We start from the raw sequence: 144,179 nt of genomic DNA on the forward strand, positions 1-144,179 counted from the left end.
CATAGTAAAACAATGAGTTAAAAAGAAAAGAGTACGGTAGCTTAGTACACCACAGGTAATACACGTTTTGTGTAATATTATAAGCACTATGCACAGCCTTTCAGCGAGTAGCAGGGTGAAAATTATCATAATTAGCAACAACAGGTCTGTGGTAGAAATCCTAAGAGTAAATAAGGAATGAAAACCTGCAGCTTGTCTATAAGTGTAAGCTTCCAGGAGGCCCCCAATCAGGTATTATGTGAAACAAGTTTGTAGTTGTATAATGCTTCTAAAATAAATATTTTCTTATGATTTTGTTTTAAAGTTTGTAAAATAAGTTATGTCTTAATTCTTCAAAAAATGATCAACCATAGGAAAGCCTTGATGGGTAGCTTGGAAGTAGAGTTGTAAAAATTAAGAACTTTTTTCTAAAATGATATAACATATTTAATAGTAATTGTTTTTGATATCCAAAATGTATTCAAAAAGTTCACCTCTTTCAAATAAATCCAAGTGAAAACCAGTTTATAAACAAAGGAAAGTTATTTTTTTGTTTTGTTTGTTTATTTCTTTTTATCTTGGCTATTTTTCTACGCAGGTCAAATTCAAGGAGACTATTTGATTGATATATCTGGTGGCTGTAACATTCACCATCTATTGCCAATTTTTGAGTTTTTCAGAGACATCACTATTTTAGAATGTAGTGATCTCTGTGTAAAGGAACTAGTGAAATGGAAGCATAAGGAGTCTGAAAGTTATGACTGGACTCACGCCTTATCGATTATGGCAGAATTGCAAGGTACGAGGTAAGGATCTAGCTACCAGCCATGTTTTTGATGATTATTGAATAAAATATATGTGCATTAACGTTTCTGAAAGATATTTTAACCAGTTATTTAGAGAAGTAATAGAGAACTGGAAGGCAAATATATCCATGTAGTCGATCATGGACAGAATTCTACATGTCTCAAAAGAATGAATGAGTCTCTCTATACAGACATTGATTTTTAAAGACTAATTAGTGAAATGTACGACAGGAAGTCCTCACTTTGCTACTTACCTGCATAACAACGGCTCAGAGTTATGGCCAGTCCTGAAGCGCTGAGATCCGACATTAGGTTAGAGGAATTCCCTGCTCTGCTGAGCTGGTCTGTGTTTGGGGAATTTTCCTCGAACATAGATTTGAAGGATTTCCTGCGCTAGTGAGATAGTCTATGTTCAGGAAATTCCCCTCGACTTAGATATTCCCTCTAGCGCATGCTCTCTAGCGCATCCTCTCTTACTGACCAATTCATTTAACAACTGAGTCGTAAGAGAGGAACCTGATCGGTGAGTGAGGATCATCTGTAATACATAAAACAGTCCGCTACTTCCTCAATGTAGAGTGCTGTTATTTTGTTATGATAACATTTTATCAATGTACAAAAAGATTAATAAATAGATTATCTTTCGGATACAAAGCCCTACTTTAAATTATCAGTAAAATTGTTTCAGAACTTTGTGATCCTATTGAAGAAACAATTTGGGGAGATGCAAAATGTGTCTAGCTTTTTTTTTTATATACTATGTTCATTAACCCCTTAACGCCGTTACGGCGTTCTATGCCGTCCCGCTTTAAAGCCGTTGTGGCAGCATAGAACACCGTAACGGCTTTGAGCCCTGGCGCGCCTGGTATTCTCACCTTACCGGCGCCCTCCCCCGGCAAAAAAAGCCCCCGGGGGCCATGTGATCACTCTCAAAGAGCAATCACATGGCCCCCTATAGCTGGCTGTGGATCTGATGGCTGTGGATGTAAGACAGTCCCCCTGCTGGTGGGAAGGATGAAACAAAATATTAAACATGTTTAAAATTAAGATATATATATATATATATATATATATAGAGAGAGAGAGAGAGAGATATAGACATATATTTTATATATATATATATATATATATATATATATACATATATATATATATATATATATATACGTATAATTACAATAAATAAATAAAATATTGAAACAAAATGTATTATAAATTATATATTCATATGTAATTTCATTCTAACTGTATTTTGTTATTAATATATATATATATATATATATATATATATATATATATATATATAATGTCATTCTAAGTGTATTTTGTTACATATCTATATATATATATATATATATATATATATATATAAACCATCCAAATGAAATAGGCTGCTGTCCGGGCTTAAAAGTTCCAAGCCTAGGTCTGGCGCCTGGCATTGGCTTATGGTACACGTGAGTGCTGGGGATTTCAAGTATTTATATATATATATATATATATATATATATATATAAAATACAAATAACTGCAAATATATATATATATATATATATATATATATATATATATATAAATACATATATTTACACAAAAGATTACATAAGTATACACGTAGAATTTAAATACCTATAAATGCATATATATTAAAATTCTACATGTATATTTAAGTAATCTTTTAACATAATTATGTGATTTGATTAATTCAAATTTGATTGACATGCCTGACAACACAGGGAGAAAGTGCAGAGAATTTAATTTGCAAGCACTATATTTGACCCTGTAACTCTCCAAGACACTATAAAACCTGTACATAGAGGGTACTGTTTTACTCGGGAGACTTTGCTGAACTCAAATATTAGTGTTTCAAACTGGTAAATTGTATTACAATGATGATATTGTAAGTAAAAGTGACTTTTTTTGCATTTTTTTATACAAACGAACGGCACTTGTATGGACTATATTATTGTTGTAATATGTTTTACTGTTTTAAAACACTAATATTTGTGTTTAGTGAAATCTCTGGAGAATAACAGTACCCCCCATGTACAGGTTTTATGGTGTTCTGGAAAGTTAGAGAGTCACATATAAGGCTTGCATTTCGTTTTTTTGACATTGAAATTTGCCAGATTGGTTATGTTGCCCTTGAGAGCGTATGGTAGCCCAGGAATGAGAATTACCCCCATGATGGCATACCATTTGCAAAAGTAAACAACCCAAGGTATTGCAAGTGGGGTATGGCCAGTCTTTCTTAGTAGCCACTTAGTCACAAACACTGGACAAATATTAGTTTTTTGCTTTTTTACACACAAAAAAAATATAAACGCTAACTTTGGCCAGTGTTTGTGACTAAGTGGCTACTAAAAAAGGCTAAACATACCCCACTTTCAATACCTTGGGTTGTCTACTTTTTCAAATGGTATGCCATTATGGGGGTCATTCTCATTCTTGGGCTACCACACCGCCTCAAAGGTAACATTACTAATCTGGCAAATTTCAATTTGAAAATGGAACGTTCTATATTTGACCCTGTAACTTTCCAAAACACCATAAAACCTGTTAATGGGGGGTTCGGTTGTAGTCGTGAGACATTGCTAATTACAAATATGTGCATTTTCTTGCAGTAAAACCTAACAGTATTATGACATTCACAGCTAAAATGTCAGACGGAAATACAAATGTAAAAAAAAATCTTATTTTTTTACATTTTATTTATAATAAATTATGTTTCATATATGAATAGTTAATGATAAATTAAAGCCCTGTTTCTCCTGTACAAACTGATATATAATAAGTGTGGATGCACTTAATGTGACAGCGGTGAATTACGGTTGAACACACATATAGCGCAAATTCCAGTTTTTGTTTACGTTTTGTTTTGATCAGAACGTGCACTATTGACTCTGTCCTGAAGGGGTTAAGTATGCATATTTTTACATACTCATTTATGCCTAATTATTATGTTTAATTTTTGTAATATCAAATAAAGAAGTAGATGTTTGGGAAATCCTGCTGCCGGTCTCTTCAATAGCAGTGCAAAGCATAGACATGATTTTTTTTTTACGTGTATCATGTACCTCTTTCAGGTTAGGTGGCTTTGTTCTGCCCAACATCGACCAAACGTTTAGCTTGTTTAGGAAGTGTCTGCCACAGAGACATTTTTGGGTTTCTAGGTTTCAAAGACACCAGAAGCTTGAGCCCAAATTAAACCTTAATGACACCTCCCCACAATATGCAAGAATGTATCACAGAAATCCCAAGCAATACAACTCACTCTAAACTTAAATCATGGTGTGTATGAGTGTATCACAAAGCTCCACAGAAATAATGCTATGAGCAATGTGCAGTGTGTATGAGTGTACTACAGAGCTCCATAGCAATACATTTCACAACCTCACCAAAACAAAACTCTCAGGAATAGTTTATGAAAATAATGAAAGCGCACATGTTATGTGTGCAGAATAAGGATGTGAAGTGAAAAAAACAGCAAAATAAAAAGTAAAAAAATAAATAAAATAAAAATGAAAATAACATTTTTTCAGTGTTATAGGAATCTTTCACAGGTGGTATAAATTAGTCCCAAATTAATCAAGACACCACAAATCAAATTTCATATGTAGGCTGTTGGATTAGTCAGTTTTGAATGTATTCATCCAAAAAGCTTCTCTATAAGTCAGTTTTTTAGTCCTATTACTCTTTCTTCAGTCTATCTGTTATAAAAGAGTGACAAAAAAATAAAGCTTTCTAAACTAAAATGTGTAGAGAATGTTCATGATGCTCAATGTAATAACTAAAATTATTTAGAGATAATACACCCCTTTCCAAACCAATAGAATGTCATCTATATATCAACATAATAGTACCAAACTCTGCATTACCCAAGATATATTCAGATTCCCAGTCCCTCATGTAAATATTTGAATATTTGTGCATTTTACCCCTTATATACACACACACACACACACACGTATATGTACACACGTGTGTGTGTGTATATGTATGTATGTATGTATATATTATATATACCATAAATGCATTACTTGCACCCATGTGTTAATCCAGGTCATCAATATAGGCAGAAATATATTTACCTTAATATATACATACACATGTTTTGAATACTGTTTACATAAACTGTAGTGCTTGTGGTGCTTACACTGTTTTTTTTAATATTTTTTTTTAATATTCCCTTCTGAAAATAAACATTAGAAACTCTTACCCCTTGCAATAGAATTGTTTTATTTACTTATTAACTTTTTTTTCTTGAATGAAAAACTGATGGTTCTTCGGCCCACTTGCTCCTATGGACAAACCTTCCATGTCAATCACAGTGATGATTCATGTAATATTCTGTGAAGATACATTCTGATTTATTACAAAGACATGCCAAACAGAAAAAAGTGGGTGAAATTACCCAGACCTAGTAGTAGCTGATGTGAGTTTCAAACTTAACTTTTAATACTAATAGAATAAAAGAAAAAATGATCAACAAAATAAATACATACTCAATATTGCAAAATGCCAGAATAGAAGATGCACAAAATCATGAATAAATGAAGTATATACACAGGAACAATAACAAACAAAATAAGGTTAATTCTTGCTTACCTCTTGCCTAGAATGACAGACTATGATATCTGTTAGTAAGGATTGTTATTCTGTAGCAATATCAACAAACACACTGTTGCAATATCATCTAGCATCTAATGTTGCTTGATAGCACTTAAAAAGTTGGTTGCAGTCAAGACCCAGGGGTAATATTATGAGCTCCCGTTCAGAGCTGTAGGGCAGCACCACCTAAGCAGTGCTTTCAGGCTGCTGATTTTGAACAGAATTACAACATAAAAACTAGGAAATTCTAGAGACATGCGCTCCCATTTTGCGCCCATTTTAGTTACTTTTTTATGAAGATATGCTTTACCTGAAGAAAGACAGCATCATTTAGGTGTATCAATCATAAACATTAACAAGGCCACATGGCTATGTGGGTGGTAATGTGACCTCATATGATGTACCTTTTTATGACATAATATAGTGTAGCAACACAACTTCACAGCATGCATTGTTATAATCATTATATATTACATGGAATTTCCAGAAATCCATTTAACTATTGGCAAATAAATACTAGATTTGTGAAAAAAAATCAATAAATTGACTTGTCTGAAAAAAACAAAAAACATTTGATGCGTATTCAAACTAATCGATTTGTTCTTAAAATAAATGGAAATTCCAACTCTGAAATACAACACTAACGGAAACAGCTCATCTGCTTAAAACAAATTGAGGGGTTTTGATATAAACAAATCAGTTAATTCTCAGATTACTCTTAATGTTTATTGATAAACCGAACATTTGCACAAGTCTAATAGATATATTGAACAATTTGGCAATAAGTAAAAACGAAACACAGAAAATCAATGCTCCTTCTAAAGACACGCTACAGATCATGTGTTATATGTGTCTCCATTGTATATATGTATTAAACTTGTAGCCATCTTTTTATATGTGTCTCCATTGTATGTATGTATTAACGTTTTAGCTACCTGGTTATATTTTTCAGCTTCAAGGGCAATGGAATGGAAAATGCTTTAAGAAGAAATATCTCACACATTTTAAAATGTGATTTCACCAAGGAAAACATTACAGATCCAGTCGTTCTACCAAAAGCAGACTGTGTGCTCAGTGTGTACATTTTCCATGCGGTTTCTGAAGATCTAGACGAATATTGCAGGAACCTGAAAAAAGTGTCATGCTTGCTAAAACTGGGTGGGCATCTTCTGCTAATTGGATTATTCAATGCAAAATATTACACCGTAGGTGGGAGCAAATATCACATATTAACATCTGATAAAAAGTCCATTGAGGAGTCTCTGAGAAATGCAGGATTTGTTATCGAAGACATGGAAGTGATAGAAAGCAAAACGCAGAATGATACATCATATTGGGAACATTTGTTTTTTATTAAGGCCTTAAAAAAGAGCAATGTACTTGTTTAAAATGGGACTTCACCGAATATTCCATCTTAAAGGGAATGCATACTTAAAAATGGATTTCCTCTTTTCAAAATTAATTATTTAGATAATACACTAATGAAAATTATGTCAACAAAATAAATAAATAAATAAATTCATAAATAAATAAATCATCGCAGTTATAAGTCCCTTTCCGAGCTGAGGGTTGGTTCGGGGTAATTTCTGCATTCAAAAAGTTAGCAATTATGCAAAGTTGTTATGATGTTAAGACTGGTCCATGGAAACCAACCCTTAAAAATTCTGTCAAATTTTACCCAATTCAATTTTTTGTTGGGGCAGATTTTTTTCTAGTATGTAGTCATCTGACAGAAGGACCTACAGACAGTCAGAAAAGTGATAGATTCACTATGTAGTACATCAATATTTACATTGAAGTCCACACACGGTAGTAGCTCCAAAACAATGCCACTGGTAGGTAATAAAAAAGTGCACAATTTATTCAAAATAATTTAAATTAAAAAATGGCAGCAACTAGTCGCCCACCTAATAAGATGTTACCTCCAATATATAAACCAAAAACCAGTGTGCAACTGATATGCATATTCAAATAGGTGGAAATGAAACAGGGGGAAGCAGGGAGAGGGAAATGGCAGCTGGAGATAGCAAAATCTACTACGGGGGGGGGGGGGGGGGAAGAGACACTGGAGAGGGTCCCAGCAAACCTTCAAGGAAGTCCTGAACGTGTTTCATGCCCGTCTTGGCACTTACTCAGCATCCTTCATTCTCACAGTTGTAGATTTAAAAAAAAAATCTTTAACATTTATGTTCTTTGGAACATGTCTTTAGATTGTAAGCTCTTCGGCTGGACTGTCAAAATCTTAAAATCTTAAAATGTTAAAATAGTGTTGTATAAAGAAATGATTATATTACTACTAATAATTGTACTTTTTAAATGAGTTTAAATGATTTAAATTGCAGCATAAATAACCAACACAAATAAAAACTCTATACAAAAATGTCTATTGTTTCATTTTAAATTCATTGTTTTCTTAAATTGTCTAAACATTTCTTTAGATTGTAAGCTCTTCGGCAGGACTGTCACAATCTACCTTGTTGCTTGTAGAAAAATACTGTTATATAAAGAAATGATTATATAACTACTAATAATGATAATAATACTTTTTAAACCAGCACAAATAAAAACTCTATACAAAATGTCTATTGTTTCATTTTAAATTCATTGTTTTCTTAAATTGATTTTATTTTATTCTGTTTTGTTTTATGAGAAAAACAAGCCAAGGATATTGGAATATATGTTTATGAAATTTATGATGTTAGGAATAAAATAGTGAATAAACAAGCGAAAGAAAAATTGCTTATTTAATTCAGTATGTAGCTTATCAAAGACAAAGAATGTGAATTAGGTTATATTGCACCCGGGATGGAAATCTATTTTAGCACCGCTGCATATTAAAAAGAAGCAAAATCCCAATAAAGACAAAAATAATCATCTGGTAATGAATAATATGACACAGATTTGATAAATCAGTATTGCTTCACACGGTGGAGTCTATAAATATAGGAGAAATGGGCAGAATGTAGCACTAGCTAAACACATTATCACAAAGTATCCAGTGACTCTTAAGGCTTTATTTAACAGTGCAGATAAGGTCACTGGTAATTAGAATATGTAGCTACTGTTAACAGGAGGATATTAGAATTATTTTTTGTATCTCACAATGTTTCCCCAACACTATCTTGTTAGGACAATTACACACACATCCTCACAGTCATATTCACATAGACATTTATATACATAGACATTTGTATCAGCATATACAATCTTGTTGGGAAGGGCCATCACCAACCTATTCTTCTTGTAACATTTTGTATTTGTCTCACTTATTTTTTAATTACCCCCTTTTTTAATTTTGTAGAGCTCTGCGGAATAACTTGGTTATGTTAATGCCAACATAGACAGAAACACACATTGTACAGTAAAAAGAATGAAGGGCTTGTGTATTATGGAGATTACATACTTATTCACCTTTGGGAAATTGAGGGATTTTCCCTTGAATGCCAGAAAAAATGTGTTGATATCTATAAAAGATAATCAGACATAGTATAGACTGTATATAATTTTACAGAGATTAATATAATAATATTTAAACTCACAAACAGAGAGCTATAGACCCAGCTCTGGTGTGTATCACTTCTGGTTCCGTTTAGGCAACCCACCCCTATTATCAGAACGAAATTTCTTGTCCTGCAGGGGGGAGTGAAAGCACAAACGATTGCGCAGTATTGCTAATGCTGTTCTTAATATATAAAGCATATTCCCAAGTGAGTACTTACAATATCTGGAGTCAGTATTAATGACTCAATTCCACAGCGTTGTGCAGGTTTGGGACTGCACTCCCATCTGTTGAAATGAATTCTGGAACCAGGATAAATTGATTAAAATACAAGCTAGGTTTATTATAATAAAGTATAAAATAAAAAAGGCAACAATGTCCTCTAAAACCGGAACGCGTTTCACCACTTCACCGTGGCTTTTTCAACCGGAGAAAATGATTTCAAAGTCCCTTGGTTCCTTATCCTTCTTAAATACCGCTAAAAACAGTGGGTGAAGGGTCAAAGCAGGTGTACCGCACACGTTGTTACCACCCACATGTAGAACGTGTGCGGTCCATGACTCCCTCTCACCTCACTGTCAAAGACGGCCAGTACTTTTCCTCTCTGGAATTGTGTCAGCTGTATTTGTTTCGTGCTGTGTTCGGTTGTAAATATTCAAAGGTCTCTTGATTTCCCGAATCGAATATTGTATATTTCTGATGCTATGCCTATTAGAAAGTTCGTTCCCATATTTTCCATTAAGATAATTCCAGTCCATATTGGGTAATATTAATCCATTTATTGTCACAGTCCATGTTAGTTCATATATGCATAAATAGAAGAAAAAAACATAGAAAGGAAAGAAGGTGTTTAACATTTGTTCCTGTTCATTAAAAATCATGTATGCATATATTGTACTCTGCCTGTCATTACTTGCTTTGGTGTTTAATTCAGTAAAATGCCTTATAGTAATAAATTAGCAGGATTTTTTTGCAGTGTGTAGAAAAATGTAGCTATAAATGTAGCTATATATTTTTTAGGAATAATACACATTAAATTGCTTTTAGTTTCTATTTATTCCGTTTTTTTGTATTCCATACAGGCTGCATATCTAAAGGTAATTTTTCGATTTTTGTAAACTACAAGATTTATACTTTTTTTTATTTTTGCAGAATTTATACCTCTATTTGTTCATAGGGTTCCATCTTATGTTTTATCTTTTTCCTAATTTTGACCCTTATATTTTCATTTTGTTTTAGAAAAGGAACGGTTGGCTGATTTTTGTTCCATATCAATTCATACATATACAAATAAAAAAACGAACAGAAAAAGAAAAAAGACGTTTTAACATTTGTTCTTATTCCTTAAAATTAGTACATATATCACACTTTGCCTGTCGTTTTTTGTTTGGGTGATTAATTCCGTGAAGTACCTTATAATGACATATTAGCATAAGTTAGTTCATGTGAGTATAACGTAGAAGAAACAGATAGAAGGAGGGAAAGAGATGTTCAACATTTGTTCCTGTTCAAAAAATCATTTCTACATATATCGCACTCTGCCTGTCATGCTCTGATGATTAGTTCAGTGATAAGTTAGTAGGAGTTTTATGTAGTGTACAGGGAGAATGTAATTGTATCTTTTTAGGAATAACTCACAGTAAGCTACTTCTAGTTTCTGTTTATTCCGTTTTTGTATTCCATACAGGTTACATGTCTAAAGGCAATTTTCGATTTTTTTAAAAACTGCAGGATTTATATCTTTATTTGCATTTTTTGTAAATTGCAGAATTTATGTCTCTATATGGAGTAGTGACCTTTGGATTTAGCGGAGATTAGGTCATTAGTCACTTTCATCCATATACATCCCCAAATCCATCCACTCCCATCATCCATTTCATCCATCCACTCTCATCATCCAAATCCACCCCCAAATCTATCCACTCCCATCATCCATATCATCCATCCACTCCCATCATCCATATCATCCATCCACTCCCATCATCCAAATCCACCCCCAAATATATCCACTCCCATCATCCATATCATCCATTCACTCCTATCATCCACATCCATCCCAAAATCCATCCACTCCCATCATCCATATCATCCATCCACTCCCATCATCCATATCATCCATCCACTCCCATCATCCAAATCCACCCCCAAATATATCCACTCCCATCATCCATATCATCCATTCACTCCTATCATCCACATCCATCCCAAAATCCATCCACTCCCATCATCCATATCATCCATCCACTCCCATCATCCATATCATCCAATAAGGGGGGGACCTACTGTCCTCCCCCTCTCCGGCTCCCACCTCTGAGCGGTGGGTGGGGGCCCTAAAATTAACAATAAGGGGGGGACCTACTGTCCGCCCCGTCCCCCACCCCTGAGCGGTGGGTGGGGGCCCTAAAATTAACAATAAGGGGGGACCTACTGTCCCTTCCCGGCCCCCACCCCTGAGCGGTGGCTGGGGGCCCTAAAATTAACAATAAGGGGGGACCTACTGCCCCCCCTGGCCCCCACCCCTGAGTGGTGGGTGGGGGCCCTAAAAACAACAATAAGGGGGACCTACTGTCCCCCCGGCCCCCACCCCTGAGCGGTGGGTGGGGGCCCTAAAATTAACAATATGTGGGACCTACTGTCTCTCCCCAGCCCCCACCCCTGAGCGGTGGGTGGGGGCCCTAAAATTAACAATAAGGGGGACCTACTGTCCCCCCATCCCCCAACCCTGAGCGGTGGGTGGGGGCCCTAAAATTAACAATAAGGGGGGACACTCTGCCCCCCCCCAGCCCCCACCCCTGAGTGGTGGGTGGGGGCCCTAAAAATAACAATAAGGGGGGACTTACTGTCCCTTCCCGGCCCCCACCCCTGAGCGGTGGGTGGGGGCCCTTAAATTAACAATAAGGGTGGACCTACTGCCCCCCTGGCCCCCACCCCTGAGTGGTGAGTGGGGGCCCTAAAAATAACAATAAGGGCGGGACCTACTGTCCCCCCAGCCCCCACCCCTGAGCGGTGGGTGGGGGCAGTAAAATTAACAATATGGGGGACCTACTGTCCCCCCCCCCAGCCCCCACCCCTGAGCGGTGGGTGGGGGCCCTAAAATTAACAATAAGGGGGACCTACTGTCCCCCCCCGGGCCCCACCCCTGAGCGGTGGGTGGGGGCCCTAAATACAAAGGGGGGGGTCCCTAGTCACCCCTCTCCCCCCCAAAAAAAATTATCCCCCTACCTACCTCCCTCACCCTAAAAATAATGAGGGGGGACCTTTAACTAAGAACCTGTAAAAAAATGAGATAAAAACAACTTACCATTCTATGTTTTCTTTCTTCTAAAATCTTCTTTCTTCAGCTCCAAAAAGGCCAACTAAAAAGCCATAATAAACAACGCAATAAAAAAAAACAAAAAAGCGAGCGCAAAAAAAAAATCCATGTTCACCCATGGAGGGCTCCGCGCAGACTGAGCTCTGCAGGGCGGGGGAAGGCTTATAAAGCCTTGCCACGCCCTGCAATTTGGCTATGAACACTCTGATTGGCTGGTTTAAGCCAATCAGAGTGCTCTTTGTCATTTTACACAGCGTGGGAATATTCCAAAGAACTTTCCCACGCTGTGTAAAATGACACAGAGCACTGTGATTGGATGGCTTGAAATCCATCCAATCACAGTGCTCATTGTCATTTTACACAGCGTGGGAAAAATGAACTTTGCCACGCTGTGCAAAATGACACAGAGCCCTGTGATTGGATGGCTTGAAATCCATCCAATCACAGTGCTCTGTGCCATTTTACACAGCGTGGGAAAGTTCTTTGGAATATTCCCACGCTGTGTAAAATGACAAAGAGCACTCTGATTGGCTTAAACCAGCCAATCAGATTGTTCTTAGCCTAATTGCAGGGCGTGGCAAGGCTTTATAAGCCTTCCCCAGCCCTGCAGAGCTCAGTCTGCGCGGAGCCCTCCATGGGTGAACATGGATTTTTTTTTTTGCGCTCGTTTTTTTTTTTTTTTTTTAATTGCATCGGTTATTATGGTTTTTTATTTGGCCTTTTTGGGGGCTGAAGAAAGAAGATTTTAGAAGAAAGAAAACATCGAATGGTAAGTTGTTTTTATCTCTTTTTTTTTTTTTACAGGTTTTTAGTTAAAGGTCCCCCCTCATTATTTTTAAGGGTGAGGGGGGTAGGTAGGGAGATATATTTTTTTTGGGGGGGGGAGGGTTGACTAGGGTCCCCCCATTTGTATTTAGGGCCCCCACCCACCGCTCAGGGGTGGGGGCCGGGGGGGACAATAGGTCCCCCCTTATTATTTTTAGGGCCCCCACCCACCGCTCAGGGGTGTGGGCCGGGGGGTGACAGTAGGTCCCCACTTATTGTTAATTTTAGGGCCCCCACCCGCCGCTCAGGGGTGGGGGCCGGGGGGGACAGTAGGTCCCCCCTATTGTTAATATTAGGGCCCCCACCCGCCGCTCAGGGGTGGGGGCTGAGGGGGGACAGTAGGTCCCCCCTTATTGTTAATTTTAGGGCCCCCACCCGCCGCTCAGGGGTGGGGGCTGGGGGGGGACAGTAGGTCCCCCCTTATTGTTAATTTTAGGGCCCCCATCCACCGCTCAGAGGTGGGGGGCCAGGGAGGGACAGTAGGTCTCCCCCTTATTGTTATTTTTAGGGCCCCCACCCGCCGCACCGGGGTGGGGGCCGGGGGGACAGTAGGTCCCCACCTTATTTTTAATTTTATGGCCCCCACCCACCACTCAGGGGTGGGGGCCGGGGGGGGACAGTAGGTCCCCCCCTTATTTTTATTTTTAGGGACCCCACCCGCCGCACAGGGGTGGGGGCCGGAGAGGGGGAGGACAGTAGGTACCCCCCTCATTATCATCATGGCCACCACCCGCCGCCCAGGGGTGGGGGGCCAAGGGGGAAGGAGAGTAGGTCTCCCCCCCCCTTCAACCACTATTGTGGCCAGAAAGAGTCCCTGTGTGTCCTCCTCTTCGGTCTTCAGCTGTCAGCTCAATCCACTCCCACAGCAGTGCTGACAGCCTCAGCACACAAAGTGCGTTCACAGTGCTTTGTGTGCTGATAGCACGTCTGAAGTATTCAACCATGCATGAATACGTCAGACGTGAACGAGGCCTTTTTAGGACCTCTGAACTCGGAAGTCCCTCTTGTGGCCGTCTGATTGACTGCAACAAGAGGTGTTCCAAGCTTCCAATGTAAACACTGCATTTTCTCAGAAAATACAGTGCTTACAAGAAAAAGGCTTCAGGGAGCTGTAGCACTCACCTGAACAACCTCATTAAGCTGAAGTTGTTCAGGTGACTATAGTGTCCCTTTAAATGATATTGCACTTTCAAAAGTTATCACAGTGATACATCATTCTATTTTAGTGACACACCACACCTTTTTTTAATCTTTGTTCACTTTTATTGGGTGTTTGCTTTTTGGGTTTTGTCTCCTTAAATGTGCAGCTTTGTTAGTAATTTAAGTAAAGTGTGTGTGTGTACATGTGTATGCATGTGTGCAATGAATCGGAATCTATGTTTGGCAAGTCTGACTGTATATATGAATGTGGTTTTCTGTATATGAGTCTCTGTGTGTGCGTGTGTGTGTATGATTGTGTTTGTATAGTAGTCTCTGTGTGTGTGCATTGTTTGTGAGTTTGAGTCTGTGTATATGTACATCAATGTGTGTTTCTGTCTATGTTTGCATTTATATATCACCTACTTATTCTGCAGTGCTTTACAACATCATCAGAAGTGATGATCTCAGCCAATCACAATGCTTTTCCATAGTACAGCATTCAATTGGATGAGATCATCAATTCTGATAATCTCAGCCAAGAAGGCAGGAAAAGTAATGGTAATTGCTAATTCATACCAATTAAATGCACAAATTATTTACCCCATATAAATTGTACTGTTTCACTGTGATGTTAGCTTGAGAAAGATCCCTTGTGGGAACAAAACGTTACACTTTGCACCAATAAACATGCTGAATTGTTTACACTTTGTCTGATACCAGCAAAGTGTATTGTATGTATAGAAGCCCTATAAAGGGTTAAATGTGAAAGGGTTTATAAAATACCCCTTCCTGTCTTACTGGAGATTCTTGGCTAATATCAGCATATCTAATGGCTAGTGTAGGAACTCACCTATTGAGGCTTGCCTTGATGTGGCTGGTGAGCTTATTTATTCAAATGGCCATTGGAATAAAACTAAAGAGCCTCCATTTTGTTTAAATGTACATGGGGATTTAGGCCAGAGCGCAGGTAATGTTATCTTTGTTTTTAATAAGCTAACCATGCACTGTTAGGGAGAAGCATCTGGTGGTCACCATGGTTGGGGTAAAACCATTCTAAAGTGGGTTATGGTAATTGGATTTTCCTAAGATTTCAATTTTTAGAAGTTTTATTTTTTCACCAATTGGACGCAGCAGTGAATGGGTTAAAATATACTTGTACTTGTTGACCTTTGTGTGCACGCATACCTTTGAATTTCATGCTAAGTTATTGGATTCAAAATTTGATTAGATCGGCTTTAGATTTGTAATAAAATGGATTAAACAATAGGACAATAAGGCAATATGGAAATAAGTTGCATGTTTTACCAAAGGTTCCACAGTCTGTGCGAAAAGTAATTATTTCTCACATCTTATAAAGTCTGTTAGAATTTACATGACCACAGAGTTCTCTTGGTATCGCAGGTTTCAGCAAAATTTGCTTCCAACAAAATGAGCCCTCTAGTGCAGGGGCAGGCAACCCTGGATGCTGTAAACTACACTTACCATACTGCTCTTACAGGCATAATGCTGGCAAAGCATCAGGAGAGATGTAGTCCACAACATCTGGAGTGGCGAAGGTTGCCTACCCCCGCTAGGGTACACTTTTTTGACTTTGTTAATTGTTTTTTTCTTTATTTGCAGAGCTAGAGAGAGATACACTTATTGACTTTCTGCGGTGACTTGAAAATCAAGGGGCACACATATGACAGCTGGATATTTTGGTGGCACGGTAGAGTGTGCCTGAAAATTCTGTGCTGCATTCTGCAGGCCCCTGAAGGTTCGGTTGGATTTCAGACTTTCCCTAATGTTGTATTGATAAAGAAGGCCCCAAATGACTTACTTCCTGAAATCATCACGCATTGACAAGAGAATTACAAAATGTAGGGTATTTTGGATCAAATGTTGCGTTTCTATTGTAAGTTGGTCACATTTCACTCTTTAGTAAATAACCCTCTAAGATATCAGTGTAATATTTAAGAGCTTATCGGACCGATTACTTAAAACATTTATTATTTGATCAGCTGAAGTCATGAGCACATTGTAATATATCCGTGTTGATATTGACTTGCACTGGCTCATGATAAGTCGCATGTCAGTTAGTCAACAGGATCCACTAACTGATAATGTTAATTAACAAAGTATATAACAGCTTGCTGGAGACATTATCATTATAGATCACCACAGGAATTCAGAATGGATCCCAGCTCTCACAAACGCTATCATCTACATGAATGGGAACCAACAGACAAGTTTAATACATATTATTCTGGAACAAGTGAAAAATATATCACTGAAGAGACTGTGAGATTTCCAGTTGAACAGCTTTATAAAGTGGCAGGGCAAGGTATGCTATGTGTAATACATTAATACATTTAAAAAACACTACACATTCTCATTGGTATTATATATATTTTTTTAAATTCTTTATTTTTTGCAGTGCATAGACTAACATACAGGCATTTCAGGAAATCATAGTAAAACAATGAGTTAAAAATAAAAGTGTAACTTAGTACACCACAGGTAATTCACGTTTTGTGTAATGGTATAAGCACTATGCACAGCCTTTCAGCGAGTAGCAGGGTGAAAATTAACGTAATTAGCAACAACAGGTCTGTGGTAGAAATCCTAAGAGTAAATAAAGGATAAAAAACCTACAGCTTGTCTATAAGTGTAAGCTTCCAGGAGGCCCCCCAATCAGGTATTATGTGAAACAAGTTTGTAGTTGTATAATGCTTCTAAAATAAATATTTTCTTAGGATTTTGTTTTAAAGTTTGTGAAATTAGTTATGTCTTAATTCTTCAAAAAATGATCAACCATAGGAAAGCGTTGATGTGTAGCTTGGAAGTAGAGTTGTAAAAATGAAGAAAAGTTTTCGAAAATGATATAAAATATTTAATAGTAATCGTTTTTGATATCCAAAATGTATTCAAAAAGATCACCTCTTCCAATTAAATCCACGTGAAAACCAGATTATAAACAAAGGAAAGTTATTTTTTTGTTTTGTTTGTTTATTTTTTTTATCTTGGTTATTTTTCTACGCAGGTCAAATTCAAGGAGACTGTTTGATTGATATTTCTGCTGGCTGTAACATTCACCATCTATTGCCCATTTTTGAGTTTTTCAGAGACATCATTATTTTAGAATTTAGTGATCTCTGTGTAAAGGAACTAGTGAAATGGAAGCATAGGGAGTCAGAAAGCTATGACTGGACTCACGTCTTATCGATTATGGCAGAATTGCAAGGTACGAGGTAAGGATCTAGCTACCAGCCATGTTTTTGATGATTATTGAATTAAAATAATTCTCCATAAACTTTTCCGAAACATATTTTAACAAGTTATTTAAAGAAGTAATATATAACTGAAAGGCAAATATATCTATGTAGTTGATCAGGGACAGACTTGTGTTATTTTTTACTATTAATTTATTGTTTATTGTTTGCATTCTCTGTCACATAGACATTCACATGTCTCTATACAGATATTGATTCTTAAAGACTCTTTAGTGAAATTTAATAAAGGTAGTCCTCACTTTGCAACTTACCTGCAAAACAACGGCTCAGAATTACGACATGCTCTTAATCGCTGAGATTAAGTTAGAGGGATTCCTTGCTCTGGTGAGCTAGTCTATGTTCTGGGAATTTTCCTCGAACAAAGATTTTACGGATTTCCTGCGCTAGTGAGATGGTCTATGTTCAAGGAATTCCCCTCGACATAGACCTCCTCTCTAGCGCATGCTATCTATCGCATCCTCACTTAATGACCAATTCATTTTACGACTGAGTCATAAGACCAGAACCTGGTCGGTAAGTGATTATCATCTGTAATTCAAAAAACAGTCTGCCACTTTCCCAATGTAGAGTGCTGTTATTTTGTTATGATAACATTTTATCATCAATGTACAAAAAGATGAATAAATAGATTATCTTTCGAATTCAAAGCCCTACTATAAATTATCAGTGAAATTGTGTCTGAACTTTGTGATCCTATTGAAAAACCATTCGGGGAGACGCAAAAGATGTCTAGCTTTTTTTTATATACTATGTTCATTAGTTATGTTTATTTTTACATACTCATTTATTCCTAATTATTATGTTTCATTTTTGTAATATCAAAAAAAGATGTAGATTTCTGGGAAATCCTGCTACCAGTCTCTTCAATAGTATTGCAAAGCATAGACATTATTTTTTTTGGTGTATCATGCACCTCTTTCAGGTTAGATGGCTTTGGTCTGCCCAACATAGATCAAACGTTTAGCTTGTTTAGGAAGTGTCTGCCACAGAGACATTGTTGGGTTTCTAGGTTTCAAAGACACCAGAAGCTTGAGCCCAAATCAAGCCTTGACAACACCTCCCACAATATGCAAGAGTGTATCACAGAGATCCCAAGCAATACAACTCTAAACTTAAATCATGGTGTGTATGAGTGTATCACAACAGTCCATGGAAATAATGTTGTCAGCAATGTGCAGTGTGTATGAGTGTACTACAGAGTTCCATAGTAATACATTTTACAACCTCACCAAAACAAATAATCAACACGCACATTTTATGTGTGCAGAATAAGGACGTGAAGTGAAAAAAAGAGCAAAGTAAAAAGTAAAAAATGAAAAATGAAAATACAATAACCCCCCACCCAACTATTTAAGTATTATAGGAATCTTTCACAAGTGTTATAATTTAGTCCCAAATTAATCAAGACACCACAAATCAAATTTCATATGTAGGCCATAGGATTAGTCGGTTTTTAATTTATTCATCCAAAAAGCTTCTCTATAAGTCAGTTTTTTTTATCCTATTACTCTTTCTTCACTCTACCGGTTATAAAAGAGTGACAAAAAATAAAGCTTTCTAAACTAAAATGTGTAGCTATTTTTGGAGAGGGGAATGAAGTCCGGGATCCTAAACAAAAATGAATTTCAAGATATAAACATTCAACATCCTAGGATCCCAGTCATTTACTTCCTTCCTAAGATCCATAAAAGATTAATTGACCCTCCTGGACGCCTGATAGTTTCAAGCATAGGGTCTCTCCTCTCTAACTTGTCCGAATACATCGATATGCTACTAAACCTTAAAATAAGTCATATCTTAAGGATACAATAGACCTCTTGAATAAATTAGAGAATATCAACTGGGACAAAGATTTTTTTTAATTACTTGTGACGTCCAGTCCCTATATACAATTATTCAACACAAAAAAAGGATGCAGAGCAGTGAGAGTAATTCTAGAGAGAGAAAATAAAATGCTGCAGGATCAGATAGAGTTTTTAATTGAAGGTATAGACCTAATTTTATATAATAATTATTTTTGGTTTAAAAATAGTTTTTATTTACAAAAGAGAGGTACAGCTATGGGCACCAGGTTTGCGCCCAGCTATGCCAACCTCTACATGGCAGAATGGGAGGATAGATACATTTGGAGTGGACATGGCTGGGCAAAAAACCTGGTGTCCAATTCAGAATATATAGATGATCTTCTATTTATATGGAAAGGATCTGCTGCTGAAGCGCGAGATTTTATTTCTTTTTTAAATTTTAATCAGGAAGTGATTGTTCTAACTTCAGAAATAACAAATTACATACTTAGATTTAAATATTTACATTAAAGATATCAAAATAAATTCGAAGACACACTTCAAAGAAGTACATGTAAATCATTATATAGATATGAATAGTTGTCACAACAAAGTTTGGTTAGACAGTATACCAAAAAGCCAAATGCTTAGACTAAGGAGAAACTGTACGGAAACAACTACTTTTAAACAACAAGCAGAAAAATTTAAAAAACGTTTCCTACAAAAAGGGTTTGACAATAGAATAATTCAGTCCACAATCAACCAAGCGTTAGCAACTAACCAAAAAGATTTATTATCTAAAAAAAGGGTTCAAAAACAAAATATGTCTCTCCCAATTGTATTGGATTATAATAATAAAAACAGAGAACTTATATGCCCAACTTTAACTCAAAAACTTGGTCCGAGAAGGGGATACATAAATTTCAAGACCTATTGGATAAAAATGGGCGGATGGACTTCCAGACTTTAAAGCAATTATACAAAATAGATAATAAGGAAATCTTCAACTACCTTAGGTTAAAAGGCTTTTGTAACCAATACCTTAATCTAGAAAACTCTAATAGATTGAAAGATTTAAGTAACATCCTTAACAGAGACTCCCCCAAAAAATTATTAGCTATGGGATTAAGTCTAATGCAAAAAGACCTAGATAAATCTTTAGAATCCATAATAAACTCCTGGCAAAAAGATCTGGATATTCAGATTACTTGCAACCAATGGAGAGAAGCTCTTAATCTGGTTTACAAATATATCCACTGTCTTAACCTGGTAGAATGTCAATATAAAGTTGTAAATAGATGGTATATGGTACCCAGCAAAATTAAGAAGTTTAATACCTCAGGCGACTCCATATGTTGGAGATGTAATTTGTCATGCGGCAATTACTTACACATATGGTGGAACGGTAGCTATATTCAGAAATTCTGGAAAATGATTCTGGCCAAGATTAAACATATCACCACGATTCAATTAGCTCATGTACCACAAGTATGTCTTTTACAATTGGATATCCGCCAGATTAGCCACAACTCACTTCCGCTCATTTTACACATTCTTTTAGCGGCCAAATTATCTATCGCAAGGTATTGGAAAATGGCGTTAGTGCCTTCCTGGCTTATAGTTAAAAAACAAATTAAATACCAATTAAAAATGGAATCTGGCCTAAATATAAAATATCAAGAGTGATATATTTTTTGGCTTGGGAAGTTGGATCTTTGTGACGACTTTTAGACAATCTCCTGAAATAGCGTGGGTTTGAGATACCCGTTACGTTCATGCAGTAGGACCATATATGACCAATTGATGTCTTGTTTTTTATTGTCCTTGGGGGTGCTTACAGAGGGGACTTAAGATGAATTTCTATGTGTTCAGAACAACACTCTTATTTCAAATACTTATATTCAATAGGAATTCGATTGTTAGTCTGGCCTACTGTTTGCTATGTGATGTTTGTTTCTTGTTTTTTCTTTTTTTTGTCTTGTTTTGTATTATTGTCGTGAACAATGTTTTATTTGTCTCAAGGGACAAAAAAAAAAAAAAAAAAGGGAAAAATGGAGTTGATCTCCGAATAAAGATTATAAATTAAAAAAAAACAAAAAACAGAGAACTTAAAAAAATATTAAATAAACATTGGCATCTATTGAAAAAAGATACTATCTTAAAAGATTTATTTCCAGAAAAACCTAAGATAGTATTTAGGGGAGCGCCCAATTTAAAGATGCACCTTGCTAAAAACTATACAAAGGTAAAAGATAAGAAAGTAGACCATTTTATGAAAGGTATTAAGGGTTTTTACAAATGCAACTAATGCGCAGCATGCAAAAAGACCAAACAAACATCTACATTAAGAACCACCTTTAAATCAAACAATACCGGCAAAATATACAATATTAAAGAGACAATTACTTGCAATAGTAAAAATGTGATATATTTTCAGAGTGCCCATGCGGCCTCCAATACATTGGATGCACGATCAGTCCTCTAAAAATACGAGTGGCTGAGCACTGTAGAAATATAGAAAAGGGTTATAAGAACCACTCTGTTTCATCCCATTTCTGCACTCACAATAATGATCCCAAGAATCTCATCTTTATGGGGATTGCCACTGTTAAGAATCACTGGAGAGGAGGTGATCATATTAAGAGAATAGGCCGCACAGAGACGGAATGGGTTTACTATATAGACACCCTATATCCTAATTGATTAAATATAGAATTTGATTTGTTCAATTTTTTGTAATAATATATATATATATATATTATTTTTATTAAAAGAGAAAAGGGAAAGAAAAGGGAAAGGGAAATATACTGCCTATATACTGACCCTAGTTCCATCTCTGACCTCTCCACCATCACTCTGGTATTTATGCTACCTACTATATTTTTTATATTAGTGCTCTGTTATAGTTTATGAATATATATCCATGTTTTTAAGTGTTTTTTCAAAAATGTTTATATTCTTGGATATATGTTTTTTTAAGATGGAATCCTTTTTATATTTATCCCCTTTTTATAGTTTTTTTGAGATACCTTCATTTTAATATTTAAATTTGAGAATGATATATGCAGATAATAATATACTGACATGTAATGATTAGCCCTGATTTAGCTTTTCATGTTTTCCCATACTCTGCCCTTCACCAATATGGCCGAAATAACTGCCTCTTGATTCTAAGCACGCCCACGAAGACCCAGTGACGTCACCTCGTATTGACGCCGGGAACATATAACTAACTAATATATATAACAGAAGAAAATTGGTGATGTGTATCTACAATAGACTTAATATTGCTGGAGTTTGAAGATTTTTTCTTGTAATCATACCCGATAAGCGGTATTTGCAGAATGGAACGCATGCGGTCCCATAATGGCGCCGATGCGTTCCAAGCTGGAACACATAATATTACCACATGTAGTTACGCCGCGTCACTTCCGGTGCGACGCGTGCTTTCCATGAGCGGTAACAGGATATTGAACACACCAGGAAGTAATTTTTTATAATTGTACTACCTAAATAAAGAACATTCTTAAAGACTTTCCCACACTTCTGAAGAAGCCTGTGATAGGCGAAACGCGTCAAGTGAGACTCTTTTTATAGCCATTTTGCTTTTGTTTTATTTATATGTCATTAAATAGTGAATTTTAAAGCTATATACATCTATTTATTTTGGATCCAACACTTTACTTCCTGGTCATTATATCCTTTGGAGGGGATTATACTACCTAAGCTAAGTATACTAGAGCAAGTTTCTGCTCTAGCAAATGTGAGTACCGTATTCTTTATTTTATTTCTCCTGATTATCATCAGAATATACTGCACTATTGGAGTTTCTTTTTATGTTTTTTATATTGCCGCCTTTCTGGAACATTGGAGTCATTTGCTTCCACATAGATCCTTAGACGGGTAGAACTCCTGGTTAGCTCTATCAAATGTGAGTGTATATAACTTTAATTCACTCTACAACTTTATCTATTTACCAAATCATACTGCACTATTGTGTTTCCTCTCTGTTTTTATCTTTTTTTTTTAAATTCTTTATTTTTGTAGTGCGTAAGTTAGTTACATGCATACACATGGTACCCCAACGGCATTCCATATTTGGATTTCAATACTTTGGTTACAGTAGAGGGTAGAGAAACAATGCACTTATTAAAAATATATATCGATAAACGCAATACTGGAATCAAGCTTATATAAACGTGTCTGAAGTACATATCTAAGGTATGCTTCCAACCTAAATTTGCACAAGATGGGCGAACTAGACATGTAAACAAGCAATTAAAGTTGAGTATTTAAACAATTATAGCAGGTCTAACTTATCTGGCATAAGTGAGGTTATATTAGCTGAGTCACAGCAGGATAGGAAAGCGAGGCATGAGTAGTAGGCCAAGTTAAAGGCTGTGTGTCTGATTAAGCTATACATTGCCACGTCATCGTTTAATATGCTGAAGGCCGCTCAAAGTATGCTTAAAACACCTTGGAGGTTTTTCTGGCCTATAATGATATAGCCAAGATCTCGTGCCAACGCTGGTGATGCTTAATGCTGCTTTGGCTAAAAGAATGAGCATAGCTCGTGGGGCTTATCTGCTAAGTAACATGTTATGTTGACTGCAGTAGGGTGAGGAAGATCAATGAAAAAAAGAAGTAAAAATAAACAGTAACATATAAGTATAACGTTCGCTTAATACTGAGCTAGGCTATGTACAGATAGGCTTATTATGCATTCTATGGACTGCAGATATTACCCCCTTGTGATCCCCGGTGTGAGCAGTCCAGAGAACAAAGTCAGGCACAGAATATAGATGCCAGCCTGCATACTTGGGCGTTTAAGTCCCCTCATCCTATGCCTTCCTTCAGGCTGCGTCGGTCCCCTTGCTGTGGGTCTTTCGGAATCTGCATCTCTGTGTGCAGCGGAGGGGATTTCCACCCGTGTCGCACACCGGCATCCAGCCTCTCTGTCTCCCGGTCAGCGTCGCGGTTGCTGTTACATGCTGGTGAGGAGGGAGAAGCGCTCGGTTTAAGGAGAGTGTTTGAGGCTCCTGAGGAGTGGGCAGGCGGGGTGTGCTGGTGAGAACTTCCCCTTGGCATTGGGGCGCTGGTGCCGGTGCCCCGGGTACCTGTTACTGCTCTTCGTCGTGCCGGCTCATTGGAGGTACGTGAGGGGCATCCGCCCAGACGGCGCCTCACTGCCGGGCGAATCCAAGCCGCCACAGCTTTAATTGCCACCAAAAAGGGTCTCCTGTGGGCATGAAGCTTCGTCCAGACTATAGAGCTGATCCGCTCATAAAACTCCTGTGTTTGTTTAGGAGGTTTAATTAATGCGTGGTTAGTAGCTTGCCGCTGCCAAGTCGCCATTTTGTGTGGGCCCAAGCAGTCTCGTGGTGCCTTAGTTGTTGGCGTTATAAGCCTGCAGTACGGGTTCGTCGCTTGTCTCCTGGGCGACCAGGTTTGGATCGGGATAACCCCCACCGATCCGGGGGGGGGGGGGGGGAACATCATGCCACCGGTGCTGTTGACGAGAGGACGGGAAGATCGGCCGCCTCTCCCCTGTTCCCGCACCTGTAGGCCGCATTTCTGCATCCTTGGATTTTGTGAACCGATTCTCCCGAGACGGATATCTCCATGTTCAGTGGGGCATACCGAACTCAGGCAGGTTTGTCTCGGGGTGGTGAGAGTCGTTTTTGCTTGTCTTTTGGCAGTTTTTAAGATTTAGTTGCAGGAGCTCTGCAGCCATGCGTGTGATCAGGATGCTGGTATAAAAAGTATATGACTTAAAAGATACATGATACATCTTTTAAGTCTATATAAGCATTTATATATATATAAGCATTTTAGTGACAGCTCTTTGGATCTCATATGGAGAGTTGACAGCAACAAATTCCAAATGCAAATAGCACACTTGAAATGAACTCTGGACCTTTTATCTGCTCCTTGTAAATGGGAGAATGAGGGAATAACACACACCTGGCCATGGAACAGATAAGCAGCCAATTGTCCCATTACTTTTGGTCCCTTGAAAAGTTGGAGGCACATATACAAACTGTTGTAATTCCTACACCGTTCACCTGATTTGGATGTTAATACCCTCAAATTAAAGCTTAAAGTCTGCAGTTAAAGCACATCTTGTTCATTTCATTTCAAATCTATTTTGGTGGTGTAAAGAGCCCAAAAGATTAGAATTGTGTCGATGTCTCAATATTTATGGACCTGAGTGTATGTTGAACAATTTGGCAAGACTTATTTCCAAATAAGTAAAAATTAAACAGAGCAAATCAATGCTCCCTATAAAGACATGCTACAGATCACATGATATATTTGTCTCCATTGTATGTATGTATTAAAGTTTTAGCCATCTGGTTATATTTTTCAGCTTCAAGGGCAATGAAATGGAAAACGTTTTAAGAAGAAATATCTCACACATTTTAAAATGTGATTTCACCAAGGAAAACATTACAGATCCAGTTGTTCTACCAAAAGCAGACTGTGTGATCAGTATGTTCATTTTCCATCTGGTTTGTGAAGATCTAGACGAATACTGCAGGAACCTGAAAAAAGTGTCATGCTTGCTAAAACTGGGTGGGCATCTGCTGCTATTTGGATTAGTTAATGCAAGATATTACACTGTAGGTGGGAGCAAATATCACTTATTAACATCTGATAAGAAGTCCATAGAGAAGGCTCTGAGAGATGCAGGATTTGTTATCGAAGACATGGAAGTGAGAGAAAGCAAAATGCGCAATGATACAACATATTTGGAACATATGTGTTTTATTAAGGCCTTAAAAGAGAGAAATGTACTTGTTTAAATTGGGACTTCACCCCATCTTAAAGGGAATGCATACTTAAAATGTATTCCCTCTTTTCAAAATGATTTTTTTTAGATAATACACTAATGAAAATGATGTCAACCAAAGAAATAAATTAATAACCCTTTTAACATTCCTAATGCTTGCTATTGACACTTGCACAATGCAGTAGTAGACAGACCCTATTTCAGCAGGAAGTGACTTACGAATCTGGGTCTACTTATTTTTGTTCTATAGGATCTGACCTTATCTCTATCTGGGAATGAACATGAGGTCAGATGTTGCCTACACATATTGCCTCTGTGCAAAATATGGACAACACTGATTAAGGTTCCAACTGCCTGTGTGACAGGTCTGGTGGGCTGACTTACAGCTACAATGATGTTTTAGAAATCATTGCAGTTATAAGTCCCTTTCCAAGCTTTCCAGAGGGTTGGTTTAGGGTAATTTCTGCACTCCAAAAAATTTAAATTATGCAAAGTTGTTATGATGTTAAGACTGATCCTTTAAAATTGTTATAGCTAAATGTGGCATGAAAACCAACCCTTAAATATAAAAAAATTCTGTAAAATTTTACCCAATTCAATTTTTTGTTGGGGTAGATTATTTCTACCATGTATTGATCTGACACAAGGACATACAGACAAACAGAACAGTGATAGATTCACTATGTAGTACACCAATATTTACATTGACGGTAGTAGCTCCAAAACAAAGCCACAGGTAGGTAATACAAGTTAACAATTTATTATAAATAGATAGAGGAAAAAATATAAACAATGTCAGCAACTAATAGCCCACCTAATAAGATATTACCTCCAATATATGTACCAAAAGCCAGTGTGCAACTGATATGCATATTAAAATAGCAGGAAATGAAACAGGGGGAAGCAGGGAGAGGCAAATGGCAGCTGGAGATAGCAAAATCTACTAAAAATGATAATTTTTTAAAATTATTTAAATTGCAGCATAAATAACCAACACAAATAAAAACTCTATATAAAAATGTTTATTGTTTCATTTTAAATTCATTGTTTTCTTGATTTGATAATTGATTTTATTTTATACTGTTTTGTTTTATAAGGAAAACATACCAAGGATATTGGAATATATCTTCATGAAATGTATGATGTTAGGAATAAAATATTGAATAAACAAGTGAAAGAAAAATTGTTTATTTAAGTCAGTATGTTGCTTATCAAAAACAAAGAATGTGAATTAGGTTATATTGCACCCGGGATGGAAATCTATATTAGCACCGCCGCATATTAATAAAAAAAATAAAAAATTCCCAAAAGAGACAATTAATCATCTGGTAATGAATAATATGACACAGATTTGATAAATCAGTATTGCTCCACGTGGTGGAGTCTATAAATATAGGGGAAATGGGCAGAATGTAACACTAGCTAAACACATTATCACAAAGTATCCAGTGACTCTGAAAGCTTTATTTAACAGTGCTGATGAAATCACTGGTAATTAGAATATGTAGCTACTGTTAACAGGAGGATATTAGAATTATTGTTGTATCTCACAATGTTCTCCCCAACACTATCTTTTTTATTATTCTTTATTTTTGTTTTGTTTGAAGTGAATAAAGGTATCACAAGGTACATTAGATAAATTGCAATGAATGAATGAACATGTCATACCAGAATATGCATAGGGATATTTCAGCACATTTTACAGTAATTAACAAGAAAGATGGACACAGTGTGACTTAAAGGGACACTCCAGGCACCCAGACCACTTCTGCTCATTGGAGTGGTCTGGGTGCCAACTGCCAACTCCCACTACCCTTAACCCTGCAAGTGTAATATTTTTCATAAACTGCAATATTTGCATTGCAGGGTTAACTCCACCTCTAGTGGCTGTCTATTAGACAGCCACTAGAGGTCACTTCCTGGGTTCTAGCACAGGTTTCCTGTGCTAGAGCGTCGCTGGACGTCCTCACGCTGTGTGAGGACCTCCAGCGTCGCTCAAAACCCCATAGGAACGCATTGAATTGATTTTTCAATGCTTTCCTATGGGGAGACGTAATGTGCATGCGCGGCATTTCCGCGCATGCGCATTAGGTCTCCTCTGGCCGGTGAGCGAGATTAGTCTCGCCCACCGGCCGACGTAATCACTAGGAGGAGCGTTGCGGAGGCGGAGACAGTGGCGAGGGACATCGCCGCTGTCCCAGGTAAGTGACTGAAGGGGTTTTCACCCCTTCAGTAACCGGGGATTGGTGGGTGGGAGGGAGAGGGGCCCTCCAGTGCCAGAAAAACGGATCGTTTTTCTGGCACTGGAGTTTCCCTTTAAGAAGAAAAGCATTTTGGCTTTGGAGAAACATACCGTGAGCGTCAGATTAACCCCAATAGAGTAGAGGGTGCTAAAGAGGGAGCTATAACTATGCTTAACTGGGTAGAATGAGTTCTCTAAGTCTCCCAGCAGACACAGTGAGGAGAGGAAAGGTGAGTGGTCTTACGTCTTTCACTGTCTGATCTGGGATACTCCCTCATCCCACGCCAACTTGGGGCAAAGCAAGGTCCAGATGGACATCAAGATGGGCAGGCTCGAGACGTTCCAGCTCTGTAGAGGTTCACCATGCAATCCAGCATTAAGTCACCTCTGGTGATTCTCAGGTGCTTTAAAAGTCCCAGATTCGGCTCAGGGTGGTTTCCACCTGCGTGCCGCCTGCTGTCGGAGGGATGGGAGCCTCCGGCCTCGCCGCCATTTTAGTGCCTTCGCCCTTGTCGGGTCCACGGATGTCCGCTGCGGGGGCGCTATCGGCTGTGGAGGTGAGTGCAGCTGTGGCTGCATTTGGGTCGGTCTCATGCATCTTCTCCTCTAGCTTCTGCCAGAAATCAGAGATCAAGATTTTGTTGAGCCTGAAGAGCAGGTCAGTCTGTTCCTCGATGGAGTCAGGGTGCCGTGTGGTGTCTGCCATTCTTGAAGGGTCGCTTGCTGTCTCTGCGGCCTCAGTGGCTTCACCCTCTATTTCCATTAGGTCGTAGAAGCCTCCCAGGTGTGGACCGGGATCACTCATGCTGGTTTGGGGGGTAACTTGTACAGCAGGGAGAGTCACTGAGCAACTCTGGCATGGGGGATCGGCCGCCTCTCCAAACCGTCTCGCTTTAGGCTGCATGTTTCAGGGTTTGCCGCAAAGGAGTTTCTGTCGGGTCTCCAACCTCCACAGGTTACTGCAGCCTGGTCAAGAGGTATGTTAGTCGCTTGGTAAGTTTTAACTTGGATTTGACATGTCTCTTCACCATGGCAGTCAGATCCCGCCCCTCTCCCCAACACTATCTTGTTAGGAAAATTACACACACATCCTCACAGTCATAAATGCATACACATTCATATACATAGACATTTATATCAGCATATACAGTTGCAAGAAAAAGTATGTGAACCCTTTGGAATGATATGGATTTCTGCACAAATTGGTCATAAAATGTGATCTGTTCATCATCTAAGTCACAACAATAGACAATCACAGTCTGCTTAAACTAATAACACACAAAGAATGAAATGTTGCCATGTTTTTATTGAACACACCATGTAAACATTCACAGTGCAGGTGGAAAAAGTATGTGAAACCTTGGATTTAATAACTGGTTGAACCTCCTTTATTCCTGTAGTTGCAGATCAGACGTGCACAACGGTCAGGAGTAATTCTTGACCATTCCTCTTTACAGAACTGTTTCAGTTCAGCAATATTCTTGGGATGTCTGGTGTGTATCGCTTTCTTGAGGTCATGCCACAGCATCTCAATCGGGTTGAGGTCAGGACTCTGACTGGGCCACTTCAGAAGGCATATTTTCTTCTGTTTAAGCCATTCTGTTGTTGATTTACTTCTATGCTTTGGGTCATTGTCCTGTTGCAACACCCATCTTCTGTTGCGCTTCAGCTGGTAGACAGATGGCCTTAAGTTCTCCTGCAAAATGTCTTGATAAATTTGGGAATTAATTTTTCCTTCGATGATAGCAATCCGTCCAGGCCCTGATGCAGCAAAGCAGCCCCAAACCATTATGCCCCACTACCATACTTCACAGATGGGATGAGGTTTTGATGTCGGTGTGCTGTGCCTCTTTTCCGCCACACATAGTGTTGTGTGTTTCTTCCAAACAACTCAACTTTGGTTTCATCTGTCCACAGAATGTTTTGCCAGTACTGCTGATGAACATCCAGGTGCTCTTGTGCAAACTGTAAACGTGCAGCAATGTTTTGTTTGGACAGCAGTGGCTTCCTCTGTGGTATCCTCCCATGAAATCCATTCTTGTTTAGTGTGTTACGTATTGTAGATTTGCTAACAGGGATGTTAGCCTTTGCTAGTGACTTTTGTAAGTCTTTAGCTTACACTCTAGGATTCTTCTTCACCTCATTGAGCAGTCTACGCTGTGCTCTTGCAGTCATATTTACAGGACGGCCACTCCTAGGAAGAGTAGAAGCAGTGCTGAACTTTCTCCATTTATAGACAATTTGTCTTACCGTGGACTGATGATCAGCAAGGCTTTTGGAGATACTTTTATAACCCTTTCCAGCTTTTTGCAAGTCAATTATTCTTAATCGTAGGTCTTCTGAGAGCTCTTTTGTGTGAGGCATCATTCACATCAGGCAATGCTTCTTGTTAAAAGCAAACCCAGAACTGGTGTGTGTTTTTTTATAGAGCAGGTCAGCTGTAACCAACACCTCCAATCTCATCTCATTGATTGGACTCCAGTTGGCTGACATTTCACTCCAATTAGCTCTTGGAGATGTCATTAGTCTAGGGGTTCACATACTTTTTCCACCTGCACTGTGAATGTTTACATGGTGTGTTCAATAAAAACATGGCAACATTTCATTCTTTGTGTGTCATTAGTTTAAGCAGACTGTGATTGTCTATTGTTGTGACTTAGATGATGATCAGATCACATTTTATGACCAATTTGTGCAGAAATCCATATCATTTCAAAGGGTTCACATACTTTTTCTTGCAACTGTACATACATACATATTCACTGGTTTGTAAGCTTGTTCAAAAGGGCCCTCACCAACCTATTCTTCTTGTAACATTTTGTATTTGTTTCACTTATTGTTTAATTACCCCCTTTTAAATGTTGTAGAGCTCTGCGGAATAACTTGGTTATGTTAATGCCAACATAGACAGAAAAACACATTGATGTACATATGCAAAGACTCAAACTTGCAAATGTACACATGTACAGATACAGAGACTCATATACAAACATATTCATATACGCATACAGGCTTCACACACACAGACTGATATACATCAACCCTCATTCATATACATACACAAACTTTGCACACATATTGAGATTCACAACACATAGCTATGAAGAAAGGTTAACAAATTTAAACCTATTTAGTTTAGAAAAACGTCGCCTGAGAGGGGATATGATAACATTATACAAATATATTCGGGGCCAATACAAGCCATTGTGTGTAAATCTATTCACAAACCGGACTTTACATAGGACACGAGGTCATGCGTTTAGACTAGAAGAAAGAAGATTTTGTCTAAAGCAAAGGAAAGATTTTTTTACTGTAAGAACAATCAGGATGTGGAATTCTCTGCCTGAAGAAGTGGTTTTATCAGAGTCCATACAGATGTTCAAACAGCTACTAGATGCATACTTGCAAAAACAGAATATTCAAGGATATAATCTTTCAATGTAGGGTAGTAACTGCTTGATCCAAGGATAAATCTGACTGCCATTCTGGGGTCAAGAAGGAATTTTTTTCCTAGCTTGTTGCAAAATTGGAAGTGCTTCAAACTGTTTTTTTTTTTGCCTTCTTTTGGATCAACAGCAAAAAACATATGTGAGGAAGGCTGAACTTGATGGACGCAAGTCTCTTTTCAGCTATGTAACTATGTAACAATGTAACTATGTAATATAAATTTACACACACACAAACACAGGCTCGCACACACACACATTCATATACACAATAACCTTCATACACACACACACACAAACACACACACACACACACACACTTCATTTTCATTCTATTTCATTTTTGGGGAGATAGGGGATATTAACTTGCAGAAGTAATTATAATGTATTGTTGTGACGAAACCAATCTCGCCACATTGTATTGGAGGAGCCTGGTTGCCCGCCTGCTGCCTTTGGACTATGGGCCAGACTGTAAAAACGTATTTGCCCTGCAGAAAGGCTTCTTCGTGCCTTTTCTGCTGGGGTGTTCGGTAGATTGTATCTACCGAACAAACTACCGATTGCCAGGCCACCCGGGAGCTGGAGTGTGCCCTCAATTTACCTCCGTGAAGCTGCGGTTAACCGCAGCTTAATTGACTAATCCAGGGTGGTCTTTGTTCGTCGACCGAACACGTGGCGGCGGCCATTTTACAAGTACCGTACGGCCAGCGGTGTTCGGCACCTAACTTATGGAACTATAAACGGACACTTATTTGCACGAACACCGCTGAGCCGTCCGTCTCCTGGTTCCTGTTCGGGGGGGGGGATGTAGCCGAACAGCCGTTAATTCGGTATTCTTATGTGAACTGTGGTAACCCAGATAGCTTGCCATGGAGCCTATTCGTGTGATTAAAGACTTTGGCTCCATGGCGATTAAACTGTATTCGTGTAGTCTGGGTGCCATTCACCTAATAATGTGCACCCAGACCTGAGCTATCTGGGGATATGTAACATGTCCATATTTCATGTGTAACAAGTGACTGTATATATTTTAAAGTATATTCTGTATTTAGGTCCCCACATGTGTAATGGAGGTTTGTCTTTGTCCTAGGAGATAATTGGATTACCTCACCAATTATCTCCAGGAAACCAGGATGCATTGTGGGGATGTTTTTTCTCTGTTTGTCCTAAAATGCTAAGTGTCTGTCTGCTGTTTCAGTCTTCCATCTGGTCCCCTAGGGGAGTGTCCACCAGGTGGGAGACCTGCATAAATACAGGGGCAGGTAGCCCTCAATAAACAGACCACTGCTTGACCCTCAACACGGAGCCTTGTCTCGTTCTTGGGGGGATTCACTGTATGCTGTTGGAGATTGATTGCTAAGGAGTGTAAGCTGATGTCTGCTTTTCCTATTCATCTGCTAGCAGCTATTCGTGAGGTTCCAGCTGGAGTGCTACCTTATTCATCTATATCCAGTTCGTGAGTTTTGGTGCTTCTGCAGTAGCTGTGCCTTTCTGTAAAAAGGGGATTATCGCCTAAACGGATTTTTCCCCTTCTATGCTGAAACGGTCCGTAACAATTGTGTATTCTGCATTGAGTATTTGTGTTTAATCAGCAGTTTGACATTACCCTTTGTTCCATGGCCCCATGGATTTTGGGCCATGGGACAAAGCCTTTCTGTCACGTACTCATCCGCGTATAAAAATGTGGTTAATGACATTTACTGTCCACACAGTAAAAGTTGTGCCGAGCAGCAACCTAATCCACAGAAGCAGCAATTATGCAAATGAAACCTGGTAACTGACTTTGGGGTCAAAGGCTGGTTACAGCCTATCAAATCTAGAGGAGGGGTATTTAGGCCCAGTTCTCATCCTACTCAGTGCCCTGTCATAGTTCCCCTTGTGGTTGTCCGAGAGCGCGTTCCTAGTTTTCTACCTGTTTTTTGACTTTGGCTTTGTTTATTGACTTCTCTATATTCTGGTATCCTGAAACCCGGCTTTCCTCATTGCTGCATCCCTTTCTGTGTTCCCTGACCTCGGCTAGTATTTTTGACTATTCTATGTACGTTAAATCCGGCCATTCTAAGGACCGGTAATACGTTACTTATTTGTCATCCGTGCTATACAGTTCTACGTGCTGGATCAAACAGTAATTCTGACACTTCCAGAGCTTTGTATGTTTTTGATGCACTGAACCTTGGCTGCAAGTAATGTGCTACAAGCATACACACATGGGGCTGCATTTTTCAGTATAGAAATTGTTGACTTACATAAGAGCTTTTTTTCTTATATACATCAATGGAGGAATTGCTATACAGTAAGCAGCTTGTATGAGACAGCATATAGCTGTGAGTGTTGAACCCAGTGTACTCCCATGCTTGCAGAATTTATCAGTAGGTGTTCACTGGTGGACTAGGTTGTTCCACAGTGAAGGGTCAAACTATTAACAAAACAGGTCAAACTATATACAAAATGTTTGTCAATAAATACTGGGTCACTGTAGCCAAAGCCTCTAGTCATCATTTCCAAAAAAGAATTCTAATTAAAGATGTTATGTTGTCTACAGTGATTATTCTACATCCCTAAGGGCTTGAATCATGAGTGATGATATTCTTGGTAAAGTTTCATTATTATACAATAAATTACTACAATTAAAAGAGTTGTGAAAGGCAGGAGGAGCTGACTAGGTGTGCTAAGAGTGGCTGGTTAGGGATGAGTTAATTATATAATGTCTTCTTCAATAGCTAAACAAAAATTGTAGTCCAAGCACTTAAGGATCAATTCAGCATGTTTATTGGAGCAAAGTGAAACGTTTCAATCCCACAAGGCATCTTCCTCAAGCTAACACCACAGTGAAACAGTACAATTTATATAGGGTAAACAATTTGTGCATTTAATTGGTATGAATTAGCAATTACCATTACTTTTCCTGCCTTCTTGGCTGAGATTATCAGAATTGATGATCTCAGCCAATTCAATGCTTTACTATGGAAAAGTCATCACTTCTGATGATGTTGTAAAGCACTGCGGAATAAGTAGGTAATATATAAATGCAAACATACACAGAAACACACATTGATGTACACATACACAGACTCAAACTCACATTTGAATGCATATACACATACAGAGACACGTTTACAAACCAAATCATATATATACACACACACAGACTTATATACAGAAAACCACATTCATATATACACTCAGACTTGCCACACACAGATTCAGATTCATAGCACACTTGCATAAACACACACATACACACAAACACACATACACACACACACACACACACACTTTACTGAAATTACTAACAAAGCTGCACATTTAAAGTGCCAAAACCCAAAAAACAAACACCCAATAAAAGTGAACAAAAATTCAAAAAAGGTGGGAAAATTGAACTTTCCCACGCTGTGTAAAATGACACAGAGCACTGTGATTGGATGGATTTCAAGCCATCCAATCACAGTGCTCTGTGTCATTTTACACAGCGTGGGAAAGTTCTTTGGAATTTTCCCACACTGTGTAAAATGGCAAAGAGCACTCTGATTGGCTTAAACCAGCCAATCAGAGTGTTCTTAGCCTAATTGCAGGGCGTGGCAAGGCTTCATAAGCCTTCCCCCGCCCTGCAGAGCTCAGTCTGCGCGGAGCCCTCCATGGGTGAACATGGATTTATTTATTTTTGCGCTCTTTTTTTTTTTTTTTTTTTTTTAATTGTGTCGGTTATTACCGTATATACTCGAGTATAAGCCGAGTTTTTCCGCACATTTTTTGTGCTGAAAAACCCCAACTCGGCTTATACTCGAGTCATAGTCTGTAATATGGCAATTTGCATTGCCATAATACAGACTGGGGGCTGTGGGGGCTGCAGAGAGATGTTACTTACCTTTCCTGCAGCTCCTGTCAGCTCTCTCCTCCTCCGCCGGTCCGTTCAGCTCTTCTGTCAGCTCACAGTGTAAATCTCGCGAGAGCCGCGGCTCTCGCGAGATTTACACTGGGAGCTGACCGAGGTGCTGAACGGACCGGCGGAGGAGGAGAGAGCTGACAGGAGCTGCAGGAAAGGTAAGTAACATCTCTCTGCAGCCCCCACAGCCCCCTCCTACACAGTGCCCATCCACTGGACCACCAGGGAAGGAGAGCCCCCCTCCCTGGCCAGCTAGCAAGCAGGGAGGGGGGACAAAAATATATATATATATATATATATATATATTAATAATAATAAAAAAATAAAAATAAAAAAATAATAAAATAAAAATAATAAAATAAAAAATAATAAAATAAAATGTAATGAAACAAAAAATAAATATTAAAATAATAATTAAAAAATAAAAAATGCCCACCCCCCAACCAAGGCTCTGCATCACACTCTGCATTACACACACACATACACACACTGCATTCATACACACACACACACTGCACTCATACACACACACACACACTGCATTCATACACACACAGCACTCATACACACAGCATTCTCATACACACACACACAGCATTCATACACACACACATCATTCACACACACACTGCACTCATACACACACACTGCACTCATACACACACACTGCACTCATACACAGCATTCTCATACACACACACTGCATTCATATACACATACTGCATTCATATACACACTGCACTCATATACACACTGCACTCATATACACACTACACTCATATACACACTGCATTCTCATACACACACACTGCATTCATTATATACACACACTGTAAATAAATATTCAATTAATATAATTTTTTAAGGATCTAATTTTATTTAGAAATTTACCAGCAGCTGCTGCATTTCCCACCCTAGTCTTATACTCGAGTCAATAAGTTTTCCCAGTTTTTTGGGGTAAAATTAGGGGCCTCGGCTTATATTCGGGTCGGCTTATACTCGAGTATATACGGTATGTTTTTTTATTTGGCCTTTTTGGAGGCTGAAGAAAGAAGATTTTAGAAGAAAGAAAACATCGAAAGGTAAGTTGTTTTTATCTCATTTTTTTACAGGTTTTTAGTTAAAGGTCCCCCCTCATTATTTTTAGGGTGAGGGGGGTAGGAAGGGAGATCATTTTTTTTTTGGGGGGGGAGGGGTGACTAGGGTCCCCCCCTTTGTTTTTAGGGCCCCCACCCACCGCTCAGGGGTGGGGGCCGGGGGGGGACAATAGGTCCCCCCCTATTGTTATTTTTAGGGCCCCCACCCGCCGCTCAGGGGTGGGGGCCGGGGGGGACAGTAGGTCCCCCCCTTATTTTTAATGGTGGAATGAGTTTAGTTGTAGAAGAGACACTAAAGGGGCATGACACTCCACCAAATGTCCCTTGATCTTTTTTCCAAGAGATCCTCATGTAGGAGTCGCCCTCTGGGTGGTAGGAGACACAATGATTCTTTGTAGAGCAGGACCTTTAATATATTTGAAAAAGACCACATCCTCAACCATTCTGCACATCAAAAACTTGCTCACATCAAAGCCCTGGTCAGGTATGGTATTACTTGACATGCAATATATGCACATGCAAGCACACATGGGTTTGTTCCGTAAACAGTTCATTTGCAATTGAAAACCAAGGCCATTATTTAATGTTTTTGGATACATTTTTTTAATTATTTAATATTTAAGGATAAACTTGTTAAGTGTTTTATTGTTTTGAAAAATGTTGCTATAGTCACAGTTTTAATAATATAGTCTACACTTTGCAAAATATTTCAATTCAATGCAGTCAGTTGCAAAGAAACTACATTTGTTCGGCAATAAAAATTGGAGTAAAGACAAGGTATTGAATTTATTAAAACGCTTAGGCCAAAATAACTGAGAGGGAACATTTTGGCAAATTTGTAAATTTTTTCCTGTTTGGTTCATTTGGTTTACAATAGGTAATTGCTTTCCACAATTCCCAATTCATTGAATTACTGTGAATTACTCCACTACTATTAATGGAGATTTGTGCAGGCTTAGCTCATTGTCTCAGAGTGATCAGCTGACACTTTCAGCCAATAAGCAAACCACGCACTGTTAGGGAGAAGCATCTGGTGGTCACCATGGTTGGGGTAAAACCATTCTAAAGTGGGTTATGGTGATTGGATTTTTCCTAAGATTTAGATTTTTAGAAGTTTTATTTTTCCACCAATTGGACGCAGCACTGAATAGGTTAAAATATACTTGTACTTGTTGACCTTTGTGTGCACGCATACCTTTGAACTTAATGCCTGAGTTATTGGATTAAAAATTTATTTGGCTGTAGATTTGTAGTAAAATGTATTAAACAATAGGACAATAAGGCAATATGGAAATAATTTGCAAGTTTTACCAATGGTTCCACAGTCTGTGCGAAAAGTAATTATTTCTCAAATCATAAAGTCTGTTAGAATTTACACGACCACAGAGTTCTCTTGTTATTGCAGGTTTCATAAAAAATTGCTTCCAACAAAATGAGCCCTCTAATGCAGGGGTAGGCAACCCCAGATGCTGTGGACTACACTTACCATAATGTTCTTACAGGCATAATGCTGGCAAATCATTAGGAGAGATGTAGTCCACAACATCTGGAGTGGTGAAGGTTGCCAGCTCCCGCTTAGGTATACTTTTTTGACTTTGCTTATTTGTTAATTGTTATTTTCTTTATTTGCAGAGCTAGAGAGAGATATACTTCTTGACTTTCTGCTGTGACTTGAAAATCAAGGGGATGTAGAAAAATCATCCAGGCACTTCAAGATGTTCCACAAAAGTAGGCAATCTTGTTGGACTCAAGCACCAAAGAACAACGTTTCAACCCGTATAGGCCTTTGCATTTCCATCACCTATACTTGAAAATCAAGAGGCACACATTTGATAGCTGGATAATATTTGGGGATGGTAGAGAGTGCTTGAAAATTATGTGCTGCATTCTGCAGGCCCCTAAAGGTTAGGTTGGATTTCAGTCTTTCCCTAATGTTGAATTGATAAAGAAGGCCCCAAAAGACTTACCGTATATACTCGAGTATAAGCCGAGTTTTTCAGCCCATTTTTTGGACTGAAAAACCCCAACTCGGCTTATACTCGAGTCAAGGTCTGTATTATGGCAATTTGCATTGCCATAATACAGACCGGGGGAGAGGGGGGCTGGCAGAGCTGTACTCACCTGTTCTGCAGCTCCTGTCAGCTCTCTCCTCCTCCGCGCCGTCCGTTCAGCACCTCGGTCAGCTCCCAGTGTAAGTCTCGCGAGAGCCGCGGCTCTCGCGAGACTTACAGTGTGAGCTGATAGAAGGAGCTGCACGGACGGCGCAGAGGAGGAGAGAGCTGACAGGAGCTGCAGAACAGGTAAGTACAGCTCTGCCAGCCCCCCTCTCCCCCCCACTGAACTGCCACTGGACCACCAGGGAAGGAGAGCCCCCCTCCCTGCCATGTATCAAGCAGGGAGGGGGGACGAAAAATAAATAAAATAAGAAATAATAATAATAAAAAAAAATAATAATAATAAAAAAAAAAAAAAGGGGGTATAAGGACCACTGTGGGAGGGGGGGGGGTATAAGGACCACTATGGGAGGGAGGGGGTGGGATAAGGACCACTATGGGAGGGAGGGGGGGTATAAGGACCGCTATGGGAGGGAGGGGGGATAAGGACCACTATTGGAGGGAGGGGGTGGGATAAGGACCACTATGGGAGGGAGGGGGGGGATAAGGACCACTATGGGAGGGAGGGGGGATAAGGACCACTATGGGAGGGAGGGGGGGGATAAGGACCACTATGGGAGGGAAGGGGGGGATAAGGACCACTATGGGAGGGAGGGGGGGATAAGGACCACTATACCACTATGGAAGGGAGGGGGGGATAAGGACCACTATCGGAGGGAGGGGGGTGGGATAAGGACCACTATGGGAGGGAGGGGGGAGAAAAGGAACACTATGGGAGGGAGCGGGGGATAAGGACCACTATGGGAGGAAGTGAGGGGGGGATAAGGACCACTATGGGAGGGAGGGGGATAAGGACCACTATGGGAGGGAGGGGGATAAGGACCACTATGGGAGGGAGGGGGGGGATAAGGACCACTAGGGGAGGGAGGGGGGGATAAGGACCACTAGGGGAGGGGAGGGGGAAGTAAGGACCACTAGGGGAGGGGAGGGGGAAGTAAGGACCACTAGGGGAGGGGTGAGTCAGGACCACTGGGGGAGGGGGGTGAAGGAACACGGGGGTGGGGAGGTAAGGACCACTGAGGGAGGAGGAGGGGAGGTCAGGACATATGGGGGGGCAAATATCCTTGCACCGGCCCTGCACACACTGCATTCATACACTGCATTCATACACTACATTCATACACACACTGCATTCATACACACACTGCATTCATACACACACTGCACTCATACACACACACTGCACTCACACACACTGCATTCATACACACACACACTGCATTCATACACACACACACTGCACTCATACACACGCTGCACTCATACACACGCTGCACTCATACACACACACGCTGCACTCATACACACACTGCACTCATACACACACGCTGCACTCATACACACACACGCTGCACTCATACGCACACACTGCATTCATTATACACACACTGTAAATAAATATTCAATTAATATATTTTTTTTAGGATCTAATTTTATTTAGAAATTTACCAGTAGCTGCTGCATTTCCCACCCTAGTCTTATACTCGAGTCAATAAGTTTTCCCAGTTTTTTGGGGAAAAATTAGGGGCCTCGGCTTATATTCGGGTCGGCTTATACTCGAGTATATACGGTACTTCCTTAAATCATCACATATTGACAAGAGAATTACAAAATGTAGGGTATTTTGGATCTAAAGTTGCATTTCTATTGTAAGTTGGTCACATTTCACTCTTTAGTAAATAACCCTCTAAGATATCAGTGTAATATTTAAGAGCTTATCGGACCGATTGCTTAAAAAATAAATGATTTGGTCAGCTGAAGTCATGAAAACATTGTAATATATAATCATGTTGACATTGACTTATACTGACTCATGATAAGTCACATGTCAGTTAGTCAACAGGATCCACTAACTGATAATGTTAATTAACAAAGTATATAACAGCTTGCTGGAGACATTATCATTATAGATCACGACAGGCATTCAGAATGGACCCCAGCTCTCACAAACGCTATCATCTACATGAATGGGAACCAACAGACATGTTTAATACATATTATTCTGGAACAAGTGAAAAATATATCACTAAAGAGTCTGTGAGATTTATAGTTGAACAGCTTTATAAAGTGGCAGGGCAAGGTATGCAATGTTTAATACATTAATACATTTAAAAAAAACACTACACATTCTCATTGGTATTATATATATATATATATATATATATATATATATATATATTTACATTTTTAATTTTTTGCAGTGCACAGAGTAACATACAGGCATTTCAGGACATCATAGTAAAACAATGAGTTAAAAAGAAAAGAGTACCTTAGTACACCACAGGTAATACACGTTTTGTGTACTGGTATAAGGCACAGCCTGTCAGCGAGTAGCAGGGTGAACATTAACGTAATTAGCAACAATAGGTCTGTGGTAGAAATCCTAAGAGTAAATAAAGGAATAAAACCTACAGCTTGTCTATAAGTGTAAGCTTCCAGGAGGCCCCCCAATCAGGTATTATGTGAAACAAGTTTGTAGTTGTATAATGCTTCTAAAATAAATGTTTTCTTAGGATTTTGTTTTAAATTTTGTAAAATAAGTTATGTCTTAATTCATCAAAAAATGATCAACCATAGGAAAGCCTTGATGGGTAGCTTGGAAGTAGAGTTGTAAAAATTAAGAATTTTTTTTCGAAAATGATATAAAATATTTAATAGTAATCGTTTTTGATATCCAAAATGTATTCAAAAAGTTAACCTCTTCCAATTAAATCCAAGTGAAAACCAGATTATAAACAACGGAAACCTTTCTTTTGCTTTGTTTGTTTATTTATTTTTTTTAATCTTGGGTATTTTTCTACGCAGGTCAAATTCAAGGAGACTATTTGATTGATATTTCTGCTGGCTGTCATATTCACCATCTATTGCCCATTTTTGAGATTTTTAGAGAAATTATTATTTTAGAATTTAGTGATCTCTGTGTGAAGGAACTAGTGAAATGGAAGCATAAGGAGTCAGAAAGCTATGACTGGACTCATGCCGTATCGATTATGGCAGAATTGCAAGGTACAAGGTAAGGATCTAGCTAGCAGCCATGTTTTTGATGATTGAATAAAATAAATGTCCATTAACTTTTCTGAAACATATTTTAACAAGTTATTTAGAGAAGTAATAGAGAACTGGAAAGCAAATATATATGCATGTAGTCAATCAGGGACAGAATTGTGTTATTTTTGACTATTAATTTATTGTTTATATTCTCTGTTACATAGACATTCACATGTCTCAAAAGAATGGATGAGTCTCTCTATACAGATATTGGTTCTTAAAGACTCATTAGTGAAATGTAATACAGGTAGTCCTCACTTTGCAACTTACCTGCAAAACAACGGCTCAGAGTTACGGCCAGCTCTGAAGCGCTGAGATTAGACCTTAAGTTAGAGGGATTCCTTGCTCTGGTGAGCTAGTCTATGTTCTGGGAATTTTCCACAAACATAGATTTGATGGATTTCCTGCACTAGTGAGATAGTCTATGTTCAGGGAATTCCCTTCGACATTGACCTTCCCTCTAGCGCATGCTCTCTAGCACATCCTCACTTACTGACCAATTAATTTTACGACTGAGTCGTAAGAGCGGAACCTGATCGGTAAGTGAGGATCATCTGTAATACAAAAAACAGTCTGCCACTTTCCCAATGTAGAGTGCTGTTATTTTGTTATGATAACATGTTATCATCAATGTACAAACAGATGAATAAATAAATTATCTTTTGGATACAAAGCCCTACTATAAATTATCAGTAAAATTGTGTCTGAACTTTGTGATCCTATTGAAGAACCATGCGGGGAGACGCACAATGTGTCTTGCTTTTTTTATATACTATGTTCATTGAGTATGCTTATTTTTACATACTCATATTTGCCTAATTATTATGTTTAATTTTTGTAATATCAAATAAGGAGGTAGATTTGGGGGAAATCCTGCTACCGGTCTCTTCAATAGTAGTACAATGCACAGACATTATTTTTCGTCATATATCATGCACCTTTTTAATGTTAGGTGGCTTTGCTCTACCCAACATAGACCAAAAGTTCAGCTTGTTTAGGAAGTGTCTGCCACAGAGACATTGTTGGGTATCTAGGTTCCAATGACACCAGAAGCTTGAGCCCAAATGAAACCTTGACGACACCTCCCCACAATATGTGTATCACAGAGATCCAAAGCAATATTTATGTTTGCAGAATAAGGATGTGAAGTGAAAAAAGTGCAAAATAAAATATATTTAAAAAAAAATAATGAAAATAACAATAACCCCCCACCCGCCTTTTTCAGTGTTATAGGAATCTTTCACAGGTGGTATAAATTAGTATTAAATTAATCAAGACACCACAAATCAAATTTCATATGTAGGCCATAGGATTAGTCAGTTTTTAATTTATTCATCCAAAAAGCTTCTCTACAAGTCAGTTTTTAATCCTATTTCTCTTTCTTCAGTCTACCTGTTATAAAACAGTGACAAAAATATAAAGCTTTCTAAACTAAAATGTGTAGAGAATGTTCATGATACTCAATGTAATCACTACAATTAAGAGATAATAGACCCCCTTCCAAACCAATAATATGCCATCTATTTATCACTACCATAGTACCAAACTCTGCATTACCCGAGATATATTTAAATTCCCAGTCCCTCATGTAAATATTTGCATATTTGTGCATCTTACCCCTTATTCACACAAACACACACACATATATATATATATATATATATATATCGCATTAATGCATTACTTGCACCCAGGTGTTACTCCAGGTCCTCAACACATAGGGAGAAATATTTTTACCTAAATATATACATAGACTTGTGTGGAATAGTGTTTACATATACTGTAACTGTTTTCTCTACTGCTTGTGGTGCTTAGACTAAAACATTTAAATATTCCCATCCGAAAATAAACATTAGAAGCTCTTACCACTTGCAATAGATTTGTTTTATTTTTTTATTTTTTTAACGAAAAACTGATGGTTCTTAGGCCAAATTGCTCCTATGGACAAGCCTTCCATGCCAATCACAGTCATGATTCATATAATATTCTGCGAAGAAACATTCTGATTTATTATGAAGACATGCCAAACAGAAAATAGTGGGTGAAATTACCCAGACCTTGTAGTAGCTTGTAACCGCAGGTGGTTCCCTTATTTACCACTATAACGTCTTAAAGCATAGAACTTAGCAGGGCTAACTATACAGATATCTTAATTTTGTATAGTTAGTGTAAGAGATCCTCTATTTAAAATATATACATAATTGAGAATGCAATATAAAATAAGGATTGTCTTGGAAGCAATAGGTTTTGTCTTTTAGATATTTATTATATAAAAATATAAATATGGACATATAAAATCCATTATAGCAGAGTTTAAGATTAAACTAAATGCTTGCAAACATCATTAATAGGTTAACATACCCTTCTGAACATGTCATCATGTCAGCCTCTCTGTCATTTTAAGATGGAGCAGCGTCTGTCTCCAAGTTTCTCCTCTGTGTCCTAACATTTTAAAAGTACACCTATTTATACCTTAGGTGTCTCCATTTTAGGGTCACCATAGTTCATATATGAAAAAGTAACTTGTTCACTTTATTCAATTTAGGACCTCCCTTAACTTGGCAAAGATACAAGCCCATAACTAGAACGTAAGTGCACACGTCACGAGAAATTCCCGGATTTGGGGAAGTTCCATTAAATTGAGACAATATTGTATTTTTTTTCTATGATATCTGTTAGTAAGGATTGTTATTGTTGCAATATCAAAAACATGCTGTTGCAATATCATCTAGCAACTAATGTAAACGGTTGCTTGATAGCCCTTAAAAATTTGGTTGCAGTTCAGACCCAGGGGTAGTACTCTGAGCCCCCTTTCAGAGCTGTAGGGCACCACCACCTAAGCAGTGTTTTCAGACTACTGGTTTTGAACAGAATTACAACATAAAAACTGTCTAGGAAATTCTAGAGACTTGCGCTCCCATTTTGCTTGCATTTTAGTTCCTTTATTATGAAGACATGCTTTACCAGAAGAAAGACAGCATAATTTAGGTGTATCAATCATAAACATTAAAGGGACACTCCAGGAACCTAGACCACTTCTGCCCATTGGAGTGGTCTGGGTGCCAACTCCCACTACCCTCAACCCTGCAAGTGTAATTATTGCAGTTTTTTTATAAACTGCAATAATGACCTTGCAGGGTTAACTCCACCTCTAGTGGCTGTCTACTAGACAGCCACTAGAGGGCACCTCCTTCTCAATAGCACAGAAAACTGTGCTAGAGCATCGCTGGATGTCCTCACTGTCACGGTAGTTTACCCCAGCTCACAGTATTTAATCCAACAGATGGTAATAAAGAGAGAGATACGTCTACCGGACCTTAGAATGGCCGGACTCGACATAGAGGAGAGAAATACAGAGTCAGGAATGATCCGAGGTCAAGGGCACAGAGAGACAGCGAAAGCAAAAACTTAGCCAAGGTCTGGTACACAGAAATCAGTAAGCCGGCAAACAGGACAATACAGGGATAAGGAGATAAACGGAGTCAGAAACAAAGTCAAGGTCAAGAACGAAGAATCACAACTGAACACAACAAGCGCTAAAGGGAACTAAAACAGAAACCACGATAGGGCAGGGAGTAAAGGGAGAGGTAAGTTTAAATACTTTCAACTTATTCTTGATTGGCCCCTGTCATATCCACGCCCCCAAAATGTGAGAGTATGGGGAGTGTGGGATGACAGGGGCCAATGGGAGACCGTTTTTATTTTCGGCTACCACTTCCCCTTTAAGCGTGTGCTTGTGACGCGCGGCGCGCTCTCAGAGCTAGGCGGGACATGTGACCACATTCCGCGGTCAGCGCCCGCCATCATCGGTGCTCTGAGCACGCCGGGAACAGAGGACCTCGGCCGGCCCCCGGACAAGGTAAGTACCGCAACACTCACGCTGTGTGAGGACCTCCTACGTTGCTCAATTCCCTATAGGAAACCATTGAAAAGCATTTTCAATGCTTTCCTATGGGGATCTCTAATGCGCATGCGTGGCATTGCCGCGCATGCGCATTGGGTCTCCCCGGCCAGTGGGCGGGATCAGTCTCGCCCACCAGCCAACGTAATGCAGAGGAGGAGCGGCGGCGGAGGAAGAAGCAGCGATGCCTCTTGTAAGTGACTTAAGGGGTTTTCACCCCTTCTGCAACCGGGGATTTGGAGGTGGGAGGGAGAGGGGACCTGCAGTGCCAGGAAAATTGATTGTTTTCATGGCACTGGAGTTTCCCTTTAACAAGGCCACATGGCTATGTGGGTGGTAATGTGACCTCATATGATGTACCTTTTTACAACATAATATAACGTAGCAACACAACTTCACAGCATGCATTGTTATAGTCATTGTGTTATACATGGAATTTCTGGAAATCTATTTAACTATTGGCAAATAAATACTAGATTTGTGAAAAAATTCAATACATTAATTAGTCTGAAAAAAACCCCTTTGATGCGTATTCAAACTAAACGATTTGTTCTGAAAATAAATGGAAATTCCAACTCTGAAATACAACACTAACAGAAACAGCTCATCTGCTTAAAACAAATTGAGGGGTTTTGATAAGAATAAATCACTTAATTCTCAGATTACTCATAATGTTTATTGATAAACCGAACATTTGCACAAGTCTAATAGATATGGTGAAGAATTTGACAAGAATTATTTCCAACTAAGTAAAAACAAAACAGAACCAATCCTTCTAAAGACATGCTACAGATCATGTGTTATATTTGTCTCCATTGTATGTATGAGTTAAAGTTTTAGGCATTTGGTTATATTTTTCAGCTTCAAGGGCGATGAAATGGAAAATGCTTTAAGAAGAAATATCTCACACATTTTAAAATGTGATTTCACCAAGGAAAACATTACAGATCCAGTCGTTCTACCAAAAGCAGACTGCGTGCTCAGTTTGTTCGTTTTCCATCTGGTTTGTGAAGATCAAGACGAATACTGCCGGAACCTGAAAAAAGTGTCATGCTTGCTAAAACTGGGTGGGCATCTACTGCTGTTTGGATTATTTAATGCAAAATATTACACTGTAGGTGGGAGCAAATATCACATATTAACAACTGATAAAACGTCTGTAGAGGAGGCTCTGAGAGATGCAGGATTTGTTATCGAACATCTGGAAGTGATAGAAAGCAAAATGTGCAATGATACAACATATCTGGAACATATGTGTTTTATTAAGGCCTTGAAAGAAAGCAATGTCGTTGTTTAAAATGGGACTTCACCTAATATAACATCTTCAAGGGAATGCATACTTTAAATGGTTTCTCTCTTTTCAAAAATAATTATTTAAATTATACCCTAATGAAAATGATATCAACAAAATAAATAAATAAATCATTACAGCTATGAGTCCCTTTCTGAGCTGAGGATTGGTTCAGTGTAATTTCTGCACTCAAAACGTTTGAAATTATGATGTTAAGATTGGTCCTTTAAAATTGTTAGAGCTAAATATGGCATGAAAACCAAACCTTAAAAATTAAAAATTCTGGCAAATTTTACCCAATTAAATTTTTGTTGGGACAGATTATTTCTAGTATGTAGTCATCTGACACGAGGACAGACAGAAAAGTGATAGATTCATTATGTAGTACACCAATTTTTACATTGAAGTCCGCACACAGTAGTGGCTCCAAAACAATGCCAAAACAATGCCAAAGGTAGGTAATGAAAAAGTGCACAATATATTAAAAATAGAAAGAGGATTTTTTTTTTTTAAATGGCAGCATCTAATAGCCCACCTAATAAAATACCTCCAATATATGCACCAAACGCCAGTGTACAACGTATATGCATATTCAAATAGATGGTAGGGGGGAAGCCGGGAGATAAAAATGGCAGCTGGAGATAACAAAATCTACTAGGAGGAGGGGGATAGAGACACTGGAGAGGGTCCCAACAAACATATTTCATGCCTGTCTTGGCACTTTCTCAGCATACTTCATTCTCACAGCTGTGGATTTAAAAAAAAAATCTTTAACATTTATGTTTTTGGAACATTTCTTTAGATTTTAAGCTTTTGGGCAGGACTGTCAAAATCTACCATGTTGCTTGTGGACTATAAACAAAAATACGACCCCAAAGTATTCGGTGGAGGGTGGTGAAACACAAAGTTATATACAAAAGAGATACAACCTGAGAAACAGGATGAAATAGTGGTGGGAATCTAGGAATAAAAAGCTACATAGGGGGAAATATATTGATATAGCTCCCGGAGGTGGTAAACTTACAAGAATGTAAATGGTATGCGCTTATCTCCCCTCAGGGGTATCTGAAGGTGGTGGAATATCTTCCCAGCAAGATGAATCCTCAAAGGACTAAAAAAAGTACTGTGTCCACATAGATGGTGTAATGTAAATTTGGTGTACAGAAACTGTGGTGTTTTTAGATACTTGTTGATCCAGCACACAGAATTGTGTCACACCTAGGACTAAAGGTAACGTCTTACCGGGCATTAGAATGGCCGGACTTAACGTACCAGAGAATAGTGATTATACCTGCCGAGGTCAGGGACACAGAAGGAGACACAACGATAAGGGAAAGCCGAAAGTCAAGGATACCAGAATACAGGGAAGTCAAAACAAAGCCAAAGACAATAACCATAAATTAATGCTCAGGAACACTCTCTCGGATAACCTACAAAGGGAAACCATGACAAAGCAATGAGGAGAAGTAAAAATGCATTTAAATAAGCCTCTTACAGATCTGATTGGCCGAAATCGCCCTTTGACCCCAGAACGTGCGTGCGCGTCTCCTTTGTGACGTCACACGCACGTTGACGTCATAACCATGGGCGGACAAGGGTTTATAAAATGGTCTGGATCCGCAGTGGCCGGTGTCCACTAACATGTTGCAGGAGATATTCTGGCGCATGGCCGCTGAGTGGCACTTGCGTTATTGTCAGGAAGGCAATTACTGCAGATAACGCAAGTTGAGGATGAATATGTTACAGGTGTATAACCAAAGTTCCTGAGTAATGTATGAAAAAAGGATGTCTCCAGTTTTACAGGCCCAAATTAGGAGTGCTAAATAAGCAAACAATTATATGAGGAAATATTATAAAGGTGTCCAAGAGAGATTATATATGTACATAAAAAATAAATATGGAAAATGTATAGAAAAAATAAAAAAGTTTAAAATATGTAAAAAAAAAAGCTATACTAAAGAATTGAAAATAATGTAAAGTGTATGAAATGAATGCAGCTGTTGCCTGTATTATCACCAGCATGCTATTCACTCCAATATGTACATAAAATACAATATAAGATAATAGTCCAATGTGGTCTAAAAAACAAAAAACACATTTAACATTCATGACAATAAACAGTGAATGAACAGTATATAGTCATTTTGGGGAAGGGAAGAAAAAAGGACAAGACAAAAGGGGCAGTAGAAAAGTGAATAAGATTAAATAAAACCTGCTAGATCAATGTCTTGATTTAAACCAGTTTTTAGAGTTCTTAGATTATATATCCACTGGGCTTCCTTTTTAACTAATTCTTTCATTTTATTCCCTCCTCTCCAATGCGTGTCAATTTTATCTATGCCTATGGCAATAAAAGTGGACCAATCAAACAGAGTACACATGCTACAGTGTTTCAGTACGCTGTAATCTAGGTTTTTATTCTTTATATTATTAAAGTGTTCCCGGAATCTGATATGAAGTTTTCGGTTGGTTCTGCCCACGTATTGGGCCCCACAACCACACAGTAACAAATAAATGATATATGTAGATGAGCAATGTATAAATGTTTTAATTGAATATGATTTATTAATATATGTGCCAGTAAAACTAGTGATCTTATTCTTTTGATGGATGCAGATTGAACATGTTCCATATTTATGGAATCCATGGGATTTAGAAGATTTCATTAAGTAAGAGACTAGGGGCAAGTTGGCTTTTTAAATTATCTGCTTTTCTGTAAATAACCACAGGTTTATCCGGGATAACTTTTCCTAAAATATCATCTTTTTTTAGCATCGCCAAGTGTTTATTCAGAATTTTTTAGATCCTTTGGCATGTGTATTATATTTAGTGGTGAATCAAAACTAAAAGTTATTATTTTTCTTGGTATTCTTATTAGTGTTATCACGCAGAAATTCAGATCGATTTCTGCCTTTGATTTTTTGTTCATCTTGTTTAATAACATATTTGTTATATCCCTTTTCCAGATATCTATATTTTATGATTTGAGATTGTTCTTCAAAGATCTGAATATCAGAACAGTTTCTCCTCATTCGAGTCATTTGACCCTTAGAGATGTTACTTAGCCACAAAGGGTGGTGGAGATTATTTTTTATGGCCGTATTTGTGGCGAACAGAAACTCGCCATGGGCTTTTGGAGGGACCTGCTTGCCAGCCTTCTACCAAAAGACTATGGGCCAGGTCAGCGACTGTAAAGACCCATATTTTATTCCCCCTGGTACCCCTGGTTCGGCACTTTCCATAGAACCGAACACTAGCTCACTGGCGGCCGTTTGCATGGACCAAAACCATGAATAGACATCAGGGGGACTTAGCCATGAATGCCTTGGAACTATTTTCGGCATGAAAATTTGCAGTTCCTGGTTGATCCCCCAGCAGCACTTAGCCCCAATTCTATGGAACTGTTTTTGGCAGGAAGACTTTGCGGCTCCCGGTCAGTCCACAGCGGCACTTAGCCGCGATTCCATGGAACTGTTTTGGGCATTGGACCATGCGTGCGCTCGGCCAAAACTATAACTCCCAGGAAATTCCTGAACCCCTGAACCGATCTGGGTTATTTTTGGATATGTTGTTTGCCCAGATTGGGGCTATCAGGGGATGTAACTTTTGTGGGGGGTTTATGTGTTTTAAAGGTATTTTGGGGGTTTTATAAAAAATTGTGTTTTTGTGTCTGGAGATAATGGAGTTAAAACAGTACTTTACTCAATTATCTCCCAGGTAGGAGGAGTAATTGACCTAGTTTGTATGGGAGTGTCCTGGATCTGAGAGCCAATGTGATTGTGTATTTGTTTCTATTGTGGTTTAGTCTTAGGTCCAGGGGGGAGTGCCCCTTGCATGGGGACTGTCATAAAAGGCCAAGTGTGGTCCCATTAAAGTCAGTTTACTTCACCCTCAACACGCAGCCTTGTCTCGTGCTTGTAGGGAACAGCTATACCAGCTATACCAGCTATACCTGCTTCGGATTGCTATACTGGCTATAATCACTAGCTCTTGTAAGAGCTACACAGCTATACCTGGTAGACTATCTGGAGTAGTAGAGGTCCACCCACTAGAAGCTGGATCCTGGACTTAGGTCCAGGGTGGGTTGAGGACAGCGAGACCCCAACCAAGCTAAGGCGGCTAAGGGGCTACGGTGCGTATGTTGTCCGGTGCGGTGCTTATAGTACTTCAGGCTACTAGAAAGCAGCGAATGGTGGAGGCACCCAGTCGGGGTGCCAGGTGGTCTGTCACAGTATTACAATCTGTTTTTTTTTTTTTTAAACGTTGTGGTTTTTAGGGAACCATTTTCTACATATAGGGTTAGATCCAATAAATCTATTGTTTCCTGGTGGATACTAGAAGTGAATTAAGGTTATAGTCATTGCAGTTGATAGTGTGTATGAAATTGATGAGGCTGGACTGATCGCCTTCCCAAATAATAAGAACATTATCTATGTAGCGTCCCCATAAGACAAGGCTCCCCCAAGACGAGATCCCAGCCTGATGTGTAAACATTCCCAATGGGACACATACAAGTTGGCAAAGCTTGGGGTGAACCTCATCCACATGGTGACACCACATAGCTGAAGGAATATGCAACCAAAAAGTCTACCTGTGAAGGGCATAACTTCTGATGTTGGATTAACACAACCCGATAACCTCCAATCCTTTAATATGGGGTATATTGGAGTACAGGGAGGTGACATCCACAGTGGCTAACAGAAAAGATCATTTCCAGATGAAAGTCTGTAAAGTTTGAAGAATGTGTTTGGTGTCTTTAATATAGGAGGGACAAAGAGGGACGTACGGTTTTAAAAAAGAGTCTATGTATTCTGAAAAATTGCAGGTTAGTGAATCAATCCCACTAATGATGGGACGACCTGGTAGGGAAAATAAACTTTTATGAATTTTGGGGAGAAAGTCAAAAATGGCAGTTTTGCAGGAAGGATTAAAAATAAATTGGAATTCTTGTAATGAAATTATATTGTTATCCATGCCTGTTTGTAATAAGGCCCAAAGTTCTTGTAGAAATATTTTGGTGGAATCTTGTTCAAGGGTTTTATAGGTTATAGGGTATCCTAAAATATGGTATGCTTCCTGCATATAATATTGTTTATTCATGATAACCGTACTTCCCCCCTTGTCCGCTTCCTTGATAACCAAATTAAAATTGGTTTTTAGTTGTTTTAATGCTTTAACAGTTAAATTATATTTATTCTATTTTATTGCTGTTTTGGATTTTATCTAGAACTGACTTACAAGATCATTAAATACCTTGAGATATTTTCCTCTTTCAAAGGTAGGGTAAAAATTGGATCTATTTTTTAATTTGGAGTGAACGATTGGTTTACTTGTGTTTTCTAGATTTTAATGTTCTAAACTTGGACTATTGATATCTGTATCTGTATCTATTCTTTCATTAGTACGTCTTTCAAAAAAACTTTGACTGTAAGTTTTTTTAAGAATTTTTGATTGTCTAAAAATAGATTAAAATGTTTTATTCCTGTTGTTGGGGTAAATCTTAGGCCCTTCTCTAATAATGCTAGTTCTTGTGTAGAGAGGTCTACTCCCGGAATATTGAAAATACCTTCAGGATGCTTTATTGGTTGTGTCTGTGTGTGGTCGGTGGGGATGGTAGATCCTTTCTTTCCTCAAGTTCTGTGTATGGTCTCTTTTTCTTTGGTGATCCTAATGTCTGGTACCTGTTTCGTGTGGGAAAGGAATGATGTATGGTGTCTCTTATTTGGTCTTGCCCCTTGTCTAAAAAAGCAGATGTGTTTTGATGGTGTGATTGGGACGTTGATGGTGAATTTGTTTCCTCTGGACGAGATGGTTTGAAATCAATGTGATGATTTGAGGAAAGTCTGTAGTCAAATTTTGTTGTTGTTGATTGGAAAAAACTGTTTTTTAGGGGGTGAATTTAGAATAGCTGTGAAGATTTTTGAACCAATTCCTGATTTTACCTGTTTTATAGTCCTCCTGATCTCTTTTAAATTTTGTAGATTTTGTGGTGGATATTTTATCGTCTATTATTGTTATTTTTTCTTTCAGATTTTTATATTTAACTTCTAGACTCCTAGTATCTTTATGTAAAATTATCTCATTTTCTATACGATTCATTTCTTCCTCAATATTTTTCAATGATCTCTTTTGAAAATCAATTAATCTTTGAATATATCTTTTGGAACAATCATCATAGCCTTAAACCATTCTTCCATTAATAGCTTATCCTCTGTTCCATATGCTGGAATTTTTATAATCCTTAATCCTCTAGGAATGATATCTGAGGCAAGGTATTGTTTCAATGATGTTATTACCCACCACTTTCTAGTCTCTGTTTCTTATAAATGTTCTAATTGAAGGATTTTTTTTATTGAGGGTATTATCTACATCATTGGAATGGTAGTTGAACAGAGAATTTATATTTTTATATCGTTCTTGACGAATTTTGTGATAAACATTATGTGATGCCATAATTGTGGGAATATAGTAACAAGTGAGGGAAAACAACCAAGGTAGAAATCAAATTAGGAACTATATATACACACAAAGGCAAAGGCGTACAACCACCCTACAAAAGTGTACCTCACAAACATTTGTTTTTTAATTTGTGTTATCTACTGGCCATTTGTTTTTTAATTTGTGTTTTCTACCAGCCACTGTATCTCCCAGGACTGGATGATTCTCTTTTTGATCCACTCGCCAGTGGAGATAAGCCTGCTGTTTGCTTTCTTGATGTAAGCGCAACCTTGAAATAAATTGTTATAGTTTTATACAATATCACACTATTTGCACTTTTTTTTTTGTCCTTTGATGATTCATTTTGCTCAAAGATTTTCCACCACCTACAGATACCCCTGAGGGGAGATAAGCGCATACCATTTACATTCTTGTAAGTTTTCCAGCTCCTGGAGCTATATCAATATCCATACGTATTTCACCATATGTAGTTATTTATTCCTAAATTCCAACCACTATTTCATCCTGATTCTCAGGTTGTATCCCTTTTGTATATAACTTTGTGTTTCACCCCCCCCCCCCCCCCGAATACTTCCCCTCTGGGGTCGTAATTTTGTTTGTATTTATCCCTTTTGAAGTGTTTGTGAGGTACGCTTCTGGAATATATACTGTTATATCAATAAATGGTTATATTACTACTAATAATGATAATGATAATTTTAAAACGATTTAAAATTATTTCAATTGCAGCATAAATAACCAACACAAATAAAACTCTATATAAAACATTTTATTGCTTCATTTTAAATTCATTTTCTTAAATTGATTTTATTTTATACTGTTTTGTTTTAGGAGAAAAAACAAGCCAAGGATATTGAAATACATGTTTATGAAATGTATGATGTTAGGAATAAAATAGTCAATTAGGTTAGATTGCACACAGGCTGGTAATTTATTTTAGCACCACTGCATATTAAAAAGAAGCAAAATCACAATAAAGAGACAAATAATCATCTGGTAATTAGAGATGTCCCGAACGGTTCGCTGGCGAATAGTTCCTGGCGAACATAGCTTGTTCGCGTTCGCCACGGATGGCGAACATATGCGATGTTCGGTCCGCCCCCTATTCATCATCATTGAGTAAACTTTGACCCTGTACCTCACAGTCAGCAGACACATTCCAGTCAATCAGCAGCAGACCCTCCCTCCCAGACCCTCCCACCTCCTGGACAGCATCCATTTTAGATTCATTCGGAAACTGCATTCTTTTTTTTTCTTTTCTTTTGTATTATTTTTTTTTTTAGACAGAAGTGTGTTATATTTGAGCATGCTAGGCTGAACGTGCGTATATCATGGCTAATTGCATTGAGGTTATGAGTATATAGCAGTACATTGTTGTGAAAGATGGCTGTCATGTTTAGGGTGTAGCTTGCACGTTATCAACTGTGTATTTATATCAGCAGCTCCACCACTAGTTATAAATCAAGTGTGAGTCGCCCCATGAGATGAGACTAGTGAATAACAAAATACATGAACGGTTAAGGTAAAGGCATGTAAGGAACTACGACAATAAACTCTTTAGGAGGTGAAATAATGACATGTTTAAATGCTTGCTACTTTACGATTAGTTAATGTGCAGAGAGCAGTTCATGTGATCAAAGGCATGGTGTGGAGGATCGGCTATTTACTGCTTGTGCTCATCCGATCCCTTCTGGGTGCCAGGTGCAGACGCTGGGAGTCCCTGATACCTGGAACAACAAAGGCAAGTATCTGGCTGATTGCCGGGTTCGCGGCTTGAGGTGGTGGAAGCTTGTTTTGTCGGGTGGTCGGATCTCTCCCGGTGGTGCTTCACGTCTGGTGCGGGATTGTGATGGCTTAAGGTGGAGCCGAGTGCTTGATGTGGGGCAGGCTCTGCATTTCTGTTTGTGCCTCCAGTCCCGTCTTCGACGCCTTTTGCGTTGGTGGATTTTAATGGGGACTGCTTTGCTTAGCTGTGGTGGAGCTTGTTGGGGCTGTGGTGGAGCTTGTTTGGGGCTTCCTGCTTGTTATTTGCTTCCAAAATTGATTAACGAGTCTGTCCAGCTTACACTCATATCCTGCCATGCTTTGCTGGTACCAGGAGGACACGCGGCTGCCGCCATATTCGGAGAGTCGCAGATGAGTATGTCAGCCTGGGCGGCTGTGCTCTTTGCGTCCATTAGCTCCAGACAGCCTCTCAGGGGTGGACCAGGATAACCCCCACCGGTCCAAGGGGGGAGGGGGAACGGAGCTCCTGCCAGGAAGTAGCTGCTCCTGGGCATCCCAGGATTGGGAGATCGCCCGCCTCTCCCGCCCGGTGAGCACCAGGCCACACTTGCCACGCGGAGGTAAGTAAGACTCTGTCGAGTTGCTGACCGCTATTAAGCATGTCGGGTTGGTTAGGTAGGAGCTCACCGAAATTCGCTTATTGATAGCTGCTTAAAGTGAGATATTGAGGGAGCTCACACGAAGTGTGTCTTTCCTCCATGACAGCTAGGCCCCGCCCCCGGAAGCTGCATTCTTAGTGAGAGCAGGGACAGTGTAGCTGCTGCTGATTTAATAGGGAAATCGATAGCTAGGCTAGTGTATTCTGTGTCCACTACAGTCCTGTAGGACTCATATGATCTCTGCTGTAAGGACAGCACCCCAAAAAGCCCTTTTTAGGGCTAGAACATCAGTCTGCTTTTTTTTTCCTGTGTAATCTAATTGCAGTTGCCTGCCTGCCTGCCAGCGTGTGTGTCAGGCTCACAGCGTATACTGTGCCCCCTTGCCCAGTGCCACCACTCATATCTGGTGTCACAATAGATTGCATTTAAAAACCTTTTTGACTGTAAAATAATAGCAGTCAGTTTCCTTCACACGTGTGCATTTCAGGGCCTGCCAGGGCACAGTGTTACACCAGTGCAACTCATATCTGGTAACAGTAGTGTACATTTAAAAAAAATACAGGGGGCTTGTTGTCACCTTTCGGGGACCCTTGGTGTTGTACGTGGCTGGGTGGAGGAAGAGAGACCTTCAATGACATCAGTGAGGACAAGGAACGGAACATGGCTAGCTTGGTATCCAACCTTGTGCAAATGGGGAGTTTGCGGTTGTGCAAATGGACTGTTTGCGGTTGTTTGCGGTGCGTTAAACGGGGAGTTTGGTCTGTCACTGTGAAGCCCGGGCATAACCCTTACACTACCTGATCGATACAACATCATACCTGATGTTTTAAAGCACGTTATTCCAAACAATTTAGGAATGTTAGGTGATTTATGCCCTTTATGGATTAAAACCAGACTCTACATCAACTATGTAATTTTCCATGGGAGTTTTGCCATGCATCCCCCTCCGGCATGCCACAGTCCAGGTGTTAGTCCCCTTGAAACAACTTTTCCATCACTATTGTGGCCAGAAAGAGTCCCTGTGGGTTTTAAAATTCACCTGCCTATTGAAGTCTATGGCGGTTCGCCCGGTTCGCCCGTTCGCAAACATTTGCGGAAGTTCGCGTTCGCTTTTCGCGAACGGAAAATGTTATGTTCGCGACATTTCTACTGGTAATGAATAATATGACACGGATTTGATAACTCAGTATTGCTCCAGATGGTGGAGTCTATAAATATAGGGGAAATGGGCAAAAGGTAACACTAGCTAAACAAATTATCACAAAGTATCCAGTGACTCTAATGTTTTTAGAGTAGGGGTAGGTTTACGGGTAGGGTTGATGTTAGGCGTACGGGGTAGGGTTAGGGGTAGGGTTTGGGGTAGGTTTGGGGGTAGGGTTTGGGGAAGGTGAAGGTTTAGGGTTAGGGGTAGGGATTAGGGTTAGGGAATTGCCAAAGTCCGGAATTGCCGAAGTCCCATATTGCCGAAGTGGCGAAATGGCGAATTGCCGAAGTCCTGAATTTCGGAATTGTCGAACCTAACAGAAGAGCCGCATTCCTGAATTGGCGAATTCCCATATTGCCAAAGTCCAGAATTTCGGAAGTGCCGAACTGAACCGAAGTGCCGAAGTGCTGGAGTGCCGAATTGCCGAATTGCTGAATTGACGAAGTCCCGAATTTCAGAAGTGCCGAACCGAACAAAATTTTTTGCCAATGCGCACCCCTAGTAAACACAGAAAGACACAGACTCGGGGGGCGGGGCCGGACCGCCAGGCTGAATGGTCGCACAATGGCGAGGCTCCTGCAAAAGTCTCCTATTTTAAGCCCCTAAATATCACCCAAACGCTTACCTGAAGACCGGCAGCTGTTACCCGGCGTGAGAAGCCACACTGGTCCCGGGGAGAGGCTCGCTGTGAAGTTCCAGTCCCTCGGAGGGGCGATCCCTGTCGCACAGGATGGGGACCGCTCGGGCGGTGAGCTGGGTGGACGGCCGCCGCCCAGCTATCCTGCCCACCGGTGGTAAGGCAGAAACGCAAGGCTAGGCGGGTCTGGCCCTGTTCCCCCCCCTCTGGACCGGCGGGGTGATCCCGGTCCCCACCCTGAGGCCCATCGGAGTGCCACAACATCGGCGCTCGGAACAGCGACGGAGCGGACCCAGAACATAGAGGCCGCATCCAAAATGGCGGAGACCTCATGGCAAGCACTGGATGCACCCATCTACCCTGACGCCACACAAGCGGATTGCAGACTCGATCTCAGCGGGAGCAGCGCGTAAGTGCCGAGACCTCACATACTTAACCAACGAACGCCTGGCAAGCCGGGGACTAACAAAAACAGAGTGCGACAACCCTACAGCACACCGGCCTAACCCGCCACACTGCACAGCTCACCACAAGGGGGCCGCAACAAGGACTGACCACACACAGCCGCCATGCTGCTCCTAGCAAACTGCTGGGACATCCTAAAGCAAGCACCCGACTGGACTACCCACAACGAGACCAGCTCCCTCCTCCAGGAGTACTTAAAGTACTACAAGCCAACAAACATTAAAGCAGTCACCTACTCGTTGATCATGGAACAGTTACCCTGTATATGAAAAAGGAGGACCTGGCATATAAGCGCTGATCCTCACCTGTCTGGCATGGGATCTCCTTGGGGTGGAAATTTTAAACTCTAACCTTGTCTAAACTCTAAGCTTGTTATTTGTTGATACTGCCTGTAAGTCTCTCACATGTTTTTGAGCAACTTACACATTAGCATAAATGTAACCTAACATAACATGCAACATTGCCAAGCATAGCATGAACCTAATTGAATAGCTAAAATTAAGATTGCACATGTCCTGTCTGCACCCTTTGTCACTCCTCTGCATATTCTTTCCTGACAAGTGCATTAGTTTAACCCAACAACTTAACTTAACAATATGTGCAGTAACTATTTAGGCCATAAGCCTGTTAAACGTTGCTTTTTACCTTGCTTGTTTCTGCGCTAAAGCAAGAATTCAAACAATTATACTCCTTAAAAATTGTGCATGTTTTTCTCACTGCCCTTCTGCTTACAAGCTGTGTATTTTGTCTCCTGTCATAAGCTGTTGGGGCGTGACAAGTTGTATGTAATTATCTGCACTTCAAAAATAAAGAATTAAAAAAAAAAAAGAAAAAAAAAAAAAGAAAGACACAGACTCGTACATATACATATTCACATACACGATAACCTTCATATACACACACACTTAATTTTCATTTTATTTAATTTTTTTGGGGAGTGAAGGGATATTTACTTGCAGAAGTAATTATAATGTATTGTGTATTCTGCATTGAGTATTTGTGTTAAATTAGTGGTTTGACATTAATCTTTGTTCCATGGCCCCAGAGATGTTGGGCCATGGAACAAAACCTTTCCATAAAAAAACACTGTATCTACTCCAATCCAATGAACCAAGAGATGTAATTATTCAATTCGCCAACTACCGCATCAGGGCATCAAGAGCTGCTTGTAAATGAAATGAGAAAATATCCTTCCAAAAATAAGAAATACTCCTTACTAAAGGCATTTGCAGATATTTCTTTAGAAACCCATCAGAAAAGAAAGAAATTTAGCTAATTAATTAAAATGCCTTCGAGATAACGACATAAAATATTCTTGGGGTTTTCCACTGAAGATCCGGATAAGTTATAAAGAGAAAACATAAAATATTATGGAACCACAACAACTAAAAGAAAAATTGATAGCATGGGGCATAATGAAGATTGAGTAATGATGAAGGATATAAACATTTTTTTAGGGTAAAAGTACCCTTCAGGAAAAATTTTAAGCTTGCTTGCACTCTAATAATAATTTAATGATATACATAGTCAGTTTAAAATAAGAACTAACTATGAATATATAGCCCTACGCTAAGGTAAATTTGTTAAAATGCACAGCTAATAATTAATAAAGAAACTTCATGGCAAAATCTATATTCACACTTAGTATTACACCAATTTTTAAGCAATAGATGAGAAGTGAGAAGAAAAGAAAGTGAGAAGGAAATTGCTAATAACACTTATGACTTATATGTTCAATAATTCTTTTGCATTTTAGGAATTGGATATGGATTGATAATAATATGAATGATTTATAATTCTATTAGATACAGACACGTAATTTTCTGATCACAAAGCACACATTGCCTATAAAAAATATATTTTCACAAGTAAGTTTGATAGGTCACGTTATAAAAATGTTTAAGTAAGTGTAAAATTCAAGATTGCATGTTATTAGAATAATAATATCAGCTTTGGCTTTCGATTTGCTGTATTCAATGCTATAATTAGTAAGCTGAGCCACTTTTTATTGTTTACCATATTATCACATATTATGTAATATATGTCATCCAAGTCATATCTGGATAAAGTTGTTCTCTTTCTTTTTTTTTTGAATAGTAATAGAAAATTACTCTAAGAAAAATAGTTTTAAAAAAGGAGAAAAATGTGCAATGTTGAAAAAATTACCCATATTTGAGGAGTCACAATACCCTGAAATGGAAAAATCCCGAATTAAAATAAACTACTCTCTTTATCATAAGATAATACTAATCACAAAATAATTATTTTTATTTTATAAGTTTTTTGTTTATAAAAATTTAGGATACCTTAATTTATAAGATTATTGTTGGTAAAAATTTGGGATACCTTAATTTTATTAATAATTTCCAACCACCAACTCGAATCTCTAATTTTAGTGAATGTTATTTCATAACATAAGACCTGAGTTATTGTATGAAAGATTAACAAGTCTAGTTTATAGACATTTAAATATAATAAATAATTTCTTATAGATGTATTTGGATAGGACTAATAGCAATCTGCAATTTAGTTTCCATTTAATTCTCAAAGGGGGAAAACATCCAAGAGGAAAAAGGGGTAATGCTACTCAAACACAGTTTTATTTAACAATCTACAATTAAAGTTATCATAGATACCTCAGATTGAAGCAAAACAAATTCTAACTTTGTTTTAATTATTTATATATGCATTTATTCTGAGTTATTTTTTTTATTTATTTCCTCTCCTCCTCTCTTCTCCATCGGGTCCCTATTGGACTTACTTAATTGTTGCCCTAGTGGAATGGGACAATTATTTTCCTTGTGCCTCAGGAAGATCCTGTATAACTCTTTCTGGAGCAATGAGGGAGATGGTTTTGTGATTGAAATTTGTAATGTATTGTTTGTTTTATGTACACAGCAGGCCTTTTCCACTTTATTATTTGATTTGAGATTTTTGAGAATGAGAGTGGATGATATTGCTTTTGATGTCTCTTAAGCGTATATCAATTAATTCACATGGTTTAAATTCTCCCCAGAAGAGATCTTATTTGTATGATTTGTTGTTAAAAGAAAAAAAAAACTGATATTGAATTTATTCAGGAGACCCATTGGGAACAAAACCACCCTAATACATGGAAATATAGTAAATATCCCATTTATTTGTTTCATCTCTAAAAGGAAAGAAAAAAGAGGGGTCACCTTGATATTATCTGCTAATTTAAATTTGAACATATATACCATGAATCAGAAAGAGGAAAAATATATTGCCTTAGTCTGTCTAATTAACAATATATTGTTTACCTTTGCTAATCCCTATGCACCTTCAAAACAAACTATAAGATTTTTAAATTGTACTATAAATAGAACTGAGAAATTTGCTATAGGGACAATAATATTTGGGGGAGACTTAAATTGCATAGCTAATTATGATTTAGATAGGAAAAGTATGAACAATCTAACATTCGACACCATTCAAAAGTTTAAAGCTGATAAATTTTCCCTTTGTCTTGCAAAATGTAATTTATATTATGTAAGGAAAACACACCACCTCTTAGATAAAGATTTTACTTTTTATTGAAATGCACATTTTTTTAATGTATGGAAATGCACTAATGGGTTGTAAAGATTCCAGAATAGGAAATATAACATGGTCTGATCATGCCCATATCCAAATTATTATAAAAAATAATCCTCAGTACAAAATGAGAATGAATTGGAGAATAAATGAAACCCTTATTGAAACAGACATATCAATAACACTTTGGTGCTCCCGAAAAAGTTTCTTAAGGGGCCACCTCATTAAAAAAGGTTCCAGGATGAAACCGGACTTGAGGCAAAGATCTTGCAGAATGATATATTGTTTTGGCAAACTTGGAAAGACTTAATAATTTAAATCCATCCCTAGCTAGAATGGATGAAATTAAATCAATCCAGGAGAATATAAAATCTAAGATGAGGGACAAAGCTGATAAAGCCTTAACTAGATTAAAACATCAATGGTGATACAGTAATAACAGACCAACCAGAACTTTGACAAAAAAAACACTTGAATAGGATAAAATTAATTAAATATAAATTAAAATACTTGTCTTTCTCCCTCTCAAATTGGCAATGCCTTCAGATATTATTATGAATCTTTATATAACTTACCTGAAGTACAGAAATCCAAACAAGTGATCAGATTATTTTTGAATAATCTAAATTTGCCCTATCTTTCTGCAGCAGGTTTGGAAAAATTAAATCAACCATTCTCCATTAAGGAGGTCTCAAGAACAATACTACAAATGAAGGGAGAAAAAGCTCCAGGTTCAGACGGGTTTTCAGCATTATTCTATTGGGTTTTAGATCCCATACTATCACCCCTGCTGACTTGTATATTTGATAAAGTGCTGGAACCTTCAATATTCCCAATTGTAAAGCTGGCTAAAGATCCCACATTACAGACCAATATCCTTGATTAATCAGGATATAAAAAATATATTCTAAAATCTTAGCACAAAGATTAAATTTGGTGATGTCTTAATTAGTTCACCCCAACCAATCTGGCTTTATGTTAGGTAGAGCGAGAGAAGACAATACACTCAGAATATTGGGAATATTAGACTAAGTCCATCTCCAGGAAGTTCCATCAGTCTTTATGGCCTGATGCATGATGCCAAGAAGACATTTGATAGAATCAACTGGAACTTCCTGGAGGAGACTCTACATCCCTTTGGGATTACAGATATTTTCTTTCATCGTACTATGGCTCTATATACCAACCTAGAGCCAAAAATCAAAGGTCAATTAATGGACTTTGAGTTTTTTAATATCAAAAATGGTACAAGACATGGCTGTCCACTGGCTCCATTACTCTATGCTCTATCCATAGAACCTTTAGCAACATATATACGCAATGCAGAGGGGGTCCTTGGCATAAAGATTGGTAAACAAGGACGACATTTTTCTATCACTCACATCTCCAATTATTTCTGTTTCAAATATTTTAAAGATAATTGAAACTTATAGCTCTTATTCTAATTATGAATTACATTTGTTAAAAACTAAAACTATTTCCTTCTATTTAACAGATGCTCAAATTGAACAATTAATGGATCTGATACAATTGGATTGGTAAAATAAAAAGATAGATTATCTTGGGATTCAAATCTGTCCAAAATTTTAAGAAATTATATCAGTTAATTATAACTATTTGTTAAGCTACTTAACATTTTTTACTAAGCCGTTGGAAACATATGGAGGTAGCATGGATGGGGTGAATAAATATTGTAAAATCCAATGTAGTACCCAGGATGTTATACCTATTTAGAGTTATACCACTACAAGTTCCCAAGAATCGCTTGAAGCAATTTGAAGTCCTGTTTTCGAAATGTGTATGGAACGCTAGGGAGCCAAGAGTTCCAAGTTTCATTCTTAAAAGAAATGTAAACATTAGTAGACTGGGTTTTCCAGATCTTAAACTACTACATCAGTTGTCTATGTTATCTCATCTTTTAGCCTGGGATATGAATAGTAAAAGAAATACTCCGGGTTATAATATTGAGAAATATTGTTATAGACCGCTTGAGCCTTTCTTACTTAATTGGTCCTCTAAAAGACTGCTAAAAAAAATTAAATATTAAATCCAAAATAATTAAAGACTTATTAGCTACACTTTATTAACTTAATAAAGAAAAGAAAATAGGTAACTTTGTCTCATATGCTTCTCCCATAGAGTCAGTCTCTCTATATATAGACAATATTTCATTAGATTCATGGAAAAATTATGGAATTAATTTAATTTCATATTTATATATACATAATAGTCTCAGAAACTTTTCTGACCTTAATTAAAATTAAAATTTGCCATCTGTCGAAATATTCAATTTTCTGAGACTCAAGAATTTTTTAAATACATCTCCCCTTTTACCGATTAATGCCTGGGATAAATTCATCCTCTCATATTCTCTGACCAAGCGAATTTAAAAAATAACTTCATTGCTTTCATCAGAATCTAATCCAGTTAAATCAAAATGTGTAATTAGTTGGGAAAAAGTTTCTATTATTTAAATGTCCCCTCAAATATGGGTTAAGGCTTGGCAGAATACCAGGAAAGCTTCACATTGTATCTCCTTACAAGAACAGTATTATAAATTTTCCCACAGATGGTACCTAGTTCCAAAGCAATTAAATAAATTTAAAACAACCAATACAAATCCATGCTGGCGGTGTAAAAATGAAATAGGAACTCATCTACATATAGGATGGGAATGTAAATCTCTAACCCATCTTAAGCTGGAACTTCAAAAAATGATCGGATCATTGGTAAATGATACTTACATACTAACCCCAGAAATGTTCCTCTTTCATCTTGATCTTCCAATATACGATGGTATCTCCATGTATCTGCTTATTAATATTTTCTTAGCTTATAAAATATCTCTAGCTAGATATTGGAACAAACAACAAACTGCATCATGGGCTGAGATTTATACACAAATCTCTTTTCAAGCTGATGCAAAGATACTTTTTCAACAAATATATTATTATGAAAAAAAAGTAAAATACGATCTTGACACCCTGTTTTTTTTTTATTAAAAATAGGCCTTGTGAATAATGACACTGGTTTATATTAGTAATAATATATATTGATTACTCTAATCATTCATCATGGTCATGCGACAATTCTAAATTATTAGTATAATGATGATAAATACATATCTAGGGTTTCTGGAATGGCCTGCTGCTAAATACGTGTTGTACTTTAGATATTTATCATATTTGGAGCTACTATCAAGTTTCATACTTCACATACCCCAAGGGGGTGAGAGGCCTGATTTTCACCTTTGTTTGTGAGTTTAATACCATAATCACCAATTCACTTACATCATATCAAAGTGTTATGCTATGATCCATACATGTTTGTGTTCCTGCCCTTATAGTGATCCTTCAAGCACTTCATTGTTTTGCACATGTACACGTTAATGCTTGGTTATGCATACTTATATTGCATGATATCGTTTTTTCTAATTTATCTTCTAATTAATTGTACACAGTCTTACAGATTAATATTACATACACTGTGATTTTTAAGAATATTCTTCCTGTATTAGGCACTTTATTGCCTAGAATGCATTTGAATTAATTCCACACATTTATAAATCACTTTTGATTGTGGACATTTTTTCCTTCAATGCACTTTATTTTTCTTTAATGCCCTTTATTAATTTGATAAGTTAAACTGACTTGTCCTTAAGCACTTTATCAAAGTATTTTACTGTTGCACTTTAATATTCTGCTTACATTGGTAGATCATAAAAATGAACAAAAGAAAAAGGAATAACTCTAATTGATTACATACTCAATCCATGTTATGGATCATATATTTATTTTCTAATTGCACTCCCAGCCTTTCTCTTCATCTTCAATTTTATCCAATTTTAGCGATTACATCATCGTGGCTTTGCCTTTTTGATTCATTAGAGCAGCCGTATTTGGAGATGCCATACTTGTGGACAGGCAGTGAACGCCTATTTAAGTTCCCATTTTATCGGAGTGACAGAAGTGAAGGGCAAACTTACATTTTTACCTCTGTTAGTTCCTGTAAGTGTGAAATGGACCTATTTGGCACCCGTGGGGGGAAGTAATTGTTCCTTGGTAATATCTCCTCAGTTCAGTTGGGTGAGTAATAACTTTGATGAGAGTTGGATTACTTTTGGGGTATTATTATCTTTTTCCTAATTAACACAGAGTAGATAATCCCCTTTATTTTCTCAATTATCACTGAGTAGATAATCCATTTTTTATCAGTTAACACAGAGTAGAACCTCCCTTTTGACTTTTTGATAGGACTAACTGGGCATTTGTGCTAACTAAATTCAATTGGTTCAATTGGTTAACAATGGGTTATTGCTTTGTCATTCCTCCACAATTCCCAATTCATTGAATTGCTATGAATTCCTCCACTAATTCTGATGGAGATTGGTGCAAGCTTAGCTCATTATCTCACAGTGATCAGCTGACACTCTCAGCCAAAAAGCTAACCATGCACTGCAAACGCTTCTGGTTTTTTCATCGTAAGTAGGGAACGTGAGCAGTAACATCTGCGGTTTCCAGTTAAGGGGTCAATGCACTCTAAAGTGGGTTATGATGTTTGGATTCTTCCTGAGATTCAAATTGTTTGATTTGTCCACCAAGTGGAAAGAATAGGTTAAAATGTAGTTGTACTGGTTAACATTAGCGCGCATGCCTTTGACCTTAACGCCTGAGTTATTGGATTCAGAATGTATTTAGAGTGGCTTTAGATTTGTAGTAACATGTATTAAACAATGAGACAACAAGGCAATATGGAAATGAGGTTGCACTTTTTATCAAAGGTTCCACAGTCTATGAGAAAAGTCATTTCTCTCAGTAATTATTTCTTTCATCTGATAAAGTCTATTAGAAGTAACACGATCACAGAGTTTTCTTGTTACCGCAGGTTTCATTAAAGCTTGCTTCCAATGAAATGAGATGTCTAGTGCAGGGGTAGGCAACCTTCAGCACTCCATATGCCGTGGACTATATTTCCCATAATGCTCCTACAGACATAATGCTGGCAAAGCATCAGGGAAGAAGCATCTTTAGTGACGAAGGTTGCCTACCCTTGCTAGTGTATTTATTTCCAGACAGTTGGATATTATGGGGGAATGGTAGAAAGTGCTTGAACATTTTGTTTTGCTAAAATATCAGCTCGGCTCTGCAGAGGATATGTAAGCAGTACGCAGCCAATGAGGATGGATGGTTGGATGAATGCATAAATGGATGGGACATATAATCTCATGTATATTCCAAAATATTTAGTTAATCACTTAAGTCATTATGTGTTGACAAGAGAATTACAAAATGTAGGGTATTTTGGATCACATGTTGGGTTTCTGTTGTAAGTTGGTCACATTTCGCTCTTTAGCAAATAACCCTCTAAGAGCTTGGTATAATATTAAAGGGTTAACTGAGCGATTCATTAAAAAATGTATCTATATTTTTTTTCCGTTCAAGTCATGAGCACATTGTACTATATCCATGTTGATATTGACTTGCACTGACTCATGATAAGTCTCGTGTCAGTTAGTCAACAGGATCCACTACCTGATAATGCTAATTAACAAAGTATATGACAGTGTCCTGGTGACATTATCATCACAGAACATTACAGGCATTCAGAATGGACCCCAGCTCTCACAAGCGCTATCATCTCCATGAATGGGAACCAACAGACTTATTTAATGCATATTTTTCTGGAATAACTGAAAAATATATTACTGATGAGACTGTGAGATTTCCAATTGAACAGCTTTATAAGGTGGCAGGGCAAGGTATGTTCTGTTTAATACATTACTACATTTAAAAAATACTACACATTCTCATTTGTATTAAAAAAAAAATAATTAAATTTTTATTGAATGTCTTGATTATAAACCACAATCAGAAACAAAATGTTATACATACAACAAATATTAAAATCACATTGGATTGAATAAACTTTTCTTTCTTTATTTACTCCTTTACTTCTCTTCTATCCCTCTTCAATTCCCTTTCCTGGTTACCCCTTCACTTTAGTTATAATTTAACTTAAAACATAAAAAGTAGGGATTATCTTCAATAGAGGAAAAAATAAGTAAAGAAAGAAAATTATAACTCCTTATAATCCTCATTCATATCCCACCCTGTCATGCATCCATACATTACAACTTAACTATATATTTGGAACTTTCTTGTATGGAGGATTTTGGTATTTCCTCCTTCTTTTTTTATTTCTTTATTTTATTTCCCAGCTCATTGGTGTGAGAGGGACATAGCATGGTTACATACAAACATTTTCAAATAGTAGACAACATTCAAATAATAGCATTTGAACTAATCATGATGTAACAGACTGGCCAGTGAGCTGAGGGTTTTGTGAATTTGAGGAATTGCTAGTGTCTATTATGCGTGGTTGTACATGTGCATGGTCCGTGACTTGGGTGTTACTAGCAGCTGAGGGAATGGTCCCTGCTGTTAGCCTTCTGTATGGGTAAGGGGGTGCTCCAGACAGAAGGTTGCAGGACCCGTTAAAAAAGTAGTGTGTGTCGATGAGAGTAAATTAGTAGGTACAGTCCAAGACTGTAAGTGTTGTATGCTATGGGCTAGACATGGAGACTAAGTGATTGGGCTATAGCCTGATCTATTTTATCTGTGACTGTGTGGGTTCAGAAGTTGTCAGGCTAATAGCCTTACGAGTGTTTTATGCCTCTGCATTTCTCTGTAGGTCTTGGTGCACTAGGTTGCAGAGGCAGGGGTTGGGAACAGCTATGGCTGCAGACTATCTCTGCTGACTGAGTGGTGTAGCAATCTAACCAAACCTTTACATGCTTATTAGAGTTGTAAATTATTATAAAAAACATAAATGGTTGATAAAAGCATGAACAGTGGTACAACTAAACAAGAAAAAAACAAAACATAAGAACAAAAAAACAAAACCATAAAATGGTTGCCAAGCATTGATGTACTAAAAGCCCTTCAGGGAACTATGCTGGTGATGGATAACATCCTGCTATTCAGCATGTATGCGCATCTGGTAGGAGCCAATGTCGGTGTGCTGGAGCATTTCTTTGGAGGTTTAGATGGGGCAAGCTGTATCGGGTCCTTCAGGCGTTGCACTGCTGTTGTCTCTCTCGGTGTAGGTTGTGACAAAGTGTCCCCTGGAAGGCCCAGGTTCTCTAGGATGTTGGCTGTTTGCTGTAGGTTTTGTACCGAGTAGGTGGTTTCTCCATGCTGTATTTGTAGTATCCGTGGCAACCTCCATCGGTAGCAGATATCCTTGGCTCTGAGCTGTGTTGTGAGGTGCTGCAGGGATCTTCTCCACTGCATGGTGTCTCCCGTGAGATCAGCATAGAAGGAGAGTCTCATGTTTTCGAAGGAGAGTGGCGGGGCCCCCTTCAGTGCGGCTTGCACTGCTATTTTGTCCCTGAGAGTGTGGAAACGTACCACTACTTCTCTGGGGTCTGGGGACAAAGGTTTAAAAATACTATCAGGAAGTATTACTTTACTGAGAGGGTAGTGGATGCATGGAATAGCCTTCCAGCTGAAGTGGTAGAGGTTGACACAGTAAAGTAGTTTAAACATGCGTGGGATAGGCATAAGGCTATCCTAACTATAAGATAAGGCCAGGGACTAATGAAAGTATTTAGAAAATTGGGCAGACTAGATGGGCCGAATGGTTCTGATCTGCCGTCACATTCTATGTTTCTATGTTTCTATGACTCCGGGGCACCTCTTGGCTTCTGAATCCTGAATACGCCTTCGACAGTGATACTCTTCACCTGTTTGGGCAGCAGGAGGGACCCCACCAGTCGCCTTATGAGGTGTGGGGGCTCCGCATTTGGGATCTCCTCCGATAGCCAGCGAACTTTAAGGTTAGTGCAGGGTCTGGTGTCCTCTGTCTACAAAGCGTTGCACTAGTGCGGCGTGTTGCTGTTTTATAGCATGTACCTCTGTTTCCAGGGCCTCTACTTTCTTTGTGTGGCTTTCCGTCATTGTCTCTATTGCGCCCGATCATGACTGTGAGGGTGGCCTGGAGTGCAGCCACATCAGCCTGTATGGTCTTCTGGAGATTATTCAGCATCTCTTTCAATATGGCTGGTGACAGGCACAAGCCCATGGGACCGGCGTGGATTGCAGTGGAGGTAATAGGTCCGCCGCTCCCCTGCTCTGCAGTATCTCCTCAGATGAGTCGGAGTAGCCATCAATGTTGGCAGCCATTTTGGGCCAGTAGGCTCCATACGGTTGACGGAGGAATTCTTCAATATTCCTGCTCTCTGTGAGTTTGTCTTCCCTCGGTTCTTTGGTCTTGTGACCCATGGTAGGTTTTCCGTAGTTCGGGTTAAGTTTGCAAGGAATAAAACGCTGTTTTATTGATTTCTGGCTCGGAGCCCATCAAGCATGCGTCTGCTCGGTTTGGCTGCTTGGCTCTGCCCTCCTTCCCTCCTTCTTAATCAATTAATTCTAAGGAATTGTCAGCTAACCAAAATTTGTTTTTCATGCAAGACACAGTTCCATAGGGGATTTTCCAACTCTTCTATGTACTCCCGCCAAGGGGTCCATATTTCTTTATATAAAGATAATTTACTATTCAAACTCTAAAATTGTTTTTTCATTCTACCTTGGGGTGAGATCTGACTAGTTATTTTAGACCATGCAGGTGGCTCAGGTTTTATAAAGTCCATTGCCATACATATTTTAATTGCCAACAATATATTTATACTAAGTATTTGTTCAGCTTATTTATTGCGGTGAGATCTAAAAATGAAAAAGCCAGGTTTGTGGTTAAAGCTTAATATTTCCCCACAATAATTCAAATAATACAATTTCTGTTAATTATGATTTTAATAGCTTATTTTTTTCACACTTCCACCAAATATGCAAAAATGTGTCGTGTGTATGTGAGCATCTCCAGCATCGCCTTTTGTTTAGTTTGTTAAATTTACTTATACGCCAAGGGACCATATACCAACAATTTATTAATTTGAAGAACTCCTCCTGCAGGTTTATAGAATGAATGCATTTTCTAACCATTACCCAAGTTTCTATCCATTTCTCCATTGAATTGCATACCTCCAAGTCTCTCTCCCATTTCTTTATAGATGTTTTTTTAATATTAGTATTTTTATTTTTTTTAATTATTTTGGTGCTAGGAGCTTTTGCTATAAACTCATCCAGTTTCATTAGAGAAGGAACCAAAATGTTTTTTGAGAAGTTTTCCAATCTTAGATAAATAAAAATATCTTGATTAGCTAGATCAGTTTTTCTTTTTCAAGCTTCAAAAGATACTTTATCACCTTCCGGACACAAATCCGCTAAGCTGTCAACTCCTTTACTATTCCAACTTGATAAATCTAGATCTTCAATGTACTGGTTAAGAACAGTTATTGGTGTCTCCTGAGGTATATATTCTTTAATACCAATCTTTACTCTAACCCTTGCCCCCGTCTTAATTGCATCTATGAAAATAGGGTTTGATAACTTTAATCGTCTAGCCACTGAAGGCTTAATCCAGTACATATGGGAGGGAGTTAATTTTCCCATCTGGTATCTCTCACAATGAAACTAGCCAGTTAACTTATTTTTCTTGAAGCACCATGCCACCAAGTACGAAAACATAGTTACATCATGTAAAACATCTGGGAAACCTAGTCCAAAATCGAGTGATGTCTTTTTAAATCACATTATATGCTATCCGTGGTTACTGGTTTTCCCATATGTATGAGAGGAATATTTTTTACATTTTCTCCAAAATAGTACCTGGTACTTGCAATGGAATCATCGTAAACAGAAACAAAACCTTGGGTACCAAATACGCTTTCATGATGCTTACTCTACCTAAAAATGACGCCTCTACCTTTTTCATTTTGCCTTTTTGCAAATTCAGATTCAGATTTACGGGTATATATCATTCTAACTCCAGCATTATTTTTATACCCAAATAATCTATCTGATCGTTATCCCAACTAAACTGGAATTTACTTTTTAGACATTGCTTTTGATTGGATGATAACCCTTTACTTATGATTTGGGTTTTATGTAGGTTTAACTTATAATTAGAGTAATATCCAAATTCCCTAATAATCTATATAACTGCAGGAATGGATGTGTCAGGTGTTGTTAGTGTTAGAAGTATGTCATTGAGGCTTGAAGCATCTCTTTGCGAATATTCCCTTTTTTGCCAAACACCTTAAACACTCTCAGCAGTAATGGTAAGATCGCTGAGTCTGCTATCTTGTAGAACATTGCTGTAAATCCATCTGGGCACAGCGATTTTCCAATTTTTAGAGCCTCAATTGCTTTTATAACTTCTCCCAAACAAAAAGGTTAATTTAACCTTTCAAGATTTTATTCTGTAATTCTTGGAAGATTTTAATTTTGTAAAAACGTTTTAATTTTTAATGTGGGTATCTCGTTATGTTTTATGTTATATAAAGAATTATAGAAATTCCCAAATGATTCTGCTATTTGAGCTGGATCTATTTTTTTTAAATGTATTTATTATCTTTCCCCTTTCCCTCTCTCCTCCTTCTTTTTGTTCTTTGAGAAATATATTATAATGGTGTATGATGTATTTCTTATTTATGGATATACCATTATAATCATGTTTTATTTCTCTTTTCTATTATTATCACTTTATTATTCTTCTCTTATAAATTCATAATACTTAAAAACATAAAACAATGTAAAAAAAAAAACAACCAAAAAATAAAAAATAAACCTGCTTAACAATTCAGTAATATATATATATGTATTGTAGGGGTCTTTTGAGTGTTATCGCTAGTCTTTTAAGTTCCATCTCCTATTTTTATTTTCTGCTGTCTTTTCCGTCTCTATTATTGTTAATGTTTCACTTTATTTATTCTTCTTCAACCCCCGATCATTAAAAAAGTGTTAATAATTGTATAACTAATAAATATCACTGATCAGCAGTAACCAACAGAACAAAAAAAAAGAATAAAAATAAATAAATAAATTATCTTGGCGGTCTTGCAGGCTAACAAATCATAAAAGCTTAGGAGGCAGAGGCAAGAGAACAGGAACCATTTCTATGTACGAGGAGCTTCTCTCTTTCCTTTCCTTTTTTCCTCTTTCCTTTTTCCCTATCCTTTTTTCTTCCCTAATGTTTCTTCTTTATCTATGCCTAATATTTTTACCCTTATTTTCTTTTTCCCTATCTTTCTCTTTTCTCTTCAATTCCTTTCCATCATTTTTCCTTTCCTTCTTCCTTTTCTCTCTTCCCCCTTCCTTGTACTATGGCTCTATACATTATTTCTTGGGTTCATTTGTTATCTAAATTAATCCTTCCCCAAAATCGCTAACCAGTCATTCCAGAATTTGAATTCTGATCTATTCCATTTGGATTGACTTAAGATACCCCTTTCCATAGTACATTGTGTGTTTTTATCTCCGGCCATGTTGAGATTTTATTTGATAGCCAATTTCTGGCTAATAATAATTTAGTTGCTGTCAGAATATGAAAAAAATATTTTCCTTTCTGTGGTTTTTTTTTTGCTTAAGGATGTTAAGATGTAAAAGGACTTTTTCTGGGTTCAAGTCCCATTCATGTCCGAACCATTGTTTCATCCGTTGGGATATATCCTTCCATAATGTTGCTAGTTTTGGGCATGTCCACCAAATATGGACAAAATCCCCTTTTGGCATACCACATCTCCAACAATTTGGTAAAGCATTATGATATATTTTACTAAGGATTGAGGGGATTCTGTACCAGCGGTTAATTAATTTATATTGGACCTCATTGAGATTCAAACAATGACTGATTTACAGTGATTTTCTAAAGACCTATTCCACTCATTTATATTGATTTGAATGTTTTTTTTCCTTTTCTCATTTTTTAATAGCTGATGGGAATATTTATTTTTTAGTTTGTCTAATCAGTTCTTGACATTTTGCAGTCAGGTGACTATCATTATCTTGTTTTAAGATCTTATTAAGTATCTTAAAGGCCTTATTTTCTTTTGTCAGAATTAGATTCGATTTTATATAACCTTTAACTCTAAGTTACTTAAATAGGTCGACATTTAGAAGGCCATATTCATTTTGAAGTTCTTGAAAAGTTTTAATGTTATCCCCTGTCATTAAATCTTGAATATATCTAATTCATTTTACATGCCAGGAGTCTGTATTAATATCCTTCATTAAGCCATTTAAGATGCTGAGGGGAAGAAACAGTAAAATTTATTTTTTCAAACCATTTTTATCTTTAAATTTGTTCCAATTTAGCAAGATATGATTTAAGGGGGAGTCGTTATTATCAATAAACTGCAATATTTAAGTTTGGATTCCAATATTGATGAATGGGTAAGGCAGTGGCTGAGTGACAGGCAACAGAGGGTTGTAGTCAATGGAGTATATTCGAAGCTTGGGCTTGTCACCAGTGGGGTACCTCAGGGATCTGTACTTGGACCCATTCTCTTTAATATTTTTATTAGTGATATTGCAGAATGTCTTGATTGTAAGGTGTGTCTTTTTGCGCATGATACTAAGATATGTAACAGGGTTGATGTTCCAGGAGGGATAAGCCAAATGGCAAATGATTTAGGTAAACTAGAAAAATGGTCAGTTGTGGCAACTAACATTTAATGTGGATAAGTGCAAGATAATGCATCTTGGACGTAAAAACCCAAGGGCACAGTACAGAATATTTGATCGTCTTAACCTCAACATCTGAGGAAAGGGATTTAGGGGTGATTATTTCAGATGACTTAAAGGTAGGCAGACAATGTAATAGAGCAGCAGGAAATGGTAGCATAGTGCTTGGTTGTATAGGGAGAGGTATTAGCAGTAGAAAGAGGGAAGTGCTCATGCCATTGTACGGACCTCACTTGGAGTATTGTACGCAGTACTGGAGACCGTATCTACAGAAGGATATCGATACTTTAGAGAGAGTTCAGAGAAGGGCTACTAAACTGGTTCATGGATTGCAGGATAAAACTTACCAGGAAAGATTAAAAGAACTTAACATGTATAGCTTGGAGGAAAGACGAGACTGGGGGGGATATGATAGAAACATTTAAATACATAAAGTGAATCAACACAGTAAAGGAGGAAACTATATTTAAAAGAAGAAAAACTACCAGAACAAGAGGACATAGTCTTAAATTAGAGGGGCATAGGTTTAAAAATAATATCCGGAAGTATAACTTTACTGAGAGGGTAGTGGATGCATGGAATAGCCTTCCAGCTGAAGTGGTAGAGGTTAACACAGTAAAGGAGTTTAAGCATGTGTGGGATATGCATAAGGCTATCCTAATGTAAGAAATTATGACCCTCTTAGAAGGATATTCTTTTAGGAAATGTGTGACAAATAAGACACAAACACAAGTGTATAATAAAATGTATTGTTAATATTAATTTAAGGATACTGTTAGATTTTAAAAGGATATACACATTACACATTATGCATTATATCCAGTACATAATCAAAAGATGCATAAGAAAGGGCAATACTTAAGCATTTCAATTAAGGTCTTCCCCTTGTGCCTTCATCTTGGGTAATCTGGTACAGACTCTATCAGTTCACCATGGCCCTGCTTGCTGCGCTGTCCTCTCCAAAGAGACAAAGAGTGAGAGAGAGAGACTTCCTTGGATGTTGTCCTTTTAAAGACTCATTCTTGGAGTAAGAAACTACAAGTCCCAGAATCCCTTTTTCCTCCCAAAAGTGGTTTATCCCGTCCTCTTTCTCCAGAGAGTTCTGTCTTTACACAAGTATTTCCCTTTGATCTCTTCCCTCCAGCTATACTGTAACAATGTGAAAGAAGTGACCAGTTGGTTAGGTTTCTTGGTAGATTGTACAGAATTGCTTGGGAAAACACACACTTCCATGGTTACACCTAGATGTTAAAACAGGTTGGCAGGAGAACTGCTGGAGGTATGTAAGCTTTTGTTTTAGCTGGGTGTTCTAAAATGCAATTGAAAGCTTTGATCCTTATCACACTGTTATCATGTAAATGACCCCAACTTGTGAAACCAGTCACATACACAGAAAGTTAGATACAATATTGCAGTTTGGCATATCAATTGTTTACACTATAAGATAAGGCCAGGGACTACTGTTTTTAAAATTTGGGCAGACTAGATAGGCCGAATGTTTCTTATCTGCCGTCACATTCTATGTTTCTATGTATAGGACCCTCACTCATTGAAGATGGGTGAAAGTTTAAAAATGAAAGTATATGCTTATATCAGCAGCCTCCTTCTTACATAATTAACCAGTTAACTGCTGGCAGTAGGTAAGAGGCACGGGAAACTCTGCACCAGGTGTCTCTCTTGTAAATTTACCTGCAGTCATACAGCCTAGAGGATTTGCAGCAGGCAGCTCAAAAATATATTTTTCTCCAAAATGAAACATTTTTAAAAAGAAACGCTGCAGGGAAAGGGAATTTGGACAGTAACCACTTCAGTAAGAATAAGTGGTTATTATTATTATTGTTATTATTATGGTATTTATATAGCGCCATTAAATTCCGCTTACAGTGACTCATTCAACTTTTGTTTGTTTAATGAGCACAAATTGATCTATTATGATTACAGATTTTAAAAATGTATGCTTTTTATTACAATTAAATACATTTCCCTTGATGCACAGACTATGAAATGTGCTGTGCAGTTATGCAAGGCTTTACATTGTAGGCAGAACATAATATTTTTTGCAAACAATGACAAATATGTAATAAGAACTTGAGATAAATCAAAGCAGTAATAATTTCATGTAAGGCAAGGTGTACTGTATGAAGAAGAAAAAAATAGTTGTCTAATATACAATCTGTATCTAGCCACATATATTTATCTAGACAGAAATAGAAAACTAGTTGGCACCAAATTAGCCAATATTTCTAGTATAAGTTATTTTCTAAGAATTAAAAAAAGATGATACAAATACAAGTGATATAAAAACAAAAAATAGAGCAAATTCTTTGTTCTTGTGCACCATTTGAGCTATTTTATTTTTTATTTTTTATCTCACTTGTATTTTACCATCTTTGTTTACTTTTTAGTATATAGCTGTTACTTGTAATATTGGCTTATTTGGAGCCACCTGGTTTTCTATTTCTGTTTTTGTTTTTGGGTGTTTTTGGGTGCTTTTGATGGAACCCCATTACTCAATGTTGGCTGCCTCTCATTTGGTTTTGTATTTGCCCAGTTATTAAGTGGTTACCCGTTCTTCTTTTTTCATACTTACATTTACATACATTATGTGAAGTATTCGTACAGTAAAACATTTGATAAGGAACATACCCAGAGTCAATGTTATGTGTGAAACAAGTGTATAAAGCTTCTAAAAATCATGGGTTTTTAGGATTTAAAAAAAAAATAAAAAAGTTTTGTAACATAAATTGAAGTGAAGTCTCAATTCATCAAAAAGTGATCAACCATTAGAAAGACCAATTGGCTTATTTTGAGGTGGATAAGATCAATAAAATATTTTCTAAATAAAGCGAGACTTTTAATAGTAAATCCATTTTGATATTCAAAAAAAATGTCAGCTCTTAACATCTGAACATCAGATTATAAACAGAGGAAAGTCATTTTGGATAAAAAAAATGTTTGTCTATGTTTGTTTAATTTTTTTGTTTTGGGTCTTTTTCTCCACAGGTCAAATTACAGGAGACTGTTTGATTGATATTTCTATTGGCTGTAACATTCACCATCTATTGCCCATGTTTGAGTTTTTCAAAGATATCATTATTTTAGAATCTAGTGATCTCTGTGTGAAGGAACTAGTGAAATGGAAGCATAGGGAGTCAGAAAGCTATGACTGGACTCATGCCGTATCGATTATGGCAGAATTGGAAGGTACAAGGTAAGGATCAAGCTAATAGCCATATTTTTTATGACTATAGAATTATAGCTAATGTCTATGGACAGTTCTGAAACAAATATTTTAAGAAGTTATTTTGAGAAGCAATAAGAAACTGAAAGACAAATTTAATTATGTAGTAGATCAGGGAAAGATTTCTGTTCTTTTTGACCATTCATTTATTGTTTATTTTCTCTGTCACATAGACATTCACATGTCTGAAAAGAATAGATGAGTCTCTCTATACAGACATTAATTCCTTATGTATCAATAGTGAAATATAATAGTAGAAAAAAACAGTCCACCATTTCCCCCCTGCAGGGTGCTATAAGTTTATTACAAAAACATCAATAGATAGATTCTATTCCTGGTGCATTTCACTACTATACTTAGGTAATAATATCAGTCAAATGATGTCTAAACTTTGTAATACTTTTGAAAAGCCATTTTGGTATTTGGTATTCATTGAGTGTGTTTATTTTTACATACTAATGTATGCCACAGTTCTTGTTACCCTTACACACAGGAAAAAGGATACCCACCAAGTGAGGGTCCAAAAGCCGTATTACCAAGCCTTAGACTGAGAATTAAAGTCAGGAATGACCGAGGTCAAGTATACAAAGATACAGATACATGAAAAATAAGCCTTGTCAGGATAATAGAAATAAACAAGCTGGGTCAGGATAATATAAATACACAGGTCAATATATAAACCAGGACAGGATACCATAAATACACAGGCCAATATTCAAGCTAGGTCAGGATACCAGAAATACACAGGTCAATACAAGCTGGGTCAGGATACTAGAAATGCACAGGTCAGTATACAAGCCAGAACAGTATACCAGAAATACACAGGTCAGTATACAAGCTGGGTCAGGATAAGACATGCACAGGTCAGTATACAAGCCGGTTTAGGATACCAGAGGTTAACAAAGTCAAAACAAAGCCAAGGTCAAAAACAGGAAATCACAAGAGTCGCAGAAACACTAAACCTATTACTAAACAGAAGCCATGATAGGGCAATGAGTATTGACCTGAACAAAATAGGTTCACATGTCTTCTCACTGATCCACATCATCTTAACGACTCCAAGCAGCATAGGGTTGCCTAGATGATGTGGTCCCTTAACCCCTTAAGGACCAAACTTCTGGAATAAAAGGGAATCATGACATGTCACACATGTCATGTGTCCTTAAGGGGTTAAATGACATGATGTCATAGTTTTCAAATTTAGTTAAGGATGTGCCCTTAGAGTAGGTAGTGTACTAACATCTTTGCAGGAGCCTGTAGTTTGGACCACAAACCAGCAGAGGGATCTGTTTGCGGGACCAAAGGTAAGAAAAAGAATAAAGTGATCCTAGGACAAAAAGTCCAGGATACACTGATGAGATATTGGTCTGAGTTGTCTGTTACTTAAGAATATATAACTTTATTAATCATAAACATGAACGAAAATAATAAACAAAAATAAACACACTCTAAAAGAGTAAAGAGGAGATATAGAAAGCTCAGGGAGCGTTAGGCGTACTATGATTTTATTTTCACAGCACTTTTTATTTTGACACTGTTTGGGGTGTGCATTTAGGGTAAGATGAGTTTAAGCCTGTTTGGAACTTAGTCTAGGGAGAATGTTAGCCTGCCTTTACTAAGATGGCGCTTATTTACTAAAGATACATCAGACAGCTTTAGCCACTATTGCACAAGTCTAATAAATATGTCAAACAATTTGGCAAGACTTATTTCCAAATAAGTAAAAACAAAACAGAACAATTCAATGCTCCTTATAAAGAAATGCTACAGATCATGTGTTATATGTGTCTCCATTGTATGTATGTATTAAACTTTTAGCCATCTGGTTATATTTTTCAGCTTCAACAGCACTGAAATGGAAAACGCTTTAAGAAGAAATATCTCACACATTTTAAAATGTGATTTCACCAAGGAAAACATTACAGATCCAGTTGTTCTACCAAAAGCAGACTGCGTGGTCAGTGTGGTCATTTTCCATGCGGTTTCTAAAGATCTAGACGAATACTGTAGGAACCTGAAAAAAGTGTCATGCATGCTAAAATTGGGTGGACATCTACTGCTATTTGGATTAGTTAAGGCAAAATATTACACCGTAGGTGAGAGTAAATTTCACTTTTTAACAACTGATAAAATGTCTATAGAAGACACTGTGAGAAATGCAGGATTTGTTATCGAGCATGTGGAAGTGAAAGAAAGTGAAATGTGCAATGATACAACATATTCTGAACGTGTATGTTTTATTAAGGCCTTAAAAAAGAGCCATGTGTTTGTTTAAAATGGGACTTTACCGAATGTTCCATTCGAAAGGGAATGCATACATGAAAATGGGTTCCCTTTTTTCCAAATGCATTATATAGATTGTGCATTAAATAAAATTATGTTAACAATAAATAAATAAGTAAATTACCCTTGTATTCCTAATGCTTGCTATTGACACTTGCACAACACAGTAGTGGACAGACTCTTTTTAAGCAGGAAGCAACTTATGAATCATGATCTACATTTTTTTTCTATACGATCTGCTCTTATCTCTATCTGGGAATGAACATGAGTTCAGTACAAAATATTGCGTGCACATACTGCATACAGTGTACAATAGAGACAACACTGACACAGGCAGCCCGGAACTGAATGTTCCAACTGCTTGAGTTACAGGTCTGGTGGGCTGGCTTACAACTACTGTGATTGTTTACAAATAATTGCAGTTATAAGTCAGTTTCTGAGCTGAGAGCTAAATATGGCATGGAAAACCAGCCCTTAAAAATAATAAATTCTGTCAAATTTTACCCAATTACCTTTTTGTTGTTGAGACAAATTGATTCTAGTATGTAGTCATGTGACACGAGGACAGACCGAACAGTGATAGATTGAATGTTGCTTTCATTCTCACAGTTGTGGATAAAAAAATATTACTGAACTGGAGGTTGCTCATGAGTAATCGGCTGATTCCTCAGGAACGCTGCCAGAAGCTGGTGTCAGGCTATGCATCTCATTTGCAGCAGGTTATAACAGGAAAAGGGTGCTCTATTAAGTACTAAAAGCTGCTTGCCATGAAAGGGTTGAATCATTTTGAGACTGGAGAAGTTATTGTAAGTTGCATTATCAGTTGTATTTAGGGAAACCATTTGAAGCATTTGTTGTATTGAGCTATTTCAATTGATTTTGTTTGATTTGTTCATTGCAAGCAGCTAAAAGTCTGTAAATGTTGACAATAAATCTAATTTGTATTACAACTGTACATGTTCTCCCCAACAGTTTCAGTGACCACTGCTTCGTGTACTGCATGTGCAAAATAAAGGCTACTAAATTCTCTCCAAAGGTTAAAATCACCAGGTCCTTCAAAAAATTTAATCTTGAATACTTTTTAAATGACATCAAATGACATCAAGAACCTCCCATGGCACAGATTAAACCTAATCCCAGATCTAGACTGTGTAGTTGAACTCTTTCAGTCCAAACTCCAAGTTTGGAATTTGCATGCCACACTGCATAAGGTGAGCGTAAAAGGGGCAGTGACTGCCTGGCACCCCAACCAGGTGCTTCCTTCAATCGATGCTTCCTAGCTGACACTGAGGACCATAACCACTGCACCAGACACCATGAGCACTGTAGACCCCACGAACCGCAGCAGCTTGGTTGGGGGTCTCGCCATCCTCCAACCACCCTGGACCCAAGACCAGGATCCAGCTTCCAGTGGGTGAACCTCTCCTCCAAGAGAGTATAGTTGTGGAGATCTTACAAGAGCTAGTAGTAATAGCTGTATAGCAGTTCCCTACAACAAGAGACAAGATTATGTGTTGAGGGTGAAGTAAGACTGGTTTAATGGTAGCCACACTGGCCTTTTATGCAAGTCCCCATACAAGGGGTACGCCCACATGGACCTTGTTGGGGACAGGGACACAAACGTACAAACCAATGATAACACATTTACAATGTAAGGCACTCCACACATAGCACACAATCTCTCCCCTCTGCCTGGTAGATAATTGGATCAGTAGCTGTACTAATTCTAATTCAATTATCTCCAAGCATAGAAAAACAAACTTTATAAAAACACCCCAAATGTACCCTAAAAATACATAGAACCCCACAAATGTTACATCCCCTGATAGCCCTGATCTGGGTGACCAACATGTCCAAAGATCACCCAGATAAGTTCAGGGGTTCAGGAATTTCCTGGAAGTCTTATTTTTGACCGATCGTGCACATGGTCCTGTACCCAAAACAGTTCCAGGGAATCAGGTCTAATGGTCGGTCTCTCTGTCTGGAGTACAAAAGTACATAACTCACATGAACAGAGCCATTTCAAAGTATTTTAGTCAGGCCTATTGCAGTGGCCATAGTCACAGGGTAAGAGGCTGGCGAGGTCACTTTCGCCACTGGGGCACATATGAATTGGATCACAGCTGAACTCATTCAAATATACCAGTTGCAGGATTCATTGTGATCAAAGTTCAAGCGTACTGGCTCTATTAACGATCACTGTTTATATCGACAATGGAGAAATATATGCACAAAACAAACAAAATTGGCCAAGGCCCAATATTTCAGTGAAAATCTGAACAATAACATGTCAAACCCTAGAAACATTTGGAAAATAATAAATAACTTACAAACTCTCCCAATCCACTCCCAACCCTCCACTGTCAAATTGGACAAACAAACCCTGCAACTCCAAACACAAAGATAAAGCACCGCACTTACAGCAGCAGTAGCTTAGTATCCAGCAGCTTAAAATACATAGTAAAAACAAAGAGAACATTACCTGCGCTCTGGCCTAAATCCCCATGTACATTAAAACAAAATGGAGGCTCTTTAGTTTTATTCTAATGGCCATTTGAATATATAAGCTCACCAGCCACGTCAAGGCAAGCCTCAATAGGTGAGTTCCTACACTAGCCATTAGATATGCTGATATCAGCCAAGAATCTCCAGTAAGACAGGAAGGGGTATTTTATAAACCCTTTCACATTTAACCCTTTATAGGGCTTCTGCACATACAATAAACTTTGCTGGTATCAGACAAAGTGTAAACATCTCTAATGAGACAGGAAGGGGTGTTTTAAAAACCCCTACATACTTAACCCTGAATAGGGCTATAATACATACAAATCACCTTGCTGGTATCAGCTAAAAGGCAAATTTCTCTGATAAGACAGGAAGGATGATTACATTTCTCTGATGAAACCCTGCAACTCCCTTTAGATGTAGCAAATGCCTTTTAACAACTATTTTGTCAGATGCTCCGCCACCCTGATTGTCAAACTAATACATAACACACATCCCAAAACGACAAATATGGATCAAGCCCCACTAGGTTTGCAAAGACCTAATATAGAGAAGTTTAATTGTAGACCTGTACCTATTACTGTCATTAAGAAACACCTTAATAATCTAAAAATGAAAAACCAGTCTGGACCTGATCAAATCCCAGCAATGCTGTTGAAACTCAGTGCGCCAGCAATTGCTAAACCTGTCACAACCCCAATTAACCCCTTAAGGACGGCGGGCGTGCTATGCCGTCCTTGGGGACACGGCTCTAAACGCCGGGGGGTGGCATAGCACGTCCTCGCCATCCGTTTCACTTACCCTGGTCACTGGCGATGCCACGCCAGCGATCGCGGTGGGTGGACTCACCTGGCATCCCAGGGATTCCCCCTGATGCCATTCTGGCCCTTCTGGGCCATGTGATCGCGAGGTCCTTGTGAGGACCTTACGATCACATGGATGGCATAGCCGTCCACAGCAATACCAGCAGGCCTGTAATGAAAGGTACTCCCCCTGCTGCCTGGAAAAATGTAAAATAAAAACAGTTTAAAATAAAATATATACTTAGATCATATATATATATATATACTTATTACATACATACATACACATACAATGATATATAATATCAAAATACATGTAGAATGACATTGATTAAATATGTAAATACGTTAAAAAATAAAATAAATAAAAAATAAAAAAATAATATATATATATGTGTGTAATTTCATTCTAACTGTATTTTAAAATTAAATAAAATGTTGATATCAAAATAAATGTAGAACCAAATAAAAAAATAAATAAAATAAAATATATATATATATGAAACAGGGGGGGAGACTCACCTAAACATGCATAAATGGGGTGCTGCTGGGGGCCAAATTATACAATATATACAATACACAAGATCCAGCGCACTCACCTATCCACTAAACAACAACTTCAATGTTGACAGATTTTATTAGTTATTTTTTAAAAAAACACACCTAATCTAGGCAAAACTAATGGGGGTTTAGGTACATTATATGATCATACATTGCATAGGCCTGCCACAATGTCAAGGTACCCAGGGGCGGACTGACAACTCATGGGGCTCCTGGGCAATAGGAGATCATGGGGCCCCCACGTACCCATCAACTTGCAAGAGACACACATATACATCATGCACACATGCATGTGTTACAGAAAGAGTTGTAATGTGGGGGGAAGAGGCTTCAGTGGGGGACAGGAGTCATAGTAGGACTGTAGGACTGGGGCTGTAGTGGGAAGATAAGGGCTCTAATGGTCAACGGGGCTCTAATGGGGGAAAGGCGCTGTAGAGTGGGTATAGAGGTTCTAATTGCAGATAGACAGGAGTGTTGGGTGGTTGTGGGGGACAGGGGCTGTAGTGGGGTAGTTTTTAGGTCCTCAGTCCCCCTTTCCTCCCGTTAAAAAGTTATTTTATTCACGTTTCTGACCTAAATTGCAGTGGGTTCTGGTGCAAGATTTTTTTTTAGGGCCACCTATCGTGAGGATGGAAAAAAAGGTAAATCCCCATCTTTCGTAGAACTACCATAATACTTTGCCAGATGGGTATCTACCATTTCCCCATCCCTGCAGGGTTGCACGTAGCCCTGAGCAGTGTTTGTATGTTTAACTGTAAGCATGTTTTGAATGGAGTATATGTGTGTGAATGTAGGGGTGTATTTGTGTGTAATGTTTGCCTTTGAATGTAGGGGTGTGTCTGTATGTAGTGTTGATATTTGAATGCAAGGGTGTATTTGCTTGTACAGTTACACTGGTGCAGACTCACAGATACATACACAACCCAACACATATACAGATATCCAAACCTTCACATTGACATACAAATTTACAGACACACTCTAACACACATACAGACAGACACACTAACACACATGCAGATAAACAGACACACACTAACATGCATAAAGACACACACACACAAACACAAGCACACACTACCACGCATACAGATACACAAACACACTAATACGGATACACAGACACACACTAACATACATGCAGAAACACATACACACTAACATACATACAGATATACACACATTAACATACATACAGATACACAGACACACACTAACACACACACTCTAGCACACATACAGACAGACACACTAACACACATACAGATACACAAACACACACTAACATGCATAAAGACACACACACATGCACACACTAACATGAATACAGATACACAAACACACGAATACGGATACACAGACACCCACTAACATACATGCACATACACAGACATACTAACACATACATACAGATATACACACACTAACATACAGATACACAGGCACGCAATAACACACACAAACTAACATACATACAGATATACACAAACTAACATACATACAGATTTACAGACACACACTAACACACATGTAGATACACAGACACACACTAACACACACACTAACATACATACAGATATACACACACTAACATACATACAGATACACAGACACACACTAACTCAATTATAAATCTTTTCACAATTGTGAGTTTAAAAATACCATATTCCTAGGTATAAAGCAAGTAGATAAAGATTGGAGAGGAGGCAATTTCGATGTAAAAATGAGCAAACAAGAAATGGAGTGGATTTTTAAATTAAATACTTTAATTCCGAACGGGTTAAAAGCAGATTTTGAGATGTGCCATTTTCTTAAATAGATCCACACTGTTTTACTTTTTCTCCTTCTCCCTCTTTTATATATATGGACTTTTTATATAGACAGATTTTTTTATGTATATATATTTACAGACTGGTTCTTAGAGATATATTTTTATAGACCTATAAAGTTTTACAGCTCCTTATATTATTTGATATGATCATTTTTATAAAGCTTTTTAGGTTATAGATTCCTTTTTATATGTAATATCTCGTCTATTACAGATTCATTTTTAGTACCATATTACCGTAAGAAGACTAAACACTGAGCACCTTAAGTGGTTTATTTTCATCTGTGCCTTTAAGATTTATATTGCATATAAAGAAGACACATAAAATTAGAATTTTTACGTTTTATTCAAATTTATACAGTAACTTTCAGGTATGAAACATATACATGCACTGTGTGATGTAATATTTATAAAACTTTAAGCATTAGAAATCCATATTCTTTATAAAGAAAACGAATTATGCAATGTGAATATGGAACAAGGATTAATGTGTGAAAAAAGAAAATGTTATTGAACTTTTACGGGATGTATTCTCCCTCTCCCCTTCTATAACCGTGCCGATCCGGAAATACCCAAGAATGAACCGCAAGTTGGAACGCACGAAAACCGGAAATACGTCATACCGGAAGTGACGAACACGGAAGTAAATATGTGAAAGAGGCTTGACGCGCATGGCATCACCGTTACCATGGTGATAGCCCGCGAAAATGAAAAGCCCACACACCAATTATTTACACAAGAGAGGGGTATATAAAGCAGGAACTGGTCCAAGGATCTTCACAAAGACTTTTTTTGATCCAGGTGAGGAAGCCTATTCGGCGAAACGCGTCCTGGAGTATGAAAAGACTGTAATTATTGGACTCTTTTTGATTTTTGCCCATATAGTGGATATTTGTATAGATATTGTTTTATACTTTTAAAGTTATAGTTTAATAAAATTATCTTTTACTAAGACACTATTGGCAAATATTTTCCTGCTACAAGAAAGAAGGATTGTGGTCCTTAACCACATATGCTGTTCCATTGAGCCTATTTTGAAGGCTCTGGTTTTGTGAGTACCCCATTCTGAATTTTATCATTTCTAAGATATTTACCAAAGGTACTGCACTATATACGTTCTATATCCTAGATCGAAAATAGGAAGAATAAAGGTTCCCAAGTAAGGGACTCTACATGCGCAAGAACTGAGCTAAAATCTGTTGGCTCTATAAAGTGTGAGTGGGAACAATCTTGTGTACATATTTTATTGTGTATTTTACAGTTTTACACTATGATATATTTTTTGTGTTTATACTTTTAAGGAATCTTATATCAAGGTTAAGGTTTCAAGATAAAAGATTTTATTCAGGTATATTCACTTATTTCTAGTATTATCTCCATTTTCCTATATTTTATCTAAATATAGCGCTTCACCATCACCCTGTATTTCACTACTTCAATTTAAGATAAGATTTTGGTGTTTTAGCAGCTTATTTGTATTAAATTGGTATATATTAATTTCAGTTTTTTCACATTAGCGCTGGTACATCCACCCGTTTCGACACACTAACACATACACACTAACATACATACATATATACACACACTAATATTCATACAGATACAGAAACACACACACACTAACATACATACAGATATATACACACTAACATACATACAGATATACACACACTAACATACATGCAGATACACAGACACAAATTAACACATACACACTAACAGACATACAGATATACACACACTAACATACATGCAGATAAACAGACACACACTAACACATACACACTATCGTACATACAGATATATACACACTAACATACAGATATACACAAACTAACATACATACAGATACACAGACACACATGCAGATACACAGACACACACCAACATACACACTAACATACATACAGATATACACATACTAACATGCATACAGATTCACAGACATACACTATCATACATACAGATATACACACATTAACATACATGCAGATACACAGACACACACTAACACATACACACTAACACACATACCGATATACACACACTAACATGCATACAGAGACACAGATACACACTAAAACATGCAGATGCGCAGACACACACTAACACATACACACTAACATGCATACAGATATACACACACTAACATACATACAGATACAGACACACACACACTAACATACATACAGATATATGCACACTAACATACATACAGATATACACAAACTAACATACATACAGATACACAGACACACACATGCAGATACACAGACACACACTAACACACACATACATACAGATATACACATAATAACATGCATACAGATACACAGACACACACTAACATACATACAGATATACACACACTAACATACATGCAGATACACAGACACACACTAACACATACACACTAACAAACATACAGATATACACACACTAACATACATACAGATACACAGACACACACTAACATACATGAGGATACACAGACACACACTAACACATACACACTAACATGCCTACAGATATACACACATACATACAGATACACACACACACACACTAACAAATACACACTAACATACATTCAGCTATACACACACTGACATACATACAGATACACAGACACACACTAATACATACAGATAACATGCACATTACATATTTTAACCAGCCCCTAGCTTACATACCTTTTTGGTTCAGAAGGGTGGCTTCCCTGGTGTCAAGTGGCATCTGGCTGAGTGTGATGGGAGTCTGGCTCTCAATCTCCTTCCTCTCTCGGCTTGTTGGTAAGCAGGGAGGGGGAAATTCCCTGCATCACAGCATTACATAGTGAAGGGGCCACGTTGCCTGACAGGGCTCCTGATCATTGAAGCTGAAACATTCTCTTCAATAACGGGTGGCCCAAGCAGACGGCGCACGTCGATACCATATAACATGTACAGGTTTTATGGTGTTTTCAAAAGTTACAGAGTCAAATATAAGGCTTGCGTTTTTTTCACATTGAAATTCACCAGATTGGTTACGTTGCCTTTGAGACCGTATGGTAGCCTAGGAATGAAAATTACCCCATGATGGCATACCATTTGCAATAGTAGACAACCCAAGGTATTGCAAATGGGGTATGTCCAGTCTTTTTTTAGTAAGAACTTAGTCAATCACTGGCCAAAATTGGAGTTCAAATTAGTTTTTTGCACTTTTCACACACAAACAATTATTAACACTAACTTTGGCCAGTGTTTGTGACCAAGTGGCTTGATCCAGTATTATCAAAAATATTAGAAAAATGCGTACATACGCAACTATGTGAGTATTACCAACAATCTAACTACCTGAACCCTGATCAATCAAATTTTTCACCCAAATCACTCCACCACAACTGCCCTCTTTAAAGTTTGCAATGACATCCAAACTGGCATGGAACAAGGAGACCTAACTGGAGCTATTTTCCTTGATTTTGCTAAGGCCTTTGACACAATAGACCATGACATTCTACTGCAAAATAAAAAAAAATCATGTATTGGTGATTGTAACGGAATGCTGGTCTCTCACAGACGAATTCCGCTGGTAGTCCAGGTGTGGCTCATGAACAAGCATTAATCCCAGGCACGATATCCACAATGAGAGCAGCATAGAGAACAGCATAGTAATCACCATCAGCGGTAGAATCCAATAATATTCTGTCGCCTTTCCCAATAACTGAATGACACACAGTATCAGGAGTAGAACTCTGGTTTAATGGCACCATTCCTGCTTTTATGAGATTCTCCCATGCAAGGGAGCTACTCATCATAATTACTACAATACCCAATCCCGTAGACGTTACCTCCCACACATCTCCTCCCCTTAGCTTAACAGTTGACATAATGATAATGCACATACTTTTCACCAATTCCTGGATGTACCCCCAAATATGGTAGGTACACCTTTAAATGTGGTACCCCCTGGTAGCCCTGATCTGGGTGAGCAACATATTCAAAAATTACCCAGATCAGACGAGGGGTTCGGGAGTTATGAGGAGGTAAAGATTTGACCAACCGCATGTGCAAAGTAGCCAAAAATTGTTCCATACGTTTTGACCCTGCGGTCGGTCTCTGTTTGTGGGTATAACCAGATGAAAATACCGAATTAAATAGCTGTTGCTTGCCTTCATTTGAATCCCCTTGTTCGTATGAATATTTCTACCGAATGGCGGCTCGTTCGGTAGTTTTGTCACGAATCCATGGAGGTCTGGAGGTCTCAGCGGTGTTTGCCTAGTCGAGTGTCTGATTTTAGTTCCAGACACTCGACAAAAAAACACCGCTGTTCGGGAGTTTAAGATGGCGTGTTTAAGTTTAACGTGTTTGTTTCCCGAATGGCGGCCACCCAGAGGACGAAGAACATATTACATAAATTGCCAATTACCCGTTTGCAACATTGTTGCAAACGGTAATTGGAGGCACACTTATTCCTGCATGGTCTGGTTATTTGGTAGTTTCACTCAATATAATGAATGGTGTGATTCTACCGAACAATCAGCCGAATGCTGCATACATTTACATACACATGGCACAATTTAACTGAACACATAGAAACATACATAATTTTGAAGACAGCCTTAATGCAATTCACAAAAAAGTCTAAAAGGGCCATTGTTCCCAAAAGTCACAGTATGTCCACAGATGATTCTTAAAGGGCCAGTAGTGACGTACAAAAATCCCCTTAAGCCCAGTCAATGAGTTTAAAGGGTCCCATCTTCCCGGGACCATAATCACGAGCAAGCAGTCCCCTCCAGGAAACTGGGGCAGACTCTGGTACAGGGCCTAGTCCGCTACAGTGATCGTCCGCTAACCAGGTTTTGATCATATGTATCGAACCTATCAAAATATATGTCCATTTCGATCACTGACTCCTTCCCACTCCCACTCACGTGTGGGGTTCCCCAAGGTTCCATTCTCAGCCCCCTACTATTCACATTATTCATAAATGATCTCCCTAACGTCTGCAAATCCTCTTATGTACATGTTACGACACTCACCTCCAAATAGACAAAGCCGCCGTTTAGTAAATAATCCCCTTCTCCAGGAATGCAGGTTCTGCACAGCCGACCACCAAACTCCCGAACGGAGTATAATTGAACGCGGTAACTCCCGACCATAAAATCAGCCGAACTCCTTCCACAGCTAGAAATACCGAAATGCGCTTTCCCAATAATAATTCCCCCCACAAACGAGACCAAGCTCCGTCTTGAGGGTCAAATGGGAATCTGCTTTAATGAGGGCTACCTGCCCGGTATTTATGCAGGTCTCCCACCTGGTGGACACTCCCCTAGGGGACCAGATGGAAGACTGTAACACAGATAGGACAGTAGCCAATCGCAGTGGCTCAGGTGTAAGCCCTCCCCATTATACCCATAATTCCTTTCTCTCTATCCTGGAGATAATTGGGAAGAAACCCAATTATCTCCAAGGATAGAGGCAAATCGCCATTTTAGATACAATAAGAAAAATACATTAAAATACATAACTGTGGAAATACCGAATGTATGGGCTTTGTGTAATGTATCCCCAGATAGCCTGGATCTGAGCGCATATTTCTACCGAATAGCGCTCAGATCCAATGTACACAGTCTGATCGCCATGGAGTCAAAGTCTCTCACAAGTCTTTCGGTATACGAATGACTCCATGGGACGGCTATCTGGGTGAAGTCCGTACGTACGTTACAAAACTCCAGAACGGACAGGTGTTCGTATGCCTCGACGAAATAGAAGGTAGGTGGCAGTTTCTAGCGGTGTTCGGCAGATAAAGTGTCCGATTTTCGTTCCGTAAAATCCTCGCCGAACACCGCTGATCTTTCTCGTGTTCCAAAATGGCCGCCGCCTCGTGGTCGGCATACAAACGACGACCACCCGTACTGCTGGAATGGAGAGGTGTCTGCGGTTAACCACAACGTTCTAATTGGGGCCAAGAGGTTAACCAGCAGCACACTTCTCTCCTGGGTGGCCGTCCGTTCGGTATTTTAATCGGTATTCAGGGAAACACATGAACAGGGGCATACGGACAGGAAATCCAACGAAGTAAAAGCAAACAGATGAACCAGCAATACTAGTCTGTACAGATGGATCTGTCACAGTACACATGTACGCAGATGACACAGTAACCTATGCAAGCAAACCCAAGCTGTGCTCCAAGACCAGTTTACAGAGGTAGAAGAATGGATCACAAAAAACAAACTCTTCCTAAACACTGACAAAACTGTCACAATGATCTTTGGCACAGTACCTAAATTACACAAATTACACAATTTCCACCTGTCCATCAAAACAAAATCAAATAGCACACTGACCGCAGTCCATTCTTTCAAATACTTGGGTATGTTATTAGACCCCAATCTATCTTTTAAAATTTTCCCCAAGCCTATAATCTTTTAAGAGATCCATCTCTACATATCTCAAAACAGAATGCACCTGTCATGTTTGATTATATATTTCCTACCTGTTCTATGTTACATTTTGTATATATTGCGTATTATTATTGTTTTTGCATTTTATTGTACCCTATTGTATCAATGCAATGTTTTGTGGACCCAGAACATACTTGAAAACTAGAGAGATCTCAATGTATCCTTCCTGGTAAAATATTTTATAAATGAATAAATAATTCCAGGTACATACATGTTAAACTTACAAACTTCATTATTAATTATCAATATTAATGATCAATAATCAAAGTAATGAATACAATTATATAAATCCACTCAGAGTACATATTGCGACAGCTAGTATTATAATTTAAAGTCCTTAATCTTGCACCATATAAAGTTTTCTTCATGAGATTTAGGATTCCTAGATGTCATTCAGTTAACAAAGAAATGATGACTTAAGGTTAAAACAGTGCATCCTGTCATGTGATGCATGCAAATGGTTATTTAAATGTGACATCATCAAAACTGAAAATGGAGATGGATGTATCCTTGTTCCTGGTGGCGAGTGGTTTCTGCTGGGCTGGGACCTCTGTGCTCTTCTTGCACAGGTCAGCAGTAATGCCGATGCCGTGATGATGTCATATCCCTTTGGCCGGCTCACTGTAGGGCGTGGTTTGGACCCCCTCAATGTAGAAGTACCCTGTCTGATTCTAGCAAGTGGATTGTGAATCTATTTATGATGTAGTGCCTTTTTTCCACTATAAAGTTAATTTGAATGCTACTCAAGTGCTTTCACCAGGCATAATTAACAGGTAACAGGTAAAAACATGCTGAAATTAACCTACATTTATAAACAAAGGGTGCTCTGTAAACTCAACACAAAATTGCACACGAAGAGAAGAGATGTAAACTGCATTCAGACTGCAGTAAACAAGTGGGATTAATATAAAATCTGCAGTGGTAAATCTGAAGAATAAACACAATCACATGCAAAAGTTAAAATTTACATATGCTAAATTCTTCTCTTTCTTGATGGTAGAATATATTACAATAAATTTATAAAGGCAACTCATTATCCCATACCTTTTTTTTTTATTGTTTACTACATAAAAGCAATGCAACAACGATGTTAAGAAAACTAATTTTCTTTATACAGTTTGAGCTATGAAGGTAAATCCTTCAAAACAGCCTCATAGAGCATCGTTGATATGCAACTATTTAGAGATAAATGGATTTAAAACTCTCTGATTTTGACAGCACAAGCAAAAAAAACATGATGATAATATACAATATCACTGCGTATTTTGCTTTCCATCATTTCCATTCGTTCAATAGAAAAACCACAATCTTTCAGAATTGTTCTTAGTTCCTCTTCACTAAAATTAAGAATATGATATTTGTGCCCACTAACCTTATAATATGATGCATTAAACCCCCCAATCAATAAAAGATGCCCTCCTAATTTAAGCATAGATGATATGGTCATTAGATTATGACGGTAACTGTCCAGGTCCTTTGAAACGCCACCCAGCACGTACAAGTTAATCACACAATCTGCTTTTGGCAACACGACAGGGTCAGTTGGGTTTTCTTTGGTAAAATCACATGGCAATATGCCTTTAATACATCTTCTTAGATCATCTTCCTTCTCTACCCACTTTTCACTGTAAAATATAATAACACAACTTTACGGCATGTGATGAAAATGTATGTAAAATTTTTCGAACCAAAGTAAATATTCCACAATTGCAGTCGATACATATGTCTGAGTAAAATCAAATAATATAATAAAGGATAAAATATCCAAATGTTGTAGTGTATAAAGAGAATATCAAAATGATTTAATTTCCCTTTTATAAAACACTACAGCAATTAATAGTGAAATTTTGTGGAATTGTATTTCAACTAGTTGAAAAAATACCTATTTTTATGTAATAGTTATGAATGGATTAAATGTTATCATTCCACTAATTTTACAACTTGACAAGAGGCTTCATATTTTGCAAAAAAAACAACCAATCAGAAACAAGCTGAGAGAGGATATATAAGGCCCTCACAGCTCAAGCACGTCCTCTTTCTTTGCTCTTTGTTGCGCCTGCTGTGCCAAGGTCAGCGTGTTTTGTTCCTTTGTGACTTATTATGCCGTTTGCCTTTTTATTTGATTGATTCATTGATGTTTTATTACTTTTTGTGTCCCTTGGCGTCAGGGCCCTCCAAAGACATTGTGCTGCCTGGACCAAGGATGAAATGTTGTCCCCCCTGCCCCAGTTGGTGCTCTGCCTCTCCGACATAATCAGACAAGGACATAACCACACACGCATTAGGCCCTCCCCATAGGAAAGCATTGTCTAAATGCTTTCCTATGGGGATTTAATAACGCTGGATGCTGTTTTTGAATGACCAGCATTTATGATTTGCCATTTGGAATTTATAGGTTTATTGATGATAGGTTTGTGTTACTGTAGTGTGAGTGTTTGTACAGAGTAGATTCCATCACTATGTGTATAGAGGATGTTGTATTTGTATGGGAGGTACTGTGTGTGTATGTTTGTGTGTGTGTAGGGGAGGTAGTATGTTTTTTCTGGGGATGCAGTGAGTATGTAATGAATATACTGTGTGTGCTGATGAAGTAGTGTGTGTTTGGGATGTATAATGAGATAGGGGATGTAGTGTGTGAAGGGAATGTATTGTGTGTATGTGCTGGTGATGTAGTGTTGATGTGAGTGCTTTTGGATGCAGCGTGTTTGCTAGGAATGTAGTTTGTATGTGTGTTTGTGCTGGAGAGGCAGTGTCTGTATTTGTGCTTCAGTGCAGTTTGTGTCTGTGTGTTCTAGGGGTGCTATGTGTGTTTGTGTGTGCTGGGGATGCACTGTGAGTCTGTGTGCGCTGGAGATCCAGTGTGTATCTGTGTGTGTGTGCTGGGGTTAAGTGGGGGTCTATGAATGTGCTGGGGATGTAGTGTGTCTGTGTGAGTGCTGGGGGTGAAGTGTAGTGTGTGTTTGTGTGTGTTTGAGTGCAGTGTGTCTATGATCGTGCTGGGATTGGCTTACTATATGTGCAACACAATGTGCACATGAAACTACTCTTACCCATCCTCATCGCTGCTGCCTGACTCCTGTCTGCCGGGATTCAGCTCCTGCATTAGGGATCTCCATGTCCTGCGGTCTGTGCTGCCCTGTGGGTGGTCAGCATGCAGTATGTCAGACACGGAGGGGGATTCTACCACTCTGCCTGTCCTACAGCAAAGTGAGCACTGAAGTTCCGTCTCGCACTGCAGGTAATGCACCGGAACTTCAGTGCTGAACGTTCCCATAACCCTGAGTACCTGGGAAACCCCTCCACCCTCCTCACGATGCCCATGACATTAGATATTAGAATTTGGGGTGGCCATACTTCCTGCCCTGGGGAGCGGCTGATCAGGGAAAGCCAAGGCTTTCCCCAAATGGTTATTATTCCAGTGCTGCCTGGAGCCATGACTCCACCGCAGTCAATAGACAGGCTGGCCCTGCTTTTCTTTCCCACCCTGTCTGCCACTTGTCCTCTAGGTTCCTAATTTTAATTCTGTCATCTTCTTCTCCCTGTGCTTTGCCCTCTCAGACCTGAGCCTTCTGGCTCTACTGGCTTGTTATTCAGTGCAGATTTCTTCATACTGGACTGTCTGGTTTTAGGTGTTGTGAAGGGTACTTCAGGTGCTTGGGTTGCGGGGCGCTGTGTGCTTTCTTGGTAGCAGGCCCACGGGTGCACGCCTCACTGGCCATTGGGCATGGATGGCAGCCATCTTGAATCTCGCATAGATTTGCGACTGTCATTTTAATTCTCATTGCAGATCGTAATTTACATGGATTGGACGTATTACAAGCATTTTTATTTCACTATAGAACACCATCTATTACTTTCAAGGTATTTTTTCTGGGACATTTCTTCTGCTATATCCTGCATACGAAAAACTGTATATATTAAATTGCCTGTGAAGATGTATGAATGCCACAAGGTTGTTACCGTACCACAGAAAGTTGGACGAGTTGTGCTAAGTTATACTGTGTCCTCTATGATACATTTGCAGGGTTGACCACCCATGATTTAAATTGTCTGCCCTACTGGGGGCAATACATTGATTGGGATGACTCCCATAAATTCCTGATACTTTACCTAGTACAATGATTTTTCTGAGCTGTGTATCAGGGATATTACTGTATTACAGCTCCACTGTAGAACTGAGATGAACCCCAGTTACTGATTTCATATACCTAGCTGCACTGTTGACGTAAAATGTGAGGGTGACCTCCTCTGCTGTACCTTTCCCACCTAGCTGGGAACCTATAGGAGTGACTACCCTTTTTATATGATATTGTCTCCCATTGACTAAAGGGAAATCCCCTTTAGTATTTATCGAACCACTTGTATCGGTTGTTTTAGAGCGTGCCCCCCTCTCTTCTCTGGCACTCCCACCTAATTGCTCTACTAGGCAGTGGATGCCTGTCTTCACTGCATGAGACCCAGTTGTAAAAGGAGCCTGACACCCTATGCTTTCTCACATGTCTTGCACCTTCTGACTACTTATCTCTTATGGACAGGACGCTCCAACACGCTGAGCATGGACAACTCACCTCAACCATTCAGGACGCTGTTGCTGTAGCAGCTACAGTGGAGAAGGCACTTTCAAAGGTCACATGCCGGTGGAATCTGCTCGTCAAGGAGTGACTATGCTGCATTACCTAGTCCTAGAGGATACCATGGGCTCTGAAGCTTTAATGGTATCCTCTAGGACTAGACTTTGGCTAAGTGCCACTGGAAAGGGTCCGGCTCGACTTCCTGGAGGTATAAAGCTCCAATTGAATGCCCTTAACAGGTATAGAAACAGGACCCCTCCCCATGTCAGGAAATCCGTAGTGGATGATTCTTCCAGCTCTACTGAAGATAAACACCAAGCTACTTTACTTTGGAAAAAAACACAAAGCACTTGACTTGAGTGAGGTGCATTCTCTGACTCTCCACTTCAAAATAACTGCCATACGAAAAGAGATATATTGAGTCCTCCACATGAACTACATTCCTCTCTGGCTTCTCACCCACATAGTGCGGCTCCTGTTCTCTTCCATCCAGCTTCACTGTACATTATCCTGGAACCTCAGCATTACCGAGCGATGTAAAAATTGAAGGGTCAGTGTCTACATTAGTGTCAGTTGTACGATCACTGGGAGCCTCTTTTACCTGGAATGGCGAGTCAATATTTGGCCCCACATTTGGCCTTCATGGTTTGGATGCTTTCAAGGGATCCTGGTCAGTAGACGACTTATTGCAATCGACTAAAGACCTTTTATGGGATTCATGGACTCCTGGCACTAGACGGAGCTACATCTCATGGAATATGGAATATTAGTAGTGGGTGGTGTCTGGAGAGGGATTCTGCTCCTGTTCCTGTCGCATTTAACTTTTTATCCCATCTATTTTTGTTGGGTCGATCTAATCATTCTATCGCTGTTATGCATTCTCCATCTTGATGACTAATGTTCCTTTTAATGGTGGCCCAGTGGGTCAAGACACATTTGTCTGCCCCTTTTTGATTGGTATCAAGTTATCCAGACCACTAGCACTTAAGTACTCTCGCCTTTGGGACATCGACTTAGTGCTCCACTTTCTTCAGGACTGGCCGGACAATACGGCCTTGTTGCTTTCAGTGAAGTTCATGTTCCTGTTGAATCTCATCTCTTTCCACCAGGTCGCAGATGTGTGAGCATTCAACAGTTTTTCCTTCTCCCCTGATCGCGTGTCGTGTTAGGTATCTTGTCGAATAAAGACCACATGGTACCATAACTGTGCACATGTATTTTAATGCACCTTTACATGCATCCAGGTCAGGTCAACTCCTCATTTCATATGTGAAATTGCACAAACTAGTGTCTACAAACTACTACACTGTCAAGATGGATTCACTGGTTGCTATCTTTGGCGGGCATAGAATCCTGTTTTGGACCTCACTCACTTCACGGTTGCGTTGCTGGCGTTCTCAGCAGATGCGTCTCAGATATGTTATTTCTGTCAAACTTCTCACGCCACTTTGCTTTTCTCCCACAGCATTAAAAGTGCAAAATATGAAACCTCTTGTCATGTTGTAAACTTGTAGATTATAGTGTACTTAATTTATTTAATTATGCTCGTGTGTTGATGTTGACAACATATTTTTTTCAGATGCCTTTTACATCTTTTTGTTTCCTATCAGTGTGATTCTTCACCCACTGTCAAGTCCACATTCATCGATGTTCTCCCGTGGTTCCCTCTTTTGGATTTGAGATTATTTGGACTCTGCTTTATGGTTCTACTTATATGATTTTTACTTTTTGTACATATGTTTTTATTGTATTGATACAAAGAAGGAGGAGGTGCTTGAGTTTTGAGGGCCTTACATATAGTCTATCAGCTTGTTCTGATTGGTTGTTTTCTTGTTATAACCTGTCCTGCTTGAGTTCAGTAAAGAGTGTTTAATGCAAAATGTTTTCCTCCTATCATTACTAAAATTAAGATTATAGGTACACATACGTTACCATAATCTACAATTTCTTTATATTTTTAATAATAAAACAAATATTCAATGAAAAGAATTCTGTGCTAGGTATATACTGTGTTTAGTATTAAGTCCTTGGGACAGGGTACCTCCTTGTACTCTGCCTCGTCCTTGGAACAGGGTACCTCCTTGTACTCTGCCTCGTGCTTGGAACAGGGTACCTTCTTGTACTCTGCCTCACTCCTACACAGTGAGCTTGCATTATTGAGAATTAAGATTAAATATATTTTAAAGTATAACATCTGACATAACACGGACCTTACAAGTTATTTCTCTTCTCTTCTCTTGTTTCTCATATATATCACCACCTACATTCATCGATAACTATCAGCTCTTTGCTATAAATGCTACTTTCAATTATTCATCTCCCACGGAAATAAACCGAATCCATGAAAAGATTGTTTACCTGTTTCCTTCAAGCTCTGCAGCAAACTTTGCGGCATGAGACCAATCCAAAGCATCTTCTTCTTTATTCAGCCATTTCTTCAGCTCTTTTAGACAGTGTTCATTAAACTCTAGAATAGTGATGTCTTTGAAATATTTACAAAGTGGTAACAAGTGGAAAATTAAAGAGCCAATAGAAATGTCAATCAAGGTGTTTCCTCTTAGACAACCTGGAGAAGAACAAGACTATAAAAAGCTAAGTTGGAAATAAAAATAATTTGGAGGTTTAATTTCCATTTTAACAATATTTGAATACATTTTAAAATGTTGTCATTTCTACTACTATCCCTTCACCAAAAACAAATCCCACACTGTGTGCAGTGTAAATGGATTACTATATATTTGAGGATTCCCTCAAAGGGGATGGAACCCTCTACCTACATAGTAATTGCTCATTCAGCTACATACATGCTGTCACGGCTCCCCCCTTTTCTGCCAGCATGGCCGCACATAAACTAAGCAGCAACGCTGACAGAGATTTTGTATATTTACCTTGGTCGCGGCAAACCGCTGCCCAACCTCCTTCCGTTCTGGTCCCCAGCAAGCACGACATTCCTAGAGATGCCGGTCGCTGCGCTTCCGGTTTTAATAGGAAACTCACCTTCGCCCACATCAAAGATGGCACCAACGTGCGTGCGACGTCACCTCATGGACGCGCACGCACATTTTGTGGTCAGAGGCAAGAGACAACCAATTACAACCTCAAGAGGGTTATTTAACCCCTTAAGGACCAAACTTCTGGAATAAAAGGGAATCATGACAGGTTAAACCCAAATTACCTTTTGGTCAGTGCACTGTCGTGGTTTCCCTTAGATGGTTATCCAAGAGTGTGTTCATGATCGTGTATTTCTGGTTTTTTACTTTGGCTTCATTTTGACTTCCCTGATTTCTTGTACCCTTGACTTTTGGCTTTTCCTTATTGCTGCATCTCGTTCTGTGTCCCTGACCTCGGCTAGTTTTCTGACTATTCTCGGGTACGGCCATTCTAAGGTCCGTCAAGGCGTTACCCTTAGTTCTAGGGTGTGAAACTATTCTGCGTGCTGGATCAATATAATCCTGACACATACATTTCCATATATATATATAAATTCACTTTCGTAAGCCCAACAATGTTAAATGCCCTGGTACATTAGCTTAGCTAATCCAAATGACTTGTATGATGGAACAACATAAAAATAAAATGTCTTGAATTAAATGTAGTGATGTTCTGATCTAATAACAAAGACATTTATCTACAGTAGATAACAGCAAAGAAAGAAACAGTATACAGGCAGCAACAGTATTCATCCTTCAATTTTGTTACTGTTTATTTTTTACTAACAAGCGGTTTGCAAAAAAAAAAACACTCCCAGAATCCAAGAATTTGGTTGTCCTGAAAATTCATTTATAAATGTGTTTTTTATTTCTGTATGCATAGATAGCAGAATATGTAAATCTTTAGAAGTTACAGATAAGAATTTGTTATGTATGTGTTACCACTTTACCATGATATTGCAAATACCACATCAACCTCACATTGCTGTCGTGAACACACACTAATACACACACACACACACACTGATACATGCACACATATATACACTCTGATGAATGAACACACATTCAAAATCTGATACACATTGATGTAAAGAAACAAAGACACACACACACACATTGACAAATACGACCATACAGTCACAATATGTGCTTGTCAAGATTAATCTCTCTGTGTGTATTTCTGACTGAATGTGTGTGTGTCTGACCATTCATACCCACACATGCCGTTCCCAATAGGCCTGATTCTCGGCCTGAGGGAGACATTTATAATCATACAGTCAAACTGTAGAGTCTCTCTTTTGTACGGAAGACCTCTAAAAAGAGTCTCCAAACTGTTCCTGCTGCTGGCGATTGTTTAGTTTTGACACTGTTTTTAACTGCTTTGATCACATGAATGTTGTATTCTGTATGCTAACAATGCTATTGCAATGGATTCATTGTATACACTTGAGCTTATTTAGCACAAGCACTATTTCATTTGTCTCCCACATTTGGAATTAGTGTGGGACCCACCAATACTGGGGTACTGTGAAGTAGTGGTGGACTTAACACAGTATGGCCATACGGTGGAACTGAATCCCCATATTTGTTCTCTTAGACAATGTTAAATTGCCTGATAATATTTATAAGTGTATTTTTATGTGTGCGCTGTAACTTAATTTATATTATGTATGAATGTTGGCCATTACGGCAGCACCATTCCTGCAAAATCCAGGTGCCGCCTTTATGTCTTTGCTATGATGGTAGATTTGAGTTATTCCATGTAGCTCTATAAATTGTTCTATCTTTCTAAATTGCTCTAGATTTATCACTTCAATCCAGAATTGTTACTATGTTGCAATAATAAATATAGGCCATGGCATTAAACAGGTAAATCTATTTAAATAGAAATTAAGAAATAAAAGCATACCTGATTTCACCACACTAGAAATTACCTTTAAAGGGAATAATAGAAGCTCATCCATGTGCTTTTTATCTGCTGTGGCACAAACATAAGTGTCGTATAAGTTTTTTGGATCAACATGATCCTTGTGATAGTATTTAGGAGAGCTGGGATCCATCCTGGAGTTCTAGAGCGCAATATGATCCGTTTCTCTACTTAATAGATTTATATGTACAGGAGTTCAAATAATTATGGGAAATTCAAATAATCATATAGACATAAGATTACATCTAAAATGTAAAGTTACTTAATTAATTAAATGATGTTGATATTTACAAAGTACCAAGTTCACATGCTGTTAGGCATTCCCACGCTGACATAAATAATGCAATATTGACACTGAGCTCCTACAAAATAAGACCAATTATGGCATCACATTTTGAGGTTGACATTTTAGTATCAACAGTAGAAACAGTTTTAAAGTGAGATATAAATTGCTCACTTTAAAACCCTGCAATCTGATTGTCGATAAATGTATTTTTTAAAATGTTTATTTGATATATAAAAAAATATTTTTTGATATATTTGGCATTTGATCATATATACTATGAAAATAATATTCCCGTAACATAAGCAGCCCGTAGAGTTGTTGCAGCTGGATGGTTGATATTCCCCCAGTAAGTAAAGTAATTTTTAAAAATTGAAGATAATTTACTCATGGATGAACTAACTTCAAAACTCAGACATTCAACCCCATCTTTTAGTAAAATTTGGGATTCATGGCGAAAGTTTGTTACCAATAAAAATAGGTAAGACAACCACACTGTAGCTTTCAGGGGAATAACACAAACAGGCATAAATATTTTGTTCCTTTTTTTTTTTGTTCTATACTTTGTCTCTTTTCTCTCTTAGAGATTAAGCATTTTTTTTATTAGTCTATACTTGACAAAATTTGGGGGAAATCAATTTTTTCAAAATGTTATAAAGCAATTTTATATGTACTGCATAATTAATGCATTTTGCTTATGCCTACAATATATAATATTTGTCTGTTTTTAACTTTCTCACATAAATAAAGAATAAAAGAAATATAATCTTTTTTTTCTACACTTTTATCCGATATTTTAAGATTTAATTGTGTTATTATGTAATCTTATGTGAGATATCTGAGAAATATGAGTTAATGTTATGGTGAAATAATACTGATCATTATGTATGCCTTTGTGGGGTCTTAAATATGGAGTAATCAGACGGAATGTCTGTCTTAATTGTTAGATTTAATATATAATGTTTTATTGTGTTAGATATATGAAGAGCTAGTAGATTCTATTGTCCAGGATAGTTGGTGCTCAATGTATTTAGTCTTTATGCACTGGCTAACATACCATAGTTGCAAGGGTCGCAACTGCGACCCGGGTATGTTGGTCAGTGCGACCACCACCGCTGGCCACCTCAAGGCCCCTCAATGCCTGATGTCACTTGGCAGGCGGGCGGGCGCGCAAGGGAGAATTCTCTCCTGAGCTCTCTCAGCCCAGCTCTCTCGCGCGCAGCGCAGTCATCCCGGAGCCAGAATATGACATCAGTAAGCGGCGCGCGAGGGAGCTGGACTAAATTTAAAAAAAAAAGTGAGTGTGTATGTGTGTTAGTGTGTGTGTGCCAGTGAGTGTGTTACTGTGTGTGTGTGTTACTGAGTGTGTTAGCTGTGTGTTAGTTTGTGTTTGTCTGTTATTGAGTGTGTGTTTGCTAGTGAGTGTCAGTGAGTGTGTTAGTTTCTGTGTCAGTGTGTGTGTGTGTGTTACTGTGTGTGTGTGTCTGTTACGGAGTGTGTTAGCTGTGTGTTAGTTTGTGTGTGTCTGTTAGTGTGTGTCTGTTATTGAGTGTGTCTGCTAGTGAGTTTCAGTGATTGTTAGTTTTTGTGTGTCAGCGAGTGTGTGTGTGTGTGTGTCAGAGAGTGTGTTACTGTGTGTGTGTCTGTTACTGAGTGTGTTAGTTGTGTGTTAGTTTGTGTGTGTTAGTGTGTGTATGTTATTGAGTGTGTGTCTGTTAGTGAGTCTGTTTGGTGTATGTGAGTGTGTGTTTGTCAGTGAGAGTGTACGTTTTGTAAGTGAGTGTGTATGTGTGTCTGTCTGTCAGTGAGTGTGTATGTATGTCTGTCACTGAGTGTGTGTCTGTCAGTAAATGTGTGTGTCTGTTAGCTAGTGTGTATGCGTCTGTTCGTGAAAGTGTGTGTGTGTCTGTTAGTGAATGTGTGTGTATATGCTTGTCTGTTAGTGAGTGCATGTTTGTTAGTGAGAGTGTATAGGTGTTTGTCAGTGAGTCTGTATGTGGGTCTGTCACTATGAGTGTGTGTGTGTGTGTGTCTGTATGTGTGTGTGTATATGTATGTGTATCTCTGTGTATGTCTTCATGTGTGTGTGTGCCTGTATGTGGGTCTGTATGTGTATCTCTTGGTCTGCATGGGTATCTGTTTGTCTGTATGTGCATCTGAATGTTTGTCATTAAATGACCACTATAGTGCCAGAAAAACAAGCTTCTTTTTCTGGCACTATATAGTCCTTAGCAAACCCCCACCCTTGTGGCCCCCTCCTGCAAGAGCTGCGCACGCATTCAAACTGCCCATAGGAAAGCATTACTCAATGCTATTTATATGCTATTTATCTATTCTTCTCTTTAGATTTTTTTTTTTAACCCCTTAAGACTGCAGGACGTACTATGCCGTCCTTATTTGGGCGGCTCTAAACGCCGCAGGACGGCATAGTACGTCCTGGGCGGTCTTACCCCCCACGTGGCCGGCGGCACATGGCCGCTGCAGATCGCTGTCGGGGGGCATGCTTCCGATCGCAGTGACAGGCTGTCACTGCGATCGGTATTTACCATGTGTCAGCCGACACATGGAGCCGGCCGCATTTTCAATCTGCAGATCGCGGTCGGGGGACATGCCTGGCCCCCCAGGCAGTCCCCCTGCGGTCAGTGACCGCGATCTGCAGAGTCTGATTGCAGTGAGAGGCTGTCACTGCGATCTGAATGCAGAGACAGCCTCTCCCTGCGATCTGATCGCAGTGACAGCCTGTCACTGCGATCAGAGGTTACTATGTGTCAGCCTATTGGCTGACCCATAGTAACTGCAGGCAGGATCCCCCTGCAGATCACGGTGGGGGGCATGCCTGGTCACCCAGGCACTCCCCCTGTGGCCAATTACCGTGATCTGCAGGAGGTGATCACAGTGACAGCCTGTCACTGTGATCACTGATCCTGTGTGTCAGCCAGTGATGTAAAATCACTGGCTGACACTGTCTCTGCCCCTCTGCTCCCCTCTTAACCCCTTAATGTTACAAAATAAAACAAATTACAGTTACACATCAAATATACTTAGATCATTTATATATATATATTATATATATATGATCTAAGTATATATATATATATATATATATATATATATATAGACACACACATTTACACATACACTAAGTGTATTTTAATATTTATATATAATTATATATATATATATATATATATATATATATATATATATTAATATCAAAATACACGTAGAAGGATATTGATTAAATATATACATAATTATATATATATATATATATATATATATATATATTTTTTTTTATAATAAAAAAATATAAATACGTTAAAAAAATAAATAAAAAATAAAAAAATAATAATTACAAATATATATATATGTGTGTAATTTCGTTCTTACTGTATTTTGATATTAATATATATATATTGATATCAAAATACACGTAGAACGAAATAATATATATATGTATATACCTAAGTATATACGTATACATCACTATATGTATACCTATATATAAATAAAAATAAGTGTAAAAAAATTATATACATATATATATATACATATATATATATCCACACACGTGTATATATAATAATTTTACATATATATTTATGTAATAATTTTACATAATTAGGTATCCTAATTAATTACAATTAGCGGGACCTGCCTAACAACCCAGGCCGAAAGTATAGGGAATTTAATTTGCTAGCACTATATTTAACCCTATAACTTTCCAAGACACTATAAAACCTGTACATGGGCGGTACTGTTTTACTCGGGAGACATCGCTGAACACAAATATTTGTGTTTCAAAACCGTAAAATGTATTACAACAATGATATCGTCAGGGAAAGTGAAATTTATTGCCATTAAGTATCACATCAACTTTATTTTTTATTGTTTACTACATAGGAGCAATGTACCAATGCAATATTACTTTCACATGAGATAAAGAAAAACTATTTGATTTATCCAGTTATGAAGGTAAATTCTTCAAACGCCCTCATTGAATATAATTGGTATGAAACTATTTAATGGTTTTAAAGCTCTCTGTTTTTGACAGCAAAAGCAAAAAATTCATGATGATAATATATAACATCACTGCGTATTTTGCTTTCCGTCACGACCGGTCGTTCAATAAAAAACCCGCAATCCTTCAGAGCTTTTCTTAGGTCCTCTTCATTGTAATTTAAGATATGATATGTGTGCCCACTAACTTTATAATGTGATGCATTAAACCCCCCAATCAAACAAAGATGTCCTCCTAATTTAAGCATTGAAGATATTATCTTTAGATTATGACGGTAACTGTCCAGGTCTTTTGAAATGGTACCCAGCAGATACAAGTTAAACACGCAATCTGCTTTTGGCAGCACAACAGGGTCAGTTGGATTTTCTTTGGTAAAATCACATGGCAATATGCCTTTAATACATCTTCTTAGATCATCTTCCTTTTCAACCCACTTCTCACTGTAAAATATAATAACACAATTTTATGGCAGATGATGTAAATTTATGTAACTATATTCTACAGAAAGAAAATGTTCGACAATTGGAGTCGATACATATTTCAGAGGAAAATTTTACAAAATACTAAAGGATAAAAAATGTCATGCGTTTGTAGTGTATAAAGAGGATATTAAAAGGATTAACCCCTTAAGGACCAAGCTTCTGGAATAAAAGGGAATCATGACATGTCACACATGTCATGTGTCCTTAAGGGGTTACATTTCCCTTTTGTAAAACACTTTACCAATTACCAGTGCATTTTAAAGTTGAATTTTATTAAAAACAGTTGACAAAAATATCCCTTTAATGTAGTTATAAATGGATGGTTGTTAAATTACATATTATCATTCCATTAATTTCTATATGTAATTATTAAAAAAACCTTTTCAATAAAAATAAATAATTATATGCTAAGAATATACTGTGTTTAGTAGTAAGTTGTGGGTACAGGGTCCCTTATTTTTACTCTGCCTGGTAGTGAAAAACTCCTTGCATTAGTGTTAGCCAAATACATATTTGAAAGAGTAAATATATTTTAAAGCGTAACATGTTACATGGTATTCCTCTTCTCTTTTTTATCATATATATTACTAGCTACAAGTATCGATCATTATCATTTCATTGCTATAAATGCTACTTTCAATTATTCATCCCCTACGATCCATGGAAAAATGGCTTACCTGTTTCCTTCAAGTTCGGCAACAATCTTTGCGGCATGAGACCAGTCCAAAGCATCTTCTTCTTTATTCAGCCATTTCTGTAGGCCCTTTAGACAGTGTTCATTAACTTCTAGAACAGTGATGTCTTTAAAATATTTACAAAGTGGTAACAAGTGGAAAATAGAGGGGCCAAATGAAATGTCGATCAAGGTGCTTCCTCTAAGACAACCTGGAGAAGAACAAGACTATAAAAAGCCAAGTTGGAAATAAACATAATTTTTTTTTTTCAATTTTATTAATATTTCCCTAAATTTTAAAATGTTGTTCTCATTCTTACTACTGCCTCTCCACCATAAACCAATCCCATACTGTGCATAGTGTGAAAGAGTTACTATATATATGAGGATTCCCTAAAGAAAGGAGATGGAACTCTCTACCCACATACTGACATGCTACCATTAAATTGACTTTCGTAAGACGTACAATGTTAAATGCCCTGATACATTAGCTTAGCAAGCCCAACTGACTTTTATGATGGAAAAAGAATAAAAAGGTATCTTGACTGCAGTGATTCTCTTGTCTCATAAGAAGACATTTATCTATAAAATGACCAAGAGACAATGAAACAGCATACAATCAGCAGCAGTATTCACCCTCCAACATGTGTTAAGGTTTTTTTTGTTTTGTTTTTGCTTCACACCTTTTTTACCAAGCAGTTTGCTCAACAAAAACACCCCCACAGAATCCAAGAATTTGGGTGTCCTGGAATGTAATTTAGAAAGGTAATAGCCAAAGTGTGACTGAGTGTGCAAATAGCGCTGTTTAGTATATACCCTAAACAAAAAGAAATGTATCCAATAATAGCAGCTGCACCACTACAATATGCGAACTCTCCTAGCATGTAAAAGCTAAGCATACAGTATACAGTACTGTAGTGCTTACATAAACCATACAGTGTCATACCATGTGTAGGGATACAATATAAAACTTTTTATATTAGTGTGTAAAATGTTTAAAACACTTATCTTGAATAAACACAAAAATAATTCAGCGCTAATTAACACACAATTAGTAGAGGTAGGCAGCAATCCAAATGAAGGAAAACCCCTGAGGTCCTTCAGTGGATAAACACAGATAGAGAAAAAGATATATAAGGGCTGCGCCAAATGGGGGAAGATAGTCCAGTAAAATATCGCTAGGATACCAGTAGATTGTCTGGAATACTTGATAGAGTTTCTTTGTTGAGGTAGGTGCGTCTGGTGTTGACCGTTCAGTATATGAAAATACAAGAGCGGTAGAAGCGACCAATGGTGCAATGTGGAGGTAGGTGCATTTTAAACGATCCTGGTTACTTTTACTTCCACTGGCAATTTTACTGTTCCAGTACTCCAAGAAATCCCAGGTGGGGATCACACCACCAACGCCTATTCATAGAGCAGTACCTCTGCTCTATCTTTGTGAGTATTATTTTATCTTCTATTTTACTCTCTTATCCCATCACAATTGAGAGCACTATTGTTGCTTTGTATCCTTCTATCTTGGAGCTTTGGATTACCAGACGGTGCTGACGGGCGTACTGCCGCTACATATCCCATAAGCGGGGATTATACCGCTGTACACTATCCACACCAGAGCTGGCCATATCTCCCTCAAATGTGAGTTCTTTATCTTTCTCTACCTATTGCACATTGAACCCCATCACAATTGAGAGCACTATTGTTGCTTTCTATTTTCTTTTCCGAGTTTTGGACTACCAGACGGTGTTGACGGAGACCCCTTCCCTACATATCCCATAAGCGGGGATTATACTGCTGTACGCTATTCACATAGCTCTCCCGAATGTGAGTTCTCTACTTCTGTTATTTATTGCACCCTGAATTTTACATACTGCACCATTGGTCGCCTCTACCTCTCTTGTATTTTCATATACTGAACGGTCAACACCAGACGCACCTACCTCCACAAAGAAACTCTATCAAGTATTCCAGACAATCTACTGGTATCCTAGCGATATTTTACTGGACTATCTTCCTCCATTTGGCGCATCACTTATCTTGAATAGTATTAAAAGTAACTTTTTTATCAATGTTAGAAAAATAAATATATCATATCAAATATCATACAATAGTGTAAAAACATAGATTATAATCAAACAAAAATCCTAAAAATGGAACACTCAAAATTTTAAGAGCTAGCTCATGTGCCTAGCTCTGGTTAAACAGGCCTGTGGGTGACCCTCCCTTTTTTCTGAGAATAGTGCAGATGGTTCTTTATGTGAAGGCCACTCAGAAAATAAAGTTTATATAGTATATTAGTGTTTAACAAAAGTATATGCTAGTTTTGTAGGTATTTTATACTCACTTTTATTTGGCTTACTATAACATCATCATGTGGAAAAGGACTACACACCCCCTTGATAGCATGCAGGAAAAATGGATAGCCAGTAATATTAAAAATTATATACTTTATTTAACTCAAAACAATATATATAATTGTGACAAACTACCCTTTGCCACTGGCTTTTAGAGGAGCCTGATTAGCAGCCTCCTGCCCTATGACTATGGCCCATGGCTAACACTTTGTTCTCAGACTGCAAAAAGGCTTGTTCGTGCCTTTTTCCCTATGTGGTTCGGTAAATGGAGTTTACCGAACAAACCGCCGAACAGCTGACCACCCTGCCTGTGGAGTGTGCTGCTCATTAACCACCCAGAAGCTGTGGTTAACCACAGCTTAATTGACAAATGGCTGGGTGGCCAGCGTTTGTATGAACGAACAAGTGGCAGTGGCCATTTTGTTTAGCCGAACGCACTCAGCTGTGTTTTGTCGTCGAATTTCTGGAACTGTTTTCGGCTACTATTCCACGAACACCGCTGAGACTTCTACCTTCTGTGCGTTTGGCTAAATCCATCAGAACGGAGCGCTATTCTAAGGGAATAAACGAACGAATGAGACAATTGCAATTTGTGGGGATATGTTGTTGTTTTGGGGGTGCTTCTGTGTTTTGGGTAAACTGTATGTTTTCCTGCCTATTATTATTAAGTTAGCCCATTGTGTTTGGTAATTGTATCACAGGCAGAGGGGAGGGTTTGTGTGCCTTGGCTCGGAGTATCTGACAGTACTGTACTGTGTTGATTGGCTGTTGTAACTTTGTGTCCTGTGTTCCACAAGGTCCACATGGGTGGTAACCTTGTGGGGAAATGTGTATATAAGAAAGCCCTGTATGCTCATTTAACTAGTTCTACTTGACCCTCAACTCGCAGCCTAGACTTGTGTTTGGAGGGGACAACTATAATCACTATAGGGATTGCTATGCTCTGCATACTCCCTCAGCTACACTGAGCTCTTGTAAGAGCTTGTTCCTGTTCCTGCTTCACTCTCTGGAAGGAAGAGAGGTTCACCCACTGGAACCTGGAGACTTCTCGTAGGTCCAGAGTGGGTAGGAGACGGCAAGACCCCAACCAAGCTGCGGCGGTTCGTGGGGACTGCAGTGCTTATTGTGTCTGGTGTGGTGCTGATGGTCCTTGGTTAGTGCTAGGAGCATCCTTTCTACAGTTCAACCCTCAGCTAGCCTGGGGCAACCGTAACAATAATAAACAAACACTAGTTAAAGTAATACTTGTCTAAGTCCAATATTTCATCCAGATATGCGTTTCACCTGAGTCCAGTAAAAGTATATAATGTGTAGTACTTCCACATGTCTTCCTGCTTTTAAATCTTCTTAATGACTTAATTGAGGCCAGGTAGAACACTGATGCACTCTCCCACGTCATTCGTGAGATCACGGCATTCCAAGCCTTACTTTCGATCGCAGATGCCATCTTTTTTATGTAATTTCCAGTTTTTCCTCCTTCATTTTGGGTTTGCATTCCAGCCCCTGCATTTCATCTGTTCTGACTCTTGTGTGTGCTTGCATTCCATTCTGTTTTCCATTCTGTCACTATAAAACAGAAGGGAACGCAAGCGCTAAGAGTCAGTACAGATAAAATGCAAGCGCTGGAAAGCAAACCCAACACACAAACATATACCATGTTGTCTTATGCATGGTATATGTATGCATATTGTAAGTATATTGTATATGTTTCCACTTTACAATGGAATTGCCCATAACATATCAACCTCACATTGCAGCCATGGACACACACTAATACACACACATACACAATGATACATGCACACATATACACACTCTGATACACGCACACATATATAATCTCTGATACATACACATACACACAGAATCTCTGATACACATACACTTTGAGGTGAATAGACACACACTTTGGCAAATACACGCATACAGCCACAATGTGTGTTTGAAATGGTCTATCTTACACTGTGTATTTCTGACTGCATGTCTGTATGTGTTTTTGCATTGTGTAAAAAAAGAAGAGTGACCTGTGCACTAGCCCAAGTCCCTATGCATATTTAAATAAATGGAGGTTAATTAGTAACTCCAATGGCCATTAGATGGAAGCCCACCTGCCACATCAAGGCAAATCTCTGGGTCCTACACTAACAATTCACTTTGCTTCCTTCATCTTCGGGCAAAGACATCTCTAATGAGACAGAGAGGGGTAGTTTTCAAAACCCCTACATACTTATTAACCCTTAAGAGGGAAGACATGGGGTCCATGGCAGTATTGTTGCATGGCTGTGTGATACAAAAGTGAATACAAATATACAAAAATAAGTCTCAAACACCCACTACTTCTGGGCTGTAGCAATGAGCACAGCTCACATAAGTCCCAATACATACAATGAAAACCAAATGAAAAAAGAGTTAGCTGCACACTAGCCCAAATCCCTATGCATATTTAAAAAATAGAGTTTGTCTGGTTCGGCATTTTTGTTCTCTGCATGCTAGTAGGACGTTTAGCTACATTCTAGCAATACTGTGGTAACAATTACTGTTACATGTATTAACATATATAAATGTAGCATGTCCAGACATCAATACTATTATATCTAACTTCTGCATGAGTGTGTTCAGTAGCAACCTCACACAAAGTTCTCTGCATATCTCTACTAAACAGTGATTTGTTGATATTGATTTGTAATCACTGTATTAGTGATAGTGATTTTTTGTAATTACCATTTCAAGTCATTTGCCAAAAGTATATTAATACACTACTATTTACCCTTATAAGGATCCTGCCGTTGTGCAAACTCTAACCTCGATATTAGTGGGACAGCTCTTGTTTTTATTAAGATTTTTTTTTTGTCCTTTTTGTCTACATCACCTTTTGTCCTTTTTGTGGTTAGTCCTTCTATTAGTCTTATTATAGGTGGTACCTTCATAGTATTCCATTTTTAGTACCAAGTGTTGCACCCTCTACTTTGCTTCTTGTGTGGTTATTGTTAACTACAGGGGTTATCCCCCATTTAGGAGGTTTGCATTGGCCTTAGATCTTCCCTTTTGCTCTTTCCTCTTTTCTTTAATTCTCTTCTCAGACAGGTTATTCCACGTAGCTCTATAGATTGGTCTATCCTTATAAATTGCTCTAGATGTATCACTTTAATCCAGAATTGTTACTATTTTGAAATATTAAAAATGTCCATATCATTAAATAGTTAAAACTATTTAAATAGAAATACAGAAATAAAAACATACCTGAATTTAACTCACTGCTAAGTACCTTCAGAGGGAATAATAAAAGTTCCTCTGTGTGCTTTTTATCTGCTGTGGCACCAACGTAAGTCTCATAAAATTCGTTTGGATCTATATGATCCTCGTGATAATATTTCGAAGAGCTGGGATCCATCCTGGAGTTCTACAGCACATTGTGAGCCGGTTCTGTACTTAATCGATTTATATGTACAGCAGTTCATATTATTATGGGAAATTCAAATATTTACGTAGACATGAGATTAGAAGAGAAACAGACCTGGTGGGTCTGGTAGGAGTTGGTCGCCCCCTAGTGGGTATGTATATTTTTATTAAAACGTAGCTTTTAATAGCACAAAACATAAAATAGAAAAAATAATAGAGAAAACCTTCAAACTATGAAAAAAAAAACAAAATAAAATAATGAGTAGGGCAAGATAGAGTATATGCTCATAAGTGGGACATGCAAATATCTAGAAGATGTCTTATAATAAGCACAAAAATCTTCAAATAAAGATAAGTCCCATACAGGTGCTACAATCGTTATTGTAGGCTACTGGTAGCTACTAAATAAAGATTACCCTCTATGTACATGAATCACCCTGCCTAGAGATCTCTAAGTACAGACTTGTAAGGTCTAATAGAGTAGCAAAGTGTAACAATTTGTTACATAGAAGGGAAGGCTTGTTAGAATTAAATTGAATTGTATAAGTGAGGATTTAGTACAGAGTTGCTGCAGCTTGTATCTATTTGCTTGTGTATAGTATACAGCTAAAGAACAACAGATGGCTGCAACTTGATTATGCAGGAGATATATAGGAGTATATTATAAGGATAGAGAGAGAATCACCAACTTGGAGTCATCCCTAACGATATCCCTTGCACCAACCCCTCCATCCACGACCAAATCCCCAGTAAAAGTATTCTTTCCACTAGTTGAATTCTAACTGGCTAACTAGTAGTAATAACGATGAAATTAGAACCAACATTTAAAGTTTGTTTTAGAAGCTAAAAGTTAAATTAATTAACCCCTTCAGGACCGCTGACGGTTCAGGACCGTCAGCAGTAAAACGTGCGTTTGGACCGCTGACGGTCCTGAACCGTCATAGCGAAAAACGGGCTGCGGGAAGCGATCAAAGATCGCTCCCGCCAGTATAACGCTGTAACTATCTGCCAGACATCCCAGGCAGATAGTAACAGCCAATTGCGGCGTGTGAGCGATCCGCGATCGCTCACAATTGGCTGCTGTCAAAGTGGGTGTTACAAACACTCACTTTGACAGTGATCTCTGCCCCTCTCTCTTCTGTAGCATTTTGTGAGGCAAGAGAGACATAGATTGTGATAGTTTGTTGCAGCAGAAGTGTTCCAGAGCTTTATACAGTATCTAAAGTGAATAAAAAACTGTTTTAACCCCTTCCCTGCCAGATCTGTTACAGCAGTGCATTTGTACTGTCTGTATTTTGTTTTTTGCCCTTAAAGGGTTACATTTGTTTTAAAAATCTGTGTCTTGGTCTGTCTTGGTCTGTCTTGGTCTGTCTTGGTCTGTCTTAGTCAGTCAGTTTCCTTCCCCCAAATCTCCATTAGATTTTTGTGACAGGAGTTAGTTTAGGGATTGCTGTTTAGTCTGTTTTAGTAAAAAAAAAAGTATAAAAATGTTTTTGTGTGTTTGTAATTTGTTTTAGTCATGTGTAAAACATCACTGCATGTATAACTTGCAGGAGGCATATGCCTTATTGGCGTCAGACTCTGACGCCACTGACACTGCGTCCGATTTTGACCCAGGTCAGTTTTCTGACACGTCTAGTCAAGACGACATGTCATCTGTGTGTGAGCCGGCTGAAGAAAGAAGCTGTGCTTCCTCTGCTACGCCGAATGTGGAGGAGGACTGGGTACCTCCACAGTTAGCCGAGCCCAACGTCCCCCCTTTTAGTGCCAACGCAGGCATTAATGTTAATGTGGATGGCTTCTCCCCAATGCAGTATGTAGAACTATTTTTAGGGGATACCATCTGGGAGAAGATTGCTTCCCAGACTAACTTGTATGCTACCCAATTTATTGATAACAATCCAGGTAGCTATACAGTCAGGGAGCATGACTAGCATCCCACAGATGTCCCAGAGCTTAAAAAATTCTGGGCTCTTACAATGCTCATGGGGATTATGAAGAAGCCATCGATTCGCTCATACTGGAGCACCAACCCAATAATGTCTAGTCCAGTATTCTCCCAAACCATGCCTAGAGCCAGATACGAGTTACTGCTGGGATTTTTACATTTCACTGACAATACCCTCTGTCACCCTTGAGATCACCCCCAATACGATAGGCTTTATAAAATACGCCCAATGCTAGACCATTTTCAGGACAAATTTTGGGATGTTTATACCCCCCAACAACATTTATCCATAGATGAATCTCTAATGAAATACAAAGGGAGATTAGGGTTCAGATAATACATCCCCTCAAAGCGCTCTAGGTATGGCATAAAACTCTACAAACTGTGCCTTTCGTGTATATGAGGGGAAATATGGTCAACTGGACCCTCCTGGCTGTCCTGACTCCCTGGGGACAAATGGGAAACTTGTATGGGACCTACTAAACCCCTTGTTTAATAAAAGTTACCACCTTTATGTGGATATTTTTTATAGTAGTGTCCGTCTGTTTAAAACACTTTATGGTTTACAGACACTGGCCTGCGGCACTGCCAGAAAAAATTCCAAAGACTTTCCACGATCTCTCATAGATGCAAAATTAAAAAAGGCGAATGTAAAGCACTTCGCAAAGCTGAAGTGCTTGCACAAAAATTTAGGGACAGGAAGCATGTCAACATGCTAACCACCATCCATGACGAACACATGTCAGACGTCTCTGTCCGGGGCAGAGTAGAGTCCAAACCGGTTTGCATCAGGGCATATAATAAGTACATGGGGGGGTGTTGATTTGGCTGATCAGCTGATGCAGCCATATCTTATTTTACGAAAAACCAAAGCATGGTATAAAAAGGTGGCTATATATCTGATGCAAATAGCAACCCACAACTCATTTTTGCTTTTTAAAAAAAATCATCCAGGGAAAACCACCTTTCTCCAATTTCAGTTGAAAATAATTTCTTTAACAATTTATCGAGATGGACAAGTTCCAACAACGGTGCAAGCTGAGTCCAGACATTTTATTTTATTTTATTTTTATTTATTTTTATTTAAATTTTTTATTTTGTAATGGTAACAAATAAAAAGGGGGTACAGAAAGAAGAAAGGGGGGATGGGGTAATACACAATGATTACATCAAGTTATTCCAGTATAATATATAGCAATTTACAATGCGGAGCATCACAAAATAATACATTCGTCTTTATCTAGGTAAGTTGTCAAATGATAGTATTATTGCGCCATTATTTAGCGCCTTATGTGTATGGCTCAACATATCTTGTGTTGTGCATCTGTGGGTTAATCATTTTCCTGACTTGGGTCTACTTAAGTGCGTAGTTTTCTGGATAAGGGCTTATGTTGATATATGGTAGTGACATATGGTAATGGTCTATATTACTGTTTGGTTACGCCTTTGGGGGGTACAGGATTGTTAGCCAAGGACACCATGACTGTACTATATGTTTCGCCTTCGTGTGGGATTCAGCGGAGAGCAATTCATATTTATAATATTGGTGTAGTTTGTCCAACAGTTCTTTACGTGACGGACAATATGTGGTTTTCCATTGTTGGGCTATAAGTGTTCTGGCTGCTAATATGACGTGAGAGGCTAGTGTCTTAGCCGCTTTATTCCACAGTATTGGAAGAGCAGCATAAGAGCCATCAGCGGTGTAAGGGGTGTAGAATAGTCTAGTGTGCTTTGTAATATGGATTGAACCTGCAACCAACGTGGTTTGATCAAGCCACATTCCCACCATATGTGGGTCATAGTACCCGTGTCTACTCCGCATCTCCAGCAAAGAGGGTTTGTCTCGGGGTATATTCGGTGTAGTCTCTGTGGTGTCAGGTACCATCTATAGATTACCTTTTTGTGAGCTTCAACATGAGAGAAACAAGACGTGATCCCTTTAAGGGCGTTTAGTGATTGGAGCCATTGGTCATTTGAGATATGTGGTATTCCCTCTTTTTCCCATTGGGATACATATGTGAAAGAGTGCGGTGGCCTGTCCCCTAACAGGGCCTTATAACAAACAGATAAGGCTTTGGGTTTAGTCGGTGAAGAAAGGCACCTATTGAAGATAATTACTGCGTGAGCCGCTCGGGGTGTTATTAGTGAAGTTTTCACTGATACTTTACTTTGCATCATGCTCTTCAGTTGTAGGTATTTAAATGTATATGATGCTGGTAATTTATACTTTGCCTGAAGATCAGGGAAAGGTAGGATTTTCCATTGGGAGCAGAGGTCTCTGATATGGGTGATACCATGAGCATTCCATGGTTTCAATGATAGACCTGGAGTAACCCCTTCTAGCGCCCCCAAAGGGGCATATGTGCAAAATTTCCCTTTGTCAGACATCATGGTTAGGACCTTGTCCCAGACTTTCATAGACAGTTTGGTGGTAGGATATAGCCTTCCTTTCTGGTTCCTATACGGTGTCGGAGACCGCAAAATATGTAAGAGTTTGTGTGGGAGTGTTTTGTCGTGTTCCATATCGACCGATTGTAGGGTATGCTTAGGCGTGTGGAGGCGTATGGCGGATTCCAGGAGGGCAGCTTAATAATATGCAGATAATTTTGGAAAACCTAGTCCTCCGTCTTGTTGTGTAAGTTGCAATAGGGATAAAGGCAATCTAGCTTTTGCTTTGTTCCAGATATATTTGGTTAGGATCGATTGGAGGTGTTTCAGTATAGATGGTGGTATGTACAGTGGCAGCATTCTAAATATGTATAAGATTTTTGGCAATAGTACCATTTTAACAGAGTTTAATTTGCCTAGCCACGATAAGTGGACATGTTTCCACAGTTGAAAGTGTGAGTTACATATGAGGTGCAGCGTACCATAGTTGAGGGACACCATTTGTGGGACATGTAGCGTTAATTTCACGCCTAAGTACGTAATGTACTTTTGTCTCCAGTCAAAGTTAAAGTTTTGGCGTAATACGTTTATTTGTGATGAGGGTATGTGTAGTGGTAGGGCTTGTGTTTTAGTACTATTAAGTTTATAGTATGATATACGACCATAGTCTTGTAACGTTTCCATGAGTCGAGGCAAAGATATCTCCGGCGAACTAAGGGAAAGTAAGATATCATCGGCAAACATAGACAACGTGTATTCATTCGTGTTGATATGTATTCCTGTGATGAGCGGGTCTTGTCGGATTTTGTACGCTAGGGGCTCTAACGCTAATATAAATAGTAAAGGGGACAAAGGGCACCCTTGCCTGGTACCATTCGTAAGTGTAAACGGGGTTGACAGGAATCCTGATTGATATACTCGAGCAGTGGGGTGTCTGTATAACGCCATGATACCTTGTATGAGTTGTTGTGGGAAGCCAAATTTAATCAGTACTGACGTCATGTATGCCCAATTAAGCCTATCAAAAGCTTTTTCGGCATCTATGGCTAAAAGGATGCTTTCGATCGCTGTCGTTTCGATGTGGGAAAGTATATTAATAATCTTTCTGGTATTGTCAGAGCCTTGTCTCCCTTTAATAAAGCCTGATTGGTCGTTATGTACTATGTGTGGCAAAATGGGGTTTATCCTGTTGGATAGTAGTTTGGCATATAATTTGGTATCACAATTTAAGAGGGAAATCGGCCGGAAATTGGAGCATTGAGTCGGGGGTTTTCCCGGTTTCGGTAGAGTTGTAATATGGGCTTGGAGCATGTCTGCGGGCATACATCCCGTTTGGAGACAAGTGTTAAAGAGAGAAGTCAAATGTGGCACCAGTATATCTTTGAAGGTATAATAATATAGGTTTGTGAACCCATCCGGTCCGGGTGATTTATGTTTCGGTAGTTTATTTATGGTGTCTAAGATTTCTTGCGTGGTGAATGATCTAATCAATTTCTGACAATCCTCCGTATTAATGGATGGTAGGTGTATCTCCTGTAAAAAGGAGTCCACATCTGCCTGTGTAGGAGTATGGTTGTTTGTGTCAGTCGCTAAGTTATAGAGGCCGCCATAGTATCTGCCGAACTCTTCTACCACGTCTATCGGATTGGTAAGTTTGTCTCCGTTTGTATTATGGATAAATGCTATCCTCGAGGACATGGCCTTCGACTTAAGTTTAGCTGCTAATATCTTTCCTGCTTTGTTCCCTTCCTTAAAAAATTTATGTTTCAATTTCGTCCATAGATACGTGGTTTTAGCTTGATCAATGTCTTTCAGTTGAGCTTGTAGGTGTAGTATTTGTTTCGTGATGTCATGTGAAGGTGATTGTTTGTTCATATGTGAGAGCTTTGTGAGCTCCGAGTGTATGTCTAGATAAGCTTTCGTGCATCGTTTTTTATTAAAGCTAGCGTGTTTGATAAATTGACCCCGGATGACCGCCTTGTGGGCTTGCCACAGTGTGTCTATTGTCGTTTCAGTGGTGTCATTTATAGAAAAATACCTTTCTAGCTCTTCAGTGATCTGAGATACCAGTGTGTGGTCCGTGAGTAAGGAGTCATTAAGTCGCCAAGTTCGGTTCCCGGTAGTAGGGTATTGTGTGGTTATGGACAACGTTATTGGAGCGTGGTCGGACCACGTGATAATGCCTATTTCTGCTTTGGATATTTGTGGAGTTTGTAAGGTAGTGATTAAGAAACGGTCAATCCATGAATAAGTATCATGAACTAAAGAGTGATGCGTGTAATCCTTATCAAGCGGATGTAAATTCCTCCAGATGTCAGTGTAGTCGTGTGATGTCAGTATGTTCTGTATGAGGGAGGTAGCGCGTGCTCGGCGTCGTGCCGTTGTGGGTTTGATGTTGGCTGATGAAGTGGTATCCATGACTGTATCTATAATAAAGTTCGTATCTCCCCCTATAATAATCTCGCCTAACTTATGAGCTTTTGCAAGGTTACAGACATGGTCTAGAAAAACATGTTGGTCATTATGTGGACCATATATATTAACTAGAGTATATTGGATATTGTTGATGAGACATTGAAGGATTAAATAACGTCCCTTTTTGTCACTTAACTTTTTTATAAAATGAAATGAGACGTCCTTGCTAATTAGAATCGTGACTCCTCTTTTTTTCTTTTTGTAGGTACTATGGTAGCTGATCGGAAAGTGAGTGGATGTGAGTTTGGGGTGTTGCGCCATTTGGAAATGCGTTTCTTGAAAGAAAGCAATATGTGCTTTATGAGTTTTCGCTTCTAATAGGGCCATTCGTCTTTTATAAGGTGAATTGAGCCCTTTAACGTTTAACGATAATATGTTGAGTGACATAGGAGGGGGTCTCCGGTGTCTATATAGTTTGCTGATCTCTTCAGGGGGTTGTCCCGTGTATAGGGACAGTGGTGTGTGGTGTAGTCAGAGACACCATAGCTGCATTGAATCAATGGTAAATCATAGACATATCGCAAGGTGGTGTTTAGAGTATACCGATAATGGATCATTGTGCAATAGAGGGGAACTTGGAGGGAGGGTTGAACAGAAAACACAAAACTAACTATGTACAGAACAAAGGTCTCTATGGTGAGACCTGGGTATGTCACTTTCAGTCGGGCACTTAAGCCCATAGGTGGGGTAGAGAATCCCAATTTAAAATAAGGTGTGCGCTATTGTTGGTAAGCTTGGTATCCTACCTCATGTCTGTTTCGGCCCGCTAAGCGTGAGAAAACGTGTTAGGTGTTGAGTTGTTGAAAACATCAGCACATCAGTATATGGGCATGTACCAAGGGGTTGTGTGTCATCTGTCAACTTCACGGGCAGGGTGTCTAATGTATTGAACTACACAATGCTAGGCACATTTAACCACATACGTAATTTACACAGTACTCAGGCAGTATATAGCTATTAAGGCATACATTGCTTAGTGTGAGTTAGGTAAGGTTTATCATCAGACATTCCTATTAGTCTCATTGCGTAAGGTTGTTTAACATTAACGTAACAGTAAATATATAGACATTTTGCGCTGTAAAGTCTATTGTAGTACATGACAAGATTCATAAGACTCCCAATTGAGATAGCGTGTCTAACTCTCTATGCTGCATGTATGTCTAACACATGGGGCTTCCAGGTATGAATATTGGCGGGTATTGCCAAGATTTTTACTAGGCCGATCTAACTAGTTGCTGGCCATGTTATGTTAGCCAGCTTAATTGAAGGGTCGAAAATGTCTAGCAGAATGTTTAACCCTCAATGAACTATACTTTCAGACCCGATGTGTAACTAAGTCATAACAGAAGGCTTGCTTCTTAACATTGTTTTATAGCATTGGTCGGGCTATTGCCAGCGAGATTTGCCGTAAACTAAACAGGAGTATATAAGCTGTTTTCTATTATTCCCTTATTATTTTTTGTTTTTTGTTTTTATGCATTTTCAAAAAAATGTTTTTTGTTTTTTGTTAGGTTTTGCATTGTTACGTAGTGAATATATACAGATATATACATATGTTTGTTATTTTTTTTATTTATTTATTTATTTATTTATTTTCTGTGAAGAGCTGGATTTTGCCAAAGGCCTCAGGCAAAATTGGTTGTTTCCGTGATGCCTGCATTATGGCCTCTTTAGTGGTGTAGTAATGAACCCTGGTGATGGTGTCTCTCGGAGTAGCTGCAGGGAGGTTCTTGGGTTTAGGCAGTCTGTGTGTTCTATCAAGGAGCAGAGCTTCTTCAGGAAGATCTGGAGTCAGGAAATGGAACAGCGATTTAACATGAGTGCTTAAGTCCTTAGATGCGACCTCCTCAGGGATTCCGCGAATGCAAATATTATTTCTTCTGTCCCTGTCTTCGTGGTCAGCCAGTTTTGTGAGGATTGATTGGAGTCTCGCCTCCATGTTGTCGTAGGCCGCGGCAACGTGATTATGTGTGGAGATGATCTCTTCCGTTTTGCTTTCAAGGTAGTCAGTACGGTCACCTAAGGCTTTGACGTCGTCCCTGATCTCCTTTGCCAATTTGGCAAAATCCGCTTGGAGAGTTGTTTGAAGCTCTTTCAGCATTTTGGCAATGGAGGAATCCGTTGCCGGTATATGTTTAGTGGAGATGGAGGTAATATCACTCCTATCTGAGCTCGAGGCCGGCGACAGGTTCCCTCCAGCGCCATCTTGGATTCGGCGTGGCGGTGAACACATAGCCGAAATCTGCATAGAAGGCGCTTTCAGTTTTGTTTTCATGCAGGTTGACTACATGTCAAAATTCCAAGCTGGGAAACTGATATGCGCACCTGCAAAATGTGGTCTTTTAGCCCCCAAACAACCCAATACACCTATACATGGGCGGTATCCCTGTACTCGGAAAATGTTACTGAATACATATTGGGGTGTTGTTTGGCAGTGACACATAACAGGATCTGATAATTCATGCCTAAAGTACAATGTGTGTGAAAAAAACTGAAAAAAATGTACTAACTCAATGTTTGACAAAGCCTGGTGGTAGAATTAGTGCATGGAAAGTGTAAAAAATCCACCATGTGAAATACCCTAGGGTGTCTATTTTTCAAAAATATATGGTTTGATGGGGGTAAAATACATTGGCCGGCTTCAAAAATGTTCCAAATAGGACATGTATGCAGGCTGACTACATGTCAAAATTCCAAGCTGGGAAACTGATTTGCGCACCTGCAAAATGTGACCTTTTAGCCCCCAAACAACCCAATACACCTATACATGGGGGTTATCCCTGTACTCGGGAGATGTTGTTGAACACATATTGGGGTGTTGTTTGGCCGTGACACATAACAGGATCTGTTAATTCATGCCTAAAGTACAATGTGTGTGAAAAAAACTGAAAAATATTTACTAACTCAATGTTTGACAAAGCCTGGTGGTAGAATTAGTGCATGGAAAGTGTTAAAATACCACCATGTGAAATACCCTAGGGTGTCTACATTTCACAAATATGTGGTTTTATGGGGGTAAAATACATTGGCCGGCTTCAAAAATGTCCCAAATAGGACATGCATGCAGGTTGACTACATGTCACAATTCCAAACTGGGAAACTGATATGCGCACCCCGACAACCCGACACACCTATACATGGGGGGTATCCCTGTACTCGGGAGATGTTGATGAACACATATTGTGGTGTTGTTTGGTAGTGACACCTAACAGAATCTGTGAATTTATACCTGAATTGCAATTTCTGTGAAAAAAATAAACTACCTATGCAAAGTTTGACAAAGGTTTGTGGTAAAATGGCTGCATAGAAAGTATCAAAATATTCTTAGATGAATACCCTGGGTTATCTAGTTTAAGAAAAATATATACATGTGAGGTGTTTTTTGGAGTTTATGACATAACAGTGTTACAATGTCACTATTGATACATTTGAAAAATGTACATTTTGAAACAGCAATTTCCTACTTGTACTTATAGCCCTATAACTTGCAAATAAAAGCAAAAAAACACAAACATTGGGTGTTTTTAAACTCAGGACAACATTTTGAATCTATTTAGCAGTTTGTTTCATTCAATTTTGTAGATGAGTAAAAGATTTTTTAAGTAAAAGTAAAAAAAAATTGTTTTATTTAAATTTTTCACCATATTTTATTATTATTTTTTAATTAAATTATATGACATGATAAAAATAATAGTAAAGAAAGCCCTTTTTGTCCTGAAAAAAACAATATATAATTTGTATGGGAACAGTAAATGAGAGAGAGGAAAATTACAGCTAAACACAAACACCACAAAAGTGTTAAAAGAGCTCTGGTCCTTAACGTACAAACATCGCAAAAACAGTCCGGTCCTGAAGGGGTTAAATGTTGTTGATATTTACAAAGTACAAACTTCATATGCGGTTCGGCATTCCCCTGCTGATATAAACAATGCAAAACTGGTCCTGAGGTATTTTTTTTGTCTGCAGTGATCCCATTTATATGAGTTCTTACAAAAGAAACTAATTATGGCATCATATATATACAAAATCATAGGAGGTGGTCAAACAGCCAAAAAAATGGGGGCAGGTAGATAACCTCCACATAGACACCTAAACTGTGCTCCCCATGGGTAATTGGTAACCCTCATAGGAACAACTAATGTACTCATTACTTTCTGGAAACCCACAAAAGGGAGGTAATCAAGAGAGAAGGGAAGAGTAGTATGGAATAGCAGGGAAACCCTTACTTTTATTCAAAAACAAAGGATAAAGACAAGGAAAGCTTGTTTATTAGGTGATAGGGAAAAGGAGCAATAACCTTAGAGAACTGAGCATGGGTAACACCCGTCAGAACACTGGCTGTGGGTATCTCAAACTAGGGTGAAGGTGTCCCATCATCATCAAATCTCTTAAGTCAGGGAAAGAATTTCAGACTAAAGTAATCAGTAATAGGGTGTAAGGGGGAGGTGTGGTAGAGACAAAACAAATGGGTAGGATAGATAGCTACCTAACCCCTAAAGCCAGCCCCCAAAGAAAATGCAAAAATACCTAGAGTGTTAGTAAATGCTAGCACCCATTAATAGTTGCATCCTATATTGTGTTGCTAAACCAAAAGTTGTGGTGATCATTAAAATACAACAGTAAAACTATAGTTAGTATGGGGGGATATGGGAAAAGGAGATCCCTCCCTACCTAACAGGATAAACTAGAAAGCTCCCGCAAGCCTAGTGTACAGCAAAAACAAAAAAATTACCTTGACACTGCAGAGTGTTCTGCTCGTGCCTACCTAGACCTGCTAGCCCTTAATCTTTAGAAGAGTGTAAACAAAATAAAATTGTGCTACCCATAATGTGCTCAAAAATGAAATAAAATAGTGAGCAAAACTGCATCACATCTTGACGCTAATGTTTTACTATCAACAGTAGCAACAGGCTTAAAGGAAATAAAACATATTTAAATGTGATAAAATACAAAATAAATTGCTCACTTTAAAACCGTTTAATCTGAATGTTAATACATATGTAAAAATGTTTATATATATATATATATATATATATATATATATATATATATATATATATATATATATACAAGGATATTCTTGGCACTCACTCCTCAATTGAAAATATCTGATGTAATCCTGCCTGGGTGCAACCTCAGCATCAGTATATATATATATAAAATAGAAGAAAGGTGCACTCACAGGGCTTCATCCATAAGGTATTTTATTCTTAGTTGTGCCTTACATGTGTAGTCAAATTCTCAATCAACGTTTCGACCCCTAAAGGGTCTTTTTCAAGATCAAACTAACAGTGAAATAAACATACATATATAGGAAGGTAAATGGGATAAACTTACCTAACAGGTGTGTAGAAACAAACTCCTGCCCGGCCATCCGAAACCCGGAAGTGCGCCCGTGCAACCACGTGATTGGGCGTGATGATGCATGTACTGTGCGTCGTTGCTAAGCAACGTAATAAACAAATCCTCCGTGGATCTTTATTTTGCTGCGAGCTTAAAGACAGCTCTAGGGGGGATCAAATAAAATGTGAATTGAGTGCCTGCTGTGATTAAAATCGATCCTACAATAGTAGGAAGCTCATAATCTTTAAAAACATAACAAAAGGAGGATTATGTAAATTATGTACAATCTGAGGATCTCAATGCCATCTGTGAGACTATGGCAGCTGGAGAATAAACACACCGTGAATCAAGTGCCACTACTATACATACAGTGATGGTGATTATCACTTATAGATTATAACTTTAAATTTGGCAACGGATCTGTTTTTTTGGATACTTAGTCGGTAGCATTATAGATTCACAGCCAATTCCCAACCTTTAAATATAATACCTTATTTTTTTAGCGGTATATATTTATACTATTATTATACAATCATGTAGTAGTGATTGATGTTATGTTCTGCAATCAGGTAAATAATAGTATAAGGTTTAAGGCAATGTATGTAGAATACCATAAGTTTATATAGAGTTTGCATAATAACCTGAGCAATATATATGTATGTATTTATGTATTTTACAGACCAGACCTGCAATGCCCCATCTGCCGCGATCGCCGAGACCGGCGGTCTGCAGCTCCGCAATGTGCAGAGCTGCAGACCATGGATCTTGCGTGCACTGCCCAATCCGAGCGTTGCCACGGGTAACCATGGCAATGCTCTGATTGGGTCTCGCGAGATCCATGGTCTGCAGACCGGAAATGAGGGCCACCCGACCAACAGGGACCCCACCGGACCACCAGGCAGCCCCCACTAGACCACCAGGGATTTAAGGTATTTTTTTTTCGTCACCCCCCTCTCTCCTCATCACCCCCCTCCCTCTCACAATCACCCCCCCTCTCCTCATCACCCCCCTCTCCTCATCACCCCCCTCCCTCTCACAATCACCCCCCCTCTCCTCATCTCGACTTTTTTTTTTTTATTTATTATCCGTGCCACATTTTTTATAAAGGTTAGTACCAATCACAACATGTTTAATTTAACATATTGATATATATCACAGTAATGATGTATTTTATTGTCTCTCATGTAATTTACAAGCTTAAAAATGGGAGGTGAAAGGGCCTCATAAGTGGAATAGCCTAGGGCCTCTTTTAATCTAAATCCGGCCCTGGGCACGGTTGTCTAGGGGTGTATACATAAACAGTGAAAGCATAGCCTTCATATAAGGTTTTCAGGACTGACAGTCTGGCTCATGGGCGTAATGTAGATATGCAGTTAGGTACTTTTCCATTGTCAGCACAAATAAGTTTTGTAAATATGTTGAAGACACTAAGATGTTGCAAATGTTGAAAAGCATATTGATTCTTGTACCTGCAAGGATGTGGTTGGGACAAAGTTCAAACTGAGTATCAAAAGTCTCTAACCACAAAAGCTAAATTTTATATGCTTATCAAAAAATGAGTTTAACCCGTTAGCGTGTTCATTGGGTAACCTCCTCCCATAATTTGGCTCCTTATGAGATTGTTATATTATTTATAAAATGCTTTAACTTTACCAATACAAATATAACTTGGAGTTTAGTAGATTAGAATTTCCTCACTTATAAAAAATATAATTTCATCATTACTCTATAATTAATGAGGCATACTAGATGAATCTTACTTTGGAAAAAAACTATCCTATACATCTTTTTACAATTTAAAAGAACACATATAATGTGAGACATATTAGTCATAATAGGAAGTATTTCCTTAAAGATTAAAGAAGAACATGGTTATCAGCAAAAATCAGCACGGTTTTATGAAGCACAGGTCATGTCAAACTAACTTGATTGCGTTCTATGAAGAAGTAAGTAGAAGTATAAATCAGGGTGTTGCAGTGGATGTGATTTATTTGGATTTTGCCAAGGCATTTGATACAGTTCCACACAATAGATTAGTGTTCAAACTCAAGGAAATGGTCTAGATGAAACAGGTACAGACATTCTAATAAACAAAAATGCTATGTGCTTATTCTTCTCTTGAGATTCTTGAACTGATGTATATATCACAATATAATTAAAATTGCCAATAATTTTCACATCTACTTTATTTTTATTGTTTACTATATAAGAGCAATGTAACAATGCAACATTACTTTAACATGAGATAAATAAATACAATTTTATTTATCCATTTTGAACTATGAAGGTAAATTGTTCAAACATCCTCACAGAACAACTAGATATGCAACTATTTAGAGATAAATGGTTTTAAAGCTCTTTGGTTTTGACAGCACAGGTATAGAAAATATGATGATAATATACAACATCACTGCGTATTTTGCTTTCCATCACTTCCATTCGCTCAATATTAAAACCGCAATCTTTCAGCATTGTTCTTAGTTCCTCTTTGTTAAAATTTAGAATATTAAATTTGTGCCCACTAATCCTAAAATATGATGCACTAAATCCCCCAATCAATAAAAGATGTCCTCCTAATTTAAGCATAGATGATATTATTTTTAGATTATGACGGTAACTGTCCAGGTCTTTGGAAATGTGACCCAGGACATACAAATTAATCACACAATCTGCTTTTGGCAGCACAACAGGGTCAGTTGGGTTTTCTTTGGTAAAATCACATGGCAAAATGGCTTTAATACATCTTCTTAGATCATCTTCCTTTTCAACCCACTTCTCACTGTAAAATATAATAACACAATTTTATAGCATATGATGTAAATGTATTCTAAAGAAAGAAAATATTCTGCAAATAGTCGGTGCATATGTCAAATGAAAATTAAATGAAATATTAAAGGATAAAATATTATGAGGTTGTAGTGTATAAAGAGAACGTTAAAATAAATTAATTTCCCTTTTATAAAACACTATAAAAATGAATAGTGAGCTTTAGTGGAATTTATTTTTAACTACTAGAAAATATACCTCTTTTTATATTGAACTTATAAATGGATTGTTAGATTACATGTTATCATTCCATTAATTTCTGTATATTTGTAATTCTTAAACTTTTTCAATCAAAAAATAATCCCATACTAAGAGTACACTGTGTTTAGTAGTTGTTAGTCATGTGTACAGCGTCCCTTCTTGTACTCTGCTTGGTCGTGGAAAGCTCCTACAGAGTGGGTTCCCTTTTTTTGTGAATTAAGTCAAATACATATTTGAAACAGTAAATATGTTTTAAAGTCTAATATGTAGCATTATATGGACCTTAAAAGTATTTATTGATCTTCTCTTTTCATGGTTCTCATATATAGTACTACCTACATTCATCGAAAATAATATTTTTTTTGCTGTACATGCTACTTTCAATTATTTATCTCCCACAGAAATACATTGGATCCATGAAAAGATGGTTCACCTGTTTCCTTCAAGTTTGGCGACAATCTTTGCGGCATGAGACCAATCCAAAGCATTTTCTTCTTTATTCAGCCATTTCTGCAGCACCTTTAGACAGGGTTCACTAAACTCTAGAATAGTGATGTCTTTGAAATATTTACAAAGCGGAAACAATTGGAGAATAAAGGGGCCAGTAGAAATGTCAATCAAGGTGCTACCTCTAAGAAGACCTGGAGAAGACAAGACTATAAATAGCCAAGTTGGAAATAGAAATGTTTTGGTCTTTTTTTCTTCATTTTAAGAATGTTTGCCTACATTTTAAAATGTTGTTATCAGTCCTAGTACTACCCCTTCACGAAAAACAAATCCCACACTGTGCATAGTGTGAATGGGTTACTATATATTTAAAGGATTCCCTAAAGAAAGGAGATGTACCCACATACTGACATGTTCGTGTACCTACCTACCTACATACATATCCATAATATATATATATATACAAAAAATGATCCTTGGCACTCACCATTTCATGTAAATAATCCAATTTAGCCTAGGTGCAATCCCGCGTTGAAGATATATAAACAAAAGTAAATAGATGCACTCCAAGGACTTAATAAGTGAAAAAAGGGTAATTTATTCCAACAGGTATTACATCAAAAATTAGCCGACGTTTCGACCCATTTGGGTCTTTCTCAAGGTCAATGTACCTAGCTATAAAAGTTATATATATAGGGAATAAGAAAATGTACTCACCAATCGTGAAGAAACCCCTGAATCCATTCGTGCAAACCCGGAAGTGAAACAGGAAGTGAAAATCCGTGGTCACGTGATGCATGTGTGATGACACAATGTTGCTAGGAGACCGATAAACAAACACAATTGTAAGATTGGTATAATGGTCTCAGATATGTGTACCGGGTGTGCAAGTGAAATGCATAATAACTACTTTTATAATGCATATATATGCTATCATAATAAATATATTGAAAGTGTAATGTGCATTAAGCAGCAAAAATGTGAAAAAATGTGAACAAAAGTGAAAAAGGGGGGGCGGGGCCTGACCGCAGAAGGGAGCAGACGCATGTCGCTGCTGCTCCCGCAGCTAACCCGACCTAAAGCCGATTTCCTGCCGAGACCTGCAAATAGACACCACATACGTGGATTTTGGAAACGGGTCAGTACTCCCTAATGCTGAGGCCTACAAGCATGGGGGCGGTGGGGGAGACGGCGCTCTCCCGCCGTCCACAAGTACTGCAAGGCAGAATCTGAGCTCCCGTTCCCCCCCCTATGGACCGGCGGGGGTTATCCCGGTCTCTACCAAGCGGATACACACAGCCCATCGAACTGCTGCTGACCACTCAAGCCTGGGATCTGGATGCTCCAGACCCGGCAACATGGCGGACGCAACCCACCTCACGAGGCCAGCCCCACTAGACAGGCGGGCTAGAGCCGTAGGCAAGGGTGACAACCTACCTAACTGCCAGAAAAGCAAGCCAGCCGCGTCTGGGATGGTCCCCCGACGACTGCCAAAGAGACAGAATGAGACGAAGCTACGGTACCCCCACTCCTTGGCGACCCTAGATTGGCTCTACTCGGCCTTCTGCGAAATGCTACACATCAGGGGAATGCCCTACCCTCAAGCTGCTCGGGCGGTGGCCTCGTGGATCCGCCCGGAGACCCGCTGTCGCCACTATGGAGCCCCACTACTGGCCCTCAGGGCGGCCGTCCAACCACTTCAGCTCCGACGCAAGAGGTGGCGGGAAACCGACCACGCCGACCCAGTTACTCACAGCCGCATCCACAAACGCAGTAAGGGCAATCCTAAGCAACCCCACAATCCCAGCATCCTGCCCAAGCGAAGCACATCAGACCGGCAGGTTCCCATAAGAAGACCCAGAGCTGAGATTGAGCAAAGGGCTGCAACAAAGGGGACAGCAAAACAAGAGCAGGATACTCACCAACCCCTACTAGCCGGCATGGAAGAGTGTGGGAGATCCGTAAAAGACACCACCATGATGGCCAACTATAAACCCCCGATGGGCATAGGCTGAAAAGGAGGCCCTCAAAAGGCAAGTGGGGCTGAACTTTAGCTTATACCAAGCACCTCACAAGCCCTACCAGCCCCCACCCTGACGGATAGTACGGGACTCTGTGTATAGGCTGATATAATGGAACGCTCTCTCAATGTTTTTATTCCTTGCTCTCTTGTTAACCCAGATGGTTACAGCACACATATCACTATGTTTTACATGCCGGTTATACTCATAGTAATACTAACCTACACGAGAATTTAAGCTGTTTAAAAGGCATACACACATCGATACTTATCCTGGCTGATCATTCCCTTATTGTCAGTTAGCCTAATCTGTTGTCTCATCACGATATACTATTTCCTGACAAATGCTTTCTTCATTTTCCTCACTATACATCACAATTGTACCTAGCATGTTCTAACGTAATACAAAAAATGTGCAGTTTTCATGTGCCTATCTGAATATTCTGTTGACTAATCTATGCGTGCTGTTGTGGCACTCTTGCTATGCTTGTAATTTTTCTTGCACAGTAAAAATAAAGAATTAAAAAAAAAAAAGTGGGGAAGGAAGCATTTCCCAAGCGGCGTCATGACGTGCAGACGTGCTGAGGCGTGCTGACGCGCTGACGGCGTGATGACGGAAGAGGAGGGGCGGCCCGCCATGTAATGGTGCGCCCGGCGGGAGATGACCTCGAGAAGCACCAGGTCTCTTTCTCTCCAATATCGTATGCCATCAACTGAAAGGGGTCATCTAGAACTGCAGAAATTTGGAAATATATCGGGGGCAGTTTGACCTCTCGCAGCCTCTAATCATTAGAGGGACAGCCAGCTTCTCAACCATGCTGGATTCCAGGACTCCCGTGTCTCAGCTCTTAATGATCAGCCACGCTGAAAATTGATACGGGACAACCGGATCTTCAGAGACGCTTTACTGTGGTAATATATATATGTGGTAATATATATCAGCCGCCGAGCTGTCTCAATCTGCTGTTTCAATCTAATCTAATCTGTAGCCGCAGAAAAAAAAAATACAAACCAGCCGCTGAGCTGTTATAATATGAGGCTGCAGTTTATTCTACTTTGGAGTTGTACCTGCTGACATAAAATACTGTCATAAAATACTGACATACAACGCTGCAGTTGTAATAATTGGAGGGAAAGGGAAAGGAGAAAAAGAAAAGAACTTTTTTTTTTTATATATATTTTTTTATTTTTATTTTTATTTTTTCTTCGTTTTTCTGATGTGAATTAATACTCATTTATTATATATTTAGTCTGGTTACTTATCCCAATTGGGGGATATATTTTGTCAAAGTCAGATTATATACTTTTTTATTAAAGTCAGCCTACCTATTACTGGAGTGACTGCAATTTAGTTAATTCCATACTATGGCTGCTAAAAAGGCACAAGACTCAAAATCCTCTATGAGGAAAGAGAAAAAAGATACATCCCAGGACAAATCTCTGTCAACGTATTTCTCGCCTCAACACAAAAGTCTTAAACAGAAGATGAATGATACTGATGCTAGCTTGGAAATCCTTGACTCAGAGGCCAATAAGGAGCCTTTAACAATTACTTTCCTATGCTCTACCCTAAAGGACAATCTACAACAGATAAAAATGGAACTCGCCGCAACTGCCGCAGAAATAAAATCAGAAATAAAACAAGAAATAAATGTACTAGCGGCAAAAATAGATAAATTTGAAGATCAAATTAAAGATTTGGAATTTAATGTAAAAAATCTAGCAGAAGAATGCCAAAAGGCTCACCATAAGATCGCAGATCTGGAACTTAAAATGAATGATCTCGAAGACCGGTCCAGACGTAAAAACTTGCGCTTTAGGAATATCGCAGAAAAGGGAAGAACGGAAGACCTAAGACAAACCTTGATGGAATATTTTTCAGCTCTGGGCGTGGAGTATAACTCACACAATCAGTATATAGAAAGGTGCCATCGACTATTTAAACCTCAATCCATTCAGAACGAGGCTCCGCGAGACATCATTGTATGTTTTATCACTTATGATTTCAAAGAAAAAATTTGGAAAGCTGCAAGAGAGAATCAGTTAACCTCGGGGTGTTTCCAAAATGTAAAAGTGTTCCAGGACCTATCGTTTGAGACGAGAACAAAAAGGAAATCGTTTAGCGCAGCTACTCAAATTCTTAGACGACATGAAATAAAATACAGGTGGCTCTATCCTCTCAAAATAAGTCTGTCATACGAAGGGAAAAGAGAGCTATTCGAGTCCAATACCAAATTAATAGACTGGCTGAAAAGGAACAATTTGACTTTGTAAATAGATGATCTAAGGGTTAAGGTTGGGGTCGGAGACCAGAATATATATGCATATTTATTTTTTTTTTTTTTTTTTTTTTTTCTCTCACGGTGCCCTTCGGTCTAGGGCTTATGGGTGCAATGATTGTTATGAATTATCAATAACCTTCCCCCTCAGGGTTAATGGGTAGAAAGAGAAAGGAAAGAAGGAAGGGGGAAAAAGAAAGGAAAAAAAAGAGAAAAAAAGAGAGAAAGTTTCTTTTTTGAAAATTTTACATTTCTACCCCTAGAAGAGCCTAATGAAATGGTCACTGAGGATAACAAGCCCTATTATAGGTTTTGAATATTGATGGGTCTATTGATAACTTGGCAAATTCATGTGTGTTAGTAAATGGTTGGTGCAGCACAGTTGAATTTAACTTAAAATGACACTACTTTAAAGGAATGCTTGATTTTTAAGATGGGTGTTAGGGTAAAAGGTAAAGAGAAAATGGAAATAGTAAAGGTGCACAAAGAAAATATAAATGACAGGGTGGAATAGGAATAAGATATTGAAGAAAGAAGGGGGAAGGAAACTGTAAATTAGGTGTATAAACGGTCAAATTAATATTAAGATGGCTCTTTTTTTTTATACCAACACAAATTGATATTTTTTTTTTTTTTTTTTTCCCTACAACAGTAACGTGTGTAATGTCACAATTATATAAATAGTTACATATTATGTAGTTTAACACTACTGTGGAAGGATACCCACGGGTATATTCGGTTTCACAGTGATAAAATGACACAATATAATATAATAGAGGGACACATTGATAAAACGACATAACACAATATAATATAGCGATATATTTTTTATGAAATAGGATATGTTTGAATATCTTCACGAGGTTAATAAACATTTTTGGCTAATCACGAATAGTATATTTGCTATATAATAGCCTCAATAGTAGAATAATAGCCTTAATAATAGAATAATTTAAGAAATTGGTCACGGTGTAGATTATGGGGACACACAATGTACAAATTATGATATAAGTTCTGTTTGAAAGATAATTTTTTTTTTTTTTTTTTTTTTTTCTCCTCATTTAGATATTAGTTATAGTTGACTTTGCTAGGACAGCTCGCTGGGCCTAGTGGCCGGCTTGCCCCTCTTGGTGTAGTGATACTACACTGTTTCCGTTGATCTCTATTACTACCAGAGATCTACGGTTAATTCTTTTTTTTTTTTTTTTTTTTTTCCTTTTTTCTGATTTTTTCTCTAGCTATCGGCTGGATGAAGATGATGGATCTGTTTCGATTCAATTTTAACTTGTTTGTGTTTGGTGTAGTCTGGTGTCTTGCTGTGTTGTTTTTTTTCTGTCTGTTTTTTCTTTTTTTAGAGCATATGAATTTTTTGATAAATCCAGGACAACAAAAGATATTAAAATTCCTGCATATGGATACTGGGGGTTTCAACATAAGTATATTCGAATAACTTATTGACAAACAGAAATGTTAAAATTTCTATCTTTAAATGTCCAAGGGTTAAATACCAATAAAAAAAGGAGCAGATTATATGATACTCTTGGGGAACATAACATTCAAGTGGCATTCTTACAGGAAACACATTGGCTGCAGGGTCTTAAGCAAAGATGGGGTGGGGACAAATTTGTTAATATAGTTCATGCTTCCTTAAGAGACAAGAAAAAAAGAGGAGTTGCAGTTGTTTTCAACAGCAATATAGATTTGCAAATTGAATATATCGAATTGGACCCAAAAGCTAGATATATAATTATCGTTTGTGTAATGGATAAACTGTCCTATACTTTAGTAAATGTATATCTACCGAATGTCGACCCTATGACAAAGTTTCTATCTATAATGGATAGAGTTGATAAAGTATCTAAGGGATATCTAATTATAGCTGGAGATTTTAATTGTGTGGCGAACCCTAAAATGGATAAGATATATACTTCGACTACTTCAATTGATAAAAGAATGGTCAAACAGTCTAAAAAATTTAATAACATTTGTAAACAATATAATTTACATGATATTTGGAGACTATTACATCCACTGGAAAAAGACTACTCCCACCAATCGTGTGTGCATGGCTCATACTCACGTATTGATCTATGTCTATTAGACGCTAATTCGATACCCTTATGTAATTCAATTGAAATTAAAGAGAGTCTATGGTCTGATCATAGTCTCATTCTAATAGACTTTGGCAAGAGATCTTCTAGGGTACGCACTACTTGGAGACTGAATGATGCTCTTATCAATGATACGAAAAATAAGGAAGAATTAACCCAATTATTAAAATTTTTTTGGTTAGAAAACAGCTCCTCTGATACATCGCCGGCAAATAACTGGTGTACACACAAATCAGTTATGCGAGGTTATCTAATTAAATTAGCCCATATAACGAGATCTATGAAGGGTAAGACCCTATCTGATCTGTATATCGAGTTCTATAACTTGTCTAAGTTAAATAAACAAAATCCATCTGCAGAAATGAAAACTAAAATAAATGATGTACAAAAACAAATTAATTTAAAAGTGGAAGAAAAAATTAAATTAAATATTTACAAATTAAGATTAAAAAACTATTGTACAGGTAACAGAGCTAATAAAAATTTGTCAAAAAGACTACAAAATTACCACGCAAAAAATCGAGTAGAACAACTGATAGATGGCCAAAAGGTCTATTCTACACCCGCTGCAATAGGGGAGAGATTCAATCAATTTTATGAAGATCTATATAACCTCAAAATGTCCCCTAATCTAATGGATATTCAAAACTATTTAGCGGACACTCAGATCCCAAAAGTTTCAGCGCATGATCTATTAATTTTAAATAGGATTATTTCGGCTGATGAAGTTAAATTCCAAATAAATAGACTCCCTATTAATAAAACCCCGGGCCCTGACGGTTTTACGAATTTATATTATAAACAGATGCAGTCCTTATTAATCAATCCTTTAACAGACATGTTTAATCAAATAGCTCTAAACAAACTTTTTCCAACTGAATTACTACAGGCTAATATTATTCCGATATTGAAACCTGATAAAATTAGTAACAACCCTAGTAATTATAGACCTATAGCTTTGATTAATGTGGATATGAAGATCTATGCGGCCATAATTGCTGACAGAATTAAGACTATTATTGCGACATTGATTCATCCAGATCAGATAGGGTTTGTCCCGGGTAGGCAAGCATCAAACAACACTAGAAGAATAATTGACACTCTAGACTGGGCTAACAGATATCGGATTCCCTTCCTGGCCCTGTCATTAGATGCCGAAAAAGCATTCGACAGGGTCGGGTGGGGTTATCTTAGCGAACTTCTTATTGCGTTTGGGTTCACTGGATGGATACACGACGCCATTATGGCTCTGTATTCCTCCCCTACAGCGAGAACGGTAGGACCAAATATCACAGCAGGGTGGTTTGCACTTAAAAACGGCACACGACAAGGATGTCCTCTTTCCCCCCTGCTGTATATCTTGTCTATTGAGCCTTTGGCAATCAATATTAGGAATAATCCTTTGATCCAAGGTGTCCATACGAATTCGATGGACGCTAAAATATCATTATACGCGGACGATGCGTTACTCACTCTTACATCCCCAGAGTCTTCTCTAAAATTTCTAATGATCGAAATTAATAAATATTCTACAATTTCGAACTTTAAGCTAAATATAACCAAATCCACAGTAATGTATGTGAATATGAACAATGACCTGGTAAACACTTTAGCCCACGCCTATAAATTCGTATGGACAGACTTGGAATTAAATTATCTAGGACTATATATAACTGCCAAAGTGACAGCTATAATGGAGAGGAATATAATGTTCTTTATGAGAAATATGAATCTCAAACTAAAAAGATGGAAAAATTTAGAAACTTCCTGGCAAGGCAAAATAAATATTATTAATGCGTATATATTGCCTAAATGGCTATACTTATTCTCTATGATTCCACTCAAAGTCCCTGGGCCCTGGTTGGCTATGATTCAATCCAGTTTCAATAATTTTATCTGGAATAATAAAAAACCTAGAATTGCTCAAAAGATATTAACTAGAAAACTGTCTAACGGAGGTTTAAACTTTCCTAGTATTACCTACAGTTATCATGCTAATATTATTAGACATATCTACCTCCTTCAGGACCCTGAGCAGGTCTTAGAATCATGGTATACTATTGAATCTGAAATGGTCCAAACAGATAGACTGCAACACTCGATGTGGATAGTTACAAAGAACTCTCTAATGAATTTGTTTAAGAACTCAACGATACTATTCCAAATCCTAGAAGAGTGGTTATTAATTAAGAAAAAACTAGCCCTAGGAAATATGATACCCAAATCATGCACAATTGACATACTGCAAATTCTTATAGAAGATCTTTCTTTAAAGAATTGGGCTAACGCTGATAGAATAAAGTTTTCACAAATTATGCAAGGAGATAATATTTTGCCATTTCAGAGCATAATTGATATTTTCCACATTCCACGCAGGGAAATTTTTACTTATCTGCGGATAAAAAACTATATCCATAAAAATGTGCTCAAATCGTCTTCTATCTATGCGAAAAAGTTGGAAGTTATATTTAAGTCTCAACCCATTAAAAAGAGCATGTCTGTCGCCTTATCAATGCTGGAAGTTCTTAAAGAGTCCCCATATAGTTTGATTAAGAAGTGGGAACAAGATTTAGAACTGCAAATTTCTTTAGACGACTGGAACTCCTCTTTGAGTTGGGTGAATAAATATATCCATTGTCTGAACCTGTCGGAATGCCACTTCAAAGTTCTCTATAGATGGTATTATACACCTGCTAGACTAGCTAAAATGTTTCATTCTTCTGATCCAACTTGTTGGAGATGTGGTAGCCATTTAGGTACTTACATACATATCTGGTGGACATGTCCAGCTGTTAAGTCTATCTGGTCTTGGGCGTTTAATATTTTCTCATTAATGACTACAAACAGAATTCCGGAGAATGCTGCTTCGGCTATTTTACATCTGAATTTGTCTTTCGATTCACAAAGAGATTTCTGTTTTGCCATTCATTCTTTGGTTGCGGTTAAAATCATTATCGCAAGACACTGGAAAGTATCTAAGTCGTTTGAAAAAAGACTATTGATAGACCAAATTAGATTCCAATTATCAATGGAATATGAGTTGATCAATAATGCGACTTTTACTTCTAAGAAAAAAAGATGGTATTGTGAATGGTTAGACAAATATAGTATATTATTTGGATAGTTCTACTATGGCTATAGTGGATATCTGTATAGATAGAGAAAGAAGGGATACAATTAAAACAGAAGCCAATAACCTCAGTTCATGGAAAGGCAGTGGTTTGTTAGGATGCTCTAAGGAAATTTTTTTTTTTTTTTTTTTTTTTTTTTTTTTTTCCTTTTTGTCTGTTGTTGTTTTTTTTTTTTTTTTTTTTTTCTGTCGTGGTCAATCTATGTTAGTATGCTGCTATGCTGCTATGCTGGTTTATAATTGAATATGCGATTACTGTGTTTGATTATGTACCATCTATCACTTATATATTTGTTTGATACTTGTGTACACTTGTTGATCTGTATTAGTTTCAGCATACTCGTTGTCTATGTTAAATAACAATGAAAAACTTTTTCAATAAAGATATAATAAAAAAAAAAAAAAAAAAAAAAAAAAGTGAAAAAATATCACTTTTTGTTCTCCTAGCAATACCACGTCATCACACATGCATCACGTGACCACGGGTTTTCCCTTCCTGTTTCACTTCCGGGTTTGCACGATTCAGGGGTTTCTTCACGATTGGTGAGTACATTTTCTTATTCCCTATATATATAACTTTTATAGCTAGGTACATTGACCTTGAGAAAGACCGAATGGGTCGAAACGTCGGCTAATTTTTGATGTAATACCCGTTGGAATAAATTACCCTTTTTTCACTTATTAAGTCCTTGGAGTGCATCTCTTTACTTTTGTTTATATATATATATATATATATATATATATATATATATATATATATATATATATATATAACAAAAGTAAAGATATATGAAAATATATATGAAAATTCTGGCACTCTACCCAATCAAATATATCAACAAACATAAATAAACCAGGGTGCTTCCCAGCGATCAATATGTAGTAATATAAAAAATTACGAGAGCAGTCTCTGGATTTGATGAAAAAATTCAGTGTATTCAAATTTGCATGAAAAAGTAAATCAATCTTATGAGAAGACATACATTTTGTCTAAATACAGTGCTCAATTGAACCAAATATGATATTTTTATGATTTGGTCTGGGACAGCAACGGAACTTGAAACTATAATTGAGGGGTTATACAACAAAAATTCCCCGATCCAGTTGAGTCTAACATACGATGAGAAAATAACATTTTTGGATGTAGAGGTTTACCGCATTAAAAACAATATTGGCTATAAGCTATACAGAAAATCTTCAGATCATAATACGCTATTACATGCTAACAGTTTTCATCCGGTACCTCTTAAAAAATCATTGCCTATTTCACAATTCTTTAGGGTCACAAGGAACAACTCAGACAATAACACATGTCCAGCAAATCAAAACTATGATGGAATAATTTTTGGAACGAGGATGCAAAAAAGATAATACTACAGGAATGCCTTGAGGAAGTCAGAAGAATTGCTGAGAAGAGAAATTAAGTTCAACGAACTAATGATGTCCAGAGGATCACCATACCACTATTATACCACTTTGAGAGTGGTAGAATGACAAACGTGATTAGAAAGAGATGGGATTTACTATCCTCAGATAATACTCTAACTTCAAGATTTACAATATCTCCATGCATTGTTTTTCAACACAACAAAAATCTTAGAGATATCTTGGTTAAAACAGATGTTCCGAGTCGGTATGATAGCAGAACTATCATCAGCAAGAGAGGATGTTTTAAATGTCCAGCGTGTGTCACTTGTGGACACATGCTTACTGGTTCCATCTGCACATCCACACTCAGGACAATGGATTACAATCAAGCATGTGATATTTCACTTGTTTGACAGACAAATGTTATTGATTTAATGTCATGCACTTGAGGATTACATTACGTGGGGGAGAATGATCTAACTGTACGCGATCGCATTCACGGACATAGATCTGGAATCATGACCGCCTTTAGAGATGGAAGAACAGACAAACCCATTGACACGCATTTTTTTGAGCTTCAACATAGATTACCCAGATCATAGAGGAGGTGACAGATCCAAGCGTTTGCTACAAAGAAATACCTTTTGGATTAAGACTCTGGACACTGTACAGCCGAAAGGCCTTAATGAGTACATTTCATATAATTCATTTTTGAATAGTCGCAAATTTTTCTCATAATTTTTTCCATGTTTTCATTATCTAAATTTTTCTTTTGTTTTCATGTGCAGAAATTCTTCCAGAGTATGTTTCATTGTGACTTTAACTGGTCTGTCTCTTGCAACGGTTATGCACACAGGTAGCCAGTCTAGTAGTTAGCCTACACATTTTTTCCTGTGATGTAAATTAATTTGTATGCTAATTAATGGCAACTTTGTATATTTAATGTTTTCGCTGGTTTACCTTACAGTAGCCTAATGGATCAATGTAACCCAGAAGTTTATGGATTAAATGTGGAATTACATGAGGACATATTGAGCTAGTGATTTTTTAAAGTAAATTGAAGATCATATTGAGAAACTTTATTATTAGTACTCCTCATTTACATATTAATTAAATTAAATTAAATAATTAATAATAATTCATTTCTCATAATGTTTGGTTGGGATGTTAGATCTGTTTGTACATTTATTATGGGCTCACTTTCACACACTCATTTTTTTCCACACATTTCACTCTCATTCGTCATTTAGCTCCACACATCTTTTAGCACTGTCTTAAGTCGTTGTCATTTTCTCATTTTATTTCCACTTTTCCAGCATTTTTTACACTTTCATACTATCACCAACTCCTCACTTACACATAGACTTCACTACATATCCCTTCTAGGTTTCTTATTTACACACCATCACACACATTCTCTCTTTTATTGCTCTTTTATAGTATGTGCATCATCTCCTTTTTTTGTTCTTTATTTGTCATAGATATTTCACAGCATTAGTCATTATGATGCTTTATAGATCTTCCTTGCATGTTTCTAATTCTTAAATCCACTGTATCCATTGTCTAGCGTCACTATGGTAACAGGACGCGTCCTCACGCCAGATGCATGACATCATCACGCACACATGTCACTACGCATGCACGGGTGTTCCAAACGGTGGATCAGCAGGAGAATCTGGGGATCTGTTTGCACCACTGGTCGTTGGTAAGTTAATTTTCGTTACTGTTTATTGTCTATAAATATTGTACACTGTGGTAGGTTAAGCATCTTGATAAAGACCATATAGTGGTTGAAATGTTGAATTACTTTTTCATGCGAATTTGAATTCACTGAATTTTTTCATCAAATCCAGAGAGTGCTCTCGTCATTTCTTATATTGCTATATATATATATATATATAAATATCCACGAACAAAGTCACACACTGGACTCCTATCAGAAAAATTTGTCTTTATTAAAATCACACTCGGGTTACATAATATTGATGTTTCAGTCCATACCAGGACTTTCATCAGGATGCACTGTGGCACATGTCAGGTCTCCTGCCCCTGCGCCGCTCGCGGCGACCTTGCTTACCTCATCACAGCGAGTGGCATCATCTGGTCCCTGTCTCCAGACTGGCAGTGTGTCTGACGCTGCATGCTCCAGAGCAGCTTCCTTATATGTGTGTTGCACCCGGTCATGTGACCCAGCACACAGTGGTGACCTCAGAGACCAAAAGGGAGGGAAGAAACTCCTCCCATGTGTTGTGGTTAACACTAATTGGAGGTTAGCCAATTAGACACACCTTGTGTGTATATAAGCTAACCTCGCCCTTGCCTCAGTGCCCTGTTGTGGTCTTTGGTTTACCATTGAGCGTGGCACTTGTTATTTGGATTTCATGGTTACTGATATTTGACTTTGTCTCTCGTTATTCCGTCTCCCTGTTTCCCTTGACCTCGGCTCATGTTTTAACTACCCCGTTTTGCATAACCCGACGATTCTAAGGATCGGTATGGCAATTCTCTCTTCTCTGTGCTGTCTGCGTGTTAGGGTTCCTAGTGAACTTACAGTACATACATCACAAATACGAGTGCAGGATTGTGGAAATATATACTCACGCTGTAGGAATCCCTTGTTTGCCAGTTGCTCAGACAGGGCTTGGTTATCCAAATATCCAAGGAGGTAGCAGCACTCATGGAATATAAAAGTTCAAATCTTTATTAGGTCATATTAAAAGTCACGATCAACGTTTCAGTCCTCTATATGGGACTTTCCTCAGGATCAATACAACTACATAATCAACAAAAGTATACATATATAGACAAATACATTAACTAAATTGGCTTACCCTGAGGTGAAGTGCATCTCTGATCGACGTTCTAAAGTGCTCCATAGTTATTGCCGCATTGCCATGGAAATGGACGCGACGACGGCACGTTACAATGCAGACTAGAGAGGCACTTCACCTAGGGCGGTGCCGCGTCTGCCGCATCACCATGGAAACAGACGTGATGACGGCATGCCACGACGTCATGTGGGGGTGGAGCTTTGCTTGCACATGCGCACGGAGCACTTTAGAACGCCGATCAGAGATGCACTTCACCTGGGGGTAAGCCAATTTAGTTAATGTATTTGTCTATATATGTTTACTTTTGTGTATTTTAAAATGACACAATAAAGATTTGAACTTTTATATTCCGTGAGTGCTGCTACCTCTTTGGATATTATATATATATATATATGTATATATATATATATATATATATATATATATATATATATATATATCATTCAAATAGCCTTGACACTCACCCCTATATGTACAATAGTAAAACTTGCACTCAGAGGTCTGATGCATATGCAAATTAGCTCAACAAAGAACCACCTTTTTTCCTCAGTTGCACTTTATACATGGATTCCTTGGAGTATGTGTCTGCTATATACAACAGCTTTGAAACACAACTCAGGAAGAGGAGCAAAACCAGTGAACCACTCATGGACAGCTGTTTCATTCTAAATGTGACTCATCAGCATGAAGTTAGTTACTGGCTTGCTATGGAGGCTTGGTGTTACTTGCAGTAGTGAGAGCACTGTTAAAGTGAAATTTCTTTGGGAAAAGCAAGTCTTATGGATTGACAGGTGTGTGTATTTGTGTTTAGTATATATATATATATATATATATATATATATATATATATATATATATATATATATATATATATATATATATATATATTGTGATAAAGTGAAGGCAGAGAGGCCTTTTAACCCCAGGGGAAGTACGTGTAGTTTTTGTGTTGCACAACTCAAAGCTTTGTTTAGTTATGGGCCCCTGGGGTGGAGTATTTGGAGAGAAGGGTGGGCCAATGCTCCACTCCACAGTTTAGTGGTTTTCTTGGGAGACAAAGATCCAGGCCAGGGTTTTTTGGACTGTCTCCAACCCACTACTCAGCTGCAGAGGATCAGCTGTAGCAGTGGGAATAAACCACTCCCTGCTAGGCAGATACAGGGGGATTGCTGGCTTCCTCTCAGGAAGCAGGTAGGAGAGAGGGTGTTCTCTCCAGTAAGAGAGTCAAGGAGACTAGGCACTGGGAGTGCTGGCTTGAGGCACTGGGAGTGCTGGCTTGGAGCACTAGGAGTGCTGAGAGGAAGCAGTCAAGGCTGGCTTGGAGCACTGGAGTGCTGAGAGCAGACAAATACACTAGGTTGGTGAAACCCACAAATGTTGTTATAGTTTAACCCCTGATAGATAGGGAATCTGATGTGAGTTAGTGCTCAGACGAGCTAGGCTTTTTGTTGTAGGGATTTGTGTTACATCATTGCATTTATGTTTCGTTTGCTGCTGCCTGATGTGTAAATTTACAAATAAAGTTGCCGGGATTATAAGAAAATAAAAGGACTGTGCATATTTTGCCCTAGAGGACCGTGCTATCTACTAACAAGGATCACAATATATATATATATATATATATATATATATATAAAAGATATTAAATTATCTGATGATCTGGTCTCGTAAAGAAGACATTTATTTAGAAAATTAACTTGACCCAATGAAAACAGTATACAGGAAACAACAGTATAAACCATCCAACTTGTGTTAATGTTTGTTTTAAAAATCCTTATACAAAAAAAGAAGTCACAAATAAAAATTCAGTGTTGTAAATAAATAACATTCTAGAATATATAACACTGACATATGCATGTTGCCCCATGTATTTTATATATATATATTATGTACATTGTATATGTTGCCTCTTTACCATGGCATTGTCCATACCATTTCAACCTTACTTTGCAGCCATGGACAGACACACACCAATACACACCTACACAATGATACATGCACACATATATACACTCTGATGCATTAATACACATCCAAACTCTGAAATACATACTAATCGATGCAAAGAGACATGCATTGACAAATATGGGTATATGGTCACAATGTGTGTTTAACAGGGT

General features: G+C 38.2%; 4 protein-coding genes across 4 annotated transcripts; 2 read left to right on the top strand and 2 right to left on the bottom strand.

Moving 5' to 3' along the window:
* The first annotated feature begins 40,790 nt into the window (after positions 1 to 40,790).
* LOC134576998 (nicotinamide N-methyltransferase-like) lies at positions 40,791 to 47,107 on the top strand. Its single transcript, XM_063435646.1, has 3 exons — positions 40,791 to 40,941; positions 41,667 to 41,874; positions 46,672 to 47,107. The coding sequence occupies exons 1-3, from the start codon at positions 40,791 to 40,793 to the stop codon at positions 47,105 to 47,107; spliced, it is 795 nt and encodes a 264-aa protein (XP_063291716.1).
* A 24,257-nt stretch (positions 47,108 to 71,364) lies between these two features.
* LOC134576999 (nicotinamide N-methyltransferase-like) lies at positions 71,365 to 79,899 on the top strand. Its single transcript, XM_063435647.1, has 3 exons — positions 71,365 to 71,374; positions 77,387 to 77,594; positions 79,464 to 79,899. The coding sequence occupies exons 1-3, from the start codon at positions 71,365 to 71,367 to the stop codon at positions 79,897 to 79,899; spliced, it is 654 nt and encodes a 217-aa protein (XP_063291717.1).
* Positions 79,900 to 93,244: 13,345 nt separating this feature from the next.
* LOC134577000 (indolethylamine N-methyltransferase-like) lies at positions 93,245 to 101,613 on the bottom strand. Its single transcript, XM_063435648.1, has 3 exons — positions 101,463 to 101,613; positions 98,979 to 99,186; positions 93,245 to 93,674 (listed from the first exon to the last, which is right to left on the bottom strand). The coding sequence occupies exons 1-3, from the start codon at positions 101,611 to 101,613 to the stop codon at positions 93,245 to 93,247; spliced, it is 789 nt and encodes a 262-aa protein (XP_063291718.1).
* A 4,181-nt stretch (positions 101,614 to 105,794) lies between these two features.
* On the bottom strand, positions 105,795 to 112,684 carry LOC134577001 (indolethylamine N-methyltransferase-like). The gene is made up of 3 exons (XM_063435649.1): positions 112,534 to 112,684; positions 106,944 to 107,151; positions 105,795 to 106,224 (listed from the first exon to the last, which is right to left on the bottom strand). The coding sequence occupies exons 1-3, from the start codon at positions 112,682 to 112,684 to the stop codon at positions 105,795 to 105,797; spliced, it is 789 nt and encodes a 262-aa protein (XP_063291719.1).
* Positions 112,685 to 144,179: the final 31,495 nt, after the last annotated feature.

The sequence above is a fragment of the Pelobates fuscus genome, chromosome 11 (assembly GCF_036172605.1).
Source record: "Pelobates fuscus isolate aPelFus1 chromosome 11, aPelFus1.pri, whole genome shotgun sequence".
Lineage (NCBI taxonomy): Eukaryota > Metazoa > Chordata > Amphibia > Anura > Pelobatidae > Pelobates > Pelobates fuscus.

Excerpts from the sequence above, each read along its gene's own strand:
- LOC134576998 (XM_063435646.1), top strand. The coding sequence starts at position 40,791 with ATGGACCCCAGCTCTCACAAACGCTATCATCTACATGAATGGGAACCA. Across the intron at positions 40,942-41,666 it reads TTATAAAGTGGCAGGGCAAG|GTCAAATTCAAGGAGACTAT; the intron begins GTATGCAATGTT and ends TTTTCTACGCAG. Across the intron at positions 41,875-46,671 it reads GCAGAATTGCAAGGTACAAG|CTTCAAGGGCGATGAAATGG; the intron begins GTAAGGATCTAG and ends TATATTTTTCAG.
- LOC134576999 (XM_063435647.1), top strand. Across the intron at positions 77,595-79,463 it reads GCAGAATTGGAAGGTACAAG|CTTCAACAGCACTGAAATGG; the intron begins GTAAGGATCAAG and ends TATATTTTTCAG.
- LOC134577000 (XM_063435648.1), bottom strand. The coding sequence starts at position 101,613 with ATGGATCCCAGCTCTCCTAAATACTATCACAAGGATCATGTTGATCCA. Across the intron at positions 99,187-101,462 it reads TTCTAGTGTGGTGAAATCAG|GTTGTCTAAGAGGAAACACC; the intron begins GTATGCTTTTAT and ends GTTCTTCTCCAG. Across the intron at positions 93,675-98,978 it reads GCAGAGCTTGAAGGAAACAG|TGAAAAGTGGGTAGAGAAGG; the intron begins GTAAACAATCTT and ends TATATTTTACAG.
- LOC134577001 (XM_063435649.1), bottom strand. The coding sequence starts at position 112,684 with ATGGATCCCAGCTCTTCGAAATATTATCACGAGGATCATATAGATCCA. Across the intron at positions 107,152-112,533 it reads TAGCAGTGAGTTAAATTCAG|GTTGTCTTAGAGGAAGCACC; the intron begins GTATGTTTTTAT and ends GTTCTTCTCCAG. Across the intron at positions 106,225-106,943 it reads GCCGAACTTGAAGGAAACAG|TGAGAAGTGGGTTGAAAAGG; the intron begins GTAAGCCATTTT and ends TATATTTTACAG.